Source organism: Phalacrocorax carbo, chromosome 1, assembly GCF_963921805.1.
Source record: "Phalacrocorax carbo chromosome 1, bPhaCar2.1, whole genome shotgun sequence".
NCBI lineage: Eukaryota > Metazoa > Chordata > Aves > Suliformes > Phalacrocoracidae > Phalacrocorax > Phalacrocorax carbo.
Genome location: NC_087513.1, coordinates 60,340,932 through 60,445,738, shown reverse-complemented (window position 1 = coordinate 60,445,738; position 104,807 = coordinate 60,340,932). Strand labels below are relative to the sequence as shown.

The window sequence follows — 104,807 nt, the reverse complement described above, 5'->3', positions numbered from 1 at the left end:
AGCTCCCGTCCGATGTGCCCATGAGAGTCTGCTGCCACCTGCATTGTTTTAATACCTGGTAGTCTGAAGCCTGGAGAACGATGAAAGGTTTGCTGCCTTTGCTAGCAGTAGCTCCGAAAGAGTCATTGTATACATACTTGACTAATGCATTACATTCCACGTGGTGTGAGCGATTCTGTATTATATGAAATTAATTATATTTGATTATATAAATACATGCTTTCATTTTTCCTCCAAAACATTTGAGTATAGTTGACATAGAAAATACAGTAATTGGAAAAAGGAACTCTTCTGAGTAAAATGTCAGTAGATGTTCTGGTGGTGACTGTAGAGGTGTTAGCCAGCGGGTTTCAGAGAGCTGTACCTTTCATTCCCAAAAAGCCTTTCAGAGTCAGTCCCAAATACAAAACTTGTGTTTCAATCTTTATTTTGGCATCCACAGTCTGAAGCAACACAGTTCTTATTAAAGCTCGTCAATGATTTGGAAGCTTTGCTTTTCTTTGTTTCCCATTAGAGTTATGAAACAAAAGATGAGTGGAAATTGCTGAAATTTGTCAGAATACTTTGTTCTTTTGCAAAATAGCTCAGATGTATTTGTTTAAATGTTCATGACAACTTCCTGGCAGGTATTCTCAAATGCTAATTGAAACTTTATGTGCCCCAAAAGTGGTTTTCAGGAAAAAGGGACATCTATAATTTGTTAAAAATGTTGTTGTGAGAAAATTACCAGACCTTTAAATAAATTTGCCAAAGAGGAAAACCGCATTAGCTTCGATGTTTTGAATATACAACACTGCTGTATATTGCGTGTAGCCAAAATAGACTTTTTACCCTTTATCTGGACTTTTTCCAAGTACCTGAAAATCTGCAATGGCTTAAAAAAGAGAGAACAACCGGGCAATAGTATATGCCTCTGATAGTCTTCACGCAATAATTTTCCTCTACCTGGATGAAAAATCGGTTGTCAAAGGTGACTTTAAGGAAGAGAATATTACAATGAAGCTGTCGTATTAGGTGGTTGCCAAGCATCCTAGTCCGAAAGAGGAAAGTAAACCCCAAAGTATACAAGGTCCCAAATCTCCTGAAGGAGCATTCCACAACATTGTCCTTCACCTTATTACCACAAAACAGCTAATAAAATCCTGTGCTTTAATAAGGCTGGCTGTAAAAAAGACTGTTCCACTGTTCAAACAGTTAAGAGCCAGACTTTGCTGGTCTTTGATGAGCAGCAAGTTAAACAGCTGCCCAGGTCAGATTCTTTTCTGGCCAAGCACAGAAAAATGATGATTTAGTGGTAATACAAAGATGTGGCTCACTTTCAGGCAAAAAAAAAAAAAACAAACAAACAAACAGAAAGCAAGCACAATTTAATCTGGCAAAGGAAAAATCTTTAGCCTCTGGCTCTTATAAAAAGTGATAGGGAACATTTCCTGGTTTCTTTGTGCAAAACCTTTTGCTCACCCTGAAGGTGGTTCCCTCCAAAATCCATGTTCTCACTCTGGTGATGCAACATTTAGACCAGGAATTCTGGGGGGAAGTGATGTTCTTTTAGCTTTGCCATGTATCCTCCAGCTGGGTATGCCTGGGAATGCAGAAGTGGCTCTAGCACGGGCAGCTCAGCAGTGGCTGAAGAGCAAGCAAAAGATCCTAGGAAGGTATGCTGTCACTCCTTCCCAACCTCTGCTGCCAGCCAGCTGCCTGGGAGTGACCTGAGGGCAGCGGAGGCGCTGCCTGGGGGAGGTGGGACCTGGGAGGCCACCATCCCTATCTCCTACTGCCTGTGGGTAACGAGGGCAGGCATGGGCTGCAGGCAGGCAGATGGGGGAGATGCAGGTGGCATGGAAAATGGTGGTAATTGACTACTTGCAGTAAAGCTGAATGTTTTTCAGGGCTCCTCCTCTCACCACCAGCACCACTGTCTGCAGGTTAGTCCAGTTAATCCTCTGCTTTTACCTGTTACTTGGCCCTGCAGAAGGTTGTGCCTTCATTAGGGTATTGCCCTTGGTTGCAAGAGTCTGTGACACTTTGGCTGTTGCATGTCTCTCCCCCATTTTGGAGGTGTGCCATACCTCTGTGACTTGCTTTCCTTCTTGAGAGCAAGTCACTGTTCCTCACTCTGTACAAGTGAGGATGAGGGAGAGGGGGTCCCACAAGAAGGGACCAAACTAATTTGTTGGGAAGGAGGTAGGAGCAGCCATGTCTCCTGTCTATGCAGCACGGGAGCCACTGTCACTTCCACCATTAGACACGTCTAAGGGCCAGGCTGTCCTACAGCTACTCCCATCTCAGTGGCAGGTGAGGAAAAAAAATAATCCCCAAAACCTGACCATCACTGCAACCAGTCCAACATCATCTGGCAGTGCGTGGCTCAGGTCAGCTCCCTGTCTTGGCTAGAAGCTACAGGGTCCAACAGGATCAAGTAAGCCCCCCAAGCATCCTGCCTTTCTCTAGAGTAGGCATGAGCGCAGATTACTGAACTGCTGACATGCTTGGGAATCGATCCCTCTGACGGCATGCCATTCTCTGTGGGGTACCTAGGCAGGCTTTTAGAGGTTGGTGGGGAAGAAATTATTCAGACCACCCATCTTAGCTGGCTAAATTACCCGGGTAGTCTCTTCAAACTCCTTCTCCAGTCATGGATGAGAGAGAGGACAATTCAGAGTAAGGCTAATTTGGGTGCACTGAATGACCCTCTGCAGGAGCTTTGCTTTCCCTCCCTCGACTACAGAGGGAGCCTGGGGAGACCAGCTGGTTACATTTAACTGCTAAATTGGTTGCCAAAAGATGGGTGGTGAGAATTCTTTTCCATTTCCCCTTTGCCATGGATTGCACTCTTCCCAGAGCAGGATACTCACTCACTCTTTCCTGCAAATTCAGAGCGTGCTCAGTGCAGTGGGATATGGGCCCCCAGGAACCACCACAAGACAAATGCTGCATTGCAACAGCTGATAGGTACTGTATATTGTGTGTAGGATTTCATGGACTTTTGCTTAAATAGATCCTTTAAAGCAGCTTTGCTTTTGGGAGCCTGTTTAACAGCTTGTCTTGGTATAAGCCAAGTTTTACATATGTTCTGAAATTTAAAAAGCAAAGTGAAACCTCAAGCAAAAACTGTAATTAGGGAAGTTCAGATAAGAGAGAAAAAAGACTTATAAGTTCTCTCCAGATGTTGCAAATTGAGAGGAAGGTGAAGCCATTCAAAATAAACCCTGCTGAGATTGCCCCTTCCTCTTTGCCTGATAAACCCATTACAAATTAAAACAAAAGCAGCCAAGATCCACAGGCTTCAGGGCATCTGTAAGCCCTCTTTTACCTTTTAGAGCGCATAACAGATGCTGACTGTGGATGTTAGTCCTTGTCTGATCAAAAAGGCCAACTCCTCATTCTGGAAGATTAAAATACAAATTTCTGCCATATAAAAACCAGCAAGTGTGAGAATCCAAACCTGAACCTAAACCACAGGCATTCTAAGGCTTCAGGATTATCTTATCCTCAAGAAGTGATCTTTCCTGGTAAATCAGTGCTGCGGCACATCACACTTCCAAAGGCATTTGAACAAACAGTACTTTATTTATTTTTTTTTTCCTTTTTGAGAAAAAAGTAGTGACTGCCTGGATTCGCTCCTGTTTTCTCAGTCCCCAAATGTTCATAACACCCTGTTGGGGAGGAATAATTCCCATCCAAGTTGTAAAACGCACTTATAAGTAGATGGGAAAAGCATGAACAGAGCTGTACGGAAAACAAAACCGCCAGGAACAAGATCTTATTTTGCATGCTTCTCACTGTTGTATTTTTGCCCCAATTAGCATATTTTAAAGACAAGCCTTTTTTTAAAAAAAAAAATTCTGCTATCAGCCTGAACTGTTCTCAAGCTTTGAACTTTTCCATCCTTTCTATTGATTATGGCCAAGTGACCCATATTTAAAAAGCATTTACAATAAAATTATAGCACTTTCTTTTGTGCTGCCAGCTTTCCCAGTGAAAAGCTAAAATGTTTTAAAATTGTCACTTTTTGACAGAGGTAATGGCTGTAATATATTTAGTCTCTTCCCCCTTGTTGTGCTTAAAATGGCTATGCTAATAAAGGGCACAGCTGTCGATACTTTATGGCCTGCTGGGGGGAAGAGGGGGAACGAAGGCAAAAAACAGATTGACTGTGTGTCAACAAATGCAGCTGGGAAAGAAAAAAAGAAGCCCCTTGAAGGCCCCTGCAACTTAAAGTCCAAGATAAATGATGTCCCTATGCTTAAAAAAAAAAAAAATGGAGGTTGGAATTCAATAAAGGGGGACTGAAAAGGAAACTGCTTAAAACTGAAAGCCTTTTCTCTGCCTCTAGACAGCTTACAAGAGAAATGAGCAAAACTGACCACAGAAAGAGGGTGAGCGGCCAAGAAAGAAAACAAAAGCCTATCCTGGAAAATATATTGCGTCAACGAATTATCTGAAGTGCATTATCGCTGGCGGGCGGAGAGCGTACAGTTTAATGGAGATGCGACAACAAACTTTTACATGCCGCTGCCTTTTGGGGAGCGGGCTGCTTTGTGCCCAGGCCGGAGGGGAGGGGAAAGGGGAACTGTAATTATTCATAACAAATAAATAAGGCCGGGACAAAATGGCTGGCAGGATGCTGGTGAATGTTGCTCCTTGGGGAGCTGGGCCAGGCTGCCCCCGCGGCTCCTGCCCGGTATGGCGGTGCCCTGTGGCTTCGTTCCTGGCACGCCCTGCTTTAATGGGGTTTTTCCCCAAGGCTGCTCTGGTATGACCCTCTCTGGCCTTTGGGAGGCACCATGGAAAAAAAAAATTATGCTTTTCCCCTCGCTGGGACAGCAGCCATAGGAGGAAACGCCATTTTGTGCCCTGGCAGCCCTGCAAGGCCTCCCACCATTAACCGTGGTGAGCCAGGCCCAGGCGGCCAACGCAACATGGCAGACACAGCCCTTCACAGGCCCACCTGTACAAGCACGAAACGAGGCCAGCAGAGATCGACCACGCTACCCAAGCCCTGGGGTGGGAAAGCCAGTGGGAGCCATGCCCCAGCAGGCCAGGGTTGGCAGAGGGACAAGGCCCATTGCCATCAGGAAGCCCCGCGGGTAATGGCTGTCCTGTCTTCACCACCCTGGCAGCACTGCAGCTGAGTTGACAGCAAGGCTCATCCTCTCCAGAGATTATATACCCCAAGAATGTAAGCAGATGTTGTAACTGTGGTGGTTTTGTTAGTTGTTAACTAGTGGCCTGTCTTTTTTATTCATAGCAATGTATGTTAGGACCCAGCCCTATGCTTCAGATAGAAATGAGCCCTCAAATGGCCAGCTGAGAGGTGGAAACAGTAAGAGGCATAGGGATGGGGAGCTTGAATTACTGCAGTGAGGAAATAGCAATATTGTGTGCAAACCTGCAAGAAGCAGGCAGTTTTCATTCCCTAGGTCATGATGCAGCTTGTTCTCATGGAGGCAAACCCATAATAAAATAATGAATGACAGGGAGCCATTTGTTCATTGTCATTTGTCAGACAACTGTGGAAGATAAGGACATTTTTCCCAGCCTAAGGCAAAATGCCTTTGTAAGTATGTTATTGTCTCTCCCAGAGGCATGTCAAGAATATGGTAAGGCTGCATCAGTGCCACCATAGGTCCTGCATCCAGCTGGTGAGAACAAGGGTCCTGCTACCTGTTTGGGGCCTGGAAAGAGGCTTCCTGGGAAATAAAGATTTAGTAGGAGGTGAGGCCAGGATAGCTGGTCAGCCTGTGAATAACCTCTGCTTCTGTAGTTGTAGAGTGAGGATGTGCAGTCTGGGGTGGGATGTCCTGCTCTTCAAAACAGCCTGCTTTTCCTTTCACCTTCCCACTTCTGTCATTCCCCTCCCCCACCAATTTTTTTCAAATTTAGCATTCAAGGCCTCTTTTGCCTGGTTGTTGTTTCCATTAAAAGACATCTAGAAAAGGTAGTCAGGTGTGAAAAAGTGTTATCTATTTTCTCAGTTTCCAGATTTTTTTGTGTGTGTTCTTTTTAACCTCTGCAAATTCTCTAAGAATGGGAGGAAGGAAAAATAAGTAAACAAAGACAAGGCAAAATCAGGAAATCAGAAAAAAATCCTGAAATGTAATAAAACAGTCATGTCAAATTTTTACTAAAACAGTGGGACATTAAAATGGCACAGAAAGTTTTCATTCCCTTCAGTAATTGTTTGGAGGAGTTTTAAAAGGCCATAATTTTTACTATTTCTGCTAGATTTTGCTTGGTAAAGCCTTTGGACCAGTAGAGGTCAATACCTCTGAGAGCGTCCATGACTGTGGGATGAGTAGTTTGGCTTTGCTTTTCTGTAGAGAAGAATGGAATTTGGTGTGGCTGATGTGCAAGAGGAAAAACTGAAAGGTAGCTCTGCCCAAGGACAGAAGAGGTAAGAGATTCCCCACCTGCACTTTGGTTTCTCTGACACAGCCCTGTTTTGACTTCAGGAAGCAAACTTCCTTGCCTGTGATGGTGACTTACTTGTGAGCCCTGCTACCTCTTTGTAGTTGATAGTTGGAAAAAATGGAGAAAAACAAGAGAAAAATACTGGAGCCCTGAGTGCCTGATAACAACTGAGATGTTCACTGATGTGGGTTGTTATTATATTACAAAGGTTCTCCTGAAGCTGGGTTAAATGTGGAAATGCATGGCCCCTTCTTAAGAAGTAACGTTATGAGAAAAAGTAATTGTAAAGTTCGTGCAGTGCATATAGCATAACTGTAAGTAGCTCAGCAGTATCTGAGCTGTAACTGCTGTTAGAGAACATCATCCAAAGGAAAATGTCCAACAGGTTCCTGGAAGGTCTGTGGCCCTGGGGAACCCAATGTCCATATATCCATGATTTGGAAAACAACCTGAAAGTGCTGGAGATAGCACAGACATAGTGTGCAATGGTCAAAGCCAATGAGTTATGCAGAGGCTCCAAATCCCCCTGCACAGGGAATGTGGGAAAGTTCTGTAAGCCATAAGGAGTTGATCCTCTCCATACGGTGCTGGTGAGACTGTGACTGTGGCCAGCTTCAGTGCCCATAACCCATGTATCTGCAGAGGTCTGAAAAACCCAGTGAGATGATTTACAATCATGCTGCTTAGCGCACCCAGGGGAAGGCTAAGGGGAGTCGTCTGTGTGGGAGCCAGAGCAGATGGTTTTTGTAATTTTTGCTTTGCAGACCACCACAATTTTCCAGGGGACGTGCAAACACGGGAGAGCGGCTGTTGAGCTCATAGACTTGCTTTGTTTAATTATCATTCGCAGACTGTTTAATAGGAGCCCAGAGACCCTAGGAACCACCAAGAGCCAGAGGCTGACAACCACCAAATATCTCTGTAGGAAGAAGGTATATAAAACCTTGATTTATTTAATGAAGCTGAAAAAAACCCAAAACAATATTTTATGTGCATAATTGAGTATTGATGCAACAGACTGTGAGGTCTGGTGGGCTTGCTGTCACCAGAAGCTCTTTGGTTGGTCAACTCACCTTTGAATTTGAACAGCCAGGTTTGCTGCTGCCACTGGTGTTTCATGTGCTGTTGTGAGGCTGCAGGCCCTCAAAATATCTGTGCTTTGTACCAGTTGCTTGTAATACAGGTCCTCATGTCAAAGCCTTTTAGGTATAGTGTCTCCCATAGTCCTTTTAAACAAAAAATTCCCAGCAAGCAACAGGTCAAATTTTACCCCTTGTTTTTAATATTTTTTTAAATTTCAGGCACCTTTGCACATTGTCCTCATTGCTTGGTCTATCAGTTTTAATGGTTATTATCTTAAATATCTTGTGTCTCAGCCAGAGCCTGGTCTCTGGAACTAGTGTTATTTCTCTTATTTTCAACCAACCTGGTGCGTGGGTCCCTCTGCCTCCCTCCCAGGCTCTGCTGGTTCTCTTCCACCGAGTGTGGGTGATGGGTGGATTTCTTAGAGGTATCAAGTCACCTAAAATTTAACTAAAGGATGCAGGGAGAGGAGAGGGAAGAGTTCAAGTATGTGCTTAGCCTTTATAAAACACCAGAGGATCCACATGAAAGAGGCATTAATAAATACCTTACTGCACAGAAGGTTTGGGGCCAAGCTGGCACCTTTTTATGTCCTATCAGCAACTGGGCACAGATCTGTAGGAAATGGGGCTTACTCTTTCTTGTGCACATGACCAGAGGGTCTTTCTCAACAATTTTTTTTATAATTGTTTCATCTTTCTAATAGACTCCTCCCTGATCATACTGTCACTGTGCGTAGGTCCACGTGTGTTTCCCTCCTTTCCCTGTGCCCCCTCTGGTAGTTTTTAAACCTGCTGGCCAGTCTAAAACTTATCTGTCAGCACAGTAAAGGTGTCAGAGATATGACATTCCTACATGTTTAATTAAAATCTGTGCCCTAGAAGAAAAGAGAGGTGAAAAATGGGCCCCACCAAGGGAAAGGCTGTAGTACATGCTTGCAGTTTGCTGGAGAATTTCCCATGTAAATACCCCAGCTCAGCCAACCCCCAGGTCCCCATCAGAGGCACATCTGCAGGAGGCCAGATATTAACCCTTCCAACACACCGCAGTAGTTTTACCATACTGGCTCATATTGCCCCCCTGCTCCTTTCCCTCTCCCTCCCTCTTCTCTTCCGGAAAAGACAGCCCCTGGCTTTACCTTGCCAGCTGATATTTAGAGGAGAGTTTAGGGATGCTTAGGAAACATTTAGGGGATGTGCTAGAGCTCAGGGCTGCATCTAAGGTAGGCGTCTCCTTGCTTCTCTGCTCCAGAGAGCAGCTCCTCCCATCCGTGAGACCCACCTTGGGAGGCATTGCTGTCTCTCCACTGACTCCACAGAAACCTGCAGTGGACCAGGCACCTATTTTTCAGAGAGTTAAATCCTTGAGTTTAATTTTAATACCACCTTTAATTCAGACAGTTAAAACCTGAGACCTGCTCTTAGCAGATGTGGTTTTCCAAGGGGATAAGGAGGGCTGTTTTCCCCTACTGCCACCCCTGAGCTGTCCAGTGAAGTGCGAGATGCTACAGCCCAGGAGCCTGGAGTGGTTGTGCTGTCCTTGCCCGTGCATGACTGTGGCCATCCTGTATTTCTGACTGGGAAAGGGGCTCCCACATGGCACAGTGACTTGCCAGCTGAGTGACATGCACAACCACGTGTGGGCACCCATGTGTATTTTTAGCTCTGCTGCCAACACTTGAGAGTGAATTATGAGATGGCTGGGCAGGATGGATTTGGTCCAGGCTTGTGTCCCTACCACAAAACCGGGCTGTGGTTCAGTGCAAGGCAGGCTCTTCAGCCTTCAGCTTGCCCTTAAGCAGGGATGCAGCAGCTGCTGGAGCAATTTGCAGTGTGAATAACTGCAGAGCGCAGCCTCCAAATTACCTTCTGCTGTGGACCCTTGTATTACCCCAAATGAATCTGAGCAGATTTGCAGGGGAGGCTGTTACAGTGCAGGATCTGGGCACTGTGGAAGGATTCAGTCCAAACATTTGAGAGAGTCTGAAAGCCAGTTGGATCCTGCCAGGAGGGACATTGGTGCAAAAGCCCTTGCTGGGTTTCTGATGCTCAGAAATCTTCCTAGCAATCCCTAAGTGATGAGTGCTTTGGTGAGGAACTATTTAAAAAAACCAAAAGTATAAGTTACGTAGTAAGGTGTTTGGGATCACAAGGGACACATTACAAATCTAGCTGTGAGGCATTTGCACGTAAAAACAAAATGCAGCTTCTTTCAGCCTCAACCTAAACTTTGTGCTAAGTTAAATCTCTCCAGCCCTGGGCTGATCCCCGCAGCCCCTCCCGGGTTTTCAATGCATCCAACAATGAAAGTGAAATCCAATCCCATCCAATTAGAGGAAAATGAATGGCTCATCTACAATAAATGGGCTCTGAATAACAATAAGCCAACAAGAGAGCAATGAACTGGAGACAGAGTACAATCTTCCTGAATGTTAATCGGCAACTAACTCCACAAGCTTCTTAGAGGTGGAAAGAATTGGAGGAAAATAGATTAGGGAAGCTTTAGAGCACATTGCCTTTTAACTGCTTAGGCCTCACATTTTTACCTAAATACAAGAATGTTTCTAATGCTGCCTTTTGCAGGGTGAAGGGGGGTGGGTGGGGTGTGATGGGGGTGTTTGCTCTTAAAGTTAAATGTTTTCAGTTTATTTATAATTTAACATGTTAGGTCCTACTGTATACCCTCTAGTATTATTTCATGGGTTTATTTTTTCAAAAGTCCCTTTTTAAAATTACAAAGTAAAAGGGCAGAAGCCTTGGAAAATGTTTTCTGTAGATCTGAGGATTTGGGGAATGAGGCTGAGTAAATCCAGAAGTCAGCCTGAGACTGAAGAGAAGCTGGAATGGTGAAAGAGGAAGGGTAAGGAAAAATGCGGTTCAGTGGCTGAAGTGCTGTCTGTACCCAGCAGGCCACCCCGATGCTGCCTGCCCTCTGGTCCCACGTAGACACCTTTTCATGCTCTCAAAGCTAATAATACCTGAACTACCTGCAGAACAGCCCGGTTGCTGCTTTCCACTGCCCTCAGCCTCACAGGTAATTTTTGTAGAGCCAAGGAAGACTCAGGATTCCTGACCCGTCACTAAGAGAAGCCCCTGCAGCCACACCAGCTCCATATCCAAGGCAACCAGGTCTCACCAAGCTGAGCTGGGTTGCCCACCTTCTCCATTCACTCTATTAATGTCCAATAACCTTCCCTCCTGCCTCCAGGCAGGCAGAGAAGTTATTCAGCTGGGCCAGCGCTGCCATTTCCTCCTGCCTACCTTCATCCACAGGAGCACAACTCAAAGGCCACGGAGTCCCACTGGCAAGTGGGGGCATCTGAACAGGCCCCATTAGGTGAGGGCAGGTTAACCTCACTGCAGCGAAGGCACCCACCTCAGCCACGGTAGTGGAGGGTGAAGAAGAGTGTTGGTCCTCCAGAAGAGAAGTGCTCCTGCTCTGGTGATATGCAGTCATGGTGCTGTGGCAAAAGAGGCTGTGCAGCGAGGTCCAGCAGCTCACAGCCCTCCTTCCTGTGGAGAGGCTGCACCTTCCTGGTTTGCGGTGAAAGTGCTGGTTTTGACAATCCCAGTAGCTATAATAATATATATAATACACACACAAACATATATATATACACACGTGCGCTATCCCTGCTCGCTCCTGAAGAAATCTGTCAAGAAATTTCTTGCAGAAATCATGAAAGTAAAGGGCCTTCAAAAAGTGTAGCGGTGTGAAGGGAAGGTGCCATCGCTGGCTTTGAAAAAGCCCTGGAAATGTGATGCGTGGTAATGCATGTTGCGATGGCCAAGTTTGCGAAGAGGCTGAGATGTGTTCCCATCCATGCCAAGGGGATCTAATGCCTGTGAGGGTGCCCTGCACCCCTCTCCTCTGCTCCTTCAGTGTCTGCCTATGCATGCTTGTCATGATGGCTCTCTGAGGAGGAGGCCCTAATAGCACCTGGGAGGGCTGCAGGGATGGCACACGTGGCTTTTCTTTCCTCTTCTCTGTTGGAGCTGAGTGCTCGGCTTTCACATTCAGCTTGTGCTGCAAGGGCTGCTCTTTACCTGCAGGAAGGAGGGCAGGTCCCTGGGAAAACCTGACACTCTGTCTGAGGGCAGTGGGGTGCAATGCAGTGGAAGGAGTTAAGGTCTGCTCCCAGCTCCTAAAGCAGGTGATCCTGAGCAAATTGTCTTCTACAGCTTACCTATGTCGCTCCTCAGGTACGCAAAGGCTGCAGGGTGGGGGGCCTTTAGAGAGTTAACTGATCCCCATCAACGTGAATTCCAAATGCATAGAACAAGCAGAAAAAGGAATGGAGTAGCTTTTAGCTCCAATGATAAAAAAAAATCTTTATAATTTATTCTATCAGCAGGGGTTATTGATGCAAATATATTTCCTGTGTTGAATTCCTTATCACAAATGTCTTTCCAGAAGCAGCTTCAAATTTGGTATCTCACAGTCAAAAAAGCTGGCAAACAGGTCCATAGAAAACCAAAGTACGTTCTTTCTCTGTATGGCAAGACAGGAATGTAGAGAGAAGCCATATCCCTCTTCCCCTCTCCTAAGCTGCTGCACAAGCTAAGGGTCGCTCATTGTGTTCTTTCAGAGGAGCAAGAATTTGATAGGCATATTGATAAGCTATTAAGTAATATACATGCAGAGTTAAAGGGGATTTGGAAAGGAGAATTATTCATTTGTTAAATTAAATAACAATTTGGTCTCGGCAGCATTAAAATAAATTTCCAAAGGCCATTGTTTGTTTGAACAAAGAGGGGAAAGGGAAACTGTTAGAAGCAGTTTACACAGTTCAAATATGAGGGGTTGTGTGCGTTAATAAGACCAGCGTTGGTGCTCAGCATGGAGCACAGAAAACACATTTGCTGTAGTGTGCTGGACACGCTCTGGCCAGCATTTGGGAACAGCATCACACCCTGCCAAAACGTTGCATTGAGAGCAAGAAATGCCAAATGGAATTTCAAATTCCACAAATTTGCTTTTCTGAAAATTGACTTAGACTGTTGGACCATGACAAGGCAGTGGCAATCGTCAGTAGAAGCCCTCGGCTTTCACCATTTGGGGGAAAAATACTGTTCCTTTCCCTTCCAGCTGCCTCAAAGCACTATCATCCTTCCCCCATCTTCCCTCATCCCCTCACCAGTAAACATGGAGTATTTGCTGGAGCCTCCCACCTTGTCTGGTTTCTTGGCTTTGGTCATCACTAATTGCAAAGGCGATTCTTGGGTTAGTCTGGGATTTTCAACACAAGAGATTTGCTCTACAAGTCCTGAGAAGAGTTATGAGTGCTTTGCTCCGCAGATAAGGTGCAGTAGTACATTTAACCCAGGCCAAGCATCTTAAAAATATTAAAAATCTTAGCACTCTAGCCTTATTATGCACGAACTGCATGGTTTTATGCAAAAAGGGCATGGCACCAACTAGTTAAAATTGTTGATTTATAAAACCAGATTCTGGTAACTCAGTTTACCCAAAACAGCACCCTCTATTCCTCATGGTTATGCCTGTGGAGGCAGTGGTACTGCTTATGTAACAAGCTGCCTCTCATCCTGTGGGGTCACAGTGAAGGCACTAGGTAGGGTAAGGTGAACAACTTTGATGAAAAAAAACATTTTCTGTGAGAGTTTCAGAGTGGGCATTTTCTTTTAGAAGAGCAATATCCTCTGAAAACAGATTCCCTTTTCATAGGTGCTCATCACATTTTCATTTTTTGGCAGAAAGAGGAACCACCTCCACTTGCCCCTGTGACCATAACACCTCCAAAGAACTGTGGTCTGAGGGCTGATGTCCCATTTTCTTTTGGCGCTGGACCACCCCTCCCACGAGCACCCACACCAGGATCTCCTAGGAGGCTCCTGCCCCTGCTTCACATAGAGGGCAGCTGAGATGCCCAATGGATGAATGACCTTCTCGCAGCCAGGAGAGGTTCCTGACCGGGGACATCAACAACAGTGCTCACATCTCAGCCATGAGGTAAGGTGGCTGTGGTTTGGAGACTTAGGGCTGCCTTCATCCCTCTCCCTTATTGCAGCTCCTGATCGCCCTGTGACCTCTAAGTGGCAGCCTGGCCTGCAGTAAGTTGGCTGCAATGTTGGCAGAAAAGCACTTCAAGACCTTGTTTACAGCATAAAGCTAAGCCTTGCCAGGCTACAGGGAGGGCTCGCTGCCAAGATCTTTGCTCATGGCAAAAATCTCAGTGCCTTGGACAAGGTCTGACCTCCCTGCTCCAGTGGCCATGGTGGGCTCCCCAGGACCCAAAGCATTTTGGCCTGGGGATCTTATGTCTCCCCTCAGGTCACTTACCAAGCTGAGGAGCCCTGTGTCCATGTGTGACCCAACCCTAGCTGCCCTCACCACATCCACAAAAATGCTTGAAAAGTCTCTTTTTGGTGCCTCCATCAGCTGCGCCTCTATTTGGAAACTAAGAGCCAAAAACCTGTGCCTTTAACCTTGTCTCGTCTTGGCCCCTTACTTTTATCATCTTTACTAGGGATAGATTTGCCCTGTCATATTTTGTACTCCCAGCCTGGCGAAGACACTGATCCCCAGAGCAGAGAGCAAGGCCAGCGCTGCTCTGGCATTCTCACAGGGCTACTCCTGCTGGAGCCGCCTGAACAAAGCGCCGTTTGAGACCAGAGTTGGCGGCCCATGGCTCCCTACGGGGATCTCTTCCATTTCTGAGAAAAATCTGGCAAATTTTTGCTTTTTCCGTCCTGATGTTTGTGACTTCCCACGTGAGAAGGGGTAAGGTGAGGACTGAACAAGTCAGGTCATGCAGGCTCCCAGCAGAGCACTGAAGACCAGACACCTGTCCCTTGAGAAGTTTTATGGATGTTGCATAATTTATGGCTTGACAATTAATGACTAACTCCTGCTATGTTAATCTACTTTTGCTCTCCTCTCCGTGCCTCTACTCTCTGGGAAATCAAGCTGGGGTAAAGAGCTTTACAAATAAAGTTAAAATTGTGCCCAGGTAGTTCTTGGAGGGGAAGGTTGCTCAGATGACTTTTCTAATTATTGGCATGAACATCCTTACTGACTCCAGGAGTATCAGCTGTCTGAAAGGGAGCACTTACTGAGAAGTGTTTTGTTTATTAAGTAAAACTTGAAAGAAAAGCGCCTGTTTTAGAAGAATACCTGGACTGCTGGAGACTTGTGCTGACAGTGCTGAACTGCATCATACACATGGGGACAAAAGGGGCCTCAGGAGGTTGGGTAATACTGCACTACCATGAGACCAGTTGTACTTGTCATGGCACTTATGCCCAGAAGGTGGGACTTAGCACAGCATTCTCACTTCAGCTACCCTGCTGACAAATGTAGGCAGATCACTGTTCTTTGTGACTCCCAGAGGCTTTACAAAGGGAGTCAAGGCTCAGGCCAGAGCTGCAGGTGGCACTTGTTTGAGTTGTCCGACAGTTATTGCAGTATCCAGCTCCTTTTCTAGCTTTGGGCACTCACCGTCTCCCACATTTTTCTTATAAGCCCATGTTGTTTAGATTCAGATTTATTCCTAATACTGCTTTTCAAAGCCTCTTGATAAACCTTTCTGCAATTAGCCTGCTTTTATTTGAGTGACTGACTCCATGGTCAATGGCAGATAATTTGTTCCCTTTGATCTCGTACGGAAGCTCAGCTCTCTGGCCCAGCATCTACCTCCAGTGTGTCCACCCCCACCCCAAAATTCAGGAACTACCATAATGCTGTAGCACTCCTACAGCACTGCCATCAGTAGGAAGTCCAGACTCAGACCCACCTTTTCTAACATGCAGCTCTGCCACATCTTTATTAGCTGTAGCACTGCAGGAAGGACCATCTCAAGTCTTCATGGGTGTCTTCACCCTGCTCAACTTGCCTGAAAAGAGAGATTTTAGAATATCTTTGCCCTGGGGCAGCCAGGATTTAGTCTGCAAGCTCCTGCGGCACTCTCCACTTTCTGAGGGGCCTGCCGCATCCTTAGAGGCTGCCAGAGCGTAGCACAGTTCATTTGAATTTGAATAAAGTACTGAACTTTATTTTGAGCCCTAAAACTCAAATCAGAGTGCGATGAACACATGCCTGGAGGATGTGAATCTAAAAAAGAGCCACTGAGCTCTTTTTTAAAGCTGTCCATACTTCCCACCTCTCTGGTTTTATCATCTGGAGAGCAAACACTGAAAAAAAAAGCCTCTGCATTGAAACATCTCCCAAAACATGGACCTCACTGGAAGACTTTCACTGACATTTTTCCCATGAGAGGGAAAAAGTGACTCCTTAGGCAAAATATATCCTTGTTTCTTTTTCATCAGAATAAAATTTTGGTTAACACAAAGGGGGGGGGCTACTCTAACTGTCTTAAGTTTAAAAAAAAAAAAAGAAGGAAAAAGGAAAAAAGCAAAAAAAAAAATTAAAACAATAGGGTTTAGTCCCAACTCAGGTTTTGGAAATTTGGGCAGAGTTATGTTGTTTTTGGAAATATGGTCAAAACTGGAAGTTATCTCAAAGTTTGCTGTAGGAAAACGGCTGCCACATTTAGTGGGTCTAGCAAAAAATCCTCAATAGTTTGTCAGAGAGAAAGAAAAACAGCCAGCCTGTCCCTGGAGTTATACAGGGCTCCAAATTGGCAAGACTCACCAGGTAATCCTTTTTCAGCAGAGGCTTGCAGAGAAACTATCAAGCCAATCCAAGAATAATAAAAATGTTAATTATAGGCTTTCTCTCCCTACAGAACACATGGGTTTTAATGCCTCTTGCAGGGATTTACCATACATGAGAATGTGGTATATTTTTTACTGCTCCTTCTTGCTCTTTTACTCATGAAATACTGGAGTTTTCCAAACATGATGCACCACTCTCAAAGACTAAATCCTTAGCTGGTAGAAAACGGGATAATGCAGCTAATTCCCTCTGCAGCTATACTGATTTGCACCAGCTGCAGACCAGCCCCGTTATATTACCTAGGCGCAGAGTGGAGCTGCTTTAATTCTTTATTCTTGTTTGATTTCAGTTTCAAAAATAAAACTGTCTTACAAAGTGCATGTTTACAAATGAGACAAACCCCATTACACTGAAACTATTTAATTGTAAGCATGTTAGATCAGCTTTCTTGTGATAACAGCTCCTGATATTGGTGTCTCTTTCTTGTGCAGGCTTAAAACTTTACTTGCAAAATCTCCTTGTATTCCTTTGAACTCCCTTGGGAGATTAAAAAAAAATACTCCAGTTAACACTCCCTCGTTTTATTTTTAAAGGTCATGCTTAGAGCTGGCAGTTGTTATAGGAGCTGTCCTCTGTAAAGAAAAGTCTTAACTAGCCAGGCACAGACTTAACCTCACCATCGAAAAACTAACATTGTCACTAGGATATGGAGAAACCATGGTGAAGAACTAGCAACAGCTAGACCACGGCAGAATGAGCAGTCGGCATCTGCTCGGTGGGCCTTTATCATGCAGTGTTGTATGTACGATTCAAAATGCACAGGACGATTGTTGAAATGATGTAGACAAATTGACTCAAATTAGTTTAGCATGGGCCATGCAAAGTTTAAGCTTGTTGAGCCCAGCCACATAGCAACAGCCGCCACCGTACTTTAGAAGACCGTGCGTTCGAAGCGCTAGCAGAAAAGCAGTATTCCAGCCCATGTTCGCGGGGTTTGCCTTTGTGCCTGCTTGCTTCTTTTCTTTTAACTTTGCCTGGCTCTAGCAAGTCTTGGCCGAAGCGATCCCTGCTGAAGACTACACTAGCACTGATAATTTTATAGAAGTACTTGTGAGCTTTAATGTCATTTTATACTTCCTTAATCTTTTGACTGTTACTTAATGACAAACAAATCCCCAAAGAACCGGGGGGAAAAAAAGATTAAAAGGATTTTGAGATTGTGTTCTCTGCTTTCAGTCAAACTGTCCCAAATCCTGCCAACACAATTCTCCAGTGCCCTATGACACCCCTCCCCAGACCACCAGGAGTGAGTTTCTTATTGTATTTACAGTAATCTAATTACAACAGTTCTTCAATTCACAGCCAGCTTTGGTATACAGACTTTAGCAAGAACTCTCCTCTCCGTGCAGATTGCAAACTTTAATCTTTTAAACTAACACACTCACAGAACCCCCCCCTAAAAGTTCTGAAATGCCTGTGTAAGCTACCAGGATGTGCTCCCCCCTCCCATGCCTGCCAACGCTTCTCTCATCTGTTTGTTAAGGGGTTTTTTGTGCCAATTTACTGCCTAAAGGTAACGCGAGAGTTCCTAAGAGATAATATTCTGCAAGGTTATAAAATGATGGTAAAAACAGGTTGCCTGCCGGAAGAGTTCTTAAAAAAACCCAACAATTTTCTAAATATGGGCAGTTCCTTTAAATTTTTAAACGTCTCTCTCCATTTGTGTAGTTGAAGAAGCAGCTATGTAGAGGAAATAAAGACTGAACATTTTACTTAAAAATGAAATACAGTCTCAGCTTAAAATTGTCATTGCCCAGAATCATTTGATGCAAACCTTAAAGCCGATTAACTTTATTTAGAAGAATCAGATGACAAAAGTAGAAGGAGTTTGTACATAATAAAAATGTCAAGAAAATGAAGACAGAAAAGATTTTTTTATATGAAGCAAAATATAAACCAGAAGTAGAACCCACAATGAATTAGCAAATCTGGACGTTCTTAGTGTGTCATTGCAGCCATCTAGCTATATTCACAAGTATTGCACTATTCAGTTTCATTTCCATCACAGAGTTTCCACTTAAAGCTTTTATGATAATACTGGGTTTTCCATATCTTATGGAGGTTTGAGGGAGCTTTTCATTTCTTCCAGTCTGGCATTTGACTCCAAGCTGTGCTCACATAAAGTCTAATGTCAAACTCACTGCAGTTAATAAAATCTTCACTGACAAAGACATCAGGAATAATTTAGGTCCAATATTACTATAGAACTTAGATGTCCCCCAATTACTGTGTCCTTTAGAAGATGTACAGAAGGCAGAAATACATGTATGCTCGTATTTCATTTACGAGTATTTCAAAGCCTCAGTTTGGCCTTTGGTATCTGTTTGGTTGGTTTCTTTGAGGCTCATCAGTCATTCTGCTTTCTAGTATGTATCAACATTCCTTGTCATGTTAGAATTGTTTTAATACTTAATTCCTCCTGTTGAGATTCATTGCTATGCAAGCTGAAATGAGCTCAACAGTCAAACTTCAGCTATTTCCTACTGTTTTTCTGTGAACCTTGAAAGACTGGGAATGTAGAAGCGTCTGTTCTGCTCTCACATTCACTCTTGAAAAACTACTTCTAATGCACCTTTGTGCTGTTTCCCGCTGAGCAAACTGGCCATGGTAATACTCGATAAATGAAGCAACTATTCAGTTTGTAAAATCTTTAGGTTTCTAGATAATGTGTATGCTCTGCTCAATCCAGAGAACTCGGAATAATGAAACGGCTTTGAAAAGGTAATATGAAAGAGTATGAGAGAGCAGCTGCTTGGAGACGTCCCAACTTTCATCAAAGTGCTTTGGAAAAGACAGATTGTATGTAGTAGTTTATTTCTGTGAGATTTAATTGAAAATTTAATCTCTAGGATAATATATCTAATCCTCATGGTCCAGTAACTTATCAAGTTGGACCCTTACAAAAACAGAGTTGTTCATGGATGTGGGAGATATTCTCATGTGAGGGACTTGGGCTCCCCTAATAAAGGGAAAACATATTATGTTGCTGCAAGAGGAGGTGTGGAGGAGGGAAGCCCGAAGTGTGCGAATGCCATCTGCTGGCTTGATTGAAAAATATGACCCTCCAGCAACCGCTGCTGCTATCTTTGAAGATGGGTGTGGAGGGCCAGGTCTCATTTCATGCACTGGCATGAGCCAATCACATTCTTCCATATCTAAACTCATGTCAATAGAAGAAGAATCAAGCTGAGATTATATAAACTAAACCTCCCTTAATGTGTATGTCTGTGCTTGAGCATTAGGTTTGTTAATACTTTATGTCATCAGGGCTTAGTGAGATTAGGAATAAAAAGCATCTGTGCTTGCAGTTTTGCTGAATATCATGTTTAGATGTATTAATCCTCATGGAAGTTTACACTCATTAGACTGTTGCTTTATTGTTTTACATGCAATACTGCATGGAAAGGGTTCTGCACAGCAAAGCCAGCTTTAGCCCAGATGATTTAATCTGAGTTCATAACCAGCTTTCCTTTTCAGGGCAACAATCTGGCTCACTCAGGAAGGGAGTCTGGAGTCTGGAATCTGCCCAGGAGGGCCTGGGGGTGAAACACAGAGCAACCCAACTGAGCATAGAGGAACCCACACATCTACAGGAGCTTGCAGCCTCCGTGAACTTCTTCTTAGGGTTCAAAATGCAAGCAACAGCAAAAAATGTGTATTTTTTTAATTAAACCATAAACTAGAGTCCAATCATTTGCAGGGGTTAAACCATTATGAATTTTAGAACTATTTCATGAATACTTTAGGGTCTATCTTCTTGGCATACTCCTGCAGGAACTGGTAATTCAGCCTGGAGTACAATGCTAAAAGGCAATCTCTTCCTGAATACCGTCAAGCCCATGGCTTGTGGAAGTGCTGGCAGAAGCCCGTAGCCCATCTATCCTTACAGTGATGGGCCAAAGAATCAAGAAACACTTCTCATTTTTCCTCACCATGGCCTATCCTTCTCTCCCGGGCTGAACTCAAAGCCCAGGTGTGGAGAAGGATGGTTCCTTGCTAGGCTCACCCCTAGGTTTTGGCAGAGCCAACTGAGTGTGGGCTCTGCTTTTCCTGAGCTGCTCGTGCCTGGCAGAAAAGCTGGTAAGAGGTAGACCCAACCTGTCCTCTCATTTCTTTTATGTGAGACCAAACCAGAGAAGCATCTGCTGCTTAAGGACTTTCCAGCTCACACATCAAATTCTCTGAGGAAACACCAGACCACAGTTGGAGACAGTGCCCTTTATTGTAGCAGTGCAAGGCACCACCTTTCCAAATTTGACACAGACCTCCAAATTCACAGGACTTAAAAAATACCAAATATCAAGTGGGTTTAACTTGCCCTTACTTGACTTCTGGCTCCTGAGATGTTAAGGTTTACAGGCAACTCATTCTGTCCCCACAGCTTTGCTCCAGACACCGTAACATGTCAGCATGGACGGAAAAGTACTGACCAGGGTGTGTGATTTTATCTGTAGAGAGATGGGCCTGATTTGGGTGGTTCGGCTTAGAAATATTAGAGTGTTTTTAGAGAGTATGTTTGCAGTTTATAATCAAAATTACCATATTGTCATTTTATGATCAACGAGTAGTCAGAACATTCACTTTGTACATGTTTGATTAATTCTCTTGCGTATATGTATTAACAAATGGCACCATCTCCCTCATACTCCCCATAACGCACAGTGAGTATGATGCACTATGTTTTTCTAAGATGATCCACTCTTGTGAGGCTTTACCTGTTCCATGGTTCTACTCAGAAAAATTTCTTCTTTTTAAAAATTTTTTATTCTAGGTACTTCATGTTGTTCAGAAATGACCCGCAGCCAAGCAAGCTGAGAAGGCTGTCATTATTTAGTGCCTGAACTCTAAAACAGGGTCAGAGCCAACAGTGTAGCTAATGAGGGGAAGTGGTTAATGACGGATCAATGATGGGATATGACTAATGAAGGGAAAGGGACTTGCAGAACTGCAAAGTCACCGAGTGCACTGCATGGCCGATAAAAACTCTGTAAGTCCTTGTAACCCCAAGCCTACAATCACCTTTTTGTGCTCCCACTCCCCTTCCTGGCAGCACAGCAAGAATTTCCAAATCACGCAGGGCAGGACCTTGCAAAGCTGTAGCTCCCACCACAAGAGTTTAGGCTGACCGCACACACCACCTCTGACACCCAGCCTCTGTCTGCTCCACGGGGTGTCAAAGAGTTGTACCGGGATGTCCCCTAAGCAAGGACAGCAATCCCATCGCTTCCCAGAAAAGGAGTTCTGTGTCTTCTACACACTGTTAACTGCATTACAGGAGTGAATCAGTGCTACAAAATGCAAGTAATGAATTGTACCATCATCACCCTCATCATCACTGTTATTATTTTATTTTCTTGAAGGAAAAAAGGTATTCAAGGAAGTATATATAGGGCTTGATTAGGAAAATGGGGAGAAGGAAGGAAACTATACTCCACATAGAGAAGATGGGCACAAAACCATTGTGCAGAATTTACATCTAGTTGTGTGCAGGATTGTATTTGACAGTGTTCAGAGGGTTGGCTCCAGGGTTTGTGAAACCACATGGCTTCCTTTGCTTTTAAATGCTACATTTATCCCCACAGTATGCCAGCTATACGTATGGAGTGATCAGGCAGAGATCAGGCACAGCGTTAGAAAGCCATAGGGTCACAAAGTATTCACTTCTTAGCAGTGTCTATATTATCTTATTTCTTATTTGATTTGTAATTCAGAACTGAAATGAAGGTACTTTTTCTGAGTATTCCCACACCTGTTTTACAACCCTTTGTTTCATATTTGTCTTTTCATTTGTAGGAATAAACACAGTAACAGCAGAAAGAGTCCCTGGCATTTCACTACTGTGATATGCACACCTTGAGGACCAGTGGCAATCTGTTGGCTTTCTTGATTAACAGCTAGCGATGATCAGACCATTTACTAGACCTTGAGACAGATTGTGGAGTGTTTTATTGTTATGCTACCACCTCTGGAAGGTACCAAGAGTACATGAAAGCACTTTCTTATCTATAGCCTTGTATTTAAATAGCTGTAAAAAGTATGGAGGTACATGCCTGATTTTCCAAATGCTTTGGTGGCTCATCAGTCCACTGGGAAGAATAAGGAAGCAAAGCAGGGAGTTGAATGTCTAATTAAACTGATGGAAGGTATGTACTCAGCTCTGCAGAGACCCCTTGGGAGACAAAAGCAAGGAAAGAGGTGCTCAGGGCCCTTACGGGCCTGGGTTTTATCTTCACCTCAGAAACATGGAAGGACTTCTTGCTGTGTAGATCTGTAAATCTGATAATGTTTTATTTCATAACAAAAATAGAGGCATGCGGAGATAGAGTTTGAGGAGTGACTTCATGCTTAGCACTGCTTGTTATTTTAAATGTTGTTCTCTTGGGGGAGGGTCCCGTGCCACCGATTTTCTTCAGAGGTTAGATGCTATGAAAGTGGGTGAACACACACCCAACTTGTAACTCAGTCAAGCATCCACCTTCATAAAACAGCAAAAAGCTTGCAAAAACACACTAACAAGCAGAGTGCACAGCTGGGAAACAGCGAGAATGACTTATTTAAAACTGGCTAAAAAACCCAAATTGTAATAAAAGAGTTGCTGTGTTTCTATGCAGCATGCCACACCTAGGAGACTAAACAGCAATATTATCATCTATACCTATTTATTCAAGGCAGGGATCTGACCTTTCCAGGCTCATTTGTTTCAGCAAACTTTGCTCATGCTACTCATGACTGCTCATATTCATAAGACTTGCAAGATCGGAATATGAAGTAATTACTGATAATACAAAGAAAGTGTGATAGGAGGAACAATACTGTTTCTTATTATGTGATTATCTTTTTTTTCTTTAAGACTCTCAGAAATCCCTTCAATTACTTTGATCATTTTCCTGTCAAAGGTACATTTTTAAACCGGCCACTGCAGTTCCACAGGTATGAAGCTTTTCTGTGATCCTTGCAACGAATCTTAATGAATAGATTAAACCAGCTACTACAGTTCTACCAAACAATATTATTGAAATTATTTTGGTCCAGGTTTGCCAACGTCCACCCAACTGTTCTTTCAGCTGTATGGAGGAAATGCCACCCTGCAGGTCGAGCAACAGATACAGACTGCTTCAGGGTTGGGTGGCTTCAGCCTTGTCCCTTGACCCCAAAATGGCACCGTGTCCTGACCTATCAAATGTGGACAATAAAATCTATTCACCTTTGTAAACATTAGTGCAACATATGGTTGAATAGCAGTATGTAAATTTATATTCTTAATTAAACCGAGGCAGAGTGCCAAGTAATCACAAAGCATATGCTACTTGAAACAAGCTCATTAATAGTTCTCCTGTTGGAATCAGTTTTTTAATGGCTCAGTAATGAGATGAAAGTACAATCTGCAAAACCAGAGTTCTTGAAAATTTTTTTGAGTATATAATTATATTGGCATAGTGGCTTGAACTTGTGGTGCACATGTAACAAAAAAGATACCTTCAAGCAGTTAACAGCCCAAGACTTAAAATCTATTCTTGCTTAGTCCCAGTTTGTATTGGTGTAACTCTGCAGTCAGCTGTGTTACAACAAGGAATGAGGATACTCTGGCTTTTCTGTGGTACCCGGCACTGTAGTGGTACTTCAGTAGTATGTTTGATCCGTTACTTTCTGAACCACCAACCGAAAATATTGTACAACCAGTGTCTCTTCCCTTGCATGCTGCAGTCACCCAGCACTCCTAGCAGACCGACAGTTTCATTTTCTATGAGACCAGATGCATCTGCAGGTAAGACATCACACTTAATTAAGCATGTCTTTTCATATGCAATGAAGACTTCATATACATTTGAGTGGAGTATGCTGCTCTTTCATTCCAACCTGGTTTTGTTAGTAAGATAACATCAGCCAGTGGCTTCACTACCAACAAACATTGGATATTAATCTCCCTCCCTTCCTCCCTCCTTCCTTCCAGCACACTATTAACCTACGTTATCTACTCAGGGAACCCATTTTTAAGCCTCAAAGTAGAATTATATTTCTAATTTGCAAAAGGATAGTTTTTGCCTTATTTTCTTCCACTACACCACAAACATGGACCTGCGATAGGGACGTATTTACATCCCTGGTATACAAGTTAGGAAATGGCACACTGGGAGATCCGGCTCTGGCCTTCACCTTTGGCTGCTACACTTTATTATCTCTAGAAATGAACCAAATAAAACAGCACATGCGGTATCTAATGTGCTTTCCCGTTGCACTCCTCATCCAGGTCTCCTGTTGATCAAACAGTCCAGCTGGAGTTTGCGGTGCCTCTAGACTTCACCAGACTTAAAAGCCTGATGCTCTCCCCACAGCTCTGACTTTTCACAAGGGCTACCTACAACAGGAGAAATGAAACTGCGAGGCCTAGGAGTTCAGGAGACGCACGTCACATTTTAAATTAAGTTCTGCACTGAAAGAGAAGGACTCCTTTCAGAGCTGTTTCCTGGGTCTACATTGAATCCAACATAGTGAAACTCTAACCCTGGCTGCAGTTCCCCACAGCTACTGCAGCAGTAGAAGTAACCACAATCACAATAATGGAATACAAAATGTATATATTTTGACCTTACTTCAATTATTTTCTGCATCTGTAATCACAGTGCCTTCACAGACAAAAGCTAAAAACCTATAATCTAAATGAAGGAACCACTCCTCCACGGGGGAAGACAGAATGTTGTATATTTTCCATTTTAAAATTGTTAAGAAGGGGCTTATATGCTATTTCCAGTGAAAGGAGGTTAATCTCTCATAAGGACTAAATAATACTAAGGAAGTCTTTACTGAATATACCAACAGTAGACCATCCTTGAGACTATTTATGAAGGAAGCATTCAATGCGTGAAAAAATTATTAAATGAGAGCAAAACCAGTCACAATGACAACAACCAAAACCTTTTCCTCAGCTTCAGTGTTGGTTTAGCAAAGTAACAGGGACGCCACTGATTTGCTTTCTGTTGATTGCAGAGATGTCAGCCTGAAGTTATTTCAGTTATCACACCTGCCAGCGAGACTCCGCTGCCAATGGCTGTGGTTTTACAAGGAAGTTGACTCCTTCCGTTTGCTCGGCAAAACACTTCACCAACCCAAGTCCTTCTGTGCCATCCTAAGTCTTTCAGAGTTTGAAAAAAAAATGGGATTTTAATCTCTGCAATGCCTTTAATTTTCAGTTACTAGGAGCCAAAACATTCTTCGATGCCTCATGCTGTAAAGTGAATGGGTGATTGCTTAACTCTATTATGGAGAAAACATTCAAGCAGCAACTCTTTCTTCTGCCACCAGAAACATGAAGCTACAGGCCTTGCATTTGAGGCAGAGCACCGCATGTAAAGAAAGCACTGTATACACCTGGGCCCTAGGGCAAGGGATGAATAGCAGCTATCAGAAAATCCCCTTATCTCAAAGACCAAAAAGATTTTAAGAGTGGCAGGTGTGGGCTGTTAGTACCACGGAGGTAAACACTGGATGAGCTGGGAGAGCCACCAACCTGTCCTCCCAGGTGGAAATCAAGATCCCAGAGGAGGAATCCTGTGTGCCTGTGTAGTATTTCCAAATAACATGACTAATTCGTGTACCCTGTGTGCCTTCCATGTCCTGAAAGATCCCAACACATGCTCCTGATCAGTCACCGCCCTCAGTTCTCCTGCACTCCTGCTTTCACCCATTGCCAAAGTAAAGAACATGGCTGTTATTCATTGAGTGGGTCAGCAACACCAGTCCCTGTTACCAGCAAACCCCTCCGAAGCCTGTACAGTGTTGCTCTGACGGGTCACACTGATGCTCTTGCAACTTTCCAGTGATATCTGACTAGATCTGCACACGATGAGGAGGACAGATCTCTCTCACGCTCATCTCACACCTGCGTAACGTCCCTCTGCAATAAGCCAGAGGTATACTGCTGAAGCTGGGACTGATAAAGGGTCTGGAAAAGGCCTCTGTAGACAGGCATCTGTGGAAACAGGGTGCTCCTTTGTATTTTCCACATAGGAGCCGAGTTCACACTTCAGACAAGAACTAACAATTTTGGATGAGTCCAGGAGAGATTATCCTCCATACATGCCTCTCCACAGAGAGGGGAGTGGAGCAGAAGGGTGGCAGTCAAGCACAAAGCCAGGCAGAGGAAGCGGAGGCAGTATTTTGCCTATGCAAATTTTTTAATCTTGTGAAGCATTTCATGGGGTACTTAGTATTCCTGTGCTGCTGAGAGTTGTTTCTAAACTCACATTCGAAGTACCTGGGACTTCCCTCTCTCCCTTGGCCATCCAACACTTCGTCATCTAACAAACTTGAAAGTCACTGTTCATCCCCAAAGGTCCTTAGAGATCCACGTGGGGAGGTCCCAAAGAAGGGGGTGAGGACCAAAAAATCTTGTCTTTCCCCAGCTATCCATGTTGGTGTAGTTACCTAGAAAGACATGCTCTTAAGTCATCATGACAACTTTATTCCCTACATGTTGTGTGCAAGTAGCTCTCCTCAAGTCAGGTAACTGCTGGGATAACGGCTGCGATGTAAACGCTGCTTAATACAAATTGGTGGCCGCTGGCACCGCTCGTGGCTCCTCGCTCCTGGCCGCAGGAGCTCCTGCAGCCTGCCCTTTCTGCCCCCAGCGCGGCCGGGGCGCCCCGAAGGCGCATCTCTTCACCCCGACCTCTCGGCCGAGGTGCTCCCCAAATGGGTGCCCCACGCCCAACTCCCGCAGCACCTCTGCCACCCGCTTCCTCCCCTCCCCCGCCCTACCGCTACCCGGCATCTCCCCCCACCCCGGTGCCTCGGCCCCACAGCCAGGGAGGCCCCGCTCAGCGCAGCCGCGAGGGTCGGGCCGGGGCCTGCGCAGGCCCTCAGCGGCGGCCCGGGCCCCCGGAGGGCGGCCGGCAGGGACGTGCGGCGCCGGAGGAGGCGGCGGCAGCGGAACCCCGCGGCGGCCCGGAGCGGGGAGGGGCGGGGGCGGCGGCGCCTGCGCGCCCCCCGGCCGCCGAGGGGGCCGCGCCGGCCCGGGCGCTGGGGCGGGGTCTGCGGGCGCCGACGGGGCGGGCGGCGGCGGGCGCCACGTCGGCAGCGCGGAAAGGCGCAGGAGTAAAGTCTGCGGCGGAGCCGAGCCGAGCCTAGCCCAGCCTGGCTGAGCTGAGCTGAGGTGAACGGAACGAAACGGTGAGTGGGGGCTGAGCGGCCGCTGCCGCCCCGGCCCCGCCGTGCCCCGCTCCGCCCTTAGCCGGGGGAGCCCGGCGGGCGGGCGGGCAGCCGCCGGAGCGCCCTTTCACCCTCCCTGCTTTTTCTCCCCGCGGAGGAAGAGAAACTTCGGGGGGAGGAGGCGGGAGGGGACCCGGCGGAGCCGCCGGCGGGAGGCGGGCCCGGGGAAGCGGGGCCGCTGCCGCCACCTGCCCCCGCCGCGCCGGCGGCCCGGGGCGGGCGCAGCTCGCTCGCCTTTGTGCTTCCTGCCGCGGCACCGGGGGGCGTGAGGGAGGGAGGGAGGGAGGGAGGCCGGGTTCGGCGGTAGCGGCTCCGCCGCGGCCTTGGCTGCCACGTCAGTGCCGCCTCTCTGCGCTGAGGTGCCCGGCGGTGCCCGCGGCCGGCCTGGCCCGGCGGGGGAGGCGGGCTGGGGTCGCGGCCGGGCCGCCTCCCGAGCTCCGCTGGGGAGGCAGGTAGCTGCCGGGGGACGGCGGGCGCTTGGGCCGCCCTGCGAGGGGGGGTGTGGGGCCTTGGCGGGCCGGGTCGGCGCCCCCTTGGGTGCGGGATCGGGACTGGGCTCAGGGGCGGCCGCCGCGTCCCGCCGCTGCTGCCCTCCCAGGGCGCGGCGCCGCCTGCCTCGGCCTCGCTCCTGGCCGGACTTGTTCCCCCCGTGACCTCCTCCCTGCCAGGAGCAGCTTTGTTTCGGGTTTTCTCTTCTAAAACTTCGCTGTTCTCTGATGTTTCTTGTAGCAGCGTGCTCTTTATTTCATCCATTTCTCTCAAGCCCAGCTTGATGGAGCAGAATCTGGACCAGTTTTTTTGTAAGCTGTTTGGGAGCAGCTTAGCTTTCAGCATTCACCTAGCCCAGGCGTTGATCTGGTGTGGCCTGAAAATAAATCCAAGTTATTTTAGCTGTGCAGCTGGTTCTGGCCATTGTGCGAAGCTCACAGACTGCCTCTGCGGATGCGATTAAATGCTTCCTTCTGCTCATTTAACCAGGCTGAAAACAAGAACCCTGAGTCAGGATGTCACCCTGTAAGGAAGATAAAGTGCACGTAGCTTGCTTCAGTGTGCCCAGAGCATTGCTTTGGGCAGCATGTCTCTGTATCAGTGGAAGGGTACACACAAGATAAGCTTAATTCAGTACACAAATACTGGTCTGTATGCACGTCAGTTTTAAGACCGTGCAGTAAATACTACCCAGACTTTTTTTTTTAAAGCTTTCTCTTAATCTATGGTTACACATTCAGTAGAATTGCTGTTGCCTCCTCAGTGTAGAAATGGACTGTGTTGCAAAAGGGCAAACAGAAGGGTGGTTGTCGTCCGGCAAGTGAACGTGTCTGAATGTCTGACAGGAGCTAACAAACAGGTGGTGGGTGCTAGGCAAAATGTTCATTATTTCATTAGCAGGGGAGGCAAGGAAGTTCAGCAGCTGCTTTATCGCTCTGGCTGTTAGGCACTGTTGGGTTTTGTCTCTGTATGTCTCCTGGAAAAGGAGGGCTGAGGCGCATGTGGAGCTCAAATGTTGGGAAAGGTTAGAAGAAATGTGGAAGGCTCTGCTTTGGAAAGCTGAGCTAGCAGGAGGCGGAGGCTGACAGGACTGGTAAAATTGGGCAAGTCCTTGGGATTTCTGAAGCTGTGCCCTATGCCTTACTGGAATTTACCATTTAATTTCTAGAAACCAGTTTTGGAGGACTGAAAAAAAGGAATGCGGGTTCTGCCACCTTTAACTTGGTATCTTGTGAACCCTTGCTTCAGAGAAAATTTGGTTGCCAACATCAGATGTTCCCTAGAGGCTCTTTTGCAGCCTAATCTGCACTTTAGGTGAGGGGGTCGGAGAAATGCTGGATTCTGTTATAGGCAGGTACGATGCTGTAATGTCCTGGACAGAGGTAGGGTGTTTGGGGGGTGGTTTTTTTGGTTGTTTTTGTTGTTTGTTTGTTTTTCCAGGAGATATGCTTCCTTTTGCCTTTAATTGTGGTGTGTGTGTGTGTTTGGTTTTTAATACAGATAAATTGCATTACCTTGCCAGCTCTGTGCTGAACCCTGCATGCTGTGAGCCTGTTGTTTATATTTCTTGTGGCAGACTTGGTATCTTTTTGGGGTGGGTTGTAGCTATCCTGATACAGGTTTAAAAGTAAGCCGTGGTTCACACCTGGAAACTTCTGATCAAGTTGCTGTAGTCTTTCCCTGAAAACTGTGGTTTTTTTTCTCTGAAGCGGTCATGCTCACTTCCAAGCCGATCCTCCTTTGTATATACATCTGAATTTTGAAACTTGGCTTTTAAACAGAAGGCTTGTTGAAATGTCAGCTATGCTCTTGGTTTTTAGCTATACACTTTCTACATGCCTGGATTTGTTTTTTTCAGTGCTGTTAGCATCGACTCAACTGTTGCCCTTGCATTAACTAACTGAAAAATGCATTTTCATATCGCCTGTGCTCTGAGGGTTAGTCTGAGAGAGCTAACAGCACTGAGCGCTCTTAGTCCTAATGCATTACAAGCCCCAGTCCAAGGCATAAAGCAGGGAAGCTAATAGTCGGGGGTCACTTGTGCAGCTTGAAGCAGTACCCTGAAGAGCAGCCGTGGGTGGGATTACCTTTTTGGCTTTGTGCTTATTTCCTTGTTTAATTTGGATACTAGAGCACTGTTACTCTTTCCAAAATGTATTTCTTAAAGTATCATCCCTAAAAATATTTTTTAATAATGTGAAAGACATTAGGTTCATTTTGAAATCTGCTGCAGCTGCGGAAAGAGGGGAAGGAGATCCATGCATGTGGCAAGGGTTTTGGTGTTTTCCGTCAGCTCCGTAGCCAAGCTTTCTAACTGCATAGCTGGTGGTCAGAAGGAAGATAATTTTTTCGTGGTGAACTAAGACGAGGCGATTGGTTTGTTTGCCATTCTGTCAGGTGAATAGTTCCAGCACTGTCTTCTGCTGCAGCCTTCTGGAGCAGCGTTATGCTGCCAACTGAAATTGGCCCAATCCTCGGGCAGTTTTGTTGCTGCCTGCAAATATCTGAGTAGTGGCATTGAAACAAGCCAGTTTTTACTGGCTGCTGCTCGGTCCAGGTTTGCTGGGCTGAAACAGTGGGGCTTTTTGTCTGCAAAGTCAGAAAGACATCAAGAGCATCACCTGAAGCTCAGGAAGTTGCACACACATCTGTAATGGTTCGAGTCCACTCCTCAATGGAAGATGAAAATTTTACACAAATTGCTGTCCAAGAACTGCAGACCCGTTAAGGAGAGGTTGTGTCTTAATGTTGATTACCGCGCTTTGTTGTAATCCTCATGACAGCATATGGAGCAAGTAAAATGACCTCCTTTCACCAGAACACAGATTCCTTCTGTGTTCTTGGGCAGATGAATCTCAAAGGCTTTTGGCATTTTAAGGCCATGCCGAGTGTGCTTCTCCCCTGCCGTGGGGCTTTGCATTTACGATTCCCGCCATACTCCAATGGCAAGGATGTCCTTAACCTTCTGCTTTTCTCATAGGTGTATGCAGAATACTTTTGTGGAAACAGCTAACTGGATATCTTCACGAAGGAATATATTTGGTGAGAAAGTTTTGTTTTAATCAGCTTTGATGTGAATGTACGTGTGGCTGTACCTCCAGAGCTTCCTAGCACTTTCATCCAGGGTCCTGTAACAGTGTTGATGTTATAAACAGCTCATGAATTAAAAATCCTCTTCTAAACCACTGCTTTCTTTACAACTGTATAAAACTCTGAAGCTTCTTATATAGTCTTATATATTCTTATATAGATGATATGATGATAATCTTTTAACCCAATTGAGAGAGTGACTTCCTTTTTTCTTATTTTTAGTATGAAGGTTGATGCATATTTTAACGTGTTGTTAAAAAAGACGAGAAGTTATCCCTTGTCTCTTGAATGACTAGCACCCTCATAAGTGCACAGGAAAAAAAAAACCCAGGAGGTAGTTTACATGTGTCCCTGTTTGAAATATCTTTTAAGATCTGGGTCTACTTCCACTAATTAACACCAGAAAATATAAAGCTTATGTATTCATCTGCACAGATGAAGGAGAGCAGAGGGTGCCACTGATATGCTAGATGTCTGCTTCATGAATGTCGAGAAGAGTTTTGCCAGGCCTCATAGAGATCCCACCTCATTGCATATGGTGTTTTAATGCAGATGTTAAATGATGCTGGAGGCTTTTCCCAAGTGACACAAGACACCATGAATTTGGTATCACAGGATGAAAATGCCAAAGAAAGATCTATCTGCTTGCTTGCTTTATCCCCTTCTTTTTTTGGCCAGTCTTAGCATACTTTGAAGAAGATTCTGAAAAACCTATCAGAAAAGTTCCAAAGTTCAGGCTTCTGATAAATCTTTGCCTTGTTGCATGCCCTTGCAATACTGGTAATAATTGTGACTAATGATTCAGAGCACAGGGGACTTTGAATCTGCAGCTTCCAACTTAAGTTTCCAAAGTTCCTTAATCAGTACTGTGTCTGAATGGCCCAGTCGCTGCACAAAAGTCTTATCCTTGCACCTCCAGATCGGTGCCCTCAGTGTTAGCTGAGTTCTAATCTCTATTGGGTCTCACAAATTTTGCTTTCTTCTTTGTGGGGACACACCTTCAGCAGGGAGGGTGAAGAGGAACCTCCCTTAGGATACGCTACGGTCTGGTGACCAGGGGACTGCTGCGACGTGGGACATAGGAGCTTGGATCTTGTTAGACGAAGGAGGTGTTGAACTGTGAGTGCTTTCACCTTAATGGTATTACGTAAAAGACAGTGTTTTCTGCTTTTCTGACTCTGCTTTTTGAAGAAAAATATTATATTCATCCCCTCTTCATCTGGATGAAGTCATCTGCCACCAAACAGTAATTCCAGGCCTTTGACCTCCAGTCAATAGAAATACTCACCTTAAATATCTGGAGGGGAGCCAGGTTTACACTCCTGTGCATAGTATTTCCTGTTGGCCAGATTTTAGCCAGGTTTAGCCCACAAGATTTTGGATCACTTTTCAGAGGCTCTTAAGACTCCTGACGTGTTAAATTGGCTACAAGGGTGCATGATGCGGGCTGTAACCTAGATATCTTAAAAGTGTCTGCTTAAGTCCTTTGTTGGATCTTCGTCTTGTTTCTCTGATTCACTGGAGAGCTTCTACAGAAAAAACAGAAGGACTTGAAGTGTGCTTTGTGAGCTTCCTTGTGTACGAAATACCCTTCTGAGTCAAGCTGGGAGCCTTTCCTGACAGCGATGTGATTCTGTTCTAACTCGCAATGATGCAGTAGGAGAACAGTGAGTAAAAACTGGCACAAACTGGTTAGTCACGTCTCTTGGAGCATCCCTGGAGTGCTTCCAGGCACCTGTAGAACCTCACGTCCTCCATTAATCTTCAGCTTTCTGATCTGCAGACCCCTGAATGCTCCCTTCTGTGTAGAACAAATTCATTCTTACCAGCAATGACTCACTTTCCCTTAGCTGCTCTCCTCAGGCCTGTGTAGTGCTCCCTTGGCTTCTGGGGTCTGATAGCAGCAGGTTACTGGTGCCTGAGCTTTAGGAGATAGACCACTGTGGTCTGTGCAGTTGTAAGAAAGTAAGTATTTCTGTGGTTTAGAAGGAGTTTTAAGTGTGTTAAATCATTGCATGTGAGTGATATATTGTGTAATATTTCTGTAATATTAAAAGTAGCTGTGGTCAAGAATGACATAACCTTGAGGTTCTGGGGATGGTAGCAGGGGAGGGAGTACCTAATCTTGTCGCTGTGTTTTTATGTAGTGCTGCATTTTCTTTTTTACACTTCTGGGTTTTTTTCAAATACTTTATCACCAAACTCTGCTGTGAAACTCCCCTGCCAATACATTGCTTTGCTCATTTAGCTTTGCAGGAGCTGCAAGCAAATCTGACAGTGGCCCAGCCTAGATTATGGAGAATTATTAAGGCGTCTTTTCCCCATGCTACCTCTTTGCCAGTCTTACTCTGATTCTTTCCTTTGGACAGGTCTTGTCATCATTAAATACTTGTATGATGCCTAGCACAGTAGAGCCTCGGCACTTCAGTGGGGCTGTATCCACTGTCACTGCTGCGGTGTCTAATACCTTCCTAACAGTAGAAAATATTAAAACTTGTGTGGAGCCTTGTGACACTTTCTAGAGTTCTGCCATGTTCAAAACTGGTAACTTATTTCAACTCCTCTCTGAACTTTTTGATAATCCCTGATAGTATTTTATCTTTCCTCATAAGATTAAATAACTTTTCTGAGCCTCTCATGAGGGATTGTTGACAGAAACGTTTTGGAACCTCAAACAAGCAATTGCATCTGGGTTTCTTTTGAGGGTTACATGCAGGCTAGATACAAATGTATTAGCAGAGGTAGTTCTTTACAAAAATAAATTTATCTCTGGCTTAATTTGTGCTTCCCTTGAGTCTGCTTTAAAACTCTTTTGGTTGCTTTTTATTCCTTTGTTTGAAGTAAGGCTTGCTAGGTGGTTATGATTTTTTTTTTAAGGACCTCCCCTCATGCAACAAAAACCCCTCCTTCCAAATTCCTGATACAGTAATCATCTTAACGAACAAAATGGCCACATGCTAAATAGAAACAGTTACTTCAGCTTTGTACAGATGTTTTGATAAAATGTCAGGCCTGTCGTTTTCTTACAGGGCCTGCCTTCTCTTTCTTACAGTACTTGATATTTTTGTTTCAGGTTGGAAAAAAAGCAACAACCTACATTTAACCTCACACAGCGAGGATGAAATTTCTTCCAGCTTCCATTAGATGAATGTAAAGAAATTGCCTATTATCTGAATCCAATCCTTTCTCAGAACCTGGTCACCCTCAGTCGCTCCCTGTGTTCAGTCGGGCTTGCCCCCCCCCCCCCCCCCCCCCCCCTTGACTTACTGACCTGTGACTAAATAGAAGAATGAGGCATTATATAACTGACACTTTTTCAAATTGCCTCTTAGCCCTCATGTGTTTAGTCTTCAATCCTGATGTGTTGCTACTCGCTGCGTTTCTGGCTTTTGAGGCACTTGTTCAGCCATCCTGGTAGCAGGGTTTTTCTGCTTGCTTTCCTGTTCAGCTTCTTGTGTAAAGGCACTCGTGTTTTCAGTCGTGACCTGAAGTACGTAAGTACCCTTAGTGCTGATTGTGAGGAGTCTTTAATATTCAATTTAGGCTTGCTTAGCATCCAAAGATCTATCATTTAGTGTGTGGGTGCCGGTTTTTACTGTGATGTTTTGACTTCGTAATTATACTGTGAGGGTTTTAGCTGTTGTTTTCTAGGTGAGTCTTCCCACCCTCAAGTTCTGCTTCTACCTCCTCATTCCTTCTTCAGATCCCAGCCACTGTTTTCTCACTCCGAGGAGGTATGGAGACATCTGGGCATGGCAAGAGAGGCTGGAATTATTTTTGTGGTGATTGGTGACTCCCAGAAGAAATTAAATTACTTAAAGGCTTCTGTATATGTGCAGGGAGATGGGAACTAAGAGGCCACTGGCAAGTAGAAGGATGCTTGGTGGTATAATGCGACTTGTTTTCCTTTCACCTCGGTGCCTGCTGAGGAGGGAAGGCAGGATTGGTAGGAGGGCTCAGGGGAGGAGGCAGGACTTAACACCACGGCGCGCTTTGGTGCGGAGGGAAAGCAGGAGAGAAGCCTGGACTTACATATTGCTTTTGCCTCCAAAGGCAAAATGTAGTAAGCAGAGCTGCTGACTTGAGCTTTCTGCTCTGCTTCCCCTCAATTTCAGGGACTGCTGTTCTAGAAGTGCTCTAGGAAACAGCTTTTTCAGAAATTCAGAAAGAATTGGCTGAGAGACTTGGGTTTGTTCAGCCTGGAGAAGAGAAGACTGAGGGGGGGATCTTATCAATACCTATAAATATCTAAAGGGTGGGTATCAGAATGGTGGGACTGGACTCTTCAGTGGTGCCCAATGACAGGACGAGGGGCAACGGGCACAAATTGGAACACAGGAAGTTCCAGCTAAACTTGAGAAAGAACTTCTTTCCTGTGAGGGTGACAGAGCAGTGGCACAGGCTGCCCAGGGAGGTTGTGGAGTCTCCTTCCCTGGAGACATTCAAAACCTGCCTAGACGCGTTCCTGTGCCCCCTGCTCTAGGTGTGCCTGCTTCAGCAGAGGGGTTGAATGAGATTATCTCGAGAGGTCCCTTCCAACCCCTACCATTCTGTTACAAAAAAGAGAAGAATTTCTGAAGTGTTTTCATTGGAAAGTTTGTGTAGAGTTAAAAGCCTAGTTCTGCTGCTATCACCACCCTGTGTATGCCAAACTGCTACAAGATAAATGGATTGTTTTCATTACAATTCTTCCATCTTGTTTTCATGGCATTTATTCAAATGCTGCTGAAAGGACTTTCAACTACTGCTTTCCAGGTACTAACAGAGCTTACAGGCATGCTGCTGTTTTTTCTAGTGCCCACCACCTCTGTGATCACTAGGCTTTTCTCTTTTAGTCCATAAACATAAGCTGTTGTACAGCAGTGGCTTGTATTTTCATATTGGTTTTCTTCCTGCTTGCTTTTTAGGTGTGAGATGCACTTGGGGTGGAGCGGCAGCTCTCACCAAGCCTGCTGACCTGGTGGAGGGCTCCTTTTTCATGTATTGAGTCTGGGTGAAGAATACAAAAGCACAGACCAATAATAAAAAGAGCTGTAGTTTGGCAGGAGCTGCTGGCTTATCTAGTAATGAAGAAGCTCCTTTTCTGTGGAACTTAAATGACGTTAATTTTGGATTCATGGATTACGTTTATGCTTTGCCAGAAAAGATGTATAGCATATGTGAATTTCTTTTTTTTTTTTAGGCAATAATGAACCAAACAGACAAAAATCAACAGGAAGTCCCATCATACCTTCGTGATGAACCACCAGAAGGTATGTATTGGTTTTCATAATATGAGGTAAATTCATAAAAATTCATCAGAAGTTCAGTTCTCCCAAGAAAAAAAAACAAAACAGGGATGTGCAAATTGAACACTTCCATTTGCATAACTCAGTAAACAACTGTACTGATAAATAATAGAGAAGATGGGCAGATACTGCAGGACATAATTTGGAGATTAGTTTCCAGAGATGTGAATTGGTCCAGTGGGTATTTATTTCTGCTGTTCATTATGTGAGATGGAGGGAGCCCAGCTTCACTTCTGGACACCTTGCTGAGTTCATGGCGCTTGTGACTTTTAAACAAGATGTGCTTAAAAATATACAGAATTTTATTACTACTTTTGGAGACCCTTTTCAGTGATACAATTAACTGTGGCTCTAACTGTTGACTTAATCTCATGGTTTCATAAAAACAAACACACACTTCATTAATGCAGTGGCATCTTGGTCTCCCTGAACCAAATGAATCTTAAATTGGTTTAGATCTGCAGAGGAAATGCAGTTGCAAATGAGCAGAGTTACCTTCCGGGCTGTGGAACAGCAGAACTGTACGGAGTCCCGTTTGCATAATGTGACTGGAAGCATGCTAGGTCAAAAGGCATTCTTGGCACATAGATTGTCTGTGTTCTGTCTTCTCTTGCTTTAAGACCAATGTGTTGGATGTAGAGGCCTGAGAGTCCCAATTCTGCTCATTTCATTGCTCCTCTATTTGTAACAGCCCTTTAAAGCTCTGTTTGTTGGTTTGGGTTTGGTTTTGTTTTTTTTTTTCTTGGCTTTTGTGTGGTATGTAACTGAACAATTTACTTCACTTGAGCAACAGTATTATCCACTGACTGTAGCAGAAGGGGTTGAAGTGGAATAGCTCACTCTATTCTTAACTGTTAGGCAGGAAACACAAGTATAAGATGATGAGAGGAAAAGGAGAAATATATTTTCCTGGCACAGTGGTTCTCTACTACACTTGAATTTGTTACAGTATCATAGTGTGAGGACAAAAATTTTTCTCTTTAAGCTCTTATGGGGTTGTCAAGATCCCAGAAGCATTTCTGAAAGAAAATGCCAGGTTGGAAACTATGCCCTAATGTGTGTTATCTTCAAGTCTAATTTTCAAGGTGCCTCTTTTTTTCCCCTTAAAGGTTGAATTGTGTTTTAGACTTGTTAAACCTCACATACAGAAAGTGAACGGTGGGCCTGACTGGTAAGCTCAAACAATTATTTCTTGAGGAACGCAGTGAAACAAGTGGGTGTGTTTTGTCTTCCTGGAATATTCAGTAGGTCACCCAGATTCAAAGCATAACAGCAGAGTCTGATCATCACTAGGTGTTGAAAGGGTTTATTTAAAATTTTTGAGCAGTTGAGACTTATTTTCTTCTGCACAGTATCTTTCAGTATGACAGTAACCAGTTTGAATATGAAGCCTAAATAGATGGAGGAAGCTGGTGTAGTTAGAGGGAGGTGAATGAAACACAGCTTGTCATCATGGAAACTCCATCCTTGAAGAGGCTTTTTCCTTTTGACTCTGTTTCACGTGCAGTCTTCAAGCCGTATGAGTTTAGTTAAAATGTTGGAATACCCTTGAAGAACATCCCTGGTTTAATGTCATGCAAGACCTTCATGTGCGATACGCTTTACTGTCATAAAAAGATGGCCAAATGGGGATGGAAGGCTACCAGTTCAATGTTGGCAAGAAGATCATGTCTCTGAACAGGCTGCCAAAAAAAAATCCTTAGAGGAAAGGCTCAATTCCAAAACCAATTTGCAGTTTTTCTTAAAGCTATAAATACTTCCAGTTTGTCCAAATCACACTTGACAAGCTTGGTGCCCAAAGGCTTTAAAGAAATACATATGTAGAAGAAGTTTTTGTGCTCGTGCTGTCTGTGAGTAGTGCTATTCTAATGCTTTATTTTCTGCTTTGCAAGTGGCGCCAACCTTTGCAACCTACATTCATTCAAACTGTTGTTTACTGTTGGATTCCTTTCAGCAGGAAGCTGGCTGCAAGGTAGCATGGTAGAGCCAAGCCCTGAACAGGGAACTTGTGTCATTTTCTCCCTAGATTTAGGAATGATCTGGTTTGCCTTTTTTCCCCATACTGGTTAGAAAGAGGCAGACCAGGAATGCGCATCCTAGAATAGAAATCAACCGGCAATAAAAACTCTTTGCAGCTGTAGGTATTTACTAGATCTAACGGACAATGCAAACAGGAATGTAATGGGAATGGGTCGTGTCAACCATTGCCAGAAGTTATTAATACCCCAAGTCACAGTCAGTATTTACACTTGCGAAACAGAGTAGATGTTGTCAAAGGACTGACTGCGTGAAGTAATGTGAAAAGTGTGTCACGATTACTTTTGTTAGCTTCTCTTGGGTTTTCTTTGTTTGCTGTGTTGAGTCCTTCCTTGCTAATATCAGGTCTGATTTACTGAAATCAGCTCTTAAAATTCAATGTGATAGACTTTAGTCCCATCCACCCTGATGATGGTGATCCACTTAGGTGGAAGTGAAGCTCTTTCTGACCAAATTTTTTACCAGGTGTGTAAGTCTGGTCACAAGAACCCTGTAATGAATAATACCTAGACAGTGGATTTTATACCAGGCTCTGTATACTCCTGAATGTGATTTCTTTAAAGGCTTTCTGTATATAAGTGGAAATTGTGATCTCTGTGTGCTTGTGATGGCGGTGCATTTTTTGCTGGAGGTGCCCAGGTTGAAAGCTACTGGCCTAGAATGAACCAGCAAGGGTATTACTTCACTTTAAGTGAAAGGCTTTTATTTATGTTTCTGGTTTCCATGACCCTTCCTGTTATCTATATCAATCTCTTTAGTAAGAGAGACTAGTGGGAGCTGGAAGCATTTTTAGTATTTCTTGCTCCCATGAGCTGTCCTGTTCCTCTGAATGGGAGTTGTCAGCAGTCGGAGCACTGGAAGCAGAGCCCTGTTCTGCTGGTTCTCCTAAGGCACGTCACAGTGCAGAGTGAATGTGTTGACAGGGGCTGGATATTGGTCTCTGCTGGATCTAGATCAGATTTTTCTTCCCCCTGCTTCTCTAGACTAACTGGCCTCTTCCAAGCATGTTCTTCCTGCTGCTGACTCCCTCACATATTTATTTCATGTTTGTTTTTTCCCTAGCACTGTCCAGTGTGGTTCCACTTGGTCTTTTCTTAGTTCCCCCTGTTTTTTTTTCTCAAATGAAGGGTAACAAGTATGTTAAATGCATTCTATTATCTACAGGTAGCTAGAAAATACAAACAACTGTGGAACTCTTACCCTGCTTCTGTTGACTGGCTGTCTCTTGCCATGGTGCTCTCTGAAACTTTTCTAAGAAGTGTTTGGGGCTGGAGAGGAATTGACAAGACAGGAGCTGAAAAAATGCTCACCTGCACAATATGGTTATGAAGACCAGAGATTTCTCACCAAAGGTTCACATTGAAAATACCTTGCAGACAAACGCGTGTCAGGACTGCCGGTTTATAGGTGCAGCGGGTGGTATTTTCTTGTTTACTTAAATACAACATTAATATACTGTTTCACCTTCCTGTTTTTTCTTTTAAGATTAGATGATGCTTATGCAGTAGTGGGGTGTGGAGTTGTCTTAGTTCCCCTTAGAGGCAAGGTGCGTGTATCTCTTTAGGATTTTGAAACCTACATTTAGAAACACAAAGTAATACTAAACTGTTGGAAGTCTAAGTGGCTAATTCTGTGAGCCTTTCTGTTAATCTTTGAAGCTATGTGATTGTACCATAAATATGGAATAGGAATTGACTTATACAGCACGTAGCAAGAAACTGAACAAAGTGTAGATTAAACATAACATTAAAATGAAAAAAAACCCACCATATTTACGTGGTTGATAACCTGCAGAAAACCTATGGTTTTGGTTTTGTGCGTCATATCGGGACTTTTGCAGGGAGCCTGTAAGTCTTGCTATTGTTAATACCTTTGGGCACTACTTTTGGTATTTAATGAGCTTATTTGGCCATTGGACTTTCTTTTATCCCCCTTCCCTATCCAAATTACAGAAAAGGTCTTTTTGGAAGAAAACTAAATTTGAGTACATGATGAAGAAAGGAAGTGATCCAATGAGCGTTGGCATCAGTTTTGTCCTTCTCACTCTTCTGATTACTCTCTTGTTTGTAACCCTCTTTCCCGACCCCTGCACACAACTCGTGTAAACACGTCTTCAAAACAGTAATTACTAAGGAAAGAAACAACTTCATCTTGAGGTGAGCTCTTTTCAAAGAACAGCTGGGGTGTTTTTGTTTTTGTTTTGTTTTTAAATAAATCTTTGGCTCTGTTTCTCCAGGAAACTTTTTTTCAGCCCTTCCTTAGAGGTTTGAACAGCAAGGTAGTGCTTCTGCTTTTAGGGCCCCCCTCTCTGAGAGTTAACTCTTGATATTAGGATGGGGGAACAGGAGGGTGTGTCATCGTCCCTCTCCCCCCTACATTAATAAAGCCCAGAAATGAGGCCTATTTGGCCATGAGACCTTCCAGAGTCTGGGAAGGTGGTGGTGCACACAGACTGAGGACAAAAGTTTATCGTGTAAGACCGTCTGGGGGCCTTATAGCTGGTACTTGTAGGCATAGTATTGACCTGTGTTTTAGAAAACGGCACTGAGGTGTGTCTCAGCGCGGCAAAGTATCTTTTCTTATTTGGAGCTATGATGGTGTGTGAGCATCCAAGAAGAGTAACCTGCAAGGTAAGTAGGTGCAATGGCTGTTGGGCTACAAAAGGAAATAGTTCCAAATAACTTCTCTTTTGAAAAATGCTTTGGTCATAGCGGTGTGATTGATCTGCTCGTTGTTTCCTCCCTTAGGTTCATTAAAAGACCACCCGCAGCAGCAGCCTGGCATGCTTTCCCGTGTGACCGGTGGCCTCTTCAGTGTCACGAAGGGAGCTGTTGGCGCCACAATTGGGGGCGTTGCTTGGATTGGAGGAAAGAGCTTGGAAATTACCAAAACAGCGGTCACATCTGTGCCTTCAATGGGAGTGGGGCTAGTCAAAGGAGGTGTTTCTGCTGTGGCCGGAGGTGTTACAGCTGTAGGATCTGCTGTTGCAAGTAAAGTGCCTTTAACAGGAAAGAAAAAGGACAAGTCTGACTAAAACCAAAACTGAGACATGCTTGATTCTCCAGAATATTACATCTGTGGCATTAAAATCTGCTAAGATTTGGACCATGAGAAGCCATGTGTCTTAGACACTTTATCTTCTAAAGAGCTGTGCAAGTAACTCGATTTCATCTGAAAAGGACGGAAGAAGCTTGGCTAGCACAGAGTATGAAGATTTATTAGAGCCTAGATTGAAGCTTTGTATCTGGTGAAATGTTACACTTGATAACTATAGAAGTGAGTAAGTGTATCTGAAGGGATAATACATATTTGAATATTCACTTACTGTAAGTCTTTTGCAGTTTTGGACTAAAATGTGAACACAAACTTGGTAATCTCTGCTGTACCATCAACGTGACGAGATGCCATTTACTGTTCTCAGTGGTTTCCATGTCCTTCTCCTAAGGATCCTTCAGCTGTGTAATGGTGTCGTTGGACATACCCACATGGTTTCGGTTATGAAACTGTGCTTGCAGGCAGCCTGTAAATTATCGGTGACCATGTTGTGCCAGTGCGGACTGGAGCAGACAGAACTGGAGGTGTGCAGAAATTGGAAATGAGAGTGGGAGATAGAAGCGAGGAAGTTTGACAATGTGGTAGAAGGGATCGTAAAGAGTAAACTAACTTAATGCCTTATTAGAAAAAAAATGCCTTTTACTAGGTGAAGCTGTGTGAAGAACTGTCCTGTTGTGTCAGTGCAGTTCACAGAATGAGCTTTAGACTCTCTTTACGAATCCTGATATCTGAAACCTTGTCAATTTTTACTGAAAACAAGATTGCTCCATCTCAGGGGTATTTAACAATACGCATCTATCTCCTGCTGGTGAAAACCTGCTTCTAATAAACTTCTTGTAGACACTAGAAAGAATGAGGGCTTAACGGGAACTGGGCTGATGTTTGTGGTCATCTAGCACAACTGCCTGACTTGAAAGAGATTCCTTTGCGTAGTTGGAAACCACTGAAGAACTAGCAAAGCTGTTGGCTCAACTCTATGATGTGCCAGGTTAGCTTCTTGCTCTGTTCAAGCAAATGCAAGGAATTTTTCACTACGTCTTTATCTCGTACTTGGCATTTTGATTTTTGAGTAAAATGCAGTACTTTTTATTTAAAATAAACCAAAAAAGGTAGATGAGGCCTTAAAAAGAAAAAAAAAAATACCATCAGAGTAAATTGTATACTGACAGATTTCAAATGTTACCACACCACAAATGGGAACAGCTCTAGGTCCTCTGCAGCGTGAGGCAAAATGCACTTGTAACAACACAGCGTGAGGTTGCCTTAAACTAGAGGCTGTTAGAGTTTTGGTTGTGGTTGGGGGGGTGTGTGTACTGACTCTGCAAATAAGTAACCTCTTTGGAAGCCCGCAGAAGGTGGCTGTGAATGTCGTGTATGCAGTATTTTCTAAAACTCGTGTTCCTACAGAGAACTTCTAAGCATGGAAGTTACTTTTTCAGTGGCAATGGTTGTACAAGAAGGATAGATAGGGAGACTTTTTAGAGATTAAAAAAAAATCAAAACATATCACTTGTCTAAAACTGAAGTCCTGTATTCATGGGTGTTGAAAGTATACTACATGTAAATTATGGTACAGTAGTCACCCAGTCTCTCTGAGCCATTGGTACTTCAACTGCACTCTGGACAAACTTTATCTGATATCAATAATTGTATATGTTGGTAGTATGGTATTTTTAAGTAGGGATTTGGGGTGGTGGGGAGAGCAAAAACCCAACAAATAGCATCACCTGCTCTTTTTGTTAGATGCACCAGCTGCTTAGTTGCAATCTGCTGTAAGGGTGTGATGAGGTAAGTTTATGCAATAAATGGAAGACTTATAACTGTTTTTTTTTTTTTTATAGTCAAAAGCTAATGGCATAGAATATAGTGTAGTTTAAGGATACCAGTTAGCTCTAGAAATGAGCTGGCTTAGGTATCGGAGGCAATCTAGCTGCAGCAAATAACTCAGTGTGGTCTGCTCCCCTGCAGTTCCCAAAGTAGGCATATCCCCAGAGCGCTACCGCTGAACCTGTCACCTCTTCAGAGCATAGTGGTATTTGTGACACTGAACCAAACCCTTCCTAATCGTTTTCTGAAAACACAAATGCTGAACTGGCCATACACGTTTTTTTATGACATTCTCTAATTTTTATACTATGAAACTTGTTGCAAAACAAATGTGGTCTGAGATAAGCAATGTTAGAACTGTAAGAGCTGCCAACACTTCATTATGTTTTGTTCTTTACATACCCTGTAGTTACTCCTTCTGAATCTTGTAACTGAAACACTTTAACATGGCGTATGGTTTTAGTTTTCGAAGAGCTTTGTCCTATATCCTGCATATTTTCCATTCACTTACAAAACTTGCTTCGTCTTAAACATGTTCTGATTCTGTCCTGACACTTGTGAAACATTAAATGATGCTGTTTCTGACATTTGAAAGCTTCCTTAGTTAATTTGTGGAGAAGGGCATATGTAGGTGCAGTGTCATGCCCCAGACTGTCTGCATCTTAGTGCCAAACCAGCTCTTAACAAAGACCGTAACTTCCCTGTGTAGGCTGCGCGTAGACACAACACAAAATTCCTTGTACTGGACATTCCCCACCCCCGGGAACTGAGGCTTGGGGGATACCTGTGAGCCAAAAGGAATATGGAACTGAAAATTTCAGGGGGAGTCAGGTTGTTCATGTGTTTTGGGGTTGTATTTGTGGTGGTTTCTATTTTACTCTTCTTTTCCCAGTCCCCGTTTTAAAAAAGGAAACGTTTATGAAGACCACTTGTATGCCTGACTGCTCACTCTGTAATGCAAGGCTGGTCTGCAGGCTTTTATGTGCCAGGCTTGAACAGTACAAACTGGTTCACTTTCACAGTGAGTAACAGCAAAAGACGAGGAAGCAGATTTCAGCAATGCAACGTTTCAGTAGTTGAGAGCTTCCCGGAGGTTTTATTAAAAATTAGTTCTGTGAAGAAGAGAGAAGCGGGTCCCAGGTGTAGAGCTATGAATGAAGGATTGAATGAATTTCGGTCTGCTGGTAGAGAAAAAAAGGAGTCTTTTTGCTTATGCTTCTGTTTTGGAAGGGGAGGAGGAGAAATTGAAACATTCAGAATGGAAAATGAGCTTTTGATAATTCAGGCTGTGACTCAATTCAGGAAATGTCACTTTCCCATTTTGTCCATTGCCACTGGAAATACTCTAAGTGGTGGGAATAAGCTGCTCTCAGGAGCTTTAAAAACAGATACCTGTAGAAACGCAGGAACTAAACTTTCAGGGAAAACACTGTGCTGCATCTTGGTTTCCTTTTCATCCTAAACCACCAATTGGCTCTGGTTTGGCAATACAGCTTGTGTTATGAATAGCTTCAGAGAGCTGAAATGCCCCCTTGTGTCTGAGGGGAAGGATGCTTTTGAATTCAAAATAATACTGCGGTCTGCTTAATAGCTGAGCACTGAAGGACAGTCAGAAAGTGACGCAGGCAAGTTCCTCTGAATTTTTAATATGGCTATCTTCCCAGTTTCCTCTTAAACAGTAATGTGCTTTGAAGAGTCAGCAAAGACATGGCTTAGTAGCACAGCCTGGCTTTTATCATGCTGGTGACATGTGCCCCTTCTTGAGTTCTCGCCACTGTCACACGTGCCCCTAAAGAGCAATGTTTACCCCCCACAACTTGCTGTCATGACCATGCTCGCCTGCATGGTGGCGAGTTTAAGACCTTCAGCTGTTGAGATCCTGGCACTGCTCTAACCAGATGTTTCTAGCTCTTTCCAAGCTTGCAGTGGATAACATGACAGGCTATATAAAATCATCATCTTGCAGCCTGCCTTCTAAACAGGAATTCTGTACCAGCTTCCTCGGCAATTTAAAACTTCTCTTTAAGAAAAAGAATCCTGGACTTGCTGTCAAAATGTCTGTTAAAAATTACCTTGAAGGATGGCCTGGAGTGAGGGGGGTGTGTAACTGGTTTTTTCTCCTGCTGTCAAGAGGGAATGTGTATGGAATAGTTGCTTAGGAAAGTCTGAGAAATAAAATCAGTGATGATCCTAATTCTATTAAGATGATCGTCAGTGACGCTACTATTTTATATTATCATTCACAGTGCCCATCCATGAGAATAAATAAAATCCCCATAGAACTTAAACACTGTCAGATAGTTACTATTTTGAAAGCCAGCACTTGTCAACAATTACCATACGGTGATATCTGAGAAGCAATGTCACCCATATATTTAGAAACGGTGGCAGCTGTTTGCAAATCTGGTAGTCATTTTTAATCACCAGTGGTTTACAGACTAGGGTTTTGTTACACCTAATATAAAAGCATGACTTTTTCCTTTCTCCTACAACTGTTTGAGACTCACTTGAGTCTTTCCGTAACCTTTTTCTCTCCCAGAGCCGTGCTAGAAAAGAAGAAATGGAGAACTAGACGATAGTAATAACTGTATTTCCTCCTGCCCCAAGCCTTTTGCAGAAGGAGCAAATTTTGAAGTCTCAGAAATGTAAAGGAGGTTTTCTTGTAGTTTCCTTGCATTATGGTTTGTACACAAACATACCAGGGCCTCACTGTAGCAGCCACTAAATAAAAATCGCTGTGTCCTGCCCCTGTTCTCAGGCTGCACTCTGCCTAGGCTCTCCTATCCAAGAAGTCAAGCCTGCAGGTCAGGATCCGGGGGTTAGAGCAGCTACTTACTGCAGCAATAAGGAACGGAGCACCAAAAGTCAGGGAAACGGTGGGCTGATGAACACTGCTGGAAAAAATAGCCCTCCTTTCATCTTTCTCAGATAAAGATTGTGCTAATCACTACCACAGGCTGGACTGCGCAGTGACGGAGCTGGAAATCCAAAGCGGTTAATGCCCTGTTAGATAAGGAAATGTAACAGAACCAAAAGAACATGCGTGGTTCTCCCTGGGGAAAAAAGGCAACCTTTATCATAACCAGGTTCTGAGGTGTTACTTGAAAGCATTAGAAAGGCTCAATTATATAACAAAGTTGTGGCTAAGACCCACTCCAGGACAAGGTACAGTAAGACTACAGTCTACATTGTAAGACTACAATCTGGTTAAGATTACTTGTTTTGGCTCTTCTCAAAGAACCAATAATTTCTCCTTGATAAGTTTCTTTTACGTAATTTAAAGGACAGCATTCAAATCAATCTTCAATGTTTATAGGAGCAACAGGATTAAAAATTGGTCTCTCCTTCTTTGATTGTATCTTACCATAATTGACTTCAAAATCTTTCTTAGTACCACTCAAGCTTTCTAGAGTTCCACTCTTGATATCATATCCCAAAGCAGAGAGTTTTTTAATTCGGTACTGAACAATTTGCGTTGTCAACTCCAGCACCATCGGTGTCTCTCTAATCTGCGCTACAGAAATTCCTTCCTTCAGTAGTCCTTCAAGCCTTTCTTCCAAAACAGGAACAGAATAGTAGAGAAGGGCTGGGCATTTCAGCACGAGATGTTTTAGTTCTTGATCGCTGCACTTAAAGACACTTTTGGAAAAAAGCATGCTCTTCTGCATAGTCGTAGAAGTAAGTTGAAAAATGAAACCTTTAAGTTTGGACAGCAGCTGTAGAACTTCATGGTCAGTGAACTCATTCTTCTGCAGAAATTCCAAGTTCTCCTGGATTGTGGTGGAGGTGTTTAATAAAATAAATGGATTTTGGCTCAATAGCTTCAGTATCCAGATCTTCATGTTTGCATCAGAACCTCCTAAACTTAAATAATTTCTCTGTAATGTTTCTATCACGTTTCTGTTTTTCTCAACAGGATTATAGAAAATAGTGGGTGCGCTTGTCAAGAACCTGGTGATTATATTATTCTTCAGTCCTAACTCTTGAAAAAATAGTATATTTGCCTTCTGGTTCTCATGATATTCAGTAGTAAAAAAAGACTCTGGAAATTGCTGTATTAATTTAATTAACAGTTTTTCATTCTGGCAAACTAATTGCCATAGAGCCCTTTGAGAGTTTATCTCTGCAGGGGGCTGCAGAATTGCCTCTGGGCAGCGTTCTAAAATGTTGGCTACAGCGGTCGCATCTGCTCCCATTTCCTGTAAGATGCCTGCAATTTCTTTAACATAGGCCACATCCTGGAGAAGGACCCATTCCTTCAGTCTGCGTATTTTCTTAACGTCAACTGACAGTTTGTAGAGATTCTCAACGGTATTTTTATTTTCCTCTCTTGATGTTGTATCAGTTGTGTAAGTGGAATGTTTTGGGAAGCTTCCGTTTGCTACTTCAGTCCACGCTGATGAAAAATTCAATCCTGGGTTACAGGACTGAGATCTTGCCAACAGAAAAGTAAATACATCTTTTGCACTGTGAGCAACTCCCCTCAACATCGTGAAATTCGGCCCTATGGAAAGAGAACATATTTAGGGCTCAAGTTAATGTTCGGAGACATTGATATTTAGGCCCAGCTGGCGTAAGAAATTACTCTCAACAGTGGTTTCTGTTATTCAGATAACATAAATTCAGCTTTCACGTGGAAGCAGGGGGAAAAAAATAACTTTTGAAAGGGTAATGTTCTGACGGATGCCTCACTGGAACATGCGATGCAACAGCCCTGACATGGGGGCAGCGCTCTGTCCATAGAAATGTTTGCGGTTGTACAAGAACCAAACTGTCAGCCATTTCCTGCAGCTAACATTGTTATTACAGTACAGCTCACTCACACTATACTAGAAAAATGTTTCATGCAATTTAATTTGACAGTAATTCTACCAAATTAATTTAAAAAAAAAAAAGAGGCAGCTTAAATGCCTTCTTAACCCATCTGAATGTATTTGCTTCTCGAGCATTGTTTGGAGCATGACTTGTTCCTTCATCTGTCAGAGACCCACCCTGGTACTCCTTCAGCAGCAGTTCGTGAGCTAACTGCATTCTGAAATCATTGTTATAATTACAGATAAAATAATTTAAACCTTTATGTATGTGTTTTTCACTAGCTGAGTCTGTTAATTGGGTTCTGAATAAGCACGCTGGTATTTTGGGGGAGGATGCAAGTAACCCGTAGCATCTTCAGGCCTTCACTGCCTCTTCCAGTACCTACTTTGCTAGAGCCGCCCTTTGCGCTGATGCCTTATTTCTGTCTCTAGGCTGCTTCTGTCATTACCAGTCACCCCCAGCATGCAGAGTCCTCCCGCACCCCATGGGACAAGTGCGCGGCAGCGCTGGGATCCACACAGCAAGCGCAGGGTGGTTGTGGGTAACCCCATACCCCACCTTTGCTCGACCTGACTGCCAGGTATCCCCAACAGCACATGCTCTGCCACCTGCTCTGCAACGGCCAGAGGAGCTGCAGCAGTCAAACAAAGATATCATTGAGTGTATCTTTAACTTCCTAGGTGGTGTTTTCGTAACGACTGTTTGGAAGCATAGAGCGTGAAAGGGAGAATCACTGGACTGTGAAATACTGGCACAAATTGCTGCTGCTGCTGGTAATGTGCATAAAGCTGCTCAAATTGAGAATGAGGAAAAAAATACAATTTGTGCATTTGACAATTCTATTCATACAGTCACTCTCACCTCTCCCAAAGTATAGCATGCTTCAAAAAGTACCTGTGCGAGCATTAAGTTAAATTCTTTTTAGTTTGTTGGTGTTTTTTTTTTAGGAGAGAAAAGACTGTTAAGATCATGCAGTCTGACCTCCTACATAACAGACCGAGAAGCCTGTTGCAGGAACAGCTATACGAGACCCCTGGAATCTTCTTTATAGTCCATCTTCTAAGAAAATGCATGGTTTGTTTAGGTAAGTGGTAGAGCCTCTATCTAGTTGCCAGGTAAGGTTAAATATTTTCCAGTGGTAAAATACTTTATCTCAGGAAAGCGTATCTTTAAGTTGATGTTTTCCAGCTTCTAAAAGCTGAACTCTTTTTATGTCACTACATCATATACTGACAGAATAAGACCTAATTTCCTATGTGCATGCTTATGTTATTAACAGATGCTGTAATAACACTACCTTGTTTTTTAGGATTATTTCAAATCTCTGAGGCAAAATCTGATTGCCTAATGAAGCTGCTTGTGTCATAACCCCAAGGCTAATGATTTTATCTTCATAAACTCTGTGACTTGAGAAATGCTGTCCGGCAAGGCTCAGTACAGAACAAGCGATTTTTCCCAACAGCCCTGTAAGTGTAGGTACATCCCAGACTTGTCGTGCGCTGGCCTTTCCATGGCCTGAAAAAGTGATCATTTCACGGGGACTGCATGCTAAAGCCTCTCCTCCACAGAGTGTGACACAACCGCCTGTGTCTGAGTACTCTTGAGTAGCTCTACTGAATTTAGGGGGTCCAGTCAGAGTAAGTAAATTTCTGAAAGATCAGGGCTTTCTTCATTAATGCTTCAGCTCACATGGAAACTGCCAGCAAAACGAACTATAGTTAAAATTGTTTGGGATGTCAGATGATACTTCCAAAGAACAAGCTGGAAAAATAACTAACCATGACTTTTAGTTCAATATGTAATCCTGCTGTTAAACAACACTGCCTTGTGAGTAACGCAGTCATTTAAAATACAGTCATATAATCTACTATAGAGCTTTTAAAAAAAATTGATTTAGTAAATTGTGCTCTTCCAAGATCTGACATGGAACTGATCGTTATGTTCCCTTAAGAGAAGCTCTATGTTGTCTGAAAGTGTTTGACATCATAGTAAATTTTTTTCCTGTAGTTAGCGAGGATCATGCATGCAGAAATACAGAATTCTCTAAAAGGAAGGAAAACTTTATTTGCTAAACCACGTTTGACTGGAGTACTTGGGAGCCCTTGTGAAGCACTAAGCAAAATATAACATGCAAAATAAGATTAATGCATTTTAACATCATGGTGTTCTACAGAAATGGAGAAGATGATTAGGAGTTACTATCTGCTGTATTTCAGAGTCCACAGCTGAGAGTATCACATTTGCAGGGCATGTAGCCTATTCTAAGAGTTCAGAGTTCTCTTAAGCTCATGCTGGGCTACAGCTCTAATACGCAGGACCCTGCTGTAACTTTTCATGTACTCATATTGCTGTGGGGATTGTAAATCAATTGAGAGATTAAGAATTAGATGAGATGTTTGCTCTCACTGCCAGCAGCACCCTCTTATCACCAGGTGTCATAACACCTATAAGGAAGTGAACTAATGTCTACCTGCAAGTTACCAGTGGTCCTGCTTGCTAGCACACTCGCAGTGACCTATGTCTACAGAGAAAAGGGGTATTAAAAATTTTGTTATTTAATGAGACACCTATGTCTATCTTCTATAGGAAATAGGATCAACTGGCTGGTTCATCCCCCATTTCATGCAGAAATTTTGAATTTCTAAATGTGTATTTTAAGACTCAGATCTCACTTTTTGAAAATGAGTAAAACCAACCTCATGCTTGCTCATGTTGTATTTTTCACAAAATCTTTCACTAAAGAGAGCAACAGTCAGACTCCCACTGTATGCTGGTCACTACCATTCTCATTACAGCGAACTGTAGCCAGGTCTTAGCAGGCTGTAGAGAATTAAATGCAACTACTAAATGCCTAGATTGAACTTTGAATTAACCAGGAAGAGTAGGTATCTACCCAGAAGAAAGCAGTGTAGATAGGATCTGAATAGCTTGTGAAGAAATCGAGCAGTAATAGGTGGCGTTTTGTAGACTAATGCATAGTAGAGTAAGCATTCACGCTTCTGCACTTGGAAAATGAATCTCTGGTTCTGCACTGCTAGTGGAAACAAAGTAAAGAAGGGTTACAAAATTACACTAGACCAACATAAAGCTTTCTAGAAAAAAAATACAGAGTATCCTAGGCCAATCCAGGTTGGAAAGGACGTCGAGAGGTCAAAGTGGGGTCAGCTATGGGAAAAGACCAGGCTGCTTTATCTCGTCAGGTCCTTCACACCTCCATGGATAGCGCCAGCCCAGAGGGGCTGGGCTGCCAGCTCTGCTGCTTGACCACCCTCATGGGGAAAGGGCCTTTCCTTATGTCTAGGAAAGGAAACACATTAAAAAAAAAAAAAAAAGCTTAAGGAAGCCTAGCACTATTTAACCCAAAGGCCATCAAGTCGTGCTTGTCACACAGAGAAAACGGAAAGCTAGCAAGCTATCACCACCCGGTTGCATAAGCCTGGACCTATTAGGCGGGAACCTACCCGCACCCCGTTCTCTCTCCCTTTGGGCTCGGCTTCGGCGTGGGGGGCAGGACGGGAGCCGAGGGCGGGAGGCCCGGCAGGGCTCTCCCCGGCCAGCGCCGCCGCCGCCGGTTTCTGCCCCTATTGCCGACGTCACGCGGCAGGGACGTCACGTCACCCGCGGCCTACAGCGAGGACTCGCGCCCAAGGGTTTCCTTCCCAGCCACGCATCATTTAAAAACCCCACGCAGCTTCTCCCTCCGCTTATCTTCAGGCCGTCGTCATTGTTACGACGCGGCCGCATCTGTCGTCAAAGCACGGGAGGCCAACCGTAACGTCAGCCGGCCGGCTAATGGCGACGTCCCCGGCCGAGGCTTCCCTCGCCGGCCGGGTCGCCGCTGAGGCGCCCGCCATTTCCTGGGCCCCGGCCCCGGCCCCGGCCCCGCGACCGGCGTGAGGCGTGACCCGCCTCCCCCCCCGGCCCGCCTGACCTGCCTCGCCGCCGCGCCGGGCCCTACCACCGCCGCCGCCCGGGGGGTAGGAGGAGGAGGACGAGGATGTACCATGAGGCGGCCACGGCGGGGAGGGGAGGGCGGCAGCGAAGTGCGGGTATGACGTCAGAGTTTGCCGTTCGCGAGGGCTTTACCATCATCCTACCTTGCTAAAATAGGCTTTGTTACCATTAGAAATAGTTAAAGGTCGTTGGATTTAAACAGCTTTCAAGAGACAATTAGTGTAGTGAATAAAAAACCAACACTTTGAGAATCAATAATTTCAAAGTATTACAATAGCAAAGAAATTAGCATTTTAAAATTAAGCTACCTGAGTGCTTGTGTTCTGATGGGAAGCAGCTGATGCCATGCATTCGGTAAGGGAAATGGTCTGTTCCAGATGTTTACCCAGAATTGAAGTTGAAGTAACCGTGCTAGTGAGGCCTCATGTCCCGTATGGCACAGTGGTCACCATACGGACCACCCAGGAGTCAAAGCCCCGGGGCGCCCAACACCAAGCATGTTAATCTCTGCAAAGATGCTCCTACTCTTTTTGAAAGCAGCACCCTAAAAAAATCTCTTTAGGGTCACATCTGGATGAGAGGCAACATGGATGTGATGCTGCGGGACTTGGCTTACATCAAGATAGTTTCTTCTGTGTGATCGCTTACTCTTCTTATTCTTCCATGTGAGCAGTTATTACAGAATAAAAGAATAAAATTCACATACATAGTCACTGGATTTACAGTGATTTGCTGGTGGTGGTTCATAAGTTAAATGAGCTGTGACAGTGAGAATCATCTTCCTCTTTTTTTTCAGCTGTACCTACTTTATTTCTCTTCTAAACTTAGAGGAACAAATGAGCAGAGACACATAAATGAATTCTAGACCAGAAAGGTTTTTCTAGGTGTGTTAAGACTTTTTTAAACTAACTCTGGGTCTGCAAAATCATGTCCTTCAGAGAGCGAAAAATCAGTCCTGTACTCTCAGGGAACACGTCTATTGTCAGCCACGTTTTCAATAGTCCGTGTTAGATCTGTGAAAAAGATCTAACAAAGAAGAGAACAGCTATAGCTGGAAACCATGCTCTGCGAACCCAGTTCAGGCTTGGTCTCCTACATAACTGCTGTTTCAAGAACAGTTAACAATGTTTGTGAGTGTGAATGCCGTACACTGATATTTAAAACGTGTATCTAAAAACGCTTCTAACTTGTAATACACAATGTATTGTACACTCCTTTATGCTTTTGACATTTCACGCCTTGGTGGTGTTTTTTTTTTTCCCTTCTAACTCCTCCCCGCTCTCTTGATTTTTGCGATATTGGTTTGGGCTAAATTAGCTAAATTAGCAATAATGTTCTTTAAAAAAGTTACCCACAAGAGAGCACGGTAGTGAGGTTTGCTTGTATGAGTTCCTTGATTAACCATGATTCTATTTTCTGTTTCTGCTAACTTGGAGAGACTCTTCCCTTGAGATTTGACATCTTAATTAATATATTCTTCACCTTCCTTCCACTTCTAAATCAAGAACAAACCATCTGGCATGGAATGGTGTTTTGAGATAATGATATGCTAATGATATACTACAGTTGTTACTTAGTTTGTAGCGATCAACAGCTTATAGACTGATGGTTTTCATGGTTGCAGTTTGGTTACAAAGCCATAAGGTCTAGTGAGGGAGGGTTGCTTCCAGCTCAGTATCCCCAAGAAGGCAGATCAGTTGGTGCCGGACTTTATTCAGGGCCAATTTCAGTGTCACAGCCATGTAAGGCGCCAGTGGGTAACATAAGGAGCATGAAAAAGCAGTTTAAAAGTTTGAAATGAAAACTATATTGTGAGGTGACTTTCCTTGAAAATAAGTAATCTACTTTCCTCAGTGTGCTCAAAAATTACAGAATTAAAAGGAGCTTGATAGAAAATGGTCATTAACTACCCAGATTTCTTTTTCTATTTATTTATTTGCAAATTATTCACCAAATATTTGGCATTTCTTAAGAATAAAAACAAACAAGCAAGGAAGAGTGTACCTTATATTAATTGAGAAAACAATGCTCAGGTTTGAGTTGCAGCAAGGAATAGATATAATTATATATTTGTATATATTTATATTATATAATAATTATATATTTATATATTTTTATATATATATGACAGGATCCCGTATGTTCTTCGTGGACCAGAATGATGAGCTGTGGAATACTATGTTCCACATATGACAAAGTAATAACTGAAAAACTCATAATAATTTATGCTGTTGTTAAAAGTCAGTACTTAGGAACTGTTTGGCCTCTACACTTTTTAGAAAGAAATCTTGCATGAAACCAAAGAGAAAGGGATTCTAATCATGGCTGGGGCCTTTGCCACTAGCATGCCTTGATCATGAATGACATTTTATTATGTCATTCAAAGTGAGGAAGCACGAAGCATGTAGCTTTTTGACGCTAAATGATGCATGTAGCTTTTTGTTGACTTTTTTTACTTTCTGTGTATCTTAGCAGAAAAGAATATTGTAGAAAGAGCACCTACAATTCTTAAAGTACTGTCTTGCTCTGGAATTCTGGAAGTCAGGAGAGGTCAGTACTGCTGATATGAGTCCTCTGCCTTTTACTTGAGAGACGTTATTTCTCATGAAACCTCTCTTGCTGTTGCTACCCGCTTGTCTGTGAACACTCTGGAAGTCGTAGATTTGAGTTGCAATCCACAGGTGGAGGTTTATTTTCAGATCTGTGTCTGTTACGACTCGAAATCGCTCTACTGAGCCCTATCAGTGTGACGCCCCATTCCATAGTTAGCCATGCCTAGTGGCTCATAGGAGAGAATGTATGGGGAAACCTGCTGGGTCGGCAGCAGGCAGGCATTGGTTTGAGCTCTGTAATTAAAAGAGAAGGCGTTAGATAGACACCATCTACTATATAATGACTTTACTATCAGTGCTAGAGAGACTACCTCAACTCATTCTGCTGCTCAGGACTCGCTTGAGGACGCGTTTCCTCACAGCAGCTCCCGCAACAGAGGGCTGCGCGGCCGTGCCAGCTCTGCCTCATGTTCCCGCTCTTTTTACGCCACCTCAGGCCTGTGGCGGGCAGCGATGAACACACCACCCGTTTCGTGAGCGGCAGCGCGCACCTTAAACCCGCACCGGAGGGGAGCCGGCCCGGGAGAACCCCGCGGCGGCGGAATGGGGGGGAGCGGGGGAAGGAGGAGGGGGGTGCGGTGTGTGAGGCGAGCCCCGTCGCCACGCATGCGCAGCCCTCACCGCGGGCGCGCGCGGCGGGCGATACATAACAGGCCCGGGGGCGCGCGCCGGCGCCGCCTGACAGGGCTCGGCGCGTTCCGGAGCCGCCCCGCAGCCCCGTGCTCATCCGGGTCCCGCCACCCCCGGCCGCCGGGAAGGGGAGGGGGGGAGGCGGAGCGTGGTCTCCGCCCCCGGCGCCCCTCCCCGCCGCGGCCCGCCGGCCCCATGCCGCCTCGCCGGGTGGGATTCCCACCTAGATCGCCGGCTCCCCCACCCGCCCCGCCGTGGGAGCGGGACCGGTGGGGCCCCTCGCCTCCCCCTCCCCGCGCCGCCTCCCCCCAACCCTCCGCCGGTAGTAAACACACTTCAGAAACGTGAGGGCCGGCGGTCACGTGGGGGAGCCCCCGGCCAATCGGCGGCGGGGGGCGGGGCGGGGCAGCCGGCGGAGCCACGGCGCCCGGCGCAGAGTCACAGGGCGAGCGGCGAGGAGGAGGCGGCGGCCGCCGGCGGGCCTCGGGTGAGCGCGGCCGGCACCGACCGACGCTTCCTGCGGGCAGGGGGGACCCCGCCGCCCCGGAGCGACAGCCCGATCCCGCCCGCACTCTTTCCTTCTCCGCTCTCCCCGGCGCCCCCGGGGGCTCCGCGGGGTGATGCGTTCCCGCCGGGCGGCCGCCCCCGTCGTCTCCGCCGGGTCCTAGAGCGGCCCCGCGGGCGGCGGCGGCGGCGGCGGCGGTTCCCGCCGAGCGCCCGCCTCCCCGTCCCGTCCCGGCGGCATGGGGGTGAACGCCGTGCACTGGTTCCGCAAGGGGCTGCGGCTCCACGACAACCCGGCGCTGCGGGAGTGCATCCAGGGCGCCGACACGGTCCGGTGCGTGTACATCTTGGACCCCTGGTTCGCCGGTTCCTCCAACGTGGGCATCAACAGGTGGCGGTAAGTGCGGGGCGGCGCGGGCGGCCGCGTTACATATGCAGCCGCCGCGGGGGAGGGGGAGGAGGGGGGGAGGAAGAAGCGGGGAAGCGTGTGGCGGAGCGCGGGCCCGGCCCGGGTGGGGGCCGCGGGGGTTTCCCGGGTAAAAGGGGGGTCCGGTGCCTCCGGGAGCCGGGCTGCCAGCCCCGGGAGGAGTAGCCGCCGGAGGACTTCCTTTACCTCAGTACCTCCGGGCAGCCAGAAACCCCGCGCCGCCTGCACAGGGTGACTATGTGTTGGAGAAAAAAAAAACCCTGTTAAGCTGCTTGATCGGTTCAAAAGTAATGTCTCGGGGTACCTTTCCTGCAGGGAAGGGTGGGTGGTGTCCCTTTCCAGAGCATGCGGATCTATTCCTGCACCTTCAAGCCAGGTGTGGCCCTACCGAATGCAAAAATGAACTTTATCGTGGAGTTGCGACTGACGCTTCCACGCTAAATGTGCGCCATACTAAGCAGAGGTTTATGGGGCCTTTTTGCATACTTATCTTGCGCGATTACTTAAACCATCCCTAGGGATCTGAAAGTTGTTACCCCTTTAAAAGGGTTGATAACGCAATGGAGTTCTTGTATCATCTGTCCGTCCAGTGTCAGGAACTCGAAATGCTTGTGAGTTTAGCCTGCCCAGACTACGGTGCTGGCAAGAGTTGCCTAATTGTGGGTCAAGCACAATGAAACTTGGCTTAACACCACATCATGGAAGAATGACAAAGTTGAGGTACTTTGGGCTTCAGTTCAGTTTACATTTCTTCAAGGATTATTTCCTTCAGATTTAATAATTTCTATCCCAGGTCACTAAATACTCTACCAGCAAAGTAACTGACATTTGGAGGTTTTTGTTGTTTGTTGGGGTTTGTTTTCAAATTTTGAAAAGCTTTCCTTATTTCTGGTTTTCAGAAGATAGAAATACTTAAAAATGCTTTCTGCGAACTTAAACTTGATGGTTCTTCCATTTTCACTGACAAAAATAATGTTCATACCACTTAAGAATAGTAATTGTTAGATATTTCCCTTACCTGAGGTCCCATTAATTTCTTTTAGGAGGCTTTTTAATTTTTTTTTTTTCGTTTTGAAGGCATAAATAGAATTTGAACAACAAATCCTGACTTTATAAAAAAAGCTCAGAGGTTTTAGTTTTATGGTTGAAGCATGAACAACTAGTTAAGTTTTAAAAGAATGCAAGCAATTGGCACAAGCCTAAGTGTTAAGGAAATCATGTCTTAAGAATACTTCATAGGTTTCTAGTGCATTTTGCAATTTAAATCCATTTTTGGTTATATCCTCTGAGCTAGTGAATGACAGACAATTTGATTCTAGCAAAATGAGGTTCATGTCTTTAGTGCTACTGCCCTGGTTCTTCAGCAGCTCTTTAATGTGATCGTTAGATAATACAGTCTTTGAGTACCTTTGTGGGTGATATATTTGCTAGTTGGTTTACTTTAACAGTGTTCTCAGGGATCTAAAAGACAACCAGTCCCCGTGCTGTATTTCGCTTTGAAGAAAACCATCTTTCTTTAGTTGCTGATTAGAGGGACTGAGGTTTTGGTGGTGTGGGCTCATTTATTTATTTATTTTAGGAAGAGGAGCATTTTTCTTTTAGTCCTTTGTTTTTGTGTGGCACACACCCCACCACCCCGCCTCCTCCCCGGGTAAATTACAGCTCCCCTATCCAAAGCACTTCAAACAATCCCCTGGGACTCAAATACTCTCAAGGCACAGGCTGCACATGGCTTTGAGTAGGAAATCTCACTGCCTTCATAGCCTGGTTTTGTGAGATCTTCAGATTTTTTTCAAGTTTAAAAGTACAGTAGCTTTATAGAATAACTGGCTGCTAGAGCTGTAGTTTTATTAAGATGATCTCAATAAATTTTTATTTAAGTGGACGGTTACTAGTTTGGCATGAATCCATTTTAGGTTCCAGCAGTTTTAATGAGTTATTTTTAACCAGTGGTAACACACACATTCACAGTATGCATACACAAGACTTATGATGCAGTTTTTTGGTTTGCTGGTCTCATTCAGCACTTGCAATTAAAAATCAGGCATTTTATCGCCTTGGTCACTTGGCAACTGTAAGCCAGATCCTTGCTTATGTGCTTGTGGAGTAGGGTGTTGAATTAGAAAAAAATATTTTATTTGAAATTAGGAGCAGAAGCCTTTCAGCATTTGGAACATGAGTCAAATTTAATCTTCTGGTGTGAATTTACAGTGGTCTTTTCTTGGCTTGAATTGATTGACACCAAGATTTATGTTGTGGTTAGTTTGTGGTCCTAATGCCCTGCGCAAAACCCTTGTCTATCAGAGTTCAAAGTATGACTAACTCAATGGATAGGAGGAACAATGGTGCAAGAATATGAGGAACCAGAAAGTTTAGTTCCTTCTTAGAAGTAATATGGTCCCTCTGCAGAGCCATCAGTTACAGTTCATTTTTAAAAATGTGTTTTAAATCTGGCAAATAGCAGCCTTTAATACATAGGTGCTTTCTGCGTAACTTTTCTCCTTAAACAGTCATGTAACACTCGTGAACTAATATTTTTGTGTAATTGCACTATTGAGCAAGTCTAATTACTAAGCAGTCACATGGTCTTACTGACCTCCTTTCTCCTGGCAGTGAGCCTACTTGTTACGTTGCAGCATTCATGATTTTTAGAACAAATGCCGGGGCCTTCCTCAACTTGCTTCGTTTTTTCTGGTGTTGTTCTGTTTCTTGGTGTTGTTCCTTCTTTCAAGCCATCGGATAAATCAAGGTGTGCTTCCCTTGAGACATGCTTTTCCTATATATAGGAGTTTTTCAGTGTTGTTCACAGATCAAGGCTTGTGAGACAGAGGTTATTCGGAACAGTAAAAGGTGATGGAGAAATGGTGGAGGGAGATGCTAAATGGAAGATCACTCTAACACTCTCTTAAAGTTTTGTCAATTGCTCTGAAACTTTTGGCACCGGAATTAGCATGTACCTAATTGTGTCAACAGAGTAGACAAAGAATGTAACTTGCATACTCTGACAAGTAACCATTACCTACTTATGAAAAAATGTGTTCCTATGTGCTCACAGACTTTTCCATATTAAGGAGAATGGGATCTCATGTTTAGCAGTGTCACTTAGGGGAGGGTTTCATTAAGCCCTGGTTTTAGTACAGTGGCAGTTGATCATGATACCTAAGAAGAAATGCAAACACTTTGTTAGTTGCTGCATAAAAATTTACTTTGGCTAATAATTTACTTTTGTAGTTTGTCTTTTTAGGTGTATATGTATGTTCAATATGCTAGTTAAAAGACTTGCTTGCAGCAATTGGTTTAAAAAGACAGATAGTCTAATCTTGCCGATCCTTGTATTTCTTTTTTTCAATCATGCCTGAAGAAAACAACTTTCGTTTCTAAAATAAGAGTAATAAAACTTGTGTTGTATATCTAGTAGATTTTTGAGAGTATTGGTGTGTGCAACGTCCCGCAGTTAGCTGCTGTTGTTACGGCCGACAGTCCTGTTGATTTAGGAGAAAGAAAAGATGTGATTTTTTTTTTTTGAACACTCATACCTGAAAGCATATTAAAAATTGAAAACCTGAGGAAAAAAAAGAAAGTTAAATGTCCAGGACAATCACTGCAATTCATAGAAATGGGAGCTTGTTTTAAAAAATTAATACTTGGACATCCTTCTGTAGTGTCTATTAAATTTTGTTATTCTGTGCATCTGGTTTTGAAAATATGCTTACAATTTCAGGTTATGTAGGGAATGATTTGTCCTATCGGGACCTGTCTGTTGGATGTGGGATTGGTGAATTATTCTATGAGTGATTTCAGTATTAAATGATATCATATCATTTAATGAGATTCATAATCATATAATTCGGGCAGGCAGAATTTGTGTATTACACTGTGGTAATTTTGGTGACATGCTTGGTATGTAAAAAGAAGTGTGTCGAATAATCATGACTTCCTTGCTAAAAACATCCCTTTAAGTTTGTTTTCATGATGTAGCGCTTTAGGATGAAAATCTGTTTGATGTATGAAATCTTTAACATCAAGCCAATCATCTAAAGTATAAAGAGACAAGGCTCTTGGTTTGTCATATACAAAGCTAGACATCATCAGGTTTGGCAGTAACATTAGTTTTGTATGTATTCTCTAGATACTCTGGGGTTTCTTTTACAGGGTAGGTAGCCTGTGCTGAACTCTGCTGCTATAGCCAGGGTATAACGGGTCCGCGAGGGAATTTCAGTATTCCTGTGCTGTGTTATGGATGCACCCGTCATCCCTTTAACGAGAGGATTCAACTCTAGCTCAGTGTGCAACTTAGAGCACTTTCGTCCAACCAGCCCACTGAATTGAGGGTGATTAATCTGTAAATTTCAAAATCTCTTATCAAGGAGTGGTAACTTGTTTTCAGAAGCCACATGTTCAGCTGGGAGGTCTGTGGTACCTGCAGTTAGATTGGGGAAACCCTCCAGTGCCACACGCCTAGGTTGCATACCTGTCCTCTTTCATAGAAAGCTGCCTACCCCAAAAGTGCCCATAGTTCAGCGATTCCCTCTGTAGTTCATGGTGTTACGTGATCCAGTCCTATGATTTGCAAAGTACGTCACTGAACCATGCTGACGTATGTCCTCATAGTTTTAATGTGCAGTGTTGCTGAAATAGGTGGTTCCACCCTTTCGTGATAGCACGCAGCCCCGGTCAGCTCATCAGTCTGTCCAAAAGAGATTACTTACCAGTTTTGGTGGGATTAGCTCTGTGGTAGATTGTGTCAGCAAAAAGGTCACAGTAGTAATTGTAGTAGTGAAGAGGCGAGAGTGGGAAGGGCAGGTACCATTTCTTTCAGTGGCAGTATGGATTTGTTCCAGGTTAAAAGGCTGTGTAACTGTGGCCTGTATTGTTCGTGTGTATAGTAACCACCAGCTGTTTTTCGGAAGGCGATTACTAGCTTCTTCTGTTGCTTGCCATTTGCTGACACCCTTTGAAGTTACATTATTGAAAATAGGTATCGGCCTTTTTACTGTGTATGGGGAAATGCCTGATTTATTTTTTGTCAAACTGTCAGAATATGAGAAATAAGACCGCCAGGTGAGAAATTACACTATGCTTGTTTGCTTATTTTAGTGAATGATCTTGTATCGCCGGATTCTGTAATGTAACTATTATTAAATTGGACAAGAAGTCTGCACTGTTTGGTCTGGAGAGGGCAGGCGGTGGTGTAAATCCAATTTTATACAGAGTGTTCAATAAGTTGTTTTTCCCAAGTAGCAGTTATTATAGGGCAGGAAAATTCCAATGATCATTTACACAATTTTCTTGTTGACTGCAAAATTGATCTTGAAGTAATCAAATTCCTCAGGTTAAGAGGTTTTGAGGTTTGAGAGATCTGGTTTTACATCACTGATCTCCAGGTTTGAGGATATCAAGAGAAGATCTGGGTAAAGTGTTCTTCATATGTAAGAGTAGTGTGGGCTTTGAGATTGAGTATCAAGGGACAAATGTGATCTTGAAACAACGCCATAGGATTATTTCAGTCTTCCTTCTCTTGGGACCGGAAATCTATTTTTGTTTCATTTTACCTAAGCATCAATAGATCATGTTCTTTATTTGAGCAAGGAAAGGTATTCTGTCTGCAACTTATGGTGCTACCTCTGGTCATAAAAGGAGAGGGTGATAGCCCCCAACAAGCACCATCTGTGGTGAATGCGAAAGCAGCTTTTTTTAGGCAATCAAGAATACAGATTTTTAGTTTTGTTAACTGATCAGTATGTGGCAGCGTCAATGAGTTCTGCATCAGATTTCCAAAGCAAATTATTTGATATATTGTCATCCTCTTTTGGCTATTTCTGTGTAATAAAGTATTTTTTCTCCAGTTTATGAAAATACCTTTTTTTCCTACAAATGGCAGATACTCTTGAAACACATTTCATTATGGAGATATTGCAGAAAAAAAAGCTGTTCATTGTTGTACAACCTCAACTTTTTTGTTTTTGACAGTTTATCTACAGCATGGAAGCCTTTATTTTCAAGGAAAATGATTCTTTTCCATACCCTCTCAATGCTTGCCAGGTTTTCGGGTTAGTTATATAACCCATGATAGGAGGAAGGTCAAGCTGCCCTCAAAGTCGGCCATTTTTTCAGCGTAAAAGTTACACTAAAGTCTGTGATGTATTAATTTCAATATTAAAAGAAACTCTGTTTTAGGGGATTTTGTGACTTTCCCATAGTGACCTGAAAAGGCAAAAGTCAGCCTGAGCATGATTCGGTTGTGTAAGTAGTGTGGGAGTATGTAGCTTTGTGTTTTACAGGCTTAGTAATTTGCATATCACATTTTGGCAGGCTTAATAGCTGTGCCTTTGCTTACCTCTAGGAAAGGATTGGATTTGATTACCGGGATAAGAATTTCATGGTATTTTGGTGTAATACATTTTACTTAAATTGTCAGAACTCCAGTTTAAATGTGGAGCAAGGTTAGTTTGTGTGCTTCTATATACTGCTGGCTTTCAAGTTCTTTGCAATCTGGGTCAACAGGTGAACTGTAATTGCAGTGTTCTTCTAACCCCGAAGCCTCCATATATTTTTCAGGTCACCGTGAGGCATTTGCTTTCACTGCTTTGGAGTTTTGTATGTGCAGAAGTTTCTTTATGCAGGAGTAAAGGTTTAGTGGAGGTGAAAGATAGACGGGAAAGGACTGGGGAAGAGAGGTCAATATTGCAACATTCTGTTTCAAGTGTGTAAATGGAGGGAGCTGTGGCAAAAGTCCACGTGTATATCTATACTTTTGTAACCACTCCAAATCTGAAAGCATACTAATTATTAATGGAGAGATAATAAAAATTAACATGTGAGCTTTGTTAGCATTAGTTTAGACACTAGATGAGCTGCAGCGAAAATAGCTTCCTAAAGTACGCATTTTTTCTTAAATTCTGTTCTTTGATTTTTTTCTTTTAAGTTGCATTAGTATTTGAAAGGTCTGAAAGTCTATATTGGTTAACTTGGGTGGGAAGTAAGAGTTTGATAATACTCAGGGTTTCAGAAGTAAACTCAACTGTCAAACTGTTGCTCATAATCTCTTTGAAAAGTGCTAGTGCAACAAGTTCCTGGCAATAGGATGGAACATGTCCAGATTATCAGAGGTGGAAGGAATTTCTTCCACCTGAACGCTGGTCAGGATGTGTCCTGCCAGTCTAATTTCTGTGGTGACAGGCGTGTGATGTCACGTACACCTGAGCTTTTGTGTTGGTTCCTCCTGCAACTAAGCTAGAGAAGTTTTCTGGGCCTGCATTTGAAATTTACTTTATCTCAGTGTTTCTTGATTGGCAGGAAAGCTTTTCCTTTCCTGTTCAGTCACATGCATTTCTTTTTTAACATCTGTTAGTACGTTTGTGACTTGCACAGCTGCAAAAAGTAAAAGCTGCAAAACTCTTGCACTGAAAGTTTGATTGCTTTCAGAACACAAACTTGTATCCTTTCAAAATGAAAACCAGAAACATTTAAAAAACATTTAAGCTCAAATGAGAAAGTTGTTGAAGCATGAATACAAGTTGTTGCTGATTCTTCAGTGATGGAGATGAAATATCTACAGCATGGGCTACTTAGGAACAACTCCTGTGAGGAAAACTTGGATTTTTCTGTTATCTGTCCAAAGGAAATGCTTTACTTTTTATAGTAAACAACCTGCGGAGTTCAGCACTTTCAGATTTTTTTTCCTTAATGCAAATATACTACTTACCTTGTAGGTAAAGGGTAAACTCTGCTGCAATTTAGAGAGGGGCAAAATAATCAAAAGAATAGAAATAGGAGGGCAACTTTCATCAGAAAGATGAGTAAATAAATGGGTGACTAACTCCTTCATGTGGGTTTCTTGTTACTTTATACCTTGTAGAGTACATTAAATGTGATTCTGGTCTGTGTGGTTACAATTTTGCTATGCGCTAAAGATACAGAACACCATGGCAAACTTTATCTCAGTTTCACAACCGGTGCAGTTCTGAAGTACTAGAGAATTGTGCAGAGAATTGCGAGACTCCATTTTACAGAGCAACTGGCATTAAAAAGAACTAATTTGATTTCACTGGATTAATTGAAGAACAGAGTAAAATTTTTCTTTCCTGTGTTCCCTTGTGAGTTTCCTCTGAGTTGAGATTTTTCTGCCTGCAAATTCTATGGCATTAAGTGTGGGTTTTTTAACTTTATTTTACTCCTGTTCTTCATATTTCTCATTCTTGAGAATAAACAAACTCATTTTTCCTATGAGTCTTAAAGCAGAAAAGAGAACAATACAGCTTTTAGCAGAGGTTGCCTACTATTGTTTTCCTTATTCCTCTCTCATGGGAGAGGCATGACTCTACATCTGTAAAACTGAGATATGCATTTAAAATAAAATATTCTACAGAGTAATGTCTGCCATCTGGGTTTTGGAAGGGCCTTTGGGGAGGAGGTTGTACTTTAATTTTTTTTTGTTTTCATAAGTCTTGCTGGTAGTGAGCTCATGAAGTTGAAACTGTCTGAGTCTTAATGAGGGTGATCAAGCAGACATGTCATCTGAATTATTTTGTTTTATTTGGGTTGCCTAGGGATAATTCCTGTGACTTTCCATCATTATTTTTCAGTAGATGGCAGGCTTAGTAAAATCTAGTTTACTGTGCTTTATGTGTGTTTCTTTTTAGACAACATAGCTGCCTGCTGTTTACTGCTATTATGTAGCATGTCCCAAATCCTGTAAGTGCTTCTTTAAACTGCACTTTTTCATTTTTTCCCCAGCATACTCTTTAACAGGTGTGACCTGGAAACAGCTGCTAATGTGTAATTTTGTCAGTTTAAACTTTGTCGGTCAGGAAAAGGTTTTAAGTTGCTCTGATACTGATAGTTCAGTTTTCTTTGTGGTATATTTTCCCCTTTTATTTCAAGGCTTTCATAATCTGAGGAGGCCTTTATAAAGTTTAATACTGATTACGTAGCCCTGGTGTTTTTCAATGAGCCGAGTTTTTTCATTTGATTGAAACTTCCTTTCTGTAAGATAGTTGCTAATAAATTTACTGGTGAGAAGTACTTTATTTCAGAGCTAGTGTGCGTTAATTCCAAACCAGGAAGAAAATCATGTATGTGTTTGTGGGAATAATATGGATCTTCCTCCTTTTACACTGTAGAATTTGGCTTTCTTTCAAATATAACTCCACCAACCTCTCTCTTTCAGTGCCAACTCTGAAACATTGCGTTAGTTTGCCAAAGAAAAGTTCTTCAGTGCTGTGCTTACTGAAAGTTTTGCTCCAGTTCTTTACTACTTCCACATGAGACAGCAGAACAGAGCTTGCATTTTTGGCACTGGACGTCAAGCTTTCAAACTGAGGAGTGTTACTAGTGATCAGATGTTGCTTTTGCAGCAGCAGCTTTTCCAATGTTTTAAATAATTCTTCAATTTTTTTTCTTCTACTAGTCCATCTTTCTTCCAGAATCCTACCTTTGCAGCTGCTGCTGTACAGCTTGTCAAGTGCAATGGTAAAGTAAAAATAATTTTTAGGTGGCTTTTTTTTTCCTGTCTGTTTGAAGAGTGTGAGATATGCAGAAATAATTATCTCAGCATATATTATTTGCTTCCAAGTGAAAGTGTGGGGGAAATTTCAAAAACTTTTGCACTGGCAGTATGATATTGTCATCAATTCCAGTGTTTTTCCTGCTGAACTTACAAGTTTTAAGAAGACTTAAGGTAAAGTAAGATTTGGAGAGCTTTGCTGTGTGTGCTTTGTTTTTCTGCTTTGGTAGTATAAGCTTTATCTGTCAGAATCTTTCTGTTAACCTAAATTTGAATTAGGATGTACTATATGGTAATGAATAGCTTGCCTTTTGGTGGAATGAGTTACCTTTCGCTTGGAAGTGTTAGACTGTTGTGCTTGCCTCTTAAATTTTGCCTTGAATGAAAGCTTTTGAACCTGGGGTTTGCATAAATTGATCAAAAAACACCAATGCACAAGTCAGTGTGACTGATGTTTGAAGCCTTGTAGGCTTATTTCTACAGAGATATTTTTCTTTGCGTGGCTACCATATAGTTCGATGAGAAGCTGCACCGGTAATCTTTTTTCCTTTGCCAGAAGGTTAATGGTCACTAACAGCAACAGTAAACAGGAAATTAAGTAATTGTCAGTGTTACTTCCTGGGTTTGTGTGGTACCTTCCTATGCCCCTGCTCCACTGTCCATGCAGGGTTAAATAGGGTTTAAAAACGTGTTAGCTTTACCTGTCATTTACGAGGGTTTTTCTTTTATGCAGATTTAATGTTGTTTGGATCCGTAATAAAGGATTACGCCCGTTAGCTTGAGCTTGGATGTAGTGCTGAAGCAGCCTGTTTGTGCTGACGCTCGCTGCCAGCTGTTGACTCTGGTAGGGGACACGTTGTTCACGAGCTGCTGTTCACTTTGACACCTTCCCCTTCTGTTTTTTTTAATCAGCTCCTCCGGTTTTGAACATTGGCTTGGTACTTTTTGAACTCCGAGCACATATATTAAGTTTCATTTCACCTTCAGCAGCCAACGCTTCAAGATAGGTCGCAGAGGAGCAGAACCGACCCACTGCTTGTACCTGCTCAAAGCTTCTCTCTGTCCTGGTTAGGAATAAAGTTCAGCCATGGCTCGGGAATCCTCTCGAAGAGGCTCTGAAGGGAAGGAGGAATTGGGTTCCTACTACAGCGGTTACATATTAACTGGGAAAGTAGGTCATTGTGGCGGGGAGTAGTCCAAACAGCGCCTGGTTGCTGCAGCAACGACCTACTTTAGGGAACTGTTTTTGTTGATTCATATTGAAATGTTCTTCTTACAAATGGAATAAGGAAATGATCAGGTTATGAGACATGCAGTAATGAAAGCTGCAGGCTTTGTAGGCTCCCCCTGCACCCCCCACCCCCCACCCCTATTTTGGCCTTGCCCCTTGATGTTGGAGGTGAGGGGATTAAAGCAAGTAAGGTTTGTTTTTCTTCAGTTTCACCTCTAGTGGGGAACATCTCTTGTTGCTTGAAGGTTCTGCATAGCAATTATATTTATCAATGGTGATTAAGTTTCCAGAATTCAGAGCCTACCAATTCTCACCCTATCATTTTTGGCTATAGAAATAACTTTGGAGTTAAAAAAAAAAAAACACCACGCTTCTTTCTTAGGAGTATCTCTCTTCAGGAATGCTTTCAGTTTATCTTGATATTCAGCTGCTCTTATTTTAACCACTTTGCCTCCAACAAAGTTTATCCACCTTTAGGGAGGTGGGCTTGGTGCCCTCCCACCTTCCTTCCCCCCCACCCTTAAATTGGCAGTATTCCTGGCTGCATCTTCTGTGTTGCTATTACTTCTGATCCTGGCACAGGCAAACTGGAAAAAATAAAGTGAGCCTGTATGGGATGATGTTTCCACTTGTCTACCTTTTATTCTTTCAACAGTCGAAGTAATAAAAAATCTGTGACTGATGTTCAGGAGGTGAATTTTGGTGATTCGTTCCTGACTTCTGAAGGATTGGGTAGACAGGGAAAACGAGGAAAATGTAAAAATACAGTTGTTCTAATACAGGTTTCATTATTAATAAAATAATTCATCTAAACTATTATCACTACTGCAGCGATGATTGAATATCACTTTTTTGTTATCAGAATGTTCCACTTAACAGTACTACATAACTTTTCAAGATTAATTTAGTAACTTCAAGTGAGGTACTTTCTGTTGATCCTCACCTTCAGTGTTGCAGTGAATGGCTGCAGTTGTGGCAGGTGAAGATAGTATGTTTATCTAGAATTTATTTGAACTTTTTCATCTATTATGTCTTGAGCTATATTTCAGTTTTGTTTACCAGGGCCTACGTTACTGAGCTTCATGCATCTTTTTTGTCAGCTCCAGACTTTGAGATGGAAGGCCTCTGCAGCATGAAGTGAACCACTTCCTCCATTAGTCTGCTTGCACGCTAGAAGTTTGGGACAAAGTGGAATTTTTCTGGACTTACACAGATGAATAAACAAAGCTGTGTTTCAGTTTTTTGTTTTCTTTTTTAAAATGTGGATTCTTTCAACATAATCATTACTTAAAAACTTTAACACATTTTGTTCATGTTTACCTTATATTCAGATATAAATTACTACTTTCAGTTTTGAAACACCAGTTCAGAAAACTTGGCCTCATAAGAGTAGTAATGGGAATTTAGGATAATGCTGAATATCTGTGCACCATAAGGCAAGCACCATGGAGATGAAATCCAGCCAGTTTTAATTAAGATTTCCAGGAATAGCTTCAGAGTTTGTTTTTTTTCTTTCCTGTTTTCCAAACTTTCTACCAATTTCTGTGCTTGCTAGTAGATTTCAGCTGTATCCTTAATTCTGTTCTATTAGTTTACTAGATTTTTTTTTCTATATGGGAAGCCAGAAATGATGGAATTCTGCCTTTAAGGACTTGCAATTTATACAGTGTTGTTGGGAAATATATTCATTTTACACAGTATTTCACTTCTGGGAAACTTAAAACTGTGCAAAATCTTATTAGCAGTAATTATAACCTTGACAATGTCACTTTAATGTAAGGAAAGTAAAAGGGTTTATTAAAGTAAATGAGGGGCAGTGTAAAATTACAGAGCTCTTATCGCACTTGCTCTTTTGAAGTGAGCCATAGCTGTTAGTTTCTCATTGACAACTTAGATTGCCGAAAATAACGTGGCTGAACTATTTTATTGAGCAGCAGGAAGAATAAGCAGGCCAGCTCTGGTTTAATTACATCGAGCCTTATGAGCAGCTCATTTAAATAAGAGAACTTGGGTGCATGAGAATATGGGGTTTTACATTTATCTAAATATGAGCATGTCTGTACTTTCAAGTAACTTAGTTTTGTAATTTGCTTCTAGGTCCTATTTCCCCAGCTGTCCCCACTGCAAATACATTTGTTTGCTCTTAGATTTTCCTTTATAGATCCAAATAGTTTCTCTCTGGAAAGAGTAGGCATAAGGAATTAAAGTAAAATAATAAGGACTTTGATTTATCAGACTGGAATTAGAGGATTAGAGAAAAATAAACAGAGAATATATACATTAAAGAATGGAAGACACTGGGAGAGAGATTTAAGAAGCTGTGAGCCTGTTAGTCTCATATCACCAGAAGTCTGACCTTTGTATCAAGCAAGTAATTTGAGATGTTTGCTGCCAGTTACATGGGAATAGTTTAGATGAATAATAGGTGCCCTTTCAATGTGAAGTTAAGATCCAGATCTTCACAGAAGCTAAATACAGTGGTTGCTGTGACGTATGGTTAACAAAATAGGAACCAAATACAGATTGCTATTTGGGAGATTATGAATGTCTTTTGAATAGGACAAAAATTTTGCATTTCCTTCCTTTGGGGAACACCAACCTTGAAAAGGTAGTTCAGTTGGAAAGAAATTAATGAGGAAAGATATGTAAGGAAATGCTAGCTTTGTGTCCAATGTAAGCTAGGTTAGATTGAAATGATTTTGGTGTTCTTAATAGTGCTTGCTGTAGTTGGTATTCTAGCCCCACTCTGTATGTGAGATGGTCTTTACTATTTAGCTTCAAAGAAGATGCACCCAAAAGAACTCAGCTTGGAGAGACTAAATTTTAAACACTGCTTTCTCTCAATTGTTGTTCAAAGCCCTTTCTTTCATGCTTTTTCTAAGACTTGAATTTGGTTTTTAAGAACCTCTTTTACAGCAATTACAGATTTTTCAGCTGTACATGGGCTTGGGTGCATCTTGCCGCCTTCTTCCATCACAGCTCTGCTTTGGCTTGAAGATTATAACAGTAGTAAATATTAGAGGAAAAAAAAAACAAGTGACGCACTTCATGGTCTGTGTTTGGTTTTGGTTTTGCATGTGGATCAGCTCTTACTAAGTTATGAAAGATGCTGAAGTCCTGAATTGCACTCTAAAGAAGCTGTTTTTTTCTCCACTGACTCTAGAGCAACCCTGCAGGAGATCAGTTAGCTCCCACAGCCGCCTCTCTGAAGTATCTAGAGTTGAATACTGTGAACTTTTCCCTGCTCTTGTGTATAAGCTTAAAGGATAACACCTTTATGAAATTTATTATTGTATACCTTTTTAGGATGTGGAAGTTGTATGTGGTATTTACTGAAGCAGTGTAATATAATAAGGCATGCCTCTGTGACCTTGATTTGGTAATAGGAAAATATTACTGTGGCTTGCTGCCAAAGGATGCTGTGGAGTGTACATAACACTTAAATCCTGTCTGAGCTTAATCTTCTTATAGTTTCATAAGAATATACTGCTTGCACTAAGACACATTGGTTGGCAATCAAACAGGAAAATATACTGATAAAATATTAAATATTTGTATATAGCTATATCAAATTTGAGATACTTCTTAGTGTCTCTTATCTGCCTTGTCATTTCTGGAAAAGCTAGTATGAGGAATATATTTACCTAAATGATACCAGACTATCATAATGACATAACTGAACATATGGCAAAAAACCCAGATACGTATGAAAGAAAGGTGCACTCTCTCCCCCCTTCCCATTAAGAGAAATAAGGGTTGCATAATTTATTAATATAATCAGGGTCTAATGCTGTAAATTACACTCAAAAAAATATGGTTGATGTTATATGGTATGAATATTCTTTCTTTTTATTAAATCCAGCTCTACTTAACTCTGAAAGATAAGAGGGATATCTGAAAGCAACGTTGAAAGAAAAATTGAACAGGAAAGTGAAACCAGCAGACATTAGGCTGCTTAAGATAATTCTGATAGACAAAGTCTGGGTGGTGATCACATTTCCATAACAACTCAGTCTCTTGTTTGGTGCTTTTCTTTCACTGGAGAGATTGTGATTGATGGCTTGGCATGAGGACTAGTGGGTAGATAGAAGGTATTTTAAGAGATTTGTTAAACAGCAGTTTGGATGGTTTGCTGGAAGCTGACTAGTCATAGGTAAAAATGCTGATTAAACTTAAGAATGAAACAAGTTTTAGCACTGTTCTCTTTCACTCAACTTTTTAAACTTCTTCCTCAGAATTAGGAAGCCTGACTAGATTCCTTGTTTTTGTGTGGTACTGGCTGTGCAGTCTAGCACTCCTGTCTTGCCTAACAGTTAAATTCAGAATCTGGATCAGTTCAGAAGAAAACCTGAAACTGAAGTTTCTTGACTGTTAATGGCTTAGCACCACCATTTTCAGATGTGAATGGCACCTGAAAGAGAAGTCATTGCATTTTGAGTACTCTCAATTCCCAGCAACTGTCCTCATTTCATACTGGCAAGGATGGTTCTATGTGATTATGGTTTCTGGGTGTTTATTACTCCTAAAAATAACCCCAAACAAGATTTAACAGTAGCCTTAAACAGTATGTCTGTAAGTATCCTTCTTGCAAGTCTCCTCCTAAATAAAAATGCTACCATTTTTAACAGACTGCTCCTGACTTCTTCCCTGGAGAAAGTCTTCATTCATGTTAATAGCGCAGAGCCAGGAAGGCTGCATGATTTAGTGTTTAGTTTTTTTTCATTTTATTAATGGTTAACTCTATTAACAATAAGTTATTTAACTTTTTGAGTTTCTGCCTTGATGGTACTGGTTTACTTCAGTTGCATCATAGCTAAAAATTATGATCTGTATTACGCAAACCAGTTTCTGGCAGTCACTCTTCAGATGGGGGCGAGCAGAATGTCTAGTTTAGATTTCAGACCCCAAGCAGACTTTGCATGATTGGCAGCAGGGAAGATTGTGGAGTTTCTTGGGAGTAAACAGCTAAGATTTTATGTGCATGTGTCTCACAGAATGTGGATTTCAGAAGCTTTAATGAAAATTCTGAATATCATAGATGACCCTGAGCAAAATGTGTGTAATGCCCTCTGTGTGAGCCAACACAGGCAGGATGCGGGAACAACCACAAAACCATGGATGAAATGCAAAGAGTCCAAATTTATTTTCATTACCCCCTAAACCAGGGGATCCCTGAAGCAGCACCCGGGCAGGGGCACACAAGCAGGAATGCAGGTGCTGTGGGGCTTGGTCCTTGCTAGAGGATTGCCGAACCTGCTGTTTTCACCTGTATATCAGGGATCCGTGCAGGTGTAGTTTGCCACTGTGCTCTGATCTTTCCCACAGCAGGGCAGGAATCTCAAGCATGTTCAATAGGTTGCCTGAGTCTATCACAGGCCTATGTTGTCTAAACACAGATGTTCTAGTTGTCAAGCACACAGGACTAAACAACGATTAGTATGATATATGTGTTTCCCTACACGCCAGCTGCAAATCATTTGAGTGTGTTTACAGTCCTCCTCCCCAGTCTTCCCTTATTTTCCCACACCCTCCAAGTATGTTGCTTGAAGACAGGTATGCTTTGCATCGGCATCTTCCCTGTGTTACAGTAAAGAAGTATTTTCTGCTTCCCTCCATCACCTCAGTCATGCATTTATCTCACACAGTTTGCTACTGTGAAATTAAGGGTCGACTTTTCCTTCCTCTGGTTTCTCCAAGGGAAGTTGAAGACCAGATGCAGAAACCTGGGCTGATGCTCTAATCTGATAAATATCTGTGCGTCCTTTTTGTGTATTTTTAATGAAGTCATGTAATTTTTTATATTTATTCAAAGTGCAAAAGAAAGTGCTTTCCCATTGACTGTTAGGTTGAGAGGAAAAAGTTGGTTTAGATTGTAAACTCAAAAACATGACCAGTTACTATAGGGAGAGATTTAAATAGCTCCTAATTGCCACTCTTTGGTGTAGAGTATGATAGCGTTCAAGCCTAGTAGCTCTTACTACATAGCTGGTATGAAGAAACTTTGCCTCAAGAGCTCATATACTGAAAAGAAATTACTTTTTATGAGTTAGAGGTCTCATATTTGGTTTCAGTTCACAGGCTAATTTACCTTCTACTTGTGTTATACTGTGAAAAGGTGTTTGCAAGCATTTTGGTGTATCTTTTCAGATAGATAGCTCAAATAATTTTGCCTTGTCTGTCCTAGAACACTGCTCTTTTGTTTAAATGTCTGTACTGAGTAAAACACCTGCATGTTCCTGTGCGGCAGCAAGTGCCCGTGCATGGTGTTAAAGTAATTCAGAACTATTTTCACTTGCAAACAAGTGTGACCAGTCAAAATGGTATCTTGGGAAACTAAAATCTCTCCTCTTTCAGATCCTGTAAGAATTCACTGTGACTGTGTTGAATGCTAAGAATGATTATTTTACTATTTTTCTATCAGTATGCTTAATATGTGTGTGGGTGTGCATGTTGTGAACACCATTACTCCTCCCTGACCTGCATGTGTATGTTATAGATGAAACAGTAATTTGCTAGGACAGGAGATAAATGCAGTGCATTACAGTGCCATGCCAAAATTGGAGAAAGTGCCAGAATTAGAAGTTATACCATCTCCCTGGGACAATTAAAACATTTCCTTTCACATAGGCCTATTCACACGGGCATCTGTTAAGACATTAGATGAATGCAGAAGTTCTGAACTGTAAATTTTCCTTCCATAAATTCAGCGCAATTTGTATCTGGATATACCTAAAACTAGATATTAATTAGCCTGCATTTAACACAGCAAAAATGCTGCACTGCTTCTGCAAGTTTTAAAGGTACCCATGAGAAAAAGAGGTGAAAACTGGTTATGACAACTAGCTGATCCAAGTACTAAGCTTCTTGGTAGGGTTTGTATCTAAAATCAGTGATTTAAGAAGGTTCATTTTTAATTGAGCAAGGCTCATTGCAGGGGAGGTTGGACTGGATGACCTTTAAAGGTCCCTTCCAACCCAAACTATTCTATGGTTCTATGAATCTGTGTAAAGGCTTTTATGTTAGACAAATTTAATTAATTTAATGAGAAAATGCCTTTATATGAGGTATAGCATAAATATAGTTGGTGAGAATAAAACAGGCAATTAATTATGTGCAGCAAATCTTGTTAAAACACATTTGGTCCAACTGTAAGATTCAAATATGCTTGATAAGTTGCATGCTGAGTAACCACTTGTAAACTGTATCTGTGTTCTGAAAGTCAAAAGCAGTATTCTCTTGTGTTGGTGCTACTACAGATATCATAGGGTTGCTAGGGTTTAATTTGGTGTATTGTTTTTGAAGAGTGTGCTTGCAGTAAGTCTTGCAACTCAAGCTGTGGTTTGGCTGTTTTTCATTTGCTCTGTTTTTGTTCGGGTAGGGGGAGTGTGTGTCCGTCCCCCGCCACTCTGCTCCCTTCCTACCTACATTGAACAATTGGAGTCTGCACCATTATTGTTGTTAAATACATGAAAGTGTTTTATGGAGACTGAAATCCTGAAGTGTGGTGAGAGATAGCTAAGAACCAACAAAATAGAGATTAAACAGTATTAAGGGCAAGTTTAGGGATCTTGGATGTGAATTGGAGACTGGGTCAGTGCATGTAATCTTCTTGAATAGGATTTTGTGCCAAGTCCAGACTACAAGTTGTATGTTGTCGTCAGTCAGGTAGAAAGAAAAGAGACTGAGAAATTAGCGGGAACTGAGATGCAGATAGGAAAAACCCCTCACAACTTCCAGAAAGAGGTTTTTACTTGTAATAGTTAAGAGCATTTTATGTCACCATTTTTTTCTCCATACCCTTTCCCTATATTCTGTGATACAAAGTTTAAAAAAAAAACAACCAAACCCAAACCACCAAAAAACCACATCAAAACAACCACAGCAACAAAACCCCACTAAACAACTAAACAAAAACACCCCAACCTTTCCTGGACTGTTCCAAAGGCATCTGCGATGCTATCGCAGTTTGTCTTCATAGCAATTCGTGAGGTGTAAGAGAAGGCACGTGCTCTTTGAAAGCAAGATTTAGGTGGATAAGATTAGTGATAAGGGCTGTCATTCCAGGTTTCAGAAAAAAAAAAAAACCAAGATAAAATGAAGCTGTACTTTTGAGAGTCCACCTGGAAATGACTTTGGCCTGGGAACGTGGGGCCCAAGTTCCCTCTGATAGAAGCGTATGCGATTGCTATCTGATTCTTAAAATTACTCCTGTGTGGTTTCTAACTGAGTATACACAAGTTTCTTTTTAGATACAGAATATCCTTCATGATCTCACTACTTCAGAGGTTTAGAGGTGGCTGTTTGTTTGTTGTTGGTTTTTTAAAATAAAATTTAGCAGAAGAAGAGAATTAGATATTTTTGGCTTGTTCCAATCATTAAGTGTTTAAGCATAGTTGCCAGCCAAGGAGTTGTATTCTTGTATATTGGCTTCATTTCAGACTTGTTTGCTTCCTGTTACCCTTTCAGGTCAAGTGATCCACGCATTTTTGGCATTAAGAGCAGCTAGGGGGTTCTCCAGCCAGCCTTCTACATATTAATTTTTATAATTTTTTTCTATAAAAAGTTGGAGGCAGTGTGTGTTAGGTAGACATCACTTACATTTTCCAGAGATTTAGCAATATGTAAAAAATGTTGGTAGGTTTACAGGGTCATGTATGCTGTATCCCTCCTAGAAGGTGTAGCATTTTCATTGTAATTGATTATTTTTTTAGGATTCATTTAAAAAAACCTAGGTGTCTTATGAACATCTGACTTTAGTAAACCTGGTTGCTTGGTGCCTTTGTCTTTGTAATGCTCTGGGCACTTGCCGTTGTGCAGCACCCTTCCACGCAGGCTGCGGGCGCAGCATCTCCGGGCCTCTGTGGCACAGGTTTCCCTGCGTTGGTCTCGGGCGGTTGCTCCAGCGGTGTTACCCCCGTGGCCTTGCGCCTGCACACGGCGTCGTTACAGCAGGCTCTCCCAGGAATCATGGCCTGCAGTGTGGGAATCTCCTCTTCCCACCCCCTGCCTTTGGGTGTAGCTTTTGGTTTATGGCAGGAGATCCAATAACGTGCATGCACAAAGGTTAATGACCGGCAGGCTCTGACTCAGCAGCTGCCCTGATCAGCATGCGCTTTGAGTGCCAACAGCATTGTAAGTACGAACAGCTGACAGGGTTTGAGCAGGTCCTGGTGAAAACTATATCATTACTACAAGGAATAATATTGTGGGGAACAACTTGTTACACTGGAGAGGAGGAGGAGTCCAGGGGAAGGGTACTTATCTGGGGATCCCCAACATCTTGCTGGCTGGCTGGAAGGGAGAGTTTTTATTTTCCTCTCCTTTCTTTTGTTTTTAATTCTTCCCCCAAACAACTTTCACCATTGGAGTTCTTTTTAGTTACTGTACCCAGTAATAGATCTTTGCACCTGTGAACCTGTCTCATCTTTTGTGCAACTACCTGTTTCTCTTGAAGACCTGCAGATTTGCAGCACCCTATTCCCCCCTGCACTTTTTTCCCTTATTTCCTGATTTGCTCACTAAATAATTCAGGTGAGGTTACAGCGAAGATGCATAAAACCATTTATTATAGAGGGTTATTTTATAAATGAAGGCCTAAGGGATACTTATGACCACGTAGTCCTCTGGTATGCTGGTTTTAGTAACAGTTCAGGCTGCTGTGCTGCAAGAAGGACTTGGATTAAGTTTAGTAGGAGTATGCCAACAGCTGATTGTCTGTTTTTGTCTGTGGTGTGCTTTTTTCTTTAGAGTGACAAGATATTTCTAGTTTTAGTTAAGGATTGAGTATGTTTTAGTCCATTCCAGAGATGAATAGTGTTGAGGTGAAAACTTAAATGAGTTTCATTTTCTGAATTATGTGTTAGTGAATATATTATATGGTATTGAACTACTGCAAGCTAAGTGTAATTAGGAAGTGAACATGCACGCAACGCCAAAATATGCACCAAATACTGAAGGTCTGATAATCTTTGTTGGATTGTTCCTCTTAGTTCCCTTTTTCTATTGTCTGGTTTACCTCAGAAAATAAATGTTTCTCTACAATTCCTTGCAGATTCCTTCTTCAGTGTCTTGAGGATCTTGATGCCAATCTACGGAAACTGAATTCACGTTTGTTTGTTATTCGTGGACAGCCAGCAGATGTTTTCCCCAGACTTTTTAAGGTAATATGCTACCTTACAGTTGTTGCTTCTATCCATAACTATGACTGACAAACTAATTTGAACTAGGAATATTTTTTTGTACTATGTACTTCAGGGCAAGTTGTTAACCATGCAAATACTTAACTATCCTTGCAGTTTCTCATTAAGGTTGTTTGTATTAGATTTGGGTGTTTTCCCCTCGAATGCGCGTATCACTAAATGAACTGAGTTGCTCTTAGACTTCACAGTTTTTGGTTTCTTTCTTTCCAGAAATGGAACTGACTTCTAATAATTTGCTAAGTGTAGGTACTGTATATTACTGAATTTTCCTTTCCAGGTTCCCTTTGAAACACTGAAATATAATTCTGTGCACATGAATCCAGGTTCAAAGACCTGTAACAGCAATGTTTTATTTAGGCCAAATATCTGCTGTGGTTGCTTTTTGGCCATTGAAAGTGATTTAATAAGCTTTTTGCCTATAGAAGGCTTGGTAAAAGCCTACTGCAGGTTAAAAGCAATTTCTAGTCAAAGAAGTTTAAGGCTTTTGTGGGAAAGCATCTTATTGTTGAGCAAATTAAAGATGAAGGATTGTTACTGGTATTAATTTGTCTTCCGTGGATAAGAGTGTATCTAAGGTAATGATACTATAATAGGAGAACAAAAATGAACACTTCGCAGGTTGATTTTAAAAGTTTTTACAGAGTGACTAGATTGAGGTGACTGAGATGGCAAAACTGGGGAGGGGGGAAATAAATATCTGTTTTTCCAAAGAGATCATCTGTTCAAGATTTTTAAGGTGAAAATCCACCCAAAACTAATACTTCCATCTTCGTTCTTGTGCTTTAATTGTGAAATGCTAACTGGATGATATTCTGACTGGTCTTCTCTTGATTTTCCCCTCAGTGAAGAATTTCCTGCAGGAATACTGTGGCATTAGTTGCTCTTTTCAACCCCACAAGATAACAAGAAAACTTGTTATATCTGCCTGCCAAATTTGGTTTGATTGCATTTAAATAGGGGCAAAGATCTGATGTGTTGCCTTCTGGATTTGAGTGACCTGTGTCAAGTTTTCTTAAATACTTTAATGGCTACTTTGACAATTCCTGTTTCGGATCTTGCTGCTAGGCTGATCATTCTCTGCCGAACAGCACAGGAGTGCCACGTTTTCAGAATAATTTTAGTGCTGAGTAGGTAATGAAAACAACTTGTCATATAGACAGTGTACAGCAATCAAAAAAAGAACATTCACATCTGTCTGTTTCCTCAAATTACCAAAAGTTCACTGAGGGTCTTTTCAGGACATCCTCTGTCCTCAAACAAATAAGAGGCTGAAGACTACTGGAACATGCATCTGTCTCATACTATAAATCTCATAGACTCTTTTGTCAGACTAGTAGCTGTACATCAGGCACTTGCAGTGCGGTGAAGGGCATATAACACTGAACCAAGCTTTTCAGATCATCCTCATTAAATGTCTCAAAGGTGACCGATGATCCTAACCCTGAAGAACACATGTAGATGTTTTTGGCTGGGAGAAGATAACTTTGAGTAAATAATGGTGGAAGATAGCACAACTTCTGCAGAGCTTTGTGTCAGGAGCCCTATCACAGATGCCAGCATCTGTGATTACCTGGAGATGAATGTTTCACAGCTATTTCTTGGTAGGGCTCTCCTTTTCACAGGCTGAATGACAATTCCTTCAAAAAGCAGAGCACTGATCTACTTTTATCCTTGCAAAAGGCCTCAGGGACCTTTAGGCTCCTTCATTTGTGTGTGTATATACATAAAAACATATATATGACTGTTTCCTTTCTTCTTTCCAGTCCTTCAGAGCAGCTTTGCTTCCCTTAAGACACTGAATTCAGTGTCACGTTTTCAGCAGTACTAGCTAACGCTGCTGCCCATAGCAGCAGTCATCCTCTGGAGTAGTTCATAGAGACAGAATATTTTTACCAGTGGACTTTGCAGGTCTTTGCAAAATTTTGCAAAGTTCTTTGTTTGGGTTTTTTTTTGTTTGGTTGGCAGGTTTTTTTAAGTAACTTGAGGATGGTGGTTCCATCTGACTGCAGAGATGCAGCTTCCAGTAGTAGCAGGCACCGACTTGGTGCCTGTTGGTTAACTAGAATCAGTCACGTTTTGGTTGGTTCTTGCTTCAATTCTCTTCAGTTTGTCCTGGTCTGCTCTGTATCTCTAGCTCTTTGGGACTGGCTTGATAAAGAAAATAGAGTTGGAACAATTTCTAATTCTTTAAATGCATCTGTGCTGCTAAAAGCATCCAGCAGTATGTGAAAAGTGATGTGTGTCCATGCTTCTTCTAAGTGCCTAGCTCGTGCTGATGTGATCTGGGTGTATTCACATCACGTACCACTTGTCTTGGAGTTCCTTGGCTCCCTTGGGGATGTGGCTCTGGATCTTGGACATGTTTTTTGTGGTTTTCTTTTCAATATGCCAGAGGAAATAAAGATTTAGAAAAATATCGTCTGCAACTTGTAAAGCCACTGGCTGACATTATGAAATGGGAAATGAATGTTCTATGAGGGTGTAGGAGATTGCTTGAGGATTCAGAGCCTGCTGGGTCAGTCTTGGCATGCTTAATGATGGATGGAGCCAAGCCTTCTTTCAAAGAGCAAGCATTCCTTGCCATTGCCTATCCTCAGGGTTGTACCTGGGCTTTATCTAGGAGAAAGCTAGCGTTCAGAAGTGAAACAGCACCCTAGGTGAACAGTGTAGAGTGCCCCTTTTCTGTTTGGTGTAAATCCAGTTCTCTGAAAGAGTCTGGCTGCTGTATTTAAATCAACTGATTAAGATGCTGGGGGATTAGAAGGCTATTTCTGAGTTTGACTGGCAGGGTGGCTTTCTAGGATCATTCTGTGCATACTTCACCTTTTGAATTTCCTGCTGTTGCAGAAGTCTTAGCCATTAGTTGATCCCTTTCTTCACTTCTTTTCCCCCATTTGTTACTGTTGGCCTTGGTAACAGCATCTGCGGCATAAAGGATACTAGACTTTAGACTTGAAGGCGTCCTCTGTTTTAGGAGACAGATCTTTTTTTTTTTTTTAATATTTTGTTTTAATTGAGAGTTTGAAGATTGTCTGTTTTGGTGGGTGAGGAGTAGGGATTTGGAAAAGGGAAGGAAAGTGTGGTGTTTGGTTCGGAAGGGGTATTTTGTGCCCTCCCTGCCATGCTGCTGCCCCCCCACTCCTGCCCAGCTCAGTTCTGCTGTTAAAGTTGACAGGCATATGTGAAAAATCCTTTCTGCAGAGCAAGATACTGCTGCTGATCAATGTCCAGAAGACAGCCTCTGCCATCTTTCCCTCCTTTTGTGCCTCTTAACGTATATGGATACTAAAGTCAGAGCTGATTTTTCAAAATTTGCACAGAAGTTGTCCCACTACTGTGTGCACCCACAGTAATGGGACAGAGGCTATTTTTATGCCTGATCTGATGACAAAATGTTGGACTTAATTTTTGTGAGTCTGGGTGTCTAAATGTATTTTGGGCCTTTGTGTTTCTCTTGCCAACTATCTGCAGGTAATTGCTGGTGTTCCATCTTGTCCCTGTCCTTCCCGTTCTCCTTTCCCCGACCCTGCATCAAGCAGCTGTGTTGCTGAAGGACTACATTATTATTTTGTTTTGCAGGAATGGAATATTGCAAAACTTTCTATTGAATATGATTCTGAACCATTTGGGAAGGAAAGAGATGCAGCGATTAAGAAGCTGGCTAGTGAAGCTGGAGTGGAGGTCATTGTTCGAATTTCCCATACATTATACGACCTAGACAAGTAAGTTACCATTACCTCTGATTTAAAAAAAAAATAAATTATGAATCTTATGTAGTATGTGATTAGATACTGTGTGCTACTTTAAAGTGCTCTGCATAGATAGTTAGGAAGACTACACATTTGTTTTATGTTTCCAATAAGTAATTGGGGATTGTTTGATATCCCTGTGTTGCCTTAATGTCTTTGTTTATATTTTTCTACAGGTCTATTTCAGTGGATTAGTATTAGCTCCCTATTATAGAAACATAATCTGCAAACTAGTCAAAAGTATGGCTTGGCTTCTCTTATAATTGAGTAATTTATTGTGGTAGATGCCTGTTTTATTCAGTTACAAGCCAATGTATGGGAGGCAGCTAGACGTATGGGAGGAAAGGAAAAGTTAATTATTTACTATTTTGAAACCAATACCTGTTTTTTTAACTCTGAATTGAAAATACTTTTTTTTTTTTTCTGTCCCTGCCCAAGCACTTCCCCCTCCCTCAAATGAAAGATGAATAGCTGGTTCCATCTACCACTTTGTAAATTATTTATTTGAAGTTTTCCTATTTCGAAGATATTTAGTATTTTAAGGTGACAATGCAAAATATGGAAACACTGTGTTTTTACAACAGTCATTATGTATAAGCTACACCTTAATTTTTCGCTATATTAAGACAGTTGTAATATTGTAATATTGACAGTTTTAATATTGACTACTGTTCTCAATACCAGAACAGAAAAATGAGGGGGGTTTATGCAAACAGCATAGTCTAGTAGGTGGATGTATCTTCATGTAGCTATGGTCTCTCATCTGCTTTGCAGGTCTATTTTTCTTTGCCTTGAGCTGTCCATATTCATTACTTGTTCTTGAGGGACTTTCCTCAACCCAGGAACGTTATAAACAGTTAACTTACATGTCTCCCTAGTGGGGGAAAAAGTTTGAACTGTAATTCTACCACCCTATCTGGATTACCATGTGTATCTGTGATTTTTATATAACATGCTAGAGGCAGGTAAGAAGATACACACACAGAAGTATAGGTGTGTGTGTTCTATTAAAAAATAATTGTTATACTATTTTCTGACATACTTTTCTTTTTTCCTTTTTTTTTTTTTTAAATCCAGAATAATAGAATTAAATGGAGGACAGCCGCCTCTTACTTACAAGCGATTCCAGACCCTGATTAGTAGAATGGAACCATTGGAGATGCCAGTGGAGACTATAACCCCAGAAGTAATGGAAAAATGTACTACTCCAGTTTCTGATGACCATGATGAGAAATACGGTGTCCCATCACTTGAAGAGCTAGGTATGCTCTAAGATTGCTTTCAATTTGGGAAACAAGTAAGATCTACCACTAAAAGCATACTTAAAATAACCATGAGAGGTTCTACTTATGGTTAATTGTTAAACTGATGTCAATTATGATATACAGACAGAACAAAATTATGTCAACTCTGTAAATTTTAGTTGTGTTCTTTTAAATGGGAGGTCAGATAGATCAAACTACACTAGGAACTGTTTGGCTTCTTATAATACAGCATAACCATTTTCCCATGGTACCAAATAATCACTAAGCTACTAATAGTCTCTGATACGTCATTTTATATTAAATGCCTTTGGTATCTTTGTGCTTCAGGTCATTAATCTGTCATTTTAGAAGTTAATTAACAAAACCCTCTTGTCTTGCATTGCAAGACAAAGATAATAAGGCAAAGAATTATTTTAGGAGTTTCTTAAAGTCTTATGTTTCTGTAAACTTAATTTTAACAAACTATCAAGCTATTTTCCTGTCAATCCACACACACCCCAATCTGTTTCCTGTCATTACCCCCCCCCCCCAAACACAACCAAATGTGGTATGACCTCCGAATTGCTAACAAAAGGGTCTAGACAGATGTTGGCTAAGCTCTGGCAGCTCTGTCTCATCCATTTGAACTCTCATACAACAGACCTTGCTTTTAAAGCCTTTTTAAGACGAGAAAATCTCACTATACAGTGGCTAAATGATAGGCAGACATGTTATCTCATGCACCTGGTGAACAATCTTGGGGGAGTGGGGGGCTGTGGAAGAAATCTTACCTTCTTCTCATCTTTCTTCTTCAGCTAAAGTATGTGTTTATTGTCAAATTGACAACAATCCCTACCTGTTGTTTAAGTCAAGGTCAATGAAACCTAGGAATGTTCTGAAGATAGCACTCATGCTTTTACCTCGATGGAATAAGTTTTTAGACATTCTGTAAATTACAATAGCAATTAATGCTTCTCAGTAGTAATAATAAAAAAAAAATGTGGTTTTGGGGTAACCCACATATTACAGAACTGAGAACTTGAAAATAATTTGAAAAATGATAGAAAGGTCACTTTGTGCAAAAAAGAGAAGTGGAATTGAAGTAAGACCATTCAGCATGTAAAACTTGTAATGTAAATTAATGTAAATGTAAAAGTAAACTGGAATTTGCTGCAAGTTAAAGGTATTGAATGTGCTTTGGTAAGACTTGGTTGCATACTGTTTTAAAACTTGTACTTTGCCATGTGTCCGATTTATAGTTATTATCAAGATATAATAAAATGTAGTCAAGTGTCAATACGCTAGAATTTTTTTGCCCTACAGTAGAAGCAATCAAGGAATTTCCTTGTTTCAATTTGTTTTTCAGGTTTTGACACAGATGGTTTGCCTTCTGCAGTATGGCCAGGGGGAGAAACAGAAGCTCTCACACGACTGGAAAGACATTTGGAAAGAAAGGTATATTTCAAATCATTGCAAGCGTGACATATCTGGGAAAGGCAGTTGCTCTTTGCAATGGAATGTAAAAGGAATTGGCAAGTCATTTTAAAAATAATCAAAACCACAAACTTGAACTCAAGGCCTCAATATAACGATATAAACCAAGTTGCTGTTTCTTAGTTTTAAAAGGTGATAGCAGGTTGTCCTCTAATCTGAATTCTAGAGAAAGTCTATTATACTATTTTCTACTGAAAAAAATTGAATAATTTTTTATTTGGAGATAATTTTACTTGAAATGCTGTTTTTTATAACTTTGAAGGGGAATTCCTCTAAAAGCAAATGTATTGCTAGTTCTCCAGGTTTCCTCTGTATTTAAAAGAAAGGGATAGGTAGTTCTGGAAGATACTTTATGCCTTCTGCATTGAGATGAATTACCTTCTAGAGTTTCCGCTGATTCAAGAGGAACCCCTAGATATTGTAGGTAATGTGATCATTTGTCCAGTGCCTGGATTCAGTTATAGACAGCGCGTGATTGCTTCCTTTATGTTTACAAGTTGCTACCTAGTCTTTAGTCTGATATTGCTGTGTGGCGTGATGTGTGTTTTGTTTTGGGGTTTTTTTCAGGCTTGGGTAGCAAACTTTGAAAGACCACGAATGAATGCAAATTCCCTTCTGGCAAGCCCTACAGGGCTTAGTCCCTACCTCCGCTTTGGCTGTTTGTCCTGTCGTCTCTTTTATTTCAAGTTAACGGATCTGTACAAAAAGGTATGATTTCTATGTAGTCAGCTACATATTCTTAGATGCCATGATTTTTTTTCCCTACTTTTGCTAATAAAATTTTTCCTTTAATGATGATCTTCAGGTAAAAAAGAACAGCTCCCCTCCCCTCTCCCTCTATGGCCAGCTGTTATGGCGTGAGTTTTTCTACACAGCAGCGACTAACAATCCACGGTTTGATAAAATGGAGGGGAATCCTATCTGTGTTCAAATTCCATGGGATAAAAATCCTGAGGCTTTGGCCAAGTGGGCAGAAGGCAGGACAGGTTTTCCTTGGATTGATGCGATTATGACACAACTTCGTCAAGAAGGTTGGATTCACCATTTAGCCCGGCACGCTGTAGCATGCTTTTTGACTCGAGGTGACCTCTGGATTAGCTGGGAAGAAGGAATGAAGGTATTGTTTCTTAATCTTGAATTTCTTAAAGTCTCTGTTAAAGTTTCAGGTAGTAGTTCTAGAAGTAGTTCTACAATTGTTGTTACTGCATGGTGTAAGTTGAATTCTAAACTTTAAACTGTGGCCAAAATTAAATCGGTTCTGATAAACCAGTGGTGCTGAAGATTTGCCTGTTGAATGCTCCCTTTTACTGCAATATTAGTGTTTCTTGCAGTCAGAACAGGTCTACAATTCTTTTAAATTTGAGTTTTCTTCCTAAATCTCGGCAAACAAACATGGATTACTATTGTATTTGAAATTTTTTTTCCAGTCCTACTGTGTGAACAGTTTCTGTTCATATCTTGCATCTGCTTCTCTGCAAAGGGAAAGCACCATGGGAATTAAAGGGAGAAAACTAAAAGCTGAGAATGTCCTTTCAGCAATCTCTGTCCCTTTGGCCAATGTTAGGAGTATGGGTAACATGATTTGACTGAAGTTTCAGTGCAATAAATTTCTATGCAAGTATCCAAGAGATGCTGAAGTTCAAATTAGAAATGTCAGTTTTTCAAAGAAAAGAACAGAATAATTTCATCTCAGCCTTTGAATCAGTTTTACATTTTTAGAAGGGTAGCACATCTTTTACTGAGCAATGATAATTTATTAAAAATACTTTATTTTTGAAATCTAAAAAAAGGATTTACTTTCAATCAGGATTACGACCTCGTATTTACATATGTATATAATCTTATGGAATTTCACCTTTCTTAACAAATCAGTTGTAAGCAAACTCCTTCAATTTAAAAAAAAAAAAAAAAAACAAACAAAAAAACAACTGCCTTGGTTACACAACAACATAAGCTGCTTTAGGAATTTTCCTTTTGCATTTCATAAAGACACTGAAGATGCACATACTTAGGTAACTCAGCCAAATGACAAGGCTGTGTATTAGATAAGCATCAACTTGTCCTTCTGAAATAATGCAAATACATGGAGGGCTCAGACTTGTGCAGTGGAAGGATGTTGAATTCACATGTCCGTAGCTAGCATAGGTAACCTGGTGTTCCATAGCGATGTTATTTCTGAAGTCTTATTACATGGCAGCATCTAGTGGAAGAGTTGTGTGCTGACACTTAATATTCATCTAAAGATCGTGTTACACTATTAGTAACTTTCTATTTAAAATGTTTTTTTTTAATGCTTTAAGATAAGTCTTACTTTTTCAAAACAAACTTTTTTTTCCAAATAGTTGCAGATATTTAGACAAAGATACTTCTGTAACACTTATTCAGTGTATACTGTGGAATGAATATCTTATTGAATATATGTAGAGAGAAAGAGAACCTTGTTTAATGGTATTACCTTATTAAACTTTATAGTGGAATAACATTAGTTGAAGTTGGGTGGCAGGAGTAAGATGCTAAGTTTTAGTGTCTAAGTGTGAAGAAAGATGATGGTTTATCTGGAACATTTGGAGACAATACAAGTCTGAAAGGAAAATCAGAACTTGCAAAAATCCCTATTTAATAAGTATCTTGTTTTAAAAACTACTTCTCAGTGCACTCATTATAAAAGGTACTTGAATGTTCTCCTTCAAAGAATAAGGCTTCTTTTTATTTCTTGTTAGCCTGTATTGCTAGCGATCTGACTGAGCAGAGAAACTTCTTTTTATACAAGTTGGTATTGTCTGTGTTAATAATTAAAAAAACAATGCTGGAAGCATGAATGTTTCACAGCTATTGAGCTCCAGATTTAAAGTAAACCCCTCATACATCTTCAACTTCCTCATGAGTTATGTTTAATATAATAGGGGTAGCAATTACCAGAGAAGACTTTTTTTGTCTTCAGACCAAAGTTCGCTATCTGTCCCACCATTCTTCATCATGCTTGGTGGTTCATATACCTCCAGGAGTTTCAGTGTGCATCCTCAAAACAGTGACTTACTAGATTAACTATTGGCCTTCAAGAATACAACTTCTGAATGTTTGTGCTACCCTGAAACTCTTGAATTCTACTCCTGGGACTCCTTGCATAGTGAAAGGTGCTGCACAAGTTGAGGTATTCAGACCGACAGTTTGAGTTTGAAATGTGCTTTCTATGTTCCCTGTTTTCTGGAAGCTTGAGAAGCTTACTCAGTTGTAATATGATGAAGCAACTTTTCTGAAATCAACAAATGCCACTTGCAAGAAGTCAGGCTCCAGCCATCCTTTGAAGATGTATTTTTTTAAGGATGTGTTTATGCAAGTGTGTTACTTTTTGGTTGTAGCTTTGAGACGTCTGCAAGGCTTTTTTACAGGGTAAAAGCCAAGCAGGCTATCACACTTGTTCCTGAGTTTGGCATTTAAGTAAGTATTTGCAATTGTGTGCTAAGCATTCTGTGGATGTTGCCAGATAAGAGCGTTGCTGCGCTGAAGAGATGTGTTTCCTCTGCTGAAATCAGAAACAGAACAATCCTGGAAAACCAGGTGTCTCAAAGGTGTGCCGTGTAACTTGTTGCTCTGATTCCTTAAGGTCTTTGAGGAGCTCTTACTTGATGCAGACTGGAGTGTGAATGCTGGAAGCTGGATGTGGCTGTCCTGTAGTTCCTTCTTTCAGCAGTTTTTTCACTGCTACTGTCCAGTGGGTTTTGGCAGAAGAACTGACCCAAATGGGGATTATATCAGGTAACTCACAGTCCAGAAATTGCAGCGATTCATGGATTTTGCTTAAACTGCCAAGTGGCTTTATACTTCAAATGACCTTTTTTTTTTTTTTTTTTTTAAGACGTTATTTGCCAGTACTTAGAGGTTTCCCTGCAAAATACATCTATGATCCTTGGAATGCCCCGGAGAGTGTCCAAAAGGCTGCAAAATGTATTATAGGAGTTAATTATCCCAAACCAATGGTAAATCATGCAGAGGCAAGCCGTCTGAATATCGAGAGGATGAAACAAATCTACCAGCAGCTTTCACGATACAGAGGACTGGGTATGGTTACAGGCTATTGGCTTTATTTCTTTGAAAACTTCCCTCACCTTGTAGCAGTTAATAATTTTGTCCCATAGCAATGGTAATCAGGTGTGAGCTCAGTGTGGTGACCAGGGTTGTATATCCAAATAAATGAAAATATTTAGATGTAATCAAGAAAGGGGAAAAAAAGAGCTTGAGTGGAGTGCCTCTTTCCAGATCTTACCTGGAAATATTTTTCTGTGGGTTTCTGGAAGTTTTTTGGTTAAACTGGGTCTTCTGTGCATTCTGATATTCTGGTACAGGTAGATTTTAATACCAGTCATTAGAAAATTAATGTGGTTCATAACTTCAGCCATACTGTATTTCCATTTGTAAATGCTGTTGCTCAAATAGAGACCAGTGCAATCTCTGGTAGCATTCTTCCTAGTTAGGAAAGACTGTCCTCTTTCGTCCGAGAGATAAACCACATGAACCTGTATTGCTCAAGAAGGTGTAAGCACTCGGTATGTTCAGATATTGGATATTGAATCAGGATGTGTTGCACTTCAACACAACAGAGCGAAAATATGTAACTAATGAACATGGGAAAAGTTATGCAGAATATTATGTAGAAAATGGCTGTTAAGTAATTGAACTAAAATTACTTGGCAAGATCCCAGAAATAAGCAAGATAGAGAGATGTTCTCCTGTTATAAAGGTAAACCAGTCAGGGTGAGGGTGGAGACTTGGTTATCATAAGGAAAAAAGCATGCTATGCTTAATATTTTTTTTTAATGTCTTTCTTTATGGCTATATATTTTATTTCATTGCTTAGGTCTTCTTGCAACAGTGCCTTCTAATCCAAATGGAAATGGAAATGGTGGCCTAATGGGCTATTCACCAGGAGAAAGCATTTCTGGTTGTGGTAGTACAGGAGGTCAGTCAAATTCTTTCAGTACATAGAATTCTTGGAACTGAACAGCACAAACTTCTTGGAATTACGTATTATAAGAAAGCTGTTTTCACAAGACAGTTTTAGGTGCAAATCACAAACGTTTTCAAATGTATTCACTAAGTTTGGTAGCGTTTGTAAGAATTTTATCTGTTATTTTCCTCCTGAAAATTACTTACTAGCATGTATCAAACGGTTTGATTTTTTTTTTTAAAAGCATGTGAATGTGATTTTCTTCTAGAAGTCTGCAGACATCCTGATATTTGTAATAAGGAGCGATTTGTGAATTTTCAAGTCAGAACTGTTAATTTGTGAAGTTTTCTAATGCTAGCTCTAGATTGCTTACTGGAATTTAATTCTACCATTACATCAACAACAATATAGTGCACAGTGTCTGAAAGAACTTAATATAGAATTTATCATACAATTTTGAAAATTACTTCAAACTGTTAACATTTGTATTGTAACATACAAAGACCATTGTTAACTAGTTACTATTAAACCACAACAAAGCAGTAATAACATTGGATAAATCCATGGTGCATCAACATCTTGAATACTGTGTACACCTTGGTTTTCTCATTGTACATCAGTTCTGGAAATTTACTGGCTTTGTGTTCTCCTTAGGCTTTAATCAAGGTTAGAAGCAGATTGCGGAGGAAGATGGACCTTATTGCTCACAGCCAGTACAAAGAATTAAAGTCTAGACTCCTTAAAGCTGGATGCTTGAGCTTTTATTTTTCAATCCAGAGATATAGAAGACAAGAAGGGTTTAGTTTAAAAAAATTGTGCTCTCTTTTCTCCTTAAAGTGTATACATATATACTGAAATGTATATATGTACTTACACTTTTTGCATCAGAAACCTACCCATTTTGTATGAGGTTACTGTGTATTCATCTGAATTTGCAAGCGTGAATTTGGAAAGGCGAGAGCATTAGAGCTTTGGACCTCTTGTGAGGTGGTTTCAAAAAAAACCAAACCCACAATCAAAGTCTACCTCTTGAAGAGGGGAAAAAACCCAACATCTAAAATTCCAGAACTGGAATTGTATCTTCTGTTACGTTTAAGCCTCTTTCCTGCCTCTCCAGGAGCTCAGTTGGGAACTGGTGATGGTCATACAGTTGTTCAGCCATGTGCCCTGGGGGACTCTCATACAGGAGCAAGTGGAATTCAGCAGCAAGGTATTATGGCAGTGCCTGTCTGTAGAGGATCTCCAAATCCTTGCAACTATGGAAAAACAGACAAAACATCAAAAAAATGCTGATAGCTTTTTGGTGACAGCAGCTGTCGATGACTTGAATTTGCCTTGTTTCTGTTCTTGAAACATAAAAATTATTTCTTAGAGAGAACTTGCTTGTCTTGTCACTTTTATCTCTAAAATGCTTATCTGGAACAGTATTTGTATGTTTGGAGTGTGAGGGACCACAAGTGTGACTGAACAAAAATAAATAAGCATTATCTTGGGTTACTTCAAATGAAGGATACTGAAAGAAGCTCACTTTGTGTATCTGATAGCAAAATTTGCATTTTATCTTTTCCCTGATTTCACTACCACTCTTTCCATATATAATAAATTTCCAGAGTTTTGTCTGGATATTCTCATATTGTGGAGGCAAATTTTTGTAACTTACTTTATACAGAAACTTAAGCTGTGGTTTGTGATCAACGTTGCAATCAAATTTAGCACAACTGTTTCTCTCTTTGCAGTCTTAACAGAGGTTGTGTGTTTACTGATGATGAAAGACGGTAATCTGTGTTTTCTTTAAGCATTCAGAATATAACCAGAACAGCAGAACTGCTCAGAATAAGAAACCTTGCAACTGCTTTTGCTAATTTGCACTATTTATGCAGAGCGCTCAGTGTCAAGGTTGCCAGTGGACAGTTTATGTGAACCAGAAAATAGTCTGCATCTTGAAGTTACTTGCATATGTGGGTGTGTTTGTTTATTTTTCACAGCTTAGTTATGCTAAGGATTTGCTAGTATTACTATAACAATAACAAAAAGGATGAGGAGACTTGGCAGAATAAATGCTAAAATTTATAACAACTTAGAATTAAAGTGTTTGGATATATAAATATTCTGCTCGTCGCAAATATAATGCGTAAATATGTACGCACTTAATATTGTTCACGGTGCATATGTATTTAACTGCTGTAGACTGCCACGAGGCTTTCTTTTGCATAAGAATTCTTCTGCATTCAGGATGTTTTCTGGCAGGATTTTTCTTGATGGAGAATAAATCAATGGGCTCCTTTTTGTTGTAAAGAATGTAATTGCACACTTGCTTGCAGTTCTAAATTTTATTCATTATAATAAATATCTACTGTATCTGAACAGGTTACTGTCAAGCAAGTAGTATCTTACACTATGCTCATGGAGACAATCAGCAACCACAGTTATTGCAATCAGGTAATTTAAAGAACGACAAAAAACCAAAATGCTTTTCCTGAATATGTAAAGGTGCAATAGCGTCTTAATGTAAATACTGGTTTTAAATTATCAGGAAGAACGGCCCTTGACACTGGCATTAGTGCAGGGAAGCGCCCAAATCCAGAAGAAGAAACTCAGAGCGTTGGACCAAAAGTCCAGCGACAGAGCACAAATTAAACTGGTAAGATCTGAGACACCTTAAAGTTATCCTGTTGATAAGTAAATTCCTATACAGGTTTTGCATCTATGATAACACATCACTGCTATGCAAAGGATCCAAGATTATTCCTGTAAATATTTCAGCTCCAGGTACTGTACAAACAATACAAAATCCTGGCTCTAGAGAGTTTATGAAACATGAGATACAAAGTAGTTATAAAAATAGAACCTGACCAAAGATTATCAGACACAGACAGAGGTGATAATGAAAGGGAGACAGATAAACCGTGGTTTCATATACATTAGTAGAGCTGCTTATGTAGCTTCAGCTACTCTCTGCTCCTGCATCTCACCTTAAGTTGTCAGCAGCATTTTTTGTGAATGTGTGGTGACCTGAATCAGAAGACTAACACACCTTAAATGGAAAGACTCAGGGTCTGGATTAGAGCCTTAGACATGCAAGTGGAGTAAGCAGAACACATTTTAGAGAGAGACTGCAGAAAACCTGCAAAATGCTGATGTAGTTATTGCATGCAAAGATGTAGGGACAAGAAAGATTTGAAGACTTGAGCATTTGTCATTGGCCTGTAACCTAGACAGGATGCTTAGATTGCCAAAGTTTGCAAGAAAAGATGTGGTGAAAAGTACTTGGATTTGGAGGAGGAGGCGGCATTGGTACATAGATATACGTGAACAACAGGTGTGAAAATGTGTGGAGAGAAGCAGTGAATTGGAGAAAGAGTTTGATTGGTGTGAAATCAACACAAAAGATAACTGGATTTTGTGTTTTGGATAAAGTTACATTAGGAACAGGATAGAGCAAAAAGAAGGCAAAAAATGTTATACCCTTTCCCCCAGTGAGATTGATTTGAGAGGAATAAGGAAGATGACCTGAAGACAAGTTAAAGAATAATTACTTAGGCGGAAGGCCAAAGAATGGAGGGCTGTCTGAAACAAGAGGGGACAAGACTTCAAGACTAGGAGTGTGGCTGCATAGATTAAAGGTGATTGAGAGGTCATGCCATCCTTATTTCACAAAAAAAAAGTTACGAGTTGATCATTATAGAGTTGGAAGAACAAGTAAGAATAGCACACAGGCAAAGTAATAGCACGTGGAAAGCCTTTGGAATTGGAAGATAGGGATTCCATACAGCAAGTATAGAAGATGCATTCAGCATCTCTAGAGATAAAAAGAGAAATTCAATCCACTTCATCTGGATTTGACAGCAAGATATAATTTTGCTTGTTATGTGGTGTCAGCGCTTTGACACAGTTATTGTGGTGCTTTTTGAACAATTGTGATTCAGTGAAGAACCACGGCATTGCTTCCAGAATGCCTGTCACTTGAGGAAGGGAGCCGAGACCTTAGTGACTGATCCATCTGCTATTTTCTCATATACTGGAAGCCCTGTAAGCTGTGCTTCTGTGTTCTCAGACTGATTTCTGGTACTCGGATGGGCCTGAGTGGAACAGAATTCCAGGAAGTCCATGTTTCAGTAGCCGTCTACTCCTTAGTATGTGTAGATTCATTCAGCATCCATGTTTTGTATTACAGAATTCCTTAGGTGCTCGTGTCTGTGTAGAAGCGCCTGCAGAGTGAACGTCTGGTTCCTGTCTAAGCTCTTTTTCAATTGAGAGACAGGTTGGAGGGGTTTCTAGTTTGGCAGAGAAGACTGATTTTATTAGGGGTGTTCAAAGCATGCTGCAAAAGCATTGTAGTCAAATAGAAAAATCAGCCAAGATCATACTCAAAAACGCTGCTAGCAAAAGGATGTGCACCTTCTGAATAGCACTAAAGTACAGAGGATGTTGGGTTTCTCTGTTTTCTTTTTTCCTTTTTTTTTTCCTTCCCCTTTTGGCCTCTAAGGAGTGTAAGAAATAAGAATTCTGAGTAATTGGGCCAGGACAAGTGGGGACAGGGCTTCCTGCACTGAGATGGGGAGAAAGAATATTGGTCCCTTGAATTATTTCTCCCTTCTTTGAAGACTCACAACAAACTGCTTAAGGATAATTTTTTTCTGTTTTCTTGCAGCGTTATTGGAAGAGAAGATAACTACTCAACACAAAGGACAAAATTCCTGCTACTCTTTATTGGAACTAAAGTGTTGTGAGAGTACCTGTACTAAAATGACATACTTTTTCATAAATTATTTTCAGTTGTTCTCAGTTGTTGTAAACAAGTCCAATTTTTGGAATGCATTGTTTCTAACTGGCATTTCTATGGTTTTTAACTTTTTAATGACTCTTTCACAAAGCGCAAATTGAGTTTTGTATATAAAGTATTTGGTGAAGAATTTACTAACTTAATGTAAATATAAACATTCATGATTAGCGATAGACCCATCAATATATTTTTGATAATCTTTTATGTATATGGTAGTAGGAAAAGCTGTAGTGATGTTACGTAAAATGGATGGACATAGGTTTTGAAGTTTTTAAATCGTCATTATTTTTAGATGCCAGAACTTGACCTCTATATGATCAACTTCATATTTTCATAATGTAAGTGCATAGGACTGTGTTTAATCAAATACAGTAGAGTTGTAACCTTTATTAATCGCCTCTGTATATAAGTCATATGCCAATTTTTTGTCAAGTTGTAAAATTTTCATGTATATGTCCAGTCCTTGTATTTGCCAGTTGCCTTGTTCAGTACTGACATACCTTGTTAATAAAAGAAAATTGTATATATAGATACGTGTCTGTCTTTTGTGTACGCTGTTGTACCAGTGCATATTTCCAAACAAAATTGTTTCAGCAAAATAAGAAAGGAAACGTAATATTTAGACTTAATCTGGAGGCCATAAATAGTGAACTTACATTACCTTTCACTTCAAGTTTCATGATACTGAAGCAAAACACTATCCAAATTATTCAGGCTTTTTTGTTGAAATTGCATGCATGTATGTATTCTTACCGTTGAATGTTTTTCACCAATGTATTTATTAAGTGATTCTTCAAAATCTAGGGTTGTTTTTTTTGCTATAACTGCAGTTTGCTTGACAGCCTTTCCTGCATTGCAGCTAAGTTGCTGCTCTTCGAGGATCTGATTTCTAAAAACACATCGGGTTTGCTGACTCCTCGGTCAGTATAACTTCTCTAAACGTTTGAGACTGAATCTAAGTGTTTTCTCAGACCATTAAGGTCTCTGAAGAAGCACTCTGAATTACTGTATTTTACATTTAAGTAGGTCAGTTACCTACTTGAGTGGGAACACAAATTAATTCTCATGTGGGAGGAGTTCATTATCTTGTTCTTAGTGCATCACACAAGTGGCTTCTAGTCATGGGGCACTTCTGCACGTCTGTTTAAAATTCAGACCAGATGTATGGGTTGACAGCATACGCATCAGGGCACTTGCTGCAGAATAAGCTGCTATGGTTCTGCCTGTTCCTAGATTTTAGATGATAATAGTTAATGTAAATATCTCTGCATACTGATTTGGATACAATAGCAAAATCAGAAGAATTGCTAAGAAAATACAGGCATGCTTACTGTCTTGAGGCAGTGAAATCTTTGATCTTGAAGAAAAAAATCAACAGTGGTAATGAAGAGCAGATGCTAAGTATTTTCTAAGTATGGAGAGGTTTCCTAGAGACATACGTAATCAGTAGAATAAACAATTGTTCTGTTCATTTAAGTAGTCGGGGGGGAGACTAGGCCTACGCTGTCTTAGGATGTGTTTTATCCTGTCAAGACAAGATCATATTGCATTTTTTTTCTGCTGACTTGTGTTTTTAAAAAATTGTACCATCTAAACGAAATATTCCACCTAGGTTTTCTGAATGGATAGGCTATGAAACTCCTACTGAGAAACTTAATCAGGTAAGAACATATGCTTAAACATCACCTTTCCCCAAACCAGCCTGGAAGTTCAATAGGTGAAAGAAGAAATTTGCCAAAGTGTTAACTTCCATGGTGAGTTAATTCCCCCTCTCCTTAAATGCTAAAAGGAGGACTCATCCTCTTGGTGTAGGCAAACCCTTAGATTAGCAAAGGAAAACCTGTGATGAAGATGTTGTTTCACTCGTGTGCTGGCTTAAATGAGCCCTGGTGTCAGGACTGCAGTGGAAGGAACAGTCTGTAAGTAGGTTATTGTGAGAGAGGGGAGAAGTTGCCTACCGAGTAGCAGTAGCTTCATAAAAGCCCTTTGCTTCATATTCTTCCCTCCCACTAGTACTTGCTGTGACCACAAAAATAAATAAAAAAGGCTGAGGCTTTGGCACCACAGAAAAATTGACCAAAGCTATTGTAACATGGGGAGGTTTTCTTCCCCCGCCCCCACTACCCCTTGTGATTTTCAAGGAGGAGTTGGACATGTGTTATAAACCCAGTATGGTTAAGGGCCAGGAAATTGTTTCTTATTAGACCTCTCCTCCAGAAATGGAGCTTAAGAAAGCTGTTCTCGAGGGATTGAGCTGGCCTTTCCCTGAGCTGGTAGGGATGGGGAGAGGAGTGTTGCAGATTGACCATTTTTGGAAACCAAACCCAAGGAAAAAGTACTCTGGAAGTATGCAGGGACAACTGTAGCTGGTATATGTGATGCAAAATGTAACTTTCAAGTGTCTTTAAACCCTCAGTGTTTCCAAATGAACTTACACAGCCTGTCTTGTACTGGTGCTGCCTGCTTATGGAGGGTTCTGAAAGGAGGGGCGTGGAAGTAGTTAAATCAAGAGCAAACCTGCAAAGGACCTGCAGAGGGGATCCTGTGCTAACCTGGAATGAGAAGTACCTGTCAGTTAGAGATCAGAAATGAGGTTTATGCTGGGCTTAGCAACATAGTTGACTGATTCCTGCTGAATAAAGCTGATGTTTACATGAAGCTTCTTGTACCTTAGAAGTCCGGTCTGTACCGGGTAGGAGCACGAAGCAACAGTGAGCTGTCATACACACATTTATCGCTTCCCCACCTTGTCACAAAAAGGCATGTTCGTCAACGAAGCCGGGTGCCCGCGCTGCTCCCTGCGTGGTGGTTCGAAGCCTGCCTTCCGTCATGCTGGGTTTGCTGCAGCTGTCTGCGAACACCTGGAGACCTGTCTCCCTGTATTACAGGTAGCTTTGAGCTACTGGAAGTGAAGCACAGAGGTAAAAAAAAAACAAAACAAAACAAAATCCCCAAACAAAGAAAACCTTCGAGTTTTTGATGTATTTTTAATAGGTAACAACAATAGTTTTACTTTATTAAGCTCTGTGACCTTTATTATTTTTAAAATATAGTTTAAAATTTTGTGGTCAACTAAACTAACATGTTCTGGGCTGTGCATAACTTGGTTTTTCCTGTTTGCTGTAACTTTAAAGTCAGAGCAACTCTGTTTATCTTTGGTTTTTGTTTTGGGTTTTTGTTTGTTTGTTTGTTTTCTAAAGTATGAAGCAGGAGGACAAAAATCATCATTTAGGTGCGTTACAGGCTCTATCAGTACAGGTGCCTGGAGGGGCACGGTTGCTCCCCGTGTGCAGCTGTTCCTTCGCACCGTGGCATGACCTGTGTGTGGCCGCAGCTGCCCCTCATCCCTTGCGGACGTGAGCGCACGGCGTCACAGGCCTGTGACACCGTGTAAAACCTGCCTAGGCCGCAGCCTTTGAGGCCTCGTCTCAGCCTGGCCTCTCCTCCCCGTCCCCTCAGGACCAAACTGCAGCTTGGAGGAGGGCATTTTCCCCACTCGCGTTTCCAACTCGCCTCCTTCGCTCGCTGCCTGTTTTGCTTTCGGCCTGTAGATGGTGCTGTGGGCGCTGGGCGGGCGCGGAGCCCCGCGGGGGTTTGGCGTGGGGGGGTACGGGGTGAGCCTCCCCGCCCCGCCCGGCCCTCCCACCTCCGCGCCGGCGGCGGTAGCAACCGCTGGGCACGGCCTGCAGGGGAAGAACGTGCGAGGTCATCCCCTCATGGAAAGTTAAGTCTGCCCTTGAGTGAGACCTTTGGTTTTGAGAAGGGAAAAACCCGGTTTTAGTCAGCCAAAATATTCTGCTAGCAGCTGGGGAAGGGGAAATACGTAGAAAGGATACAATTGCTGTACAGCTGCAGTGATAGCCACCGTGTTTTTCCGAATCGGAAACCAAATCTCTTCTATTACTCTAGAAGTTGCTTTTTCAGGAACGCTGCCCTGTGGGCTTGACTACATAAATATATATTCTGGTTTTAAATATACTTTGCCTAGAGATTACTTAAAAACTGGCTTTTGAAAACATAGTCAAGCTTTTGTCAAGTGAAGATTATTCAACCATTGGAATAATCTCCCCAGGGAAGTGGTTGACTTGGCCACGTTGGACACCTTTAAGAGTTGTCTGGACAGGGTGCTGGGCCATCTTGTCTAGACTGTGCTTTTCCCAGAAAGGTTGGACTAGGTGATCCCTGAGGTCCCTTCCAACCTGGGATTCTGTGATTTTACCTACCTGAAACATTTACTAGGCTGTCTCTGTCCCCTGGGGACCCTTGTGACTGAAGCATGGAGCCAGGGCGCTGAGATTTTGGTTCTTGTCTCTGCTCTCTCACAGACATGTTAAGCAGCCTCAGGTGAGTCTCTGCTCACTCCCCAGGCCTTTCTGCGAAAGCTCTTGCTGGTAGCCCTTTTCTGCTTTGTTTTAAATTAGATTAGATTAGATTAGATGAAGCAGGAGAGAAAGAGAACCTCCTCTCTCTTGTTTGTGCTCCTTATTTCCAATAGAAAAGTATTGTTTGGGTGAGAATTCCTGCCCTTAAAGGACCAAGCAAACAAAATACTCACACTTTAGCCATTACCTCAGCTTTCAACTCAATTGTTTATTGCAATTTTTTTTCCAAAAATTCAAAATTTCAAAGGTGATGAAAATTTCTGGGTAGAGGGGAGGTTTTCATTAATCCAAAAAGCACAGGGAACTCTCAAGCGGACAGAGATAATTTTAATGTTGGTTTCAAGGGATCTAAGCTCCTGGTTTTGAATTGTGCGCACCACAAATGTAAAATTAATTCAATATTCAATTAAAAAATGTAAATAGAGTTGATTTCAATATTTTTACAAAATCTCCTGCAGAACAAAAAGAAGATGCAGAAAAGAGAATACCCAAAGATACCCAAAAAGAGCTTCTCTCTTCAGGATGCTGTTGCTTTGTTTGCTTGTGGTAGGCCTTACCGCAAATTTCACAATCTGAAACTCTTACAAAAGAGCTGCAAAATGCCGAAGTGCAGCCAATGTGCAGGATCACATCTGAGAATCTGAGGTTAGTAGAAGCTTGTGCAGCTAACGCCAGGTAAATTATACTTTTCTCTGATTTCCTTATCTCTGTTAATTACATCTAGCACAAGAAGATAATCTTGTTAACTGTGGTTATTCTGACTGGGAGTAGCTGGTAAGCACATAATTAATAAAAGAGCAATTTATAGTCAGCAATTACAGAGAAGGAGGATTTTCTTCAGGTCTGTTTGGCTTTCTGGAGCTTCAAACCATGTGGTCATCACAAGGTCTTTAATTACCTGGGTTATACATGTTTCTCAAGTGCCTTCTACCCCATCCGCACTAGGAATATTTTTAAGCAACATCATCTTTACCTAGTGGTAAACAGAGCACTGCTCTGAGGAATGCCTTGCCCCAGCAAACGTCATTAATGTTACTTTCAGACCTCAGGGTGACTGCCACACACACAAGAGCAGGGCATTTCAAGGAAGCTTGGCGAATGCGTGGAAGAAAGATGATGGAAGTAGGGAAGGATTTTACAAAAACCTTAGAGAAGGAAAAAGGAGAACTAAAGGGACAGTGTAAGGTAAGTAGCCAGCTGAAGGAAAGCAGCGAAAAATCAGATAAGAAACAGAAGTGAATTGGCAGATGAGGGTGTATGGATAAATTTAGCGTCCATTGTGTCTTGACTAACTGGATAATTAGTCCTTCTATAACATAAGCCTTTTTTGAGGGGGTGAGAAGGGGAAGAAATGATCCTTTGCAGTTATTTTAGGTATTACACAATGTTATGATTTTCTGAAATACTCACAGTGCGTATAGGTTTTGTTTCCAAGCGGTTGGGGACTTTGAAGGTTGTGGTCCCGGTTCTACTATCAGCCGCTCCAGGGAAGAGCGTTATGAGATAATACACCCAGCTTCTCTCCCTTCTGCAGGGCACCCGCCAGGTGCCTCAGCGTCCCCCTTGTGCATGCCACCAGCTCAGCAAAGCATGGCTGGGTGCTTAGGAAGGCACTCCACCTCGTGCAAAGTATTTACATACGTGTATTTTTTTGTAATTAGCGCAGTCAGGCCTTGATTTTATTTGTGACATCAAATGCTACTGATTACAGCACTTACTGGTAGGGGGACCCCCTCTTCTGCCATGGCTGCTGTTGCTAGAGTTCCGCCTGAGAGGCTAGAGCTCACAAGAGGCTTTTTCTCTGTGCCACACGCCTGTTCAGGCTGAACAAGTTGTGACTTTGGGTGCTTGCTGAGGCTGTGGTGTTGGGTGTTCATGGAGCATGTTGGCAAAGTTTGATAGCTACATCATCCAGCTGGTGGGTAGACTCCAGACAAGACTTAACGCCTGTAAATGGTCACACTTTGGAAAGCACTGGTTTAATCCTCTGGTTTAAGGATGAATGTGTTGAGTAGATGTGTGAAAAAATCAACTTAGAATTGGTAAAGGAAAAATTACCTTAGTGCATGTTTGAAGGTAGTATCTGAAGGATTTATTACAGTTTTATGCTACATACCATAAAACATCACCCAAAGTAATGAAGTCTGCAGATAGAAGAAAAATTATTGGAATGTTATCTTTATGACTGTGTAGCATTTGCACTGCAAGGCATTTTGTCATGTGCTTATAGCCCTAATCAAACGTGTATTTGTGGATCCTGATAAAGAATAATGCAATTTTGAAACCACAACAGTACTGCTTGATGAGCTCTCATTTAATTCACAGTTTACTACCACTGACAGAAAATCCTGGGCTCATTCTCAGGGCTGTGGGCAGGAGAAGTATGCAGTGGTGAGAGAAGTCACTCTCCTCTTTCTGCTCTCGTTGATGTATGTGGAAAATCATGACAAAAATGAAGCCCTAGGAGATATTTTGTATGCCAAGACTTCCACATTTGCATACCCAACCTCAGGATCTAACTCCAGATTTAGATGGTTTCTAAATAATTAATGACAGCAAAATGTAGTCAGAGTATTGGGTTTGACCAAACTATTTCTCATCTGAAACTGATACAATAACCTTTTGGCTTACAGGTACTGTACAGGGACTGTAGCTCATGCCCAAATTCAAACTAGTACTCTCTTTAGCTGGGCTTTGGCTGTTAGACACACTGAGCACCTATAATCTCCCCAGAAACAAGCTAGCAACAAAATACACAGGTGTGTGGGTATGTCTGTGTACAGTGTCCCAGGTTTAGGTCCTCCTACCCATGATCTGAGCAGAGCCTTGAGTCTCATCTCCGGCTGCCCTACTGAATGATCCAAGTTTAGACGCAGTTCTCTGTGTGTAGAGCCAAGTCTCAATTTCTAGGCATTTTGTATTGTTTCATGGGTCCTGTTACTAGTTATCATGATTTACGTTTTACTATCACTCCTGCAAGACCTGGCATCGTTGTATGGAGTTTGTTTACAATGGAAAGAGATTCCTGTGGCTTCATCGAGGTGGTGGTGGATTCCATTTCCCCATGTATCTTAGCTATTTTTATCAGATGATCTGGGGCGGGTTTCTGTCTCTACAGCTATCATGACATGATGCATTTTAACGTGGCAACAATTACAATCCATAAGGTTTTTTTTGGCCTGCAGTGTCCCAAAAAGGAAACCCATTTGTGCCCCCCCCCCCCCAGCCCAAATAAATCTTCTTTGTATGCAAGGGCACTCATTTCCAAACCAGTCTCCTCTCCCAGGACAAGTATAGATGAATGGGTCCTTTTTTCTCCGATGATAACTGCTGTCTGATGAGTGTGGCGTCTCCACTGGATGCTGGAGGCGGGCAGGGGTGGGATCTCTTCCCACTGGAATCCTTGCCGTGCCATGCATTGCGATGAGAACCCGCTGGCAGAGTTTCCCTCCAATCTCCCTCTCTAATTTCTGTCTGTAATTTTTGTGCCCGTCTGTGCACAGCAGAGTAGGCTGTGCTGTTTCTAATTAAGAAGAGTATTTTGAAATATCTCTTAAATCCTTGACCTTCAGGATTCCCTCAGACAATGTCCCTCTGATCTAGGGAGAGCTCTCTCACAAGTTGCAGCTCTTAATGTGAAAACAGGTAGGGTGTAATTTTCAAATATTTATAAAGTTCTGTTCTGGCTAATTGAAACTGCTGTTAATTGCTCATGATTTCAATCCAGACAGCTGGTTTGTTTTTCTGCACCGCTCCCACAGGAGAAGTTGCATTACTCGGTGCCTCAAACCCCCAAAGGCCTGCTGGTTTGCATAGCATATTATCTATCTACCTCATTTTCAGTAACACTTGACTGAGTAGTAAAGGCGACCGCAGCTTGTTCCAGGCGTTGAGACAGAGAATAGGCAATATGTAAAGCTTTTTGGCTTTGAAAATTTGGGAATGATTGCACTGGGAGCCAAATGAGCACGAAGAGGAGAGGAAGCAGAGCTGTCTGCTGGGGCTCTGAGCAACATGGCAGACCTCGTTAGGAGGGTAGATGTTATAAAGCCTCTTAAATGATAATCTGAGGTTAGTTAGATTTCAACTTTGACTCAGACTGACTTTCCAAAGGTCAGGATGGATATACTTCACTGCTGCAGAGCACATTTCACCAGAAAACTATGCATAGGTGGGTAGATCCCACTGGACAGCTAATGAGCAGGAATGGTGTGAGAAAGGGAATGACAGGAAAGCTGACTGATATTATTCCTGAGAGACATCTATGAGAAGAGAGGGTGTTAGGAACAACCAGGAAAATTCAAGCAGCTGCAACAGAAGAGGAGAGATCATTCAGGGCCCAATAAATCAATAAGGTAATCAACAGCCATGTAATTACAAGAATGTTACAAATTACTTAAACAGGTAGACAAAAGGAGAGATCTGCTGTATACACACACACACACACGTGTGTGTGTGTGTGCACGTAGCCTTGTATATAATAAAGGGAATAGAGGATCAATAAAAGCAGCAATGCTCTTGAAGGGAAAAGATTGATGAGTTGGATATTGCTGTGGAACTGAATGTCTCATTAAAGACAGTGAATGAAAAATGGTCTCTGAAAATGGGGAAAAAAAAGAATAGAAGGAACTGAAGTGAAATCCAGGCAGCAGGAAATTCAAAGCACCTACATATAAGACACTACTCCAGCTGTATCTATGGGACCATCTCACACCCCAAAGAGGTTTGTGCGGTTGCCTTCAGCTGACAGCACCGTGCAGTGACCCTCTCCCAGCTTCATGACCCTCCCCACAAAAGCAGCCTCATCCACACAGCTGAGGCTTGGGCGCAGGAGAGACATCTGGATTGGGCTGCAATACAGGCAAACACGCATGGTGGCATTCAACAGGCAGGGCCTAGAAACCACAATGCTGCTGGCACCGTTGTTTGTCAGTGGCTTTACACCCAGACCCTCATTGCTGTCTTAAGATCAGGCAGGATGAAGCTGGAGGCAGAGCCTGATGGAGTCTTGCAGAGGGTAGTTAATCATGCTTGGCTGACCCGATGAGTTGATCACCTTCCTTGGGCTTTACATTAGGGCTTTGTTTTGCAGGCAGGACAGGCCAGGAGGGCTCAGTCTCCCCACTTCGCACCAGGGCTTAACCAGCCCTGCCTGGCCAGCAAGCCTGGTAGCTGCCAGCCCTCAGCCAGCTGCAAGGATGCTCACCTGTGTCTGGAGAACCAGGGCATGAGAAATAATTGGTTTGGACCAAGCAAAACCTAAGTAGTCTAGGAATGAGTTAGGTCAGATCCAAAGCCCCCTGATGGCAAGAGAAGCAGCCCAGTGATTTGGGCTTTTGGCTATGCACTCCTCATGGCTGCACAAGCTTCAATGCATTTGGGTGTCTTAAGCACATACTAAACATGATATATGAGGTTTAAGCTGCTTTTTGTTTCTCCTGGGACTGCTAGTTTTGAGGTGGTATTAAGAGAAACTCAGTAGGTTAAACTGAGGAAAAAAACAGCCTGTCTCAGAAGAGGGGCTATGTCTAAAGGAAGCTGGGAAAAAACACTCCTCAAAAGAAATGTTGGTAAGTTTTAATTGAATACATAGAAAAACAATGGAGTGAAAATGCTTTAGATAGGAAAGGGGTTTATTTGGATAATTCTTACAAATATCCATCCTCTGCCTGTTTATATTTTATATATTGTACAGGGTGATATGTCCTCATTTCATTTCAAAAAATGGCTTCATGCACATGGATTGTACCATCCACTCTTTTTTAAAACAAAACAAAAAAAAGCTAGTGGTTGTATTAATTTGGGAAAGATGGCGCAGGTCAGGGTAAGTGGCAAATACATACATCTGCTATGTATGAACATCATTGTGTTGCCCATTCCTTATTTATTGCCATCTAACACTGTCGTTAATGGCAAATGCTATTGACTGCACAACAGCAAAAAATACCAAGGAGACAGAGTACACCCAGTAAGACCCGCCAGCCAAACTGAAACTCCCCATAAGATCTCTATTAATTAAAATATCTACAGATGGGTTCCCTTAATTGTAGGAAATAGAATACAATCCCTATAATTAACTCTCCACTCAAAGGCTTTTTTCCCCCCCGCAGCATCTGGAAAGAGCAGCAGTGGTTGTTTGGCACCTCATTGCTGGAGGCCACTGCTGCCACTCCAAAGAGACCCGCTGCCCAGGGCCCCACACCAAAACCAGTCTCATCTCTTCTCTCACACTCCTCCAGCAACCCCGCCGCACTGCACCAAGAGGTCTTTGTCTTCGCATGGATCACAATACCGGTATCCACTAGCACAATGTCCATTTGTCTTTGCTGTGGATGGAAATGTTAGTTCTTCTCCAAAGTCTTCTCTGCCTGGGCTGGAGGGTGAGCACCTCTTCTCTGCTCCAGTGCAGGGAGAGATGCCAAGCTGTGGAGCAAGTTGTATCAAGAGGTAACCAAAGAAAACTTGCCGCCCCCCTTGGAGCAGCAGGTGGTCTCTGGGGGAGACTTTGCCTTATGATGAGTTTGTGGAGCCTCTAGCAGTGCAGCACCACCAGTCCATGAGGACTGCCAGCCAATCTCATGGAAATTCCATCTCTGTCTCCAGAGCTTACAGTTTCTTCCAGCACAGCTCTAATGTGTTGCCTTTTCTCTCTGCTCCTGTAACTAAAAGCCTTTGTACAATCCCACAGCATTTTATGTCCTGGTTACTACCTCTTTCTCCTCTTCCATCCCACTAGCCCTTCTTGTTACCACCTTTCTTTGCACACTCCAAGTCCTGTAATTGCCTCAGCCTTTCTTATTCAGAGAGTTGTTTTCCCTCCATTAGCTGTATCTGCTATGCAGCTCTGAATCCCATCTGCTGTCCTGCCTTTTATTCTTCCATCTCGTTGAGTCAGCACACCAGAGTGGGCCACAGTGGAGGAGAACAAAATGGCCTCCTCCCTGCGGCAGCTGTAATATCACAGGTCTTTTTTTGGTCTTTTTTCCTTTCTGCTGCAGTGTGAGGCTCTATGGCACAGTGAAGAAAACTTCCTGAGAAATGTACTACAGTGCCAGGCAAACTGAAAATTGTGTGCTTCAGCCCTAAGACAGGGCAGCTGGGGAAAAGCGCTTGCTCCAGTTTGCCCAGAAAACCTGGTCTTCTGGGACAGCT

At 42.2% G+C, this 104,807-nt stretch overlaps 3 protein-coding genes across 9 annotated transcripts; 2 read left to right on the top strand and 1 right to left on the bottom strand.

Moving 5' to 3' along the window:
* Positions 1–30,865: 30,865 nt before the first annotated feature.
* TMEM263 (transmembrane protein 263) lies at positions 30,866–43,768 on the top strand. Of its 4 annotated transcripts, XM_064455844.1 has the most exons (5): positions 30,866–30,927; positions 31,980–32,094; positions 32,500–32,642; positions 36,158–36,227; positions 41,048–43,768. In XM_064455844.1, the coding sequence occupies exons 4-5, from the start codon at positions 36,164–36,166 to the stop codon at positions 41,332–41,334; spliced, it is 351 nt and encodes a 116-aa protein (XP_064311914.1). In that variant the 5' UTR covers positions 30,866–30,927; positions 31,980–32,094; positions 32,500–32,642; positions 36,158–36,163; the 3' UTR covers positions 41,335–43,768. The 4 variants fall into 4 exon arrangements, with proteins under 4 accessions (XP_064311914.1, XP_064311919.1, XP_064311909.1 ...); XM_064455849.1 differs by lacking the exon at positions 32,500–32,642 and having other exon boundaries at positions 31,983–32,094; XM_064455839.1 differs by lacking the exon at positions 32,500–32,642.
* A 489-nt stretch (positions 43,769–44,257) lies between these two features.
* Positions 44,258–52,024, bottom strand: MTERF2 (mitochondrial transcription termination factor 2). 4 transcript variants are annotated; one of them, XM_064455828.1, is made up of 2 exons: positions 52,000–52,024; positions 44,258–47,685 (listed from the first exon to the last, which is right to left on the bottom strand). In XM_064455828.1, exon 2 carries the CDS (start codon positions 47,669–47,671, stop codon positions 46,478–46,480), a length of 1,194 nt encoding a protein of 397 aa, XP_064311898.1. In that variant the 5' UTR covers positions 47,672–47,685; positions 52,000–52,024; the 3' UTR covers positions 44,258–46,477. The 4 variants fall into 4 exon arrangements, with proteins under 4 accessions (XP_064311898.1, XP_064311887.1, XP_064311894.1 ...); XM_064455817.1 differs by having other exon boundaries at positions 51,928–52,013; XM_064455824.1 differs by lacking the exon at positions 52,000–52,024 and adding an exon at positions 51,458–51,891.
* A 3,567-nt stretch (positions 52,025–55,591) lies between these two features.
* On the top strand, positions 55,592–93,802 carry CRY1 (cryptochrome circadian regulator 1). The gene is made up of 14 exons (XM_064455813.1): positions 55,592–56,093; positions 76,911–77,019; positions 80,638–80,780; positions 81,885–82,069; positions 83,418–83,506; positions 84,113–84,253; positions 84,351–84,662; positions 87,150–87,301; positions 87,402–87,604; positions 88,401–88,502; positions 89,608–89,700; positions 90,858–90,929; positions 91,024–91,131; positions 93,142–93,802. The coding sequence occupies exons 1-13, from the start codon at positions 55,936–55,938 to the stop codon at positions 91,125–91,127; spliced, it is 1,863 nt and encodes a 620-aa protein (XP_064311883.1). The 5' UTR covers positions 55,592–55,935; the 3' UTR covers positions 91,128–91,131; positions 93,142–93,802.
* The last annotated feature ends 11,005 nt before the right edge of the window (positions 93,803–104,807 follow it).

Coding starts and splice junctions, on each gene's coding strand:
- TMEM263 (XM_009509981.2), top strand. CDS start 36,164: ATGAACCAAACAGACAAAAATCAACAGGAAGTCCCATCATACCTTCGT. Junction 36,228..41,047: donor TCGTGATGAACCACCAGAAG/GTATGTATTGGT, acceptor TTCCTCCCTTAG/GTTCATTAAAAGACCACCCG.
- MTERF2 (XM_064455828.1), bottom strand. CDS start 47,671: ATGTTGAGGGGAGTTGCTCACAGTGCAAAAGATGTATTTACTTTTCTG.
- CRY1 (XM_064455813.1), top strand. CDS start 55,936: ATGGGGGTGAACGCCGTGCACTGGTTCCGCAAGGGGCTGCGGCTCCAC. Junction 56,094..76,910: donor GTGGGCATCAACAGGTGGCG/GTAAGTGCGGGG, acceptor AATTCCTTGCAG/ATTCCTTCTTCAGTGTCTTG. Junction 87,302..87,401: donor CCAAATGGGGATTATATCAG/GTAACTCACAGT, acceptor TTTTTTTTTAAG/ACGTTATTTGCCAGTACTTA.